Source organism: Chanos chanos, chromosome 3 (genome assembly GCF_902362185.1).
Source record: "Chanos chanos chromosome 3, fChaCha1.1, whole genome shotgun sequence".
Lineage (NCBI taxonomy): Eukaryota > Metazoa > Chordata > Actinopteri > Gonorynchiformes > Chanidae > Chanos > Chanos chanos.
In genome coordinates, this window is record NC_044497.1 from 10,465,967 (window position 1) to 10,610,145 (window position 144,179).

Consider the following 144,179-nt stretch of genomic DNA (forward strand, 5'->3'; position numbering starts at 1 on the left):
TTTGTAGCTAAGCCCCTGCATTGTAAATTCCTATTCAATTTGACAGTTGTGGCCAAGCTAAGCATACTGGCACAGTTTTATACCCTTCATGAATTTTTCTTACGTGTTTGACAGGGTTGGCGTTTTCCATACAAAAATGGGCAGTGGTTTAGACTCTGTGAATCTCTGGTGCATGCAAGATAGAGACTGTTTTTTTTTTTTTTTTACTCATCTCTTGTATGGCTGGCTTAAAGGTAAAGGGGTTTTTTTTGGCTCTCATGCTCTATGATGGTCAGTGTGTCTACTCACACTTGCGTGTGAATACACATGTATTTGCTAAGCAAATATGCCACTACCATCAGTATCCAACTGCTTTGATCTATAGAGAGTTAGCCCATCTGTTAGAGACACAGTTGTAATGTCTATTGCATACATACATGGAAAGACATATTTCAAACTAAAAGCAATGCCAAGACTGACTTCATGTTTTTTTAATATGGTGAGACAGTTGATGCATTGGAGTGGTTGAGCTCAGTGACTGGTCGGATCTGATGTTTGGTTTTGCAAATATATTCAAAGTATTGCTATTTCAATATATCTTCTCTTTTGGCCTCCAGGTCATCTGTAACAATCCATTTGGGATGAAAGTCACGTTACAATCGCTCATGTGAGGATTGCTGGGAAATCGCAGAGCACTCTCTTCACGCCTGAATTTGAAACTTACGTAAATAAAAAACACCTCTCTCTTTGAGCAGCATCCGGTCCCATGACCTTCAGGTTCTAGAGTTGACCTTTTGAATATTACAGTAAAAATGATCAATATTGATCTCACGGCGCGAAGCTCAATAAAGCATGTGACAGGACAATGACATATTCACAGATCAATGACACTTTGATTTTTAGTATGGCCTTTTCTTTTGTCACTGATTCTTGCATTTACAGCATATGAAAGCAAAGAGTTACAAGGCGCATGTATAAAATTCCATAAGTATAATACCTATTCTTGCCTACTGCTAATAGCAGAATTCTACAGATAACTGAAATACTTTTGAGCTATGTTTTTCTATGACAGGACTATAGTAATGCTAGAGGTTAGTGTGCACATGGTATGCAGTCAAACTGCAGTGAAAGTTTGGCACAGCTGGAATGAAATGTAAACATTCAAACATTTGTCAGTCATTTCACAAGGATCCACTTTTTAGGCATAGCTCAATATGTCTTAAATGGGCCATGGACAAACTGGGGTAACAGCAAGACATATCCTGGTCCAAAATACTAAGGGTAAGAGGTCATTTAAAATACAACAAAAAAAGGTATTTTCCAATTAAATAGCATACAGAGAATTTGCCCCTCCGACTAAACAACATGTTTTATTCCTCCTCGAGACACAACCATTTTGCTGCAGAGTGAATAACAGCACACATTGTAATCTTAATTTGCCTTTGGCATGAATAAGGGTCAGTTTTAATAAATATTATATGGAAACTCTAAAACTCTACTGTTTTCCAACATTCAAAAAAGGCTTCATTATTGAACGATTTATGATAAAAAAGGGCCATGTTTTGGAAGTCGAGTGGTGTGTTTTTGCATTCGATGAATCATTTTATGCATGCTCTGTACATTTAGGCGTTTTAATCAATACAGTATATTAATTTCACAAAAGAAAAAAACGAGTCATATATCCCTGAGTCCATGTCAGTCATCACAATACATCCATGAGGAGACATACATTAGAAGAACAGGCACTTTATTTATTAATTGCTGATTTTGGTTTTGCACGAGAGACTCTTTGCTTCAAAGACAAATGGAGTTTGGAGAGACAACAGCCAATGATAATAACAACCCCAGTTTCTTGGCTAGCCTAAGACCAAACTCTTGGCACACTCTATGTTTGGCAAGAGATGTTGAGTGGCTTTTACAGGTCTATCCTAGCCGTCTCCATCAGCCTGTAATGATACTAATGACCAGTTAAAAATCAACAACACATTGAAGTAAACAGTTCTGGAAGAAAAAAGGTAATGAGGAATTAGGCTGTAACTCTCTCCCATTAAGGTACTGATCAAGCTTTCTGAATGCAAGCCTCTGACAATGACAAATATTTTCCCTGAACATCAGTGGGACCATCAGCATACTTTGCTTTAAGAAGAAAAGAAACTTTTGTCTCTATGGGTCTTTAGTTCTGTTCTTCTGAGTTCCTCAGATGAATGAAAAGGAGGCCATACATTGCCTAGACATGACAGTCACGTTAACATTTTAGCTGCCCTTTAAAACAAATTTGAAAGGTTTTTTTTTTTCAGACACTGTTTAGACTAAATTTGACAGTTAATGGGTATTGTCTACAGAAACCCTTTTTTTTGCCCTAGACTAGCCTTACTCTGGAAAACCAGCTCTGAGCATATTAAATGGTCATCATGAATTATTTTATTTCATTTCAAACTCTTAAGACAGATGACCTTCCCTTGTTGCCATGGTTCTGTTGAGGAGTGTTTAACTTGTTTTCTGGAGTTACCTCAGAGGTTCTTTAAACGTCGACATTTCTTCAAAGTGACATTCCAAACCTACAGGCAGGTCAAATATAGAATTTTCACTTCACTCTGTCACAAATTCCACAGTTCTGTTTTAAACCAAGGTGAGACTTTAGAGGTGGGTTTCAGTGCATGTTGCAGATGTGAAGTTCATCATCACTGTTAAACACTCATGTTTAAAATAAGTGAAAGCATACAATTATTGCTAGAATTTACTACCTGTAACATAATAAACGACTTACTCGAGGAAATTCTTAATTGCTCACAATTGACTGTACCGTAACAAATCAAATGTGGATTTTTTTTTTTTTATATATAACTGAAAGCTGCTGTGTGTGTGTGTGTGTGTGTGTGTACACGTGTGTGTGTGTGTGTGTGTGTGTGTGTGTGTGTGTACATGTGTGCATATGTCTGCACGCGTACGTCTGTGCATGTGATTTTATGTGTGTCTTTGTGTGTGCACCAGAAACATATTCTGTTTATTCTTGCCTTTGTTGTGGTCACATGGGAGACGGTGAATTTAATCTGACAAAGCTTGCCGGCTGGAATATGTCAGGCTCTCAGGCTTAACCATGTTGCAGAATTTGAGCTTTCCTACTTTATGCTGTTGATTTAGACAGGGAAAGAATTTAGAGTCTGATTCACACAAGCTTTCAGAGCAGGCTACGTTTTTCAGTTTGTGTAAAATCAGCAACATGGTCAGTTATGGACTAAGAGATTTTTAGAACAGTAATTTTGGGTTATTTGATTGATTTTGTTTATAAACATATTCAATTGCTGTTAGCGAACGTGACTCTGATGTTCTGCTTAAAATATGATTGTAAGTGTAAACACCACAATATCAAAGAAAAATCTCAATTTCCCGGTTCATGGCGGGATAATGATAGACTTTTGGTTGTTGGTAGTGCTTAGAATGCTTGGTAAAGATAGGCATATTTGGTTTGGGATCCCAGCTGGGACAAACAGGCTATGGGCCAAGCTGAATTCCTCCCCACTGAACTAGAGGATGAGAGCCTGCAGATGATGATTGGGTCACGGGAGGACAAGGGATGCTTAAAGTTAGAGGAAGAGGCAGATGCTAAGCGTGCTTAAATACTTTGATCTGATTGGTGGTGGAAGAGCAAAGAATCGTCTTCCAACTACTCTTCCTGAGCTTTCATTTTGAATCTTAATTGTCTGAACAATGGTGGCAACCAGTTTTAAGGCTAAACAGTACCTTGAAGTACTGGAAAAAAAAAAAAAAACCTGAAGAAATAAAAATGTGCAGGCAATGTTTTTATTCAGTGAACCATGTGAATAAGTAAATCAGGAAGGCAATGACGTGATTACGGAAGTAGAATAAGTTGTTTCTAGCATGGCATTAATCTGAGTCCTAACAAACATTTTCATGATGTACTGATTAACTGCGTCCTAAATTTATACAGAAAAAGGGAACATCTGAGATCTTTTACACCAACTATGTGCTTACTTTCATAGAGTCAAGGATATTCTCCATCAGTCTTTTCTACCTTCTGATCAACCTCTATATACCCTAATCACTCACTTGACAGTTTTCTATGTGGAATATCTTCTGAAAACTTTCTATATAACAGGTGAAATTCCATATATGGTATTGAAAACAGATTTGAGAATTGGAAAGAGCATTATACGTCTGCTTGCCAAACACAATACTACACATAATCAGGAACACGTGCAATGAAATAAGAAATTCAAATATTCACTGAAGGATTAAAAGTCACATCCAATGGACCAGGAGACTTACTTCAGCCTGCAAAAAATGTTTAGCTGTATAAGTTCACTACAAAAGGTGGACTTGAATATTGTTTTGTAAGCATTTATTACAGTAGCTATAGGCATTAGCAGGACTGGCTAACTAACAAAATAAACGGTCTTAACTTACCACGCTTTAATGAGGGTGAGATGTTGTTAAAATCATGTTCATATGGAACAACTGGGATTTCTTCAAGAGCAAAACAGCTTGTGTATTTTATTAAAAAAAAAAAAAAAAAAGCTTTCTAAGCTAAAGCTATACTTACAGCTGTTTGACAGTTAATCACCAGTGTTCACTGTAACACTGACGCATTAAGTAGAAAAGCAGGGAATTTTATTGGCGTACCGTTTACCGTCGTGGAATACAAGCCTGTGATCTAAGAGTGTGCCGAACTTTGACAAATGAGAAGCAAACCATTTTCCACTGTTGCATTCATTCCTAAACGTTGTGTATTTCGCAACCTTTTGACTAAATGAAGACAGTGGACTAGAAGCTAACAACAGACTTTGAGATACAGATCAGTGACCTTTAGGATGGCTAGAGAGGAAGGTTAACTATGCCAACATCAACATTTCAAACTTAATCAATATTCACTTTTTATTTTCATTTTAGTAATGAATTTGACAGTTTTATTGCTCACGAGGCCTGCCAAAGTGAAAGTAGCTCAAACGAATAGGGCAAAGCAGACGGCATTACCTTACTTTGCATTGGTTTACACCATGATAATACTCCTCCAGTATTTTGTTTCTTATTACTAAGGAGTTTAGCCAGTTTGAAAGAAGCCAAAGAGACATTTTGTGCATCTTCATCTGATAGAGTGAGTGTTTTGGCAAGCACTAATATACATGTGCTTTGTAGCAGTTCGTGCTGACATCGTGTAGCATATCTGATATGAACAAAGCTTGTTGCTATCTCAGCCTCCTACTATAAATTAAAGTATGACAGCCAGCAGACTCATTTCACTGCACACATCATTTCTGACGTTGTTGAAACTGGCTGGGTGCAACAGAGGACCCGGGAAAACAATGATTCACAATGCTGACGTCAGAGGACTACAGATGACATAGATATCAGACAGGAAAATCCATGACACAATTCAACACAGCTCAAGTGTTCATGAGAGTCTTAACTGCTTTTTCAGGTGAGGCTCCGCAGCAGTAACAATGATGTCAGCCGTCGAGACAGTGGATGTGTTATTCGATCTGGTTATGTTTTTTTTTTTTTTTTAAAAAACTGCATTAATCTTAGATAGATGAAAACAGTTTTTGATGATGTGAAATGACGTTTGGAGAACTGGGTTCAGATATATATACTTCTGCAACGATCAATAACACGCAAAACTTTTGGGCTGAATATAACTTAAAACGCATTTGTATGACTTACCATAAAGAACCATGATCTACACGAAGTATTAATATACCTTAAAATATAGATTTTCTTCAGTTAGTTAACTACTACTGTGGTATCAGGAATTCAACAAACTGAAGAAAATCCAAAGTGACAACTAACACCCTAGCTAGGGTAATCGAAAACATTGATATGTTATCAAATGTTTTTGATGGTTCTTGAGGAATTTTCCCTCTGAATTCCCAAACTAGTGGAGAAAGTCTGAGTCTAATTTACTGTGTTTCTTACACTTTATGTTATCCGGATGTTTTGAGTGCCCAAAGATATAAGAATACCATGAAAAGAATACCACTACAAAATTATAAGCAACCATTTCTTACTGCCAGTGAGTAATCAAAGCAATATTGCATCAGTTTCCCTTATTTTATTCCATGATTTAGCTACTTCACACTAGGATGGAGGCTCCACAATTTTTTTTTCCAAAAAATTCTTCTGAGGGCTGTGTTTCAAAGGTCTTAGATCAGAGTTCTGTCTCCTTTCTCTCTGCTGGCAGGGTATATCATGGAGCTCAGAGATTCCTAAGAAAATAGAATCACAAGGCACAGAGGATTTTGGAGTAGATGAATTGCAGACTCGGTTAGACATACTCTGGTCATGCAGAAAATACAGACATACTTAAGGTATGTGCTCTGTCAGCGTCATATAAACTGTCACTTTGTTCCATAAAAATTTGAAATGAACCTGCATTTGCACCATTAAAGAAACCACAGTACATATGATCAGCCAATCTGATGGGATATGGAGCATGGAATTTGCCGTGGTCTGTGAAGAAGAAGGTAACAGTGTGAGATTTCCAGTTAACACATCCTTAAACTCGCACCAGAGTCCAAGCCCAGCTACGATGTCAAAGGATATATGAACGCCGGTCTTCTATAGCGAAGATGAATAGCAGAGCATGAAGGAATGCGTCCATTGAGTAGTTTACCGTTCCATCAGATATCAGATGTCCATACTTTGTTAGCTTCAGCCAAGATAATATGAACTTGTGTCATTGTATTTTAAAGCAGTGGAAAACTCAAATAATAAAGGATGACACCAATGACCTTGTTGTCATGTGCATGATAATTTTAATGATAAATTAGTTGCAGAAGTGTGCTTTGCTGTTTTTCTGTGAAACTCTTTCTTTTAAAAGACTAAAAATTTCGCAATAAACCAACTACAAACACTAACTGTTTGTTTTGACTATTTTTGGTACAAAACAAATTAAAAGGTTCTCTGAATGCATTCAGAACATCTATCATTCTCCATAAACCACTTTCTAAAACATTTACAAAATGCATTATACAAAAATTCCTCTAGGATAAACTCATCTAAACTCATTTCATATGCCAGACAAGATGCTCTTGATTTTATTTAATTCAACTCGAACAGTGCCTCTTTGCAGAGCCCTTGTAATGCATCTGTGGAAAATAATCTTGTGCTAATTCAAAATGCTCTTGGAAGCATGGCCACAAACTCAATAACCCCATGTCTATTTACAACTCTGCTCAAATTAACAGTTGTTCTCTTTACTCTTTCTTGCATTAATAAGCAAGGGAGGCCCAGGGTAGATGTATTTGGTAAAGAAACCATGCCACCAAGACAACACGAGGACTCACTGCCTAGGTCTGAAACAGCACGTTGTCTTTTGCAGGGTAGAAACCTTCTCTCACGCGCTCACCACTGCACCAGCACCACATTAAGACAGAATGAAAGACAAACATTCTGTCATACTTGTCATTTATCACAGGCTTTTTCAGCATCGTGCAACCACAGTACCGGCCGCAGTGCTGTTACCACGCCAACACCCCCAAGCCTCACTCTGGAGCTAAACCAAGCAGACTCTGCCCATTGTCCAGCTGTTCAGACTAGCCTTGACCACAGGGCCCAGAGTCTGAGCTTTATGTGGCCTGCACAGGCTGGACGACTACTCCTTACAGGGAAGGGAAAAAGAAACAGTAAAATAAACCGCCCCACAGACGAATGTAATGAAAATATGAATATGCGTACAAATAGCATGTCACAGTACACAAAGGTTAAAGGTTTATTATTTGTTATGGTCTACATGTGAACATCTACATTATGAAAGTATATATTCAAAAGCTGTTGTGATTTTTTTTTTGGAAAGGTAAATTAAGATTTTGTTGGGATGTAGACCTGGAAAAACATGAGGATGGAAAAGACAGCGTGAGGTGAGAGCACGCTATACATACAATATGATTCTACCGAGGGTTATTTTGCTTGGTTTGTGGTCTATGAAATTAATCTAGCCTTAGCTCTTAAAAAAGTTTGATACTTGAACAAATAACATTATATGGGTTTTGTCATCTACATAAATTCCATCAGCTGTTTTTAATAAAACATTCCTCTAAATTACAGAGCATTCTGAGAGTTTGAATGTTTAATGTGTTTGTTCTTTTTGAAACACGACATAACTGTCAAGACACACCATCAAACTGTGGTTAATATTCTACGGTCATGTTGTCCTAACAAGATAATAAACTACGGAGGACTAAAGATCTCGGCGAATTTTGTTCAGATTCATGGCAGCTTATGCTAAATAACAAGATAACAATCTAATCTTTCACATATCGCCATTAATCAGGGCAAATCTGGAACGTATTTGTTAGTACTTAGTGTCAGGACATTTTTCCAAGATGTAATTTCTCTTTCTCAGTAATGTTCATATTACAAACAGGTTCTGTAAGCTGAAGTACAGGCTGGGCTAGTCAGTTCAAATGGAAAATTCAGACACTTTCTAAGAGGAAACTTGCAACAAAAGATATTATGTGTGCTTGTACTCAAGTGTGTGTATTTAGGTTTCTGCATGATTAAAACCAAAATTTTATGCTTCATCCATTTTACTAGTTAAGTCTTTGTGACAGACTGCGTCACAGAAATAGCTCCCTGAAGCAACAGAGAGTCCTACTGGATTTTGGGTTGAACAGACGTCAGTGAATACCAATGGGACTTCACATTTTATTCCCTTTGCTCCTCTAATCATTAAGTGCTGGGTACAGCATTGCCACTAAGTACATGTATTCAGTAATACTTAAAAGAACAGACAGTTGTAGCATAAGTGAACTTTGGTGGATGAGTGAGTAAATTAACATTAGCTGATGTTAAGTTTGTCAAATGAGTCATTTGACAAACTTAACATCAGCTAATGTTTTTTTCACTTTTATTACACTATTACTATTGAAATTTTTTGTTTACTTGCAATACTAGAGTCTTACTGATGCGTTTAACAGTTGGGTGTTCCGAGATCTATTACCCGTTACTAACTGATTCTTGTTTTGTTTTTTTGTTGTTTTTTTTTTTTAGATTCAGAAGATTCTTAAGTAAATTTAAAAGAACTCCGTGACTAAATTTGATTATTTCTTAAAACACGTCATAATATCTGTTTTAAAAGAGGGCAAAAAGAGCGAGAAGACCTTACATTAAGACCATGAGCACTTCTATAGTATAATGGGCTGAGCCTTGCTCCTCTGAGACACCAGATGTTTTACTTATCATCCTCCCCTTGGGGTAAAGTTACCCTCATAGGTAAAAGCAGCAATGGTAAAAAAGTTTTCCCCATCAATGAGTTTTCCATAGCTAGTTCACAGTGTTTCCTTGGAAAACCTCAGATAATCTTTATCTTTACAACTTTGGAGACCTCAAGATGAGCCACTTCGAGAGGCTTTCACATGTTTTAATGCTTTCTACAACCCCCGTGGCCCTGAATTGGTCTGCAATGGTCATACATCTTAGACCTGTGGAAAAGCTCTGAATGAATGGAATGCTGTTCTGAGGGGTTAATAGAATGTTCTTTGAATGTGTTTTACGTCACTACCACCCACAGCTTTCCTCCACATATGTTCTAGTAACAGGAATGTATTTCCTTGGTTGTCTCTTGATGACAAGGGTCAGCTTATTAACACTCTCCTCTTTTCAAGCACACGGCTAAGATTCAACAGCAAGGGAATTGGCTGTCTGAAGCGCTTTAATAACTCTATCAGTAGCCTTTAAAGTACAACACCTACATAAATAAGTATCAAGCAAGCTGTCAGCTTTACGAAAGTGAAACAAAAGTTTAAAAAAGTGAATAGAGTAATTTGCATACTTATATTTTCATGTTTGTTTGCAGCTTATATCATGAAGTCAGAAGTCTATAACAAGAGAGATATGCAGTTTTCATCTGTATGCAACTTTTCAACAGATCCTATGGAGAAAACAGGCACAATGTAAATGCAATATGGCAAAATGGTAGGGGTGTCCTTTTTTGGAGCATGGCCCCTGATACATTTTCCAAGTTCCTGTATTTTTAAAATGAAATCTGTGTGCTCTATATTGCTTTTGGTACAAGTCACTGGAAGAAAATCCTTGGAGGAAACTCTTGTGAACTGTTCATATGGAGGACAGGCTCTGGAAATACCCATTTAGCGGATTAAGAAATATAAACTTATTAAAGTAAGCATAAATGTCCTCTTGCCACTACATTTCAAGTCAAGGTGAACATTTCTTGGGAAAATGTAAAAAAAAAAAAAAAAGGCATCTTTATTAGATAATCTATTTTCATGCATGATAGCCTTTGCTGGTAAGAGTGAGGTAGTATGGCCTCCAGCTGGCCAGTGCATCAAGCCAGCATACAGTTCAAGATCCTTAGCTGCCAGTCAAAACAAAGAACATGTCAGGCAATATATTTCTACTTAAATGTTACTTGGGCAATGTCAGCATCAAATGTTACTGAGACATTTGTATTTAACTAGGTTTAGTGACATTATATCCTATTAAAGTGTTGTGTTACTCAGATTAGCTTGATGTAATATGACCCAACTAGTATGTTACAGATACCACCACATGGTTTTAACAGGCATAACGATGTGTTTTCTCTTTGTTTTTCTGGGAAAAGGGGCCACAGAATGGTTTTATCCATTTATGTTTATACCGTTTTCTCCTATACAAATAATTTTGATGGAATATATATTTTCCTTGAGTTTTTCACTCACATCACCATTGTGAGTAGAAATGATTTAAGCAGTTATTTGGAATTTGAATTTTTCAAAAATGTGTGCAACAGATTATGGTTTTCCAATCCATATGCCAATGTTTTGCGCCATTTTCAACAGTACACTCAGTAAATGATTACTGGTGTACCAGATATATCATACGTTCAACTACCATAGTAATGATGAATGTATCTTTGTGGAATCCATTTTGGAAAAAGTGTCTCGTAAACCTTAGAAATGACAGTCTCTGCTCTACCATTGCATTGTCTGCCATTTATGAACCATGAGAAGTAGCATGAGCTAGGTATGTAAATCATCTCTTTTCGCCCATAGTCCACTGCTCTCTTTAGCTGAAATAACCAAACACTGTCAAAACACTGCCAAACACTTCAAATGTGTAAATATCACCACCCTATTCATCAGTGCACACAGAGCAGAACATCAAAGGATGTCTTTATTACAAACTTCATTAGGTTAGCCTTTTTTAATTACAGCAATTGTCTGTTTTGTTCAACAGTACACGCCATAGTGCACCAGTGCCAAAGAACACTTGAATCACCACATGGGGTCCTCTACAGGTACTCCTATCCTGCATGAAGTGAACTCTGAACATGTAAGAATGTTCCTAGTTCCAGGTTCAATATTGTATGGTCACTGTGAGGACTGTTTATTCAGTGACTAAGGCTTTTTGGGAAATGTTCTGTTCGTCATTAGGGTCATGGGGTTGCCACATGTCTGCTCATTGCCCGAACAACATTTCAACAGCCAGTTACTGCATAACTGCCCTTTGCAAATTTCCCAAAGCATGACATGTGTCTTAACATTCTGAATTGATGTTTTTTTCAAATACTTGAGTTTAAAAATGGTGTTCCCATGTTTAGAATTGGAATTTAGAATTGCCTGACAATGAGATATAGTAACTGCAGCAAGAATAAGTTTATTTGTATTTTAATGTGAAGAAGTCAGAAGCTTTCTCTACACACAGCTTCTGCTAATGCCATTGGTGAGGATCACTTCTCCAGAAGTGTACACATTATGTTACTTTCCGTTGTGTATCACTGCGTAAGAATAGCTTGTCTTAGAATTACAACAGTTCACCAAAGTATGGTCACTACTTGATAGTGAAAACAATAAAAAAATTACTGAACGTATTTCACTGAAAGTAAAGTTTTAAAACCATTTTCTCTCATCTTATCTCACTGAAATTACACAAGATATAGGGAAAATGAACAGAGTAGGCGTGAATTTCCTTGTGTTTCCTTGTAACGTGATTACATCTGGAATTACTCTGCCACTGTGTCACATACAATGTCAAAGGTCACCTAAAAGTTTTTCATTACAACAGCAAAGAGAAATACCCTTGGGTACTGTTGTTCCTCTGTGAACTCTCTGAGACAAGGGTTGAAAAGAACACAAAAGGAGGAAGATGGGTGTAAAGAGGCACTGTCCAGAGTCAATCACTGCAATTCAGATCTGATCATATCACCTCCAGAAGTATATATTGTAATACTACTCCAAGCTTTGAAATCCCCTAGTTCACATACAGAATATGGCAGTGTTGTTATGTCAACAGTAAACATGACAAATTAATAATATCAGGGACATATGAATTCAACACCTGCTAACAAGAGACTAACTACAAAAAAATTCTAATACAGCATTACACACAGAAAATCTTAATTAACCTTAAGCTTTAAATAACGCATATTTCTTAGGCAGTCCTTAAACTCTCCTAAATACACACAGAAGGTCCATGCTCAGGTTTTTTTTTTTTTAAATATTGTTTCGACCAACTAAACTACTTGATTAAACACACATCTATTCTAAGAAAGTGGAACAGATGAACTGGTTGAGGACAATATTGTAGATAAATCTCCCTCTCTTACATGGCATCCCAGTTTATTGGACTATTTGTTTGAGCCTTCAGCTCACTTGCTAGGGCATCTGACTCCCACCCACAGTTTGAGGTGAACTCAGGGCCTATCCATTACACCTGGAAATGTTTGTTCACAAGCAATTAGATTGGTCTGGCTGTGGGCCACCTTGGTTCACTTTTTTAATGTACCATTACGTATTATTGATCCCACTTGAATGTATTAAAAACGCAGCTTACAAACTTAAATTACAGCACTGTGGGGAGCACCATTGTCCAGTTGCCATCACTTTTGACATTTCCAAACCAATCTGCTTTTTGTTTGTGTGTCTCTAGTGCTTCATGGCTTCTGTGGAGCCTTCTCTGCTTGCCTTCGTCAGCAGCTCTTCTCCACTAAAGATTCAGGGGCATTATATTTATACAGTGCATCAGGGCAATAACAACAGTTCTGACCAAACACACTCATGTGCCTTTCCTGAAGACAATGACCGCTGAGGTTGAAATCTTATATATATATATATATATATATATATATATATATATATATATATATATACTGATATACTGATATACTGATAGACATATACTAATATGTATACTGATATCCTGTAGAATTTAATTTCTCTGCTGAACAGGAAATACTTCTGCTGGATTCAAAACTCTGTAAATGAATGAAGAAAAGAGCCAGCAACATGTTAAGAAATCCCCTTTTCCTTTGAATGTCAAAAACTACAAAATGTGGCCGTGTTTCTTGTATGGTTTTATGTTACATATTAAAGGCAGAAGATACTTTATACTGTATGTGGTGGTAGTAGTCCATCAAGACATTGGCCAAACAAGCCTGAGATCAATAAAAAATGTGCTCAGGTTTCTTCTTTAAGAAATACGGTATTGATGCCCAGTGTGATGGGAGCAAAGACCTTTTGGCAAGAAAAAAAAAAATCAAAAAATCAAATAAGCAGTCAGAATGCAATGCAGACATAATATGATGTAATATGATGTAATGTTTTTAAGTTTTACCGGATCTTTGAAGAACTTGAAAAACATATTCGTCCATGAAGTTCAATTAAGACACGCCTTTGGCACGTCATACCACATCAATATTCATGAGTTGGATAAAAGATGATTTACTATTTTAAGCCATAGGTTGCCAAAAACAAGCCCATGTTTATGTAGTATGAAAAATATCTGGCATGCTGATTTGCTATGAGAATCAAAGCCAAAGGGAAAAATGGATAGGGAAACTGACCAGCTGTAGAAAATAGTCAAAACACATGCTAAGTGAGAGCAGATCTGAAAGTTTACTAAGGTAAATGAAGTTTGCTCCAAGTTTACTTGAAGAGTTTTCCAAGATATTGTTTCTGAAAGGCTCTATGGGTTTGGTACTTTCACAATTTTACAATTGATTTCATCGTAGAAAGATTTGTAACTATATGGGAGAACAGTATCCTTTTCATGAAGTGCTTCTCCAAAAGGCTATAAATGTAATGAATTGGCCTTTATTAGCATGCATAAGGTTTTGTTAGCAACACACTATGTGCTCCATCCTTCTCAATGTCTACATTTCAGTAAATTCAAAATGGCAGGTAATGGTGTAAAGATTTATTAGAAGGCAGAGCTGACCATAAAAAAGTTTATAATGCAAAAAAGATTTTGATTACGATGACAAGATTTTATGATGCTTCAGCGCAATAAATATAAGCTTTAATTAGTAAAAACCATTATTTTGTCTCTCGGTTTAGAAGGTAATGACAAGATTTACTGAAGTCGGAAGACTTGACGATTTCAGATGGGCAGTGAATGAGGACTGGCACACTCCATCAAAAAGCACTTGGAAATCCTCGCTCTTTATCTTTCATCATGAAACTGTGAGGTCACTTGTCCTAAAATTTAGTACCCAGGCGTGAGAAAGAGCCAGAGAGGGTGGAGAGTTGTGTCAAGTTCTACTCATTTTTTCAAAGATCCCTGAGGCAAACCTGAAACAACATTCTCATGATAATCTTTGGTCGAAAGCCAACTAACTGGGTTTTCATATCGCGTCAAAGTTGTTTCATTAAACAAGCAAATTTCAGGACTTATGAACAAAGAGATGGATGTCCGTGGTGAACTTCATCCATTTTTTTTCTTGACATTTGATGTAAGTGATTCTCATATTTTAACATCTTAGATTTTTCAACCCCCCCCCCTCCCCAAAAGTCTCCAGTTCCAAAAGGCAATTGACTTGTAGAAAATTGTGACAGTGATTTATTATGGAGGCACTAAAATAATAAAATCCTGTTTTAGTTGATTATGAATGTAGAAAGATACTATGTTAAATGAGGAATATACAATCTTTTCTTGATTTCTACTGCTTACCAACCCACGCTGTGCTACGGATCTGGCTTTGCAAAACCAGCCTAGCTGGGCACAGCTAAAATATACTAGCAACATCGCAACCAAAAGAAACAGTGCCATAAAATGGAAAACTTTTCATCAATCAAAAATTCAAAGATTTACTCTGTGTTCTTTAAAGAGAAGTGTGGTCAAGACTTAGACATCAACACTAGCAGGATTCCCACTGGTTTTGGCAAAAACCACAAGTGTAATTTTGAGGCAATTAAAACAAAGACTTCTCAGTATTGCTCTATAAAAGCTCAGAGGTTTGTTTGCATGGTGACAGATGAGGCAAGCCATAAATTCCAAAGAGACATGCCACCTGTCACGTTTTGTTACCAACACTCTGTAAGAGCCTCTTTACACAGATTTGGGCTACTGCAAACACCTCAAAACAGGTTTGTAGCTTAGGGCAAAAAATGCTAAAAAACACTCACCTCATTCATCACTCAGTGAAGAGAATGTTCTAAATTGTTTTTGTTGGAGAGCTGATGGATTTGAATGAATTAAATGACCCTTTTCAAAAACACAGACAATGCTCCAAACAAACGAGTTAATTTAATGACAAAAAAAGTCTCGGCAAAAAAACAAAACAAAACATCACTAAAGACAAAGTCCAAATGGGTCATTCTGAGTTGTCACTCGGGACAGACTCCCACACTCAGCATAGGAAGTGATGTAACAAAAATAACGAAGAAACTTTTGCCCTTTAAGACTTCAAGGACAAAATATGATCTATCAAGATAACCACTGAGGTCATGGGAAAGAATAAAGGCTCACTCTCACATATCTCAATGTACCCTCCAAACAAAATATATTAATTCCAACAACTCTGGGATTCATTTTCAAAGAACCAAAATGTTTCAAATAAACCAGCATATGTGGGCATTTCACCTGCTTTAACATTTCTTGGGTTGTTGGATTTAAGAAAAGTAAGGAAAACACAATGTTCAGATTGAAAGCAAGGCTTTTTAGACTGCTGTATAGTTCTCATTCTATTCAGGGTATGCTGTTTCTTAGCGCCAGGTCTACCAAACGCTAAAAGTAATTATTTTGGCTTTCTTTATCCAAATAAACTCTTTGTATAGTAATGTGTCTGATCAGCATGAAGTGGAATTCACTACTGAATCTGGAGGTATGTTAGGAAAAGCCGAACATTTTACTTGGAAACACTTTTTTTTCTATTTTTATTGAGGTGTGGATGATTTTCAAATATGTGTTAACATAAAGGGTTTCAAAGTCAAATCATTTGGATGTCTCCACATTTCCCCATTTGGATGTCTTGATCTACATTGAAGGAGGAATTCTTCCTATCAGCGGAAAATCATTACAAACATGCACAGTCATTACATTCATAAAAATGCTCTTTCTGTGTAACACTGTCATCCTCTATAGTCTTTCCTAGTACCAGCACCTTTAAACCACCCTGATTCAACATCATAACTCATGTGGCCTCTTATATAATAACATTTTATCAGACGGTTTTCCACTCTCTTCTTAGAGCACAAGGGGGAAGACAAAACTTCCCATCATGCAAGCTAGCACAGACATTAATTTCAGGTGCCAGATCAGCAAAAGAGCAGGTCCATAGCAACCCACTCATATCCCAGCAAAAGTTTTTCAATGACCCGCTTTTACAGAGCCCTTAATGAAAAATACAGTAAGGTCATAAATCTTGGGAAACATTTTGATTACAGGAAAAGAATCCCAGCTCATGATTTTAGATGGAGACTGACTGAGGCAGGATCTGGAGGTATCTGTTGAATCAATCTTTCCCATCCACATTAATTTACTGCAATGCCATGGAACCTGTGGACATTCGTAAATAAACAAGTTGAAGAAGTTTATGATAACAGGAATCAGTTTTGAAATTTTCACCGCCTATGATTACACTGCTGGCAATAACTGATAGCATGATACATGATCAAAAACAGGTGTCAAATTCAAAGAGCTTTGAAATACAAAGACAGTCTACTTAAAATGTGTACAAGTACTTGTTTTTCAGGTAAATGTTACTTTAATCAATCTTGAAATCAACCCAGAGTTGAATAAATATAGAACAAAAATGTCATATAGGCTACTGTCTTGTCCAGACTAGTTTAAAAAGCAAATTTGAAGACAGTGGTCAGAAGTGACAAGTGAGAAAAACAAGGCCAAGGAAGCAGCCATTAGAGGCAACTGCCAGCCCTCAACTCATCTTTCATCAGCTGTCTAGACAGCCCAGAGGTCTTACTGGCCACAGCCAATGGGCTCTTCTGAATCTGGTGACCAAGAGTGACCTCCGAAACCAAAGCATAGATTCCACTGACTAGAACTGTGCATTCACTGGAGACACACCAGAGGGGTGACTCACAAAAATATTATAAACACTGGGACTTGAGGAGAGTTCTGTAAGAGAAGACTGCACAAATACAGACCCAACTGTGCCACATAGCACAGTCAAAGAAGTAGAATGTGTTCATCTAAAATTGAACCGTCAATCCATTTAACAAAGGCGTTTTAATCTGCTGCGTTCTAATGAATGAAAAACATAGATCTTTTCTGTTGTTGGTGATGTTTTATTATGGAATAATAACACCTAGGAACAGTTTGCAAGCTAATTTTAGACCCTACAGAGCATTTCTTGTTTGTCTGTTTCCCCTGGGTTTAGATCAGAACCTCTTGTGAAATATCTGAGAGCAACCGCAACTCTGAAGGTGTCCAGTCTTATAGGCCAGAGGGATCAAAGATGGCTGTAAATGTCTGATATATGAGTGAGAATATTTGGACGAAAAGGAATGTGGCATGTCAAAAATAGATACACTACCTGTTACTAGCGAACATATTCCTGAAGTGAACCCTGTGCTGAAAAACGATCGATTTCCCGTACTTCGTTCTCCATCACAGCCCCACGTTTGGGTGCGGGAAATGATTAATCCTCACAGGACACTACGTTACTGCCTAAGTTCTGCTTCAACATGTAAAAGGTATTTTTATTACTTACTTGAGCTGTCCTGATCCCGATACACGTTATGTGAATTCCTCTTGCCGCACCAAGGTTTCAACAGGAACCATCATTGTTCAGTTTCTGTTTGCACTTGATCTTGTCTTAAGAACTTGCCTTTGTTTTGAACACTCAGCAAACCTGAGCAGAGGATTCCCTAAGACCCCCAGTGAGCTTTAAAAACCTAGAAAACAATGTGAGAAAACATGCAAACAATCAGAGTTCTTTAGAGCTAAAACTTGTAGAAAACTGAGCGTTTTTTTTTTTGTATTATTTTAATATTCATTAATATTAAGCCTCTACACAGAGGAAGACTATTCAACAGATAAAAATTCTTCAGAAAATAGTAAAAAAAAAAAAAAAAAAGTTATACATCCACTTTGGGAACTAACTTCCAAACTTTCAATGTTTTACCATTGAAATATTCAGTAACACAGAGCATAATTAGGATCCCCTCTTTAAAAAGCATAGTACTAACAGGCAGTACCATCTTCTCAACTCTGAAATCGTAGACTTTTCAGAGCTGTAACAGTTTCCTATAGCTTCTGGTTTTAAGTGTTATTAGCATTCATTTAAACACCGATTATCCAGAGGGATTTCCACCAGCAGGGTTTGCTCTGCAATTAAAGTGACCAAGGGATTTGAGGGAACTCAAATGTGTGAGGTTGTGTCTAAATGCAGTGGATAGTGTTGAGTTTCAGAAAGATGTTTGTATAGCCTCTGTAGATTTTGTACTGGTATAGCTGCAGCTTAGGACCACAGCTCAAGTTTGAGAAATACAGACATGACATGCATGCCTTTTCTGGAAAAATAGCAGTTCTTTCTAAAACAGAATTCAGCCAGGGGACTCAGTGGTCAAAACAATAGCTGATTGCATGTTTATCAACGTGATGAAGCATACCTTCTTCCCCTCTGACCAGGTCAGTGACTGACCAGGATTGAGTGAAACCTGATGACATGGATCAACATTTTGTTTGGTTTAATTCAATAAGATGACTTGAAACAAAGGAGACTTACAGAAACCTAAAGATATTTAACATGTGTGTTGCAGATTTTATCATTTGCTTCAATGTTCCAAAGTACTGACAATCAGTGGCGTGAAGTTAAAAGTCATTATCTTAGATGAAGATGATCACTTGGTTAAGTGTACCTCTCACATGTTTAAATGTAAGCTGTACATGATAAGTGTGTAGTTTCAACTCACAATGCTCAGGGAGACAGACTTTTTCCCCATTAATTGAGTTGATATGTAACATCTGGACTGAGTTAAAGGAGGAAGGGACATTGCCCAGGTGTGAGAATCTATAAAATTAAAACAGGTGCAAAGAGGTTAAAATAAAAGGTGTTCATTACTGAGCGATGGTCAGCCAAAGTAAGAACAGATTCAGTTCATTGTTTGAAGTTTTTTTTTTTGTTTTTTTTTTTAATGAGACAGGGAGGTGAAATTTTCTGCTGTATTATCTATGCCCCCTAATGACAGAAACTGCCAGACACTATTCCTGAAAGGTTTACACAACAACTTCCATTGTTCATTCTATGGTCAGAAAAGAGAATGGTACACAGATGATGAAATGAAAACAAGGCTTTCTCATTTCATGATAATAGGAATCAGGAGTGTACTGACAATAGGGCTGCTAAGGAAAAAAATATGCTAGGCAGTGTCTAATCTCTTCCAGCCATGATAAAAAGCCTAAAATTGAGTCAATTCTGCATACTGATTAAATCAAGAGGAGATATTTGTATTAAACAACTTTGAACCTGCTGTTATAGAACAGGGCACTGGTAAGAACACATTGATTAAGTTTTAACCCGCCCCCATCCCACTGCTCCCGCCCTCAGATACACACAAATACACACACACACACACACACACACACACACACACACACACACACACACATTGCTTAGAGTAAAAGTTGAAAGCAAATGAGGGGGAAAATGTATGATATTTGCACATATGGAGTGTGTTTGATGACAACTCTTCTATCCCATCAGTCACAGTGAAACATTTTCCATCAACATATAATATTAATCTTTCGTGTCTCAACCGCTGCTCTCTATGTTGAGGTACTGAGTGTTTCGTCCTCTTACGATTCCAGGACTAAAAGCTGCTCACTTCCAAGAAAGTTTGGAAAAGACCCGTATTAAGGACGAAATATTGGGGGGAAGAAAATTCTTTCTGCGTCATGTTGCTTTAATTTGTTCACCAACTGCCAAAGAAAATTATGACCTGCTGAAGGGGTTCTGTTCTTGGCACAGCAGCAGTCCTGGCAGAGAGAGCTGCTGGACTCAAATGCCGAACAAGTGTAATCTTTACAGTATAATGAATTACAATAAATATGACAAAGAAAACAAATAGGAGAAAGGGACCCAGCATTCACCCCAACCCATAAAACCGCTGGCTTCCATTGTAATGTTTATGCACACCCTGACTACTTGACTGCAGAAGGCAGTGGAAGATGTATGATATTGCCGTGTGATTGTTTAGCCTTTGATGTGGTTGAGTGACTTGAGATGAAGTAAACCAGGATACGTAGTTTGGCAAATCGTGTCAAAGGCTACAGCTACTTCAATGAAAACAGCTCAATCCAAATGATACTTTCAGTGGCTTTATCGACAAAACCACTGGATCATCTAGAACTGAAACGGGACTGACACAGACATCTAAAACTTTCTAGACAGTTTCTGTGTTGTGTATTTTAATTGCTATTTCATAATTTGACCCACTTCTCATGCTACACCTGAAAAGTGCACGGTTGCCTTTAAAGTAACGTTGTACCCATTAGTCACTGCACGCTCACCTCGGAAGACACACTGATCTGCATTACGAGGTCAAGGAATTAGGCTCTTTCTTATCTTGTGTTTTCTTTTGGCTCTATCGCCAGATGTGCTAATCAAAGCCAGATGTTTTGATTCAGTTAGGGTGGATTTGCCAGGAAATGGATAAGAGAAACAAAACATTACGTCTCCGAAGGTGACGGGGTGGGATTCAACACACCTTCAAAGCCAAAACACTTCCTACATCACTACCTCTGGAATATATAAAGCCGGCAACCCTCGCAGCAGGGAGAGTTCTCCCGGGTTTTCTAGGAGTAATACAGAAGTTGTCTCCTCAACCCTTTAAATTTACCCACAGAGCGTTCTGATAAAGGTACCACAAAGGTAGGAATTTACCAAGAAAAGCACAGGCTATAGATAAAACCATGCCATTCCTTTGCAAATGCATTGATTTGATGAGCTGAACACAACTTGACAAAGAACTTAATACTGTTACAGAAACTATGTGTTTTTCTTTGTGAAATCGAGGAAAGTTTTTAGAGTCCAATTAAAATGCAGAGTACTCTGAGTGCGCCACTAAAATGAGAATATTTTCATTTTCTCGACAGATTTCCCGCAAAAAGGAATATATATCTTACCTGGAATTTTAAGAGATCAATCATGAAAGAAAACTGCTTTGCCATCGATATTCTGCTGTTGTGCATATCTTGCGGAGCAAGTGCATTGGCAGCGTTCAATCCCACAATATCCTCATCGTTGCCAGCGACCAATTTCACTGATATTGGCTCAGCGCCTCCAAATATCCGAAACGAGGCGGTGAACTTTCCCAAAACTCGACGGAAGCGTTACATCTCCCAAAACGACATGCTTGCAATTCTTGATTACCATAATAAAGTGAGAGGAAAAGTTTTCCCCCCGGCTTCGAACATGGAATACATGGTAAGTTTTTAATCATCATTATTGTCAATATCATGATTTATTATGGTATTCGTACGTCGTTATTACATTATCATCATCATCAACTCTGTTGACCGAAACATTAAGAAGTTGTAGGCTATGCGTTTTTTGAATGACCTAATCACAACCATTTGCTTTGAGTTCACTGGGTTCGCGGAGTATTTATTTATTTATTTATTTATTGCTGGGCTCACTGACAGTCCTCTCTGCACTGTGTAGCTGCAAGACTACGTGGAAGTAGTTAGAGGGCGCATTGAGGTGTATTCGTCTCAGGAATGACAAATGTCTTAAGGATCATTTGGGACCACCAGCTGCTGTGAACATTTAATTGGCGTGGACCACCAAAGTAGAGGCTGTCCTTTTGGGATTTTGTATCTCAAATTAGATTGTAGTTTTGTTTCAAACTCTTGCTGTATTAAAACGTCTGCATATGATCGCTATGTGTGATGGAATTATGATAAAACGTTGATTCATTTTTTGATTTTCAGAAAGTGCACGAACGTGGTATTTTTCCAAGCTCTTTTTATTGAAAATACTGTCATGTTAATGAGGTTAAATCAGTGCACATCCTATTCTCATTGTATGACTATATTCGGCGTTTCTCGGCAGAGTGAAAAGTGCTGATGCATTGGGTGACTCTTACTGAGAGTGTTCTCGCATCCTTGTCATTAAGAAGGATATTATTAACACGATTAGTCAAGTTGGAGATGTCTTAATAAAATGCCAACATGTTTAGTGATGAAAAACAGTAAGTATCATGTGATGTCTCAGATGAATTAAAACAGCATTTTAATGTATCTTTTGGTCTAATACGTTTAGGTGTGGGACGAAACTCTTGCCAAAACAGCTGAGGACTGGGCAGCTACATGTCTCTGGGAGCATGGACCACGTAATCTTCTGAGGTTCCTCGGCCAGAATCTCTCGGTTAGGAGTGGACGGTATGCCAATAACATTTGTCTTCATTGTCTGAATCACCAGTTGACAATATGAGGGTTTTCCCCCCAGTTACTTCAATAGTTTCACTCAGTGTGCGATATTTGATGATTTATTACAGATACAGATCCATTCTTCAACTGGTAAAACCATGGTATGATGAGGTGAAAGACTATGCATTTCCATATCCTCGTGATTGCAACCCCAGGTGTCCACTTAAGTGCTATGGAGCCATGTGTACACATTATACCCAAGTAAGTTGGCCAATCTGAGACCACATCTGAAATGTTGCTAATACTGATAGTTTTAGAAATGAATGGATGCATGGTAACTGACAATAATTCAATCTCTCTTTAACAGATGGTATGGGCAACGTCAAATAAAGTTGGATGCGCTATCCATACATGTCACAATATGAATGTATGGGGCTCAGTATGGAAAAGGGCTACATACTTGGTGTGCAACTATTCCCCAAAGTAAGTATACCCATAACAGTTCAGATTAGTGAGCTAGAATCTCATTGCGGTATAGGGTGGCTAACTTGTTTGTTAAGCTGGGCTTCAGCCGACCACTGTAAATTGAGGCTTAGTGGAGCACACTAGCTCTTGTGTGCTCATGCAAGCAGGTAATGTGCAACCCTCATTTTTAGCGTTCACCTTTTGGTTCAAAGGCTCAGACAACCTCAGACCAAAGCAATGTTTGGGTGCTGCATTCCTACAGCTCTAGAAGCACACAGAATTTCAGAGGAATTCTCTCTTTAATTCTGCAGTCAAAGCACCACAATTCACGTCTGGCCTGACTTGTGACTGACTTGTGACCTAGTTGTTTTAATCTCATTAAGAAGCAACGTGTAGCGCATTTTAGGAGAAATGGCTCGCTCAGTTCATCAACCTATTTTAATTCTCTCTATGTAGGACATGTAGGGCACCTGTTAGTAGTTTTCAGTTCAGTTCTGTCTTCTGAGTCTTAAACGACAAACTGTTGTTGATTTCAGGGGGAACTGGATTGGAGAAGCTCCATATAAAGTAGGTGTACCTTGTTCCATGTGTCCTCCCAGCTATGGAGGATCCTGCAGCAACAACATGTGCTTTCCTGCTGTGAACTCAAACTATCTGCACTGGTTCAAATAAACATGGCCTGCAATGCACAAGCTAATGCCCAGAGACATTTTCTCAGAAGGATTTGCACAGCATTCCTGCATTACTCCTAATTTGTATATATGGGCCTATTTAAACTATGACCACATATTTTAAGGCAGCAAGTACTTTGATTTTTAAAAAGTGTATATGAACTATGATTTTTTTTTTTACTGCTATTGTCAGTTTTGTTAAATGATTCATCTATTGGACATATATAATTTATCTCCAGTGAGAGACTGTAAAATAATATGTAGCATGACATGACATGACTGGTGCTGATGATCAGACAATTGAATACTCTCAGTATTACTGTACTGGTTCACCATTTGTTTAGCTGTTTCTTCATTGAGGTTTAAAGAACAATTGCTGCTGCTTCCTCATTAACCATACACAGGTGCTAGAGTTATTATACATATACTGTTGTTGTGATCAGTTGATATCGTGATCACCAATGTCTTTCAGAGCAACTATTTATTTATTCCAAATATTTATTGGAGAGGATGTAAAATCCATCACTGATAATGGAAATTCAAATTACGAAGTACCGTTGTGGCTATTGAAATGAATTGATGACCATGATAGCACTCAGACTGACAGCCTAAGAAACGTTAATGAGTCCCCACCTTTTTTGACCTCTTGACCCTTCTTATTCCCATTTAATTGTGGGTTACAGATCAGCACTGTGCATGAAATTCATATTTTTATGTTTATTGTCATAAATTGTTAATCATAATTGTATACATGAACGAATATCTGTTGGCCTCTATACTGTATATCGTCAACCTTAGGTTAATGTCAGTTTTTCTTGATTTCCATCATGTTGCTGTAGGGCTATGACTTTTTGGACATTTTCCAAAAATGTCCACTGAAGTGTCACACCCAGATTCAGAGTTTGTGTTTTGTGTAGTTGACTTTTGCCTGTGGTATAGTTCTTGCAAAATATATAGATCAAACTCGTTACTGATTATGGATGTGAAGAGAAAGCACTACAGTGCACCTTAATTTTTTTTCTTTTTTTTAATTTCCAGATTATGAGGGCATCTGCCCTTTGTATATACATTAATTGTATGCTATAAGGAACATTATAGACTGAGTTGCACATCTACATGCATTTATATTGTTATTCTGTACAGTTTTTGTTGTTGTTGTTGTTTGTTTGTTTGTTTGTTTGTTTCTGTACCAACATCATAATATGGAACAGAAGTCAGTCTTGCCAATGTTTAGTGCCAGTGAGTAATGACTCACTTGTGGCTACCATGCTCATGTTGCAAACAAGATGCATTGAAACTGTTAACCTCTACTCCACTGTTAAGTGGTAACAGGGAAGGTATTCTTCTTAGCAATTATACTGTATCTAAGTAGGTGCAAATCAGTGTACTTAAAGTGCAACTTATTGTGTAACCTGGAGAACAGTTATCCTTGCTCTGAGATCTTTGTATGTGACAAGACCCTGAGTATTTATCAGCTATAGCAACCTGTAAATAGTGTATGATACATTTTGTTTCTTTTTATGACTAAAGCACTCAGACATTGCCGGCTTTCATCAATAAGACCATCACCATTTTCATTTGTCTGGTGGATGGAATTACTGCTACAGTTTGGATGCATTATGAAGTGTTTTTGGGGACAAGAGAAAACAAACCAGCAGCCATGAAAAGAAATGCCGAATGACACATGATTCCTATATATTAATAAGCAATAACAAGATTTCATCCGCACTGACAGTATTTAAGTTCAAATTTTGTATTTATAATGTTTATTTTTGACTCATGCTTGCTGTTATATTTTGTACTGTTCAATAAAGACAAAATCATTCAAATTCGGTGAGAGTGTTTCTCTTGTCTGCTTGAGATATTTTGAATACCCCCACTTCGACTCAAATTTCTTTTCCCTCTCAGTTCTCGGCAATGGGGCAGATCTGAGAATAATTACATGACATGTAAAAAACCCCAAAAAACCCCTCTGTTTATACCCCCTCTTTTGATGTTCTTTGTTTCTTTTCAGTCGAATGCCGCCATTGTAGGGCCACATCCTTGATAGCAAAACAGGGAGATACAATTGAATCTTATTAAGAAAACGTTGACTTTGGCCTCGGTGATCTCAGTCCACATAAACTCATGCATTTGATCCACTGAAGGGCCCCACTGCTTGGCTGAGTCGAGTGAAACCATTGAACTCTATGAGAGCACTGCTGTCTTTCCTTCTCAGTTAGTGAAACACAGGCAGACAACTCTCCCAGATTCAGAATAGTTCAGACAGGGAAAGTATGTGAAAATCAGAAGGGAAATATGATGCCATAAATGTTTTGATCTGTTGGACAGACAGTGTAGTTCCTCTGCAGACGTCCAGCTGGGAGTGCATGCTGGCCACGGGCCAACACCATAGCAGGACTAGTAGACCATCATACTGCTTGGAATTCCAAGGGTTGGATTAAAATGCAAAGGCAAAAACCTGTCCAGTCAAAGGGAAGAGGAATCACATCCAATGAAATGATTGGTGTCTGGTTAAGTCACTTGGGTGGGATGAACTCAAGCAGCAATGAATAACCTGCTGCAAATACGTACATCATCAATCACCACTGTCACTATGGAGCAAATGCTAATCTGGTTCGAAATGCCTATGCCTCATTAAGTTTCTATAACAGAGTCATCTGTTCATTACATTTCTAACGTTCAAGCTTCTCAGAAGTGAACCACATAAAAATCAATACAGCTTCGACGCAGACAGGACCTTTAGACCGACAGACCAAGATGTATTGTCTTACCATTCAAATCGGAGGCCCAAAGGGAACCATTTTATTAAGATAATACTGTTGTAAATATTCAGCTGCTCAAATATGACACCAGCTGTACATTGCCAATGAAAGCCTCTTTGCTTACTTGCACATGCTCTAGCAAACGACAAAGTCCCACCACTGAGGGTATGTTGCTGACAATTACTTCAGGACCTCTGGTTGAATTAGTTTCTAATGAATGCTCTGTTAAATAAACTGTTAGGGTTAAAACATTTAAATTGCTCTCTCTCTCTTTCATGAAAGCAGTTAAGAGGTTTGTGGTTGTGCTGATTCCACCCTGCAAGTGCAGAAAGCATATGATTGATTGCTGTGAAAGTATGTCAGCATTCAGCTGCGTTTTTTTTTTTTTCTTTCTAACATGTGCCTGCGCTTCCAGCTAAACAGCAGGTGACACTAGGTCTGATGGTGCAGAGAGAGAAAGAAAGAGAGAGAGAGAGAGAGAGAGAGAGAGAGAGAGAGAGAGAGAGAGAGAGAGAGAGAATCAACTCACCAATGGTGTCAGAGCTCCAGAAGCCCTGAGCCACGGCTTAAGCCGGGATATGGCAGCCACCAGCACACTAATGAAAACTTGGCAACACTGCCTTCTCCCTTGTCCCTCAGGAGCCATCGCTAATAGTACTCTGTAATTCTTTTTTTTTTCTTTTCATTTTCCCTCTGCAGGAACCATAACAAATCTGTTCATTTGATTCCCTCTCTTTCCCCATCAGAGGTGGCCAAGTTCACACTGGCCCTCTTGTCCTCATACTGCCTCAAATATTGTCGCTGAGCACAGAGAGAGAGTGAGCTATGGGCAGAGAGAGAGAGAGAGAGAGAGAGAGAGAGAGAGAGAGAGAGAGAGAGAGAGAGAGAGAGAGTGGGAGAGAGAGAGTGAGAGAGAGAGAGAGAGAGAGTGAGAGAGAGACGGAGAGGAGGTTGAATGAGCTTGCTGTCCAGCAGATACCAAGGCTGAAGCTCTATGCAAACTAAAGGAAAAAAATAAGTGTCGGAAAGCAAACTCATAAATTTACTTATGGAGTGTCAATACGCTCCTCTTTAATCCTGAAAAAAAAAAACCCAGTGTGGATGAAATGGAAGGTGACTGAGGCTGTTGTGCAGGGTCTGGCATCTGGTATGACTACACACCAGATCCGATCTCCTGCGACATGAAGCAGATGAGACAGTACACACACATTTCAAGCTGCCAAATGGATTTCCCTCTAAGGTGCAGCAAATGATGTGGGTGCAAGCTCAAAGAAAGAGGTGGTATGGAGGTGTGGTAAAGGAGTGAGAGAAAGTGACTGCACCTTATTTTTTACAACTGCTTTTGCTTCCTATTACAGCAAATCACCTCTTAACAACTTGATGAGATTTAAAGAGGAGGAAACTCCTGAAATGATAAGGTTCTTTTGTGGGATATTTGGAAAGGGTCAGCGGAGATCACCTGCAAAGCGTATTGACACATATGTTGGACAGAGACTAAAGTCTCAAATTGTAAGCATGTTTTGGGATCTTTGCAGATGTTGGCATGAAGATGTTAAACCCTTTGCAGCTGTAAATCTTTTGAGGGTTGTTGAGCCACTGGCTGCTAAGCGTGTTGAACAGCCTGGGAAGAAGTTGCATTCAGTTCAGACAGAAAGAATAAGCCATGATGTCTCAATATGTGGATATGCACCATCTGTAACACCTAATGCAGTTTATTCTGGGTAACTGTTTCGTAACTCTAATCTAAATCTGCCTACTGTGTACATCCAGTACTATATGGATCTCACCTGAGATGGTTCGTGACAGCCTTTTGATGGAAGTGTAGCACTGTAAACATAGACAGTAAGGTTCTTGTGCAACAGACAAAATGTTCAAGAACAAGTTTTGTCCAATTTCCAATTTTCATCAACCACACAAGCCACATGTTGAAAAATTGTATTTATGTAAGGCTTTAAGTCATCTGTATATACATATGAAATCATATGCATGTGAGACAGGTTTCAACTGGAATAGCCTACTATAAGATACTGAATGTACAATATGTGTAAGATTTGGCAAGTATTTTTATTTCATTATACTTGAGGACATCCAGTGGAATTCTCGTGAATTTTATTGGCTATTGTATAGTCTGCCTGAGCTGTGTGTCAGGCGTTAATATAATCGTGGACTGAAAATTGGACATGAAGCCCGTGCTCCTGAGAGAGAGGTCATTTATGACTTATACGGCAAGGAGTCGTTGTTTTTTGCGCTGTGTTGAACGTGTTTCTTAAACACACAAACAGAGGCACATGAAGACCCAGTGTCCTATGTTTACCTTGAATGTCCTACTGTATTCTTTATCTTGGATCAAATTCTCATCTGAAAAGACCAGGAGGCACTGGCTTACATTGGGAGAACATCACAGATTTCCCGGAGCAATAGTCTGGGCCAAGATCAATGTCCATGGAAACACAACACTGAGAAAGCGACACAAAATCAGATGGGGTTTTCCCATGAATTTCAAATTGTGTCTCTTGCACTTCCAAAAAGCTGCTGCTCACACAGGGTATCTTTGACATTAATCTGTACGTATGGTTTTATATGACAAAGCAACCCAGTATATCACCTATAGATACCCAAATGAAGACAGTATGTCTTCTGTGTGCTGTCTGCTCCGGGAACAATAGGACCTGTGTCTATCTTTTGGATGGGTCACCCTGACGGAGGAAGAACACAGACTCAGCCCTAAATTCTTTCAGCCTTTGGAACGCTTTTAGAGTTTTTGCTTTTTTTTTTTTTCATCTTTCTCTTTGCTCAGAGTTTTTCAACCTTTTTCCTGCTTTCACCTCATAGATTTTTTTTTTTTTTTTTTAAATACACAAACTATTAGTCTTATTCTCTGGCTCTAGGGTCTTTGGACCAAATGTGTTGAACATGATTCAAGAAAACTCTTACCCTTTGCTCTGTGCATTTTTATCAAAACAACTGTCTGTAACTCTCCAGATGTTGAGTGCATCATGCCATCAAGTGGTAGTTTTGCTTACTTTTGTATTTCTCCGTCAAACAGTCTGATTTTAACATTCTTATATACAGTCCTTAATGGAGCAATGAGGCGTGCCCAAAGGAAGCCAAATGACAGATTTTAAACAAATATACTGTTTAGTTCAATGCTGGTTGAAAAACTTGGAGAGTAAATAAATGATCAGCACTTCGTGTATGAAGAGGAAATCTGCCATCTGCTGGACCGTGTGTTCAAATGATGAAAAAAACATCTCTCAAGTTAAATGTGTTCAATCTGAGATAAATCTTTATTGAAAGGTCAAAGTTTCTTTATCATTTTTTTTTTTTTGCTTGAAACACTGTAGAATAAGGATTCTCTTTTGTTCTGTACATGGACCAAAGAAAAATGATAAGAAGGGGGATTATATAACACTAGAAGTCATCCAAACACAGATTCTGTCCCTCTGTCAACAGGCCAAAGCTTTAGACCACCTGGATAATTCATTTGTGTATGATAGTTTATTCCTGTGTTTTCTCTCATACTGGAAGCAAAGTGTTTCAGCCGAGAGTCAATATATCCCGACTAGTCTTATCTCGCCGAGTTAGGGACAATGGTTTTTTTTGGGGGGGGGGGGTTAGCTATTTTGGCACTATCATGTTGGTTTAAACTATTTTAAGTGTCATTTTATTAAGTGTAATTAAAAAGAAAAAAAAGATCTGTGAGTAAATACAGTGAAAATGAACTTGGCTTGGGGCTATAATTTTGCGCTGAAGTCCTCATAACATATTTAGGCTTAATGTATTTTTAAGGGGCCGTAATGAGCGTTTGTACGAAGAACTGGGGCTAAGGTCAGTTTATGCAAAACTCAAGAAAATCATAATGGATGACCACAATTACAGCAAAGTAAGATGGGACAGAACAATCCCATTCACTACTGCTATTTTATTTTTCTATTATGTTCAATGAAGAAAGCTCAAACAAACACACATCCCAATCTGTCAATTTGACATTATTCTGTTTGTTTTCATTTATGTGGTGCCATATATTCTGAGCTATTATTATATGCGATAAACCATATGAAGTGAGACATAATGCGGTGACTGACTTTCAACATTACATGATTCAAAATGAATTGATCTCTCTCCATGTCTTGTTCATTCAAATGGTAGATATTGTGAGGGGGGACACACTAGAGGGCAATATTGGACCAGTTTGGTGCACAGAGTACATTGCTCACACAGTGTGTCAGTTCAGTAACATAATTTGGATACCTTCTATTTCACTTATCCAGTTGGGTTGTGTCTTGTCTCTGTCTTTGTCTTTGTGCGCACGTGTGTGTATGTGTACATGTTCCACTAAGGATATAAATATTTGAGAAAACAATTTGCTGGTCTGCTCTATCCATTTTTAAGAAGATTTGTTATTTTTAAAACAAAAGAGCCAAAAGATATTTTTGGTTATGCTTAGAATAGAGTTAGGTAATTAATCATTAGTTACACTAAAATGGAGGTCAGCTGGAAATGTCCTTTGGGATATGAAGACAAACATATGCATGCGTGTATGTGTGTATGTGTGTGTGTGTGCGCGCGCACGCGCCATGTATTGGTATCTTTCTGGAAACCGAAAGAAAGCTGGTCCCCACTAGGAGAACAACATATTTCTAAACTATACTGTTGTTACTGATAAAACACAAAGTGTCAAAACATTTCTTTGGTTATGGTTAAGGTTATGGTTAGGATTAGGATTAGGACTAGGGATAGGTTAGTATTCTTTAGCTACAGGATAATGGGAGTCAATGGGAAGTCCCCGCTAGGATATGAATACAAATGTGTGTATTTGTGTGTGTGTACGTGAGAGAGAGAGAGAGAGAGAGAGAGAGAGAGTTGTTAGAATTAAGTTGGAGCTGTGTAACAAGCAAGTACTGTTTCAGAGACAGGGGGTGGGAGAGGGGGGAGAGAGAGAGAGAGAGAGAGAGAGAGAGAGAGATAAGACAGATGAAGCAAGAGTGTAATAGGCAGTAATAGAGGTTTTCAATTAATTAAGAGAACAGAACCAGAGCCAACAGCTGTACTGGTGGAGCAATCTGGGGCAGTTCATTCCATTCCTGCAGAAACTAAAGCCAAATGTCTCTTTTCACCCTTTAGAAGTATTACTCTGTGCTCATTACGTGGGATCTGCTTGTCAGAGAGTTTACAGAAGTCTCAAGCTATACTAAAACTGCTACTTCGTAAATCACCATAAAGCACAATCTGAGAGGTGTATAAATATTTTCTCTCATCCGCAGGCTGACTGAGTGAGGCACTGTGTCCATGACTTTCAGGACTGTCTCTAACTTTAATATAACACGAATCATTTTATGTACCACGTCCATAAAAACTAAGGTTTATTTCTCTGCTCCAATATTTGTGTAATACACACAAAGTTAAATGTAGAGCAGTAATAATTCTATATAGTGGCATATGAATTCATGTTTTGTGGTTAGCTCCCACAGGCATGTGGGGGTACAGCGGTTCTGCTATTTCAGCTGCAGCAGCCAGTGGCTCCACACTCTTCACACTGCTATGCATTCTGCTGGCTGTGGTAAGGCACTCATCCAGTGACCTAGAGAACTGACAGTAAACCTGCTTTACTGCCATTTAAAATGCGGTGGGTCCAATGGGTAGAGACCCATTAAGCGATTAAGTGAAAAGCAAAGTTATGCTCCAAATATATGGGATTTAAAGCACAAACATGGACAGTGACCTCAGCTAAAAACGTCCTGAGAGTCTGAGATTCAGCGTTAAACTGTGCTAAACTTTGGCATGTGTTAATTCTGCACATGAAGCGTGGAAGCAGTTGACTTACACAACGCAGTCACAATTCCACGCGTTGTTATTGTGTATTCCTAAATGTCATCAATAAGTAGAATTTTCATGTTCAAGCATTTTAGACTTTTCCAAACCCTAATAAGTCTAAATATAAATGGCTATGTTGACATTAAAGGCATGTGGGTGAATGCTCAGTGTTTAGTCTAATAACGTCCGTCAGTTTGGGCTCTGGTTGATTATACCCTTTTTATTTTTTTGTATGGAAACTCTTAGCAGTGGAACTCCGTCTTGGAGACTGATAATTGCAGTTTCCATCTTTTTAAAACACACAAACCTGGTCACCCTTATACTAACAGTGGAATAAGAACACAATTTCAAAACAGTCAGCATGTCCAACTGCTCTGGATCATCTGCAGTAGTGTGCTTATTAGGCATTTGTCATAGAGAATATGGTCTAGTAAAATGTCTTTATTTAGAAAGAGAAGGTCTGAGGCTGTCAGTGATAAAGGAGCTGTGTTATACTAGAAAGATCCTGATAAAACAGTGACAGCCTACAAGTGAAAATACTTGTTCAAAACAAAGCAAACTGTCAGTAGTTTCCTGTGTCAGGCCTCTAATAAAAGGAGACTCTTTATGCCTTGGTCTCTTATTCTTGAGGGCGAGAATGTTTTTGTAGTGGATTTTTTTTTTTTTTTTTTACTCAGTCAGATCTTTTGTAGCAGATCTTTTCTTATCATCAAAAAATCCATGGGTGAATGGGTTATGTCACACTATGCCCTTTGCAGATTAGGCCACTTATGAATCACTCAAAGATAATGTTTTGTCCAAACACTGGACATTAGAGCATTTTGTTCCAAAGCACAATCTTTGCATCATTATATCAAATTTCCTTGGTTGATGTATCAGGAGTGAGCTGTTGAAAATTTCATCACATGTGCTGGTCTTTGGAAATGGAGGAGAAAAATGTTTATAAACTATTTATCCTCACAGAAAAGTACAGACAAAAATCTGGTGCAAACAAGGGAGTACAAGGAATTTACATAGCAGATTTTTCTGAGAAACTGATAAACAGAGTTGCTAGATCAGTCTCTGTGGATAAACATTCTTACGAAAGTTCACAAAATAAAACATCTTTTAAAAACAGTCATAAACTATGTTGTTCTATTAATGATTTGAGTCTCTGCTTATAACCCTCTTTTACCTCTTCCATGTCTCTCTTGTCTTAACTGGCCTCTCTCTCTCTCTCTCTCTCTCTCTCTCTCACACACACACACACACACACACACACACACACAGAGTTTCAAACACTCACGTTTACTACGGTGACATCATTCCGTCTATAAATCAACGCAATTTGTTTCCATAACTGACCTCGATTGTGTATTATGGTTTTCATACAGGTGAAAAAGAGAGGGTTGGATCCAAAATCTTGGGGGTGTGGCTTGAAACGCCACTTAATACCGGAGCCTAACTTCAGGATAAATGAACAGTGACGCTCTGCGGTTTCGAGTTTTTAAAAAAGTTAGGCGCTGTTCTCGTGGTGTACTAAGCACACGATTCAGCGTCGCTGTATTTGTATCATATTTAAATTCCTGTGTTTCTGAACTTTCCAGGACAGGGAGCGTAAATGGCTTGGGCAGAAACTGTGGAAAGTCCCATGCAAGTCCTCATCAACCGGCATAAGTTTAGCTGCCTCTCAACCGATTAAAGAGCGAACAGGATCATCATTTCGTGCATAGAAATACAAGGTAATTCATGCTAAACGCCATGAGAACGTAAGTACAGCTGTCTTCTGAGTTTTGATGACTGTGGTACAAAATAGCCTACTTGTCTTGCATGCTCGGTCACTGTTGATGCATTCATTAAAATGATATCGTGATCTGCATCCAGTGCATAGCTCCATCCTGGCAGTTTCCTATGGTAACGCAGCTAAGTAGTCTGTCTGTTTTAAATGTCTGTGTTCTAATTTATGATCTCTTAATTTTATAAGTGATGACAGAAGAACACAAGTATTGTTCAATATTGGATCTCAAGCTATAGCAACTGAGCACAGCAATGATACTTATACACCACTTTTGACTGGATTGTCCATCCCTCTTAATCAAAGTTAGATGGAACTCTTAATCTCTCTATGCTTTTGCCACTGCCATATCTATCTATTTATGTGTGTATCTATCTATCTATCTATCTATCTATCTATCTATCTATCTATCTATCTATCTATCTATCTATTTAATGAATTAATGAGTCTACCTTTCACTACACTTATTTGTGTTTTTGGAAGGGGATGGATATTTCACATCTAAAAATGAACAGCATGTTTTCTTCAGTTTCTTGTTTGCTATGCAACGCTGACAGCTTTATCTCTCTTATCTGACAGATTGAAACATCCTCCACATCCTTTCCTCGCCCACTGAAGTTCAGGAGTTTGTCAAGTGAAGCTGATATTAAGAGGCTCCAAGGTCACAGACTATGAAAAAATTAAGCTCTGCTTTGCTTGGAGGGCTCTCTTTGATGCTCTTGACCCAGAGTGTGGCCTCCATGGTACTGCTGAACTCCACTGCCATGGAGGCCCTGCTGGAGAAGTACATGGATGAAGATGGAGATTGGTGGGCTGCCAAGCAGAGGGGCAAGAGAGCTATCACTGAGAGTGACATGCAAGCTATCCTGGATCTACACAACAAGCTCAGGGGTCAGGTCTACCCTCCTGCCTCTAATATGGAGTATATGGTAGGAGAACACACTTTGTGAAATATAAAATTGATCATGTACTTCACTTGTAAGCTTGCTGTGTATGTTAAGACAATGCAGTGATTAATTTACAAAGGCTAATACGATTGCAGATCCTTAAAACCCATCAGTGCAGTACTTTGGTACCTCGATATTAATGCTACTGTATGTGCTATGGTTTGCCATGGTACTACCATTTTGAAAAATTCCACATCTTGACAAATTTTTACTTATGTGTATCTGACCAAGGCATATGAGACTATGTCCTACTGGGGTTTGACTTGACCCACTTGCTTTGCTTAAACAGCTGCATCCTGTGCACAAAATGATTCCAACCCTGTTGATTTTGTTCTCATTCCAATGACTTTTGTTATTGCCTCTAATAACCAATAACCAAATGTAAACCTATCTCTAGATATATTCAACGCAAAACAAACCGTGACAGGTTATTTTCTTGATATAGTCTCCGAAAGTAAGCTGGGTGGAACAGTCATTAGACTCTATTGTGTGGATGGGATAGTGTCTGAGCATGCTAATTATGTTGTAAAAGAACCTTGGCTGAAGCAGAGCAGAAGCTTCCCGTTTTCTGCCAGACCTTGTTAAGACAAGCTCTGGAGAGAAATAAAGGCAAAACTGCTTAGCCAGCAAACAGCCACTGAGTGGTCTCCTATTACAGCTTGCTCTCTCTCTTTTTTTTTTTTTTTTCCTTGGAGGGGCATTCAAGAGGAAAATATGGAAAGGCATGCAAAGAGGAGGAGAGAGGAGGAGAGGAGAAAAGAAGAGAAGAGAGAAAGAAAAGGGTCAAGTTAGGATATAAACGAGGCACAGCGAGGGTCTATCGGCGAAATCATGTGCAAACATTAGTCGAGCTCACTTGATATTGTTGCCTTGCCGTTGACTTTGAAGTGAAATGAGTGATTATTATTTTCTTTTTTTTTTTTTAAGAAAGCTTTCTTTTATGTGGTGCCAGTTTTCAATGGGCCATCCTCTTTTATAAGGGTTTAGAAATGCACCCAGCTGGAAGACCACACACTCACACAAAGTCTGTGCAGATCTGCCTCACATCTGCAGATATCTGCACATCAGAGAACCTACTTGTGTTGCAAAATATAATGCAACTACAACAAGCTTTTTAAAACCTGAAATACTTTAATAAATCATATCCAGGTAATGCCCATACTTTATTTTGTTCTTACCATGCATGTTTAAGACCAAAACACTTAAAAAGAAAACCACAGAAGAAAACCACATTTTCGAAGCTGCTCTTTTCAGCCAACCAATTCATCTCCTCCGAAATCTGTTGATATCTCTAGTTTGGTTTGAGAAACGCCCAGTGCAGTCCTACTGCTTTACTCATCTCATTTCTTTGTCTTGTGACTCTTTGCTCCTTCAGTGTCTGCAGAACCTCTCCGAGAACCCACTGGAGTATTCGTTCTGCATAGCAATGTGCTCAGCTCATTCTGTCCAGTGCTGAGGGTGACAAAGGAATCCCCTCGGTGAGATGTTGACACATGGATGTAAACAGGCCAGTGTCAGCTTTTGAGGGGCTTGTAAAACAAATGCTGTGTATTACTTCTTGGGTGTCGATGTGATGGCTCGGCTGGACTCCAAGAATCCGAGTGCATTCAGGGCATTACAAGTTCCCTGGCACTTGCATCTTGCATAGTTTTTTTTTTTTTTTAACATCTGCATATTTAGGCATTCAAAGTGCACTGTTCCTCCCACCGACTAGAATGCAAAACTGCTTCAGCTCACTACATTTATTATGATGCCAAAAACCATCAAAGAGAAATGAGGACTCAAATATTTCAGATATGACAAAACAAATTCACTTCACAACGGTGCCTGAATTAGTGTTTTTTTTTTTGAAAAACACAGTGTGGCCTCTTGACCGGTGGCCTCTTGGCATTGTCCGGCTGTAGATGCCCGTGATAAGTAGGATCTGAGAGATGTGGGTATGAGGTATGTGACAGTGCCAAGCCCCGGGACTCAGATTTGGCTGATAAATGGTGGATTCCGGGGTATGTATAAACAGCAGGGCTGTGGGCTGAGTTGGAAAGGAAGGAGGGGTGTGTACCAGTCAGAACATTCAGCAGCCCCTCTTTCTCACTGGCCTGTACCTCCACAACAGGAAAACCAACTCACACGGGATGCTGGAAATTTTTTTTTTTTTTTTTAACTTGGTTGGAATTTGACCAGATGACAAAAAAAAAAAAAAAAACCTTGTGCAAATGAGGTGTTAAATGAAATAAACAATACTTTGTGAATGGCTGCAAGAGACTGTATCTGGGAAACATGTTTTTCTCAACGGGCCCTTTTCTAAGTGCGGTTGGGGTTGGGTTTGGGGAGGGTGAGAGGTGGGGGGGCCCTCCCCTGCTGCGATTGCTGTGCAAACAGAATCCTTTCACATCCAGATTCTGTCTTCCGTACTAGATTATCCCACTGTGAGTAGCGGTTGTCAGCCGGCAGGCGCTGGTACTCTGCAAAGAAGGCTTGCAACTTTTTTTTTTTTTTTCTTTTTCCATGGTTGTAGACATCTTATTGTGGCATCACAAACAGTTTCGTTATCGGTTTTTAAAATAACCCTTAATGTTTAACAGCTGAATAAGTCTACCTTGGTAGCGTGCCTTGCTTTAGAAGTCATGTTACAGAGGACTACACTACAGAGTAGTTGAAATGATTTTAGCACTTGGTGATTAGGACATGTGGACATGATGGAAAAAACTAATAAGTAACCACTTTTTGTGTCAACCAACACATATAAAGACTTGAACATTGAAAGAGAACCATGAAAAAGTAACCAGACATCCCGTGGCCAGGTGCACACTTCAGGATTAATGCCTTAAGCAGTTGTTTCTGAGCACAACAGCTATTTTGGGCAAAGTTATTGGTTCAGATTTACAGTTGGATTGTGCTTTGGGATTTCCAGGGCAAAATGTGTGAAATGTCTGAGCTCTGACAGGGGCAGGCACTCAGTCCCCCTTGCCACATATTGGCTCATATTACCCCAACCTTGAGCCCTGTGTGTTTTACACTCCTGCTGAAAAGTAGTGGTGTGCATTTAAGTAAGTGATCCCCCAAAATAATTTGTGCCTCCACTTTTTTTTTTTTTAAATGTTTTTATTAAAGAAGCAAAATGTGGGTCGACTACATTTAAATTCCTGACCGCTCTGGATAGGAACATGAGATGGGCTTCCAAGCAGGGGGGGTGCAATCAAGAACGGAACTGACTGGAAACGTATGGGGCACATTATAGCAGGGACAGCGCTGGTTATATTTCCCAAAGAAGACACCCGGGTATAGTTGTGAGGAAAGATTGACTTATTCTGGACTATGAAAGAACAAATATTTGGTATATTGTCACTATAAAAGCTCACTGCAGTATTTTTCTAGCCTCTACATGCATCAATGAATCTGTGAGGATTTGTGAGGTATTAAGATATGGAACTGGCAGTTAAATCCTCTTTTGGGAAATTATGGGGGCCATAATCATTTATCATTTGGTCATCCACCACGGAGCTGAAATCTACAAATAAAGCAAATGGGGATTACAGTGTCTAATATTCTTAAAATGCTCTCTTTAAAACACCATCAGTCAGTGACTTGTCAGTTTTATGCCCATCATTTGCACACTTAGCCCTTTCACTTCCCATTTTGGGCTTAGCGAGAGCTCTTCATTTGAACATTTAGTTTCTATGAGCAGCTATTAGCAGGCTTCATTCATTTTAATTGGCTACAATTGGACAGGGCTACGCCACCATCTAGTCTGAAGCCCAGTGTGATGGTGCCTTGCAGGTGTGGGACACTGAGCTGGAGAGAACGGCAGAGGAGTGGGCAGAGACGTGTCTTTGGGAACACGGCCCCGAAGGCCTGCTGCCCCAGATTGGACAGAACCTGGGAGTACACTGGGGAAGGTCCGTATGCTGCTCAGTTTCCAACACGGCAGTGCTCACAGGCTGGTCACACAGAACAAACAAATGACCTTGTCTTTCAACTCACGTGTTCGGGATGGTTGCTTTCTCATATTTCATGCACTATGCGTATTTTTTATTTTCATTTTTATTTAATTAATTTATTTATTCATTGCATGTGTGTGGTCATGTTCAGAATGTCAGAAATGAGTAAGTGACAAAAAAAATGCATTATTAATTTCCTCTTATCTCCACTTAAGTAGGGAATGCAAAATGAATCAGTGCTTGACTCCACACCGGTGGTTGACTTGCAGGTATCGCCCCCCAACATCCCACGTGCAGGCATGGTACGATGAGGTCAAAGACTACTCTTATCCATACCCCCAAGAGTGTAACCCACACTGCCCATTTCGATGCTCTGGACCCGTGTGCACCCACTACACTCAGGTACAAATACGACCTCTCTGCGCCGCAGTCGGCCCTGCTGGGGTTGTTTATATTTATGGTTGCAAACGTTAATGCACCATTTCCAGATATGCATAATTACTCAGGCACCCTGATTTGTCTACAGTAATAGCTGGTATTTAGAACAGGGATTAGTCGTTAAAACTTGTGGAATTGCATGCAACCATAAAACCATGAACCGTGAGCATGGATGATTATGACTGAGCTGTTGTCAGATGTTATTTTCTGCATGCTTTTATGTTGCTAGGGGTGATTTTTGGCTAAATGAAAGTTTTAACGCCTTGTTTCTTTTTTGCTGTTGTTTGTGTCTCTCTGCAGCTTGTTTGGGCGACCAGTAGTCGCATAGGTTGTGCCATCAATCTGTGTTATAACATGAACGTGTGGGGACAAATATGGGCAAAAGCCGTTTATCTGGTGTGCAATTACTCACCAAAGTAAGCAAATGTCAACAATCATGTCTCCCCCTTTCTTAACACCAAATGGTATCGACCAGATCATTCTCTGTTTAAACGTTTGAATGTCAGTAGGTCACGCCAAATGAATCAAACTGATGTGCCTGTGTTGGTGTTCTTTTCTGTCATGTGATGTAATATTGTGTCATATGGCATTTCAGAGGGAACTGGTGGGGATACTCCCCATACAAACATGGCACCCCGTGCTCTGCCTGCCCCCCCAGCTATGGAGGTAGTTGCAGAAACAACCTCTGCTACAAAGGTCCAGTGCCGTTTCTTACTTTATCTTTTTTATAAGAAGACTCAGACGTGTCACCTCTCACACAAACTTTTTTTCTCACCTTGATTTTGTACCAAAGCTGCTGTTATGGCATTGCCTTTAATTCTTTAATGATTATAGTCTACAGTTTCATTAAGCGCTGTCCGTTGTCTGCTCGTCGGTAAAACGTGACTGAACCAATTGACTTACAGATGACGGTACAGATAAGCAGAGGCGTCCTGAAGAGACAGAAGAAAATAACTCCATTGAACCTGAAGCCCCTCAAAACCCAGGCCCGTGGCCAAGAGTGACCACCCAGACCAGATCGCCCAGGGTAGACCCAGAGAGGAACACTGTCGTGAGCACTCAGCAGATGTGTAAGCACCCATTTTCTGTCATTTGTTTATTCTGTCTTAAGTTTCACCTGATGATGGGGTAACAGGGCTTGAGATCACCATCAGCCATTCGTAGAAAGCAATTTCTGGTCAAAATACTGTTTCCTAAAGCTCTTGGTGGCATTAGTGGTGTTGATGAAGAGAACAGCTAGCAAACCAGAAAAAACCTGTTCTCATTTATCTCAAATTGCCTTGATGTTTGACAGACTTGGTCTGTGAAATTTCTATGTCTTAGCTTAGCGCAGTTTTTGTTTTTTTTCTCTCTCTCTCTCTTTTCAAAACTTGTAGTTAATATTGCAAGTCACTCTTTGGAGCACGGAGGTTTTTTTTGTTCTGTTTTAATGGTGATGTCCTCAGTGTGTGTTTGCTTTGGTGAAACTGAAGGCTTGTGGGTTTTAAATTGCTTCCTCTCCTGAAAGGGGGCCCTGGTTGAAAGCTGAGATGGTCTGCTGTTGACCACTGTGAACTCAGGCGCTGGAATTCCTTCGTTTGCTTTTAAAGCATCTCAAGAATAGACTCCTGCATTTAAAGATTGACATGCCTTTCAACGATCTCCCTAAACACTCCTGCATATTCAGCTCTGCTAACTAACCCACCTGCATCTGTTTTTTTTTCTTTTTCTTTTTGCAGCTCAGCTGGTGACATGTGACACAAAACTTCGTGACCAGTGTAAAGGAACCCCTTGTAACAGGTACGGCAAAAAACGGCACCTGCTTGAATGTTTCAGCGATATGACACACTCTGTGTTTTTACATTGATATTTAAAGTCACGGAGATAAAGCAGACATCACGTGTAAGTAACGCTTTTGATATGATACAGGTATGAGTGTCCTGCCGGCTGCTTAAGCAGCAACGCGAAAGTTGTCGGAACAGTTTATTATGAAATGGTGAGGATTGAAAAGAACAGCATGAACTTTGAATTTCTCATCAAGCTTACAAATTAATCCTTAAATAAAGGGGCCTAAAACTTTTTTTTTTTTTTTTTTGCCAAATAATGTCTTTTACATTCCTTTCCATAGCAATCCAGCATTTGCAGAGCTGGTCTACATTATGGAGTAATTGACAATGATGGGGGTTGGCTTGATGTGACAAGGCAAGGAAGGAAACAGTTTTTCATCAAATCGTACAAAAACGGAGTTCAGTCTCTAGGGTAAGCCTTGTGTGGAGAGTAAATTACAAGTAAATGAAGACAGATTAAATATTAAATATTAATCATATATTAATATTAATTAAAAAATGAATATATTCAACATGTCTTTCGTAGGAAGTACCAGAGCGCCAACTCTTTCACGTTATCCAAAGTAACAGGTACTTTTCATTTTCTTTGTGAATGAATTATTAGTGGCTTATTGCGAAGGAGTCCTTTCTGAATGATCTTTAATATCCTTTGTTTCAGTGAAAGTCATCACATGTGAGACTACAGTCGCGTCACTGTGTCCATATGAAAGACCTGCCAGACATTGCCCGAGGTAGGACACAATTACACTTCTCTCTGTAAAACCCATGCCGCATTTTACTGATGTAACCCCCTAAATAACTTGTATTGTTTTTTTTTTCTTGTTGTTTTGTTTTTTGTTAGGATTTATTGCCCACGCAACTGTTTGGGAGAGCATTCACGTTTTTCTAGAGTCATTGGAACCAAAACATACTCAGACGTAAGCATTTGAAAATGATACCATTTGAATAATTCTGTTCTTAAACATTGGCTTTGCTTTACTAGATTAAAAGAGTCAAATGCTCCTTAAAATCTCATTCATTTTTACATTTTTTTTTCAGAAATCTAGCATATGCAGGTCGGCATTGCATGCTGGTGTAATAACGAATGAATCAGGAGGGTACATCGACGTAATGCCGGTGGACAAGAGGAGGCAATATATCGGATCTTTCCAGAATGGCATAGCCTCTGAAAGGTAGGATACCGGGTTAGCGCCGTAATGCTAATTCCAGTGCTTATGGATTGATACTACCTGCACGTGGGCCTCTTGTTTCAGCAAGCAAGCTTTAGCTCCGTACGGGCTGGTGCAGACGGCAGAGTAGAACGGACCGCGGGGCTGTCTCTTTCTCTAACCATAAGCCCCTGAAAGCACAGCCTTTCAAAAAAAAAAAAATAAATAAATAAAGACGAAAGCTGATTAGAGGAGAACCGTACCAACACAAGAGTGGTTCTGCCTCCACAGTCCATAGACTATGGCAGGAGAGAATGTGTGTTTGTGTGTTTGAGACCACCTGAGTCAGTGAAAAAAAAGCAAAGGTAAACTGCCTGCTCAGTATTTACACTCACAGCTTTCAAAGGGAGGAGAGGAGAAGGGCAGAGGCTTTTTAAATTATATTAATATTTGGTGTAATGACCCTGTTTAGTAACGTATAAATGACCTGCTGTTTGCAAAAGCACTTGAAAAAAAAAAAAAAAAAACCTTCTCTCAATTTTCCGCGTTTCGTCCCTTTTTGTGACAGAAAAAAAAAAAAAAAGCGAAACACATCCATCAGCCCCCGTGCTACCGGTAAAACATTGCTTATTTTCATTTTCCTCTCTTTCTCTCTCCTGAAGTCTGCAGAATCCACCTGGAGGCAAAGCATTTCGAGTATTTGCTGTCATTTGAGCGTCTGCAGAACCACGGTCACTCATCAGGTCTCTTGTTGCTGATTAGGCTGTAATTTGGCCTATTGTGAAATGGTCTCTGCCAGTGTTAGCCTGAAGGCAGTTTTTTATGTCACCCACACCCAAATGCCAGCGTTGATTGAGCTGAGTAGACTTCAGCGTGGTGGTGAAAATTGGAATGGGTTTTTTTTTGTGTGTGTGTGTCTACGTTTTTTGAGTCGTTTTTCCACAGATGTCTGTCATGCATGTTTTTGTTTGATTTGGCATTGTCTTTTTTTCTGCTAAAAAACATCTTTTGAAGATTTACATGGAGGGACTCGTGTGATTACTGAGATAAACATCAAAGCACTTATATGTACCAGTTGTTTTGTAATGCCTTTTATCTTTTGGTTTAGAGTATGTGACGTGTACTCTGCTTTGGCACATGATATGGGTGCTCCTGAAGCCAAAAAAAAAAAAAATCTTTTTTTTTTTTTTTTAAGAATTGTGTATCCTAGCGTATTGTTGTGCATTTATTGTTTTATTTTTTATTTTTTTTAATGAGATAAGGTAATTAAAGGACTGCTGCTAAGTTTATATTTGTTCGTCAGTGAGAGGTTTAGTGACTGTTTAAACTGGTACGAGATAGGTAGTACTCCTGCAGGGCAGGAAAACCTGTGCTCTCAAATGTCTGTCCAAATGAGAATCTAAACTCTCAACAACAGCAACAACAAACATATAAAAAAAAAACCATCCTGTACAAATTGTATTTATATTTGTTTGTTGTCTGTATTCAAATGTATTCTAATGATTCGGGGACTGAAATATCATTGAATTGTTATTTGAGTGGTACGATAACTTTTTAATCAGTGTTTATTTATAATCCGGTATACAGTGAGAAGTTCTATGTTGTGTTTTTAATTTGGTTTAATAGTCTCTGAATATATACAGCCTTTTTCATCTGTTTCTTCTCAGTATATGTATATGTTTGTACGGCATTTCACCCTACCTCATATTGTCCCAGAAATCTTTTTTTTTTTTTTTTTCAATAAAATTTGAACCATGATGGTGTTTCTATTGGCTTTTTTGTTATTATTATATTCTCAGATGAAAATGTGAGTGAAGAAAACTGAAACGTTTCATTTTTGAAGCTCTTCAGACACATGTGCAAGACATTTATGCCAAAGCAAGGGCCTAACACATTCCATATTGTGTCATCTACATAAACTGTTCTCTGAGGGACAGAGTTGCATAATAAAGCCACCAAGCACTAAAACAATGAAACCATAACATTAATGAAAACCAGAGAAGAGCGCAGCTGTTAACTGCCTTTTCACACCTACAGTACCTTTTCCACCAAATATATTCTTAAATTATTTTGACTATTACACCGTTAATCACTGTTCCGCACAATAGCTCTTGTGTAATGGAATCTGCACACTGTAGTACACTGATAGACTGTCCAATTTGTGCCTTGATTCAAACTTTTCCCTTTCTGCTGTGTTCTGCTTTAGGTGTTCCCTCTCCCTGTGCCTCTAACTTGTATTAGTTGCCAAGTGTACTGTGGACAGCCAGTGGGTGGTTGAGCTCTAGACAGCAGTTTTCCAGCCTGGCTCTGTTAGGTGAGCTGACAGGTACCCCCACCCTGACTGAGACCAGACCAGAGCAGAGTTCTGCTACCTGTCTGGCCCGGAGCTCCAACTCATGGAGCGTAGCGTTAAAACCACTAAATGACAGCGTATACACAGCGAAACCGTTAGCAAAGCTGGGTTTTTTTTTTATACACCATCAGCTCCGCACACTCGCTCATGGAGGGAAGAAAATGATCGCTCTGTGTCCATCTAAACAAGCTGACTACAACCAGCTGAGTCTGCTGTAATTTCTCTTCAACTCAAGGATGTCAGACATTGTTATAACAAAGTGGTGACTAACACTGTAAATGTATTGTGACTTATATTGACAAACTGTCTTGTACAGGCCAACGTGAAGTAATAGTAACCTAAAAAAACACTTTGACATGAATTTACTGTCTGATAAATAGTTTTCTCCAGTTGATTAAGTTAGGCTACTTACAAGAGGAAATGAACAGTGGAAGAACACATGGAAAGACAAGATTTACCTGCATTTTATAGGTCTTAAAATAGAACAGACTAAATGAAAATGTCAGACTTACAGTAAGAAAGAGAAAAGCGCATGAACACACAACAAAGCTCATATGCTGAGGTACTTATTTAATAGCTAAACAGCAGGAGAGGAGACAAGAGTGACATTGTGTGTGTGTGTGTGTGTGTGTGTGTGTGTCATGAGTCTTTGGCTGTAAGTGGTTCAGTCCTGGCATTGATGTCGTCCTGGCTTGGCTGCGAGAGAAATGTGCCTTAAGTTAAAACACTTAACCATTCACATGTATGTTTTGGATTTGGTTTAAAGTCGCCTACCTCTGGTTGGTGCCATTATATTTAATACTGTTTTCCACATTAAAAAAAAAAATGCTATGACAACAGCTTCAAGGAAGTCCCAGCTGGAGGCGTTTTTGTGCCAGTATGGTTGACAGACAGAATAGCACTCGGCACTATAACCTGACCTTTTCTTAAATCACTTCACAAGAGAGAATTATAATTTACATCCAATTAAAGAGTTAGAAGTTACTCAGATTGCAGAGAACTACATTATGGTCCTTTTGACAGCATAAAAACATCTCTATTACACCTGTTATTAGTGATGATTTTTGTATTCAGCCTTTGCAATCTGGGGGAAAAACAGACAGGTATATAGAACAATACACAATGCAGGTGATGAAATCAAGACATAAGTATAAAAACGCTGCCAAGATCTACATGATGATACAACTGTAAATGATTCTGTGCGTATGTGTATGCGTGTGTGTGTGTGTGTGTGTGAGAGAGAGACAGACAGACAGACAGAGTGACAGAGAATGCAGTAGAAACAGAATGCAGTAGAGCCCATGAATCCAAACTGACTCTACAATAATGAACACATCACACACCTTGTTCTCTATGTGAATCCTTGTATGGTGACACCTAACTGATATCTCAAAGGGCAAACTCTATGTATGTCATGTCAGTCAATGACATGATGAAGACGGATCCCTTCTGCTGTGGCAGCTTGTAAAAGGACAACAACTTCAGCTGATGCGAGCAGTGGGTGGCAGAAGCAGGAGAATAAGTGAGGACAGATGGGGGGGGAGAGGAGGGGTGAAAGACAAGCCCACAGACAGAAGGCCTAAGTGGTGCCACTCGTGTTTTTGGACTGCCGTTGGAAATAACCGTAGCCATTAATAACCCACTCAACTGCAGTCCGGCTCATTACGCTAAATGCAGGTCGGATACTTACCTCCTGCCACACTTTGTGAATGGGGCCAGAAAAACTTGGAATAATCCCTGCATCTGGAATGCTGCCCCCTATTTACTTATTTATTTATTTATTTATTTGCAGTGGTCGCCTCAACCTTTCTGGCATTCGCCAGCTTCTTGAGCCGCTGCAAAGTTGTCGACACTCAATTTCAATATTATAGCAACTTGTGGTCATGTCTGCCTTTCTACTTCTCCCTTTACTTTGGCAGAAGATTTTAACATGCGTTTGACAAGGGATGTGCTTTTTTTTTTTTTTCTTTTTTTTCTTTGACGAGCTAAAAATATGACACACAGTGAATATATTTTATGTAGACAGAGTGAGCATTTCTAGCTTTAAAGAAATATTCTTGAGTTGCCAAAATGAGTCATAGCGTTCGGGTTGTTTTCTAGCTCTTTATGTTATTTAGACTTGAATCTCAACAAAACAGTGATTTAAAATATCCCTTAATTATATTCTGGCTTTTGCTTTTGGCGATTGAAACAGTACCTGCTTGTCTTAACAGTACCAGCTTTGACTTAATTCTAACAAGTAATCCTCCCCCACCTCATTTTCACTCTTTGGGTAAATAAATTTGTGTGAACAGGTATATAGGCATGTGAAATCACACATAACATTTCAAACAAGAGTCGGTACAAATGGATTACATATAAGATTCCTCTTTTAGCCTTTTTCAGACAAGATCAGTTAGTATCATTCACCCTCAGCTGCTTTTGGACTCCTAACTAATTTTATTTTCCTGAGATAAAAACAAGAAATTTATGTGGTGAGTATGCCAGTCTCCAAGGCATCATATGAAAATGCTATGTTCATCTAAATCCCCAAAGCCATTGTTCATAGTGGTGCACATAGATGGGCAATCATCAGTAGCACTGGTCGTTTCAAAGATAGGAGGCAAGGCCCATGTGGTGTACTGCAGGAGGCCTGAGTAAATGAAGCAAGTGATGCACTTCTGTTTCCATGGCAATAAATTAGTCTTGTGCTATGAAAACTTGGTACATCAACAGCCTGTTCCCTTTTCAAAAAGTGATGTTCTATAAAAGAAAGAACATGTGGACGTTGCAGGTCTGATAAAAAATTTCTCTTTTTCTCTCTCTCTCTCTCTGAAAAATGTTGAAAAAACGTTTGAAAATAAAGTTATGTAATATAAAATCGTCACTTACAGTAGTGGATGACGTGCTGAAGGACAAAAGGCATTTATTCAACTGAATCACACTGAATCTAATCATTCTTTGAACGGACGTCAGAGAAACCATTAAAGCCTTCTGGTTCAGATGTGGACCACATGTACAAAGCTTCTGAAAACAAACTATCTCAAATGTCAACTGTTAAGTAGCCACCGAGCGCTCAAGAGGCATCAAATCGATTTGTTTCCCTGTTTGTCAGAAAAGTGTCTTGAGACTGAATATCTCTGTCTTAATGTTGAATATGATATATGAACAACCTAGATTCATAAGATGCCATTAAACCAACCAAAAAAATTCATTCAACCCTTCACAAAATATACCTGCTTCATATTAGATCTTCTGGGACAAGTATACATAAAACTTAATGACAGCACTCTGCTGTTCCCAACCTTTACACATTCAGAAGCAATATTAATATCTCTTATCAATTTATGATGACATGTTACACATGTCATATTTTTATTACGACAGCCGACGCAGAGAGAAATCATGTGTGTGTGTGTGTGTGTGTATGAAGCTCATTTTTTATGCACTGTCAGTGTTGAGCAGATCAGATATGAACAATAATTTATGGTCTCTTTCAAGCACGTCAAATATTCTGCCTAAATTGATTTCATGTCAATTTTGAGCATAGACATGGTTCATGTGTGTATTCCTGACAATATCTGAAACATTTTAGACATTTATAATCACACAGATACATACCACATACGTCTGATCCTAGTCACTTCTTTGGGAAGTTATTAGTTCAGGAAAAATGATATACTTTGCCACGAGGACTTGCCCCCCCCCACCCCCCCACCCCGGCGAAAAAAACAAAACAAAAAAAAAAAAACCAGAAGAGCTGGTGACAAGTTAAAGCAGCAGATTCCATACAAAGGCCCAATCAAAAGAAACTACACAATGCATGCAATGAATTTTTCTTTTGAAAAAAAAGGACAAAAAGAGCATGACCTAGATCATATTTAATATAGAAAAATAACTCTCGAATAGAGCACACATATTGTGTTTGAAGGATTGTTTGATCACCAAGTTCACTCTTTTGGCTTATACAACCCTGGTTGAGAGGCACAAAATACCATATTTCAGTTGAACTCTATTTGAGATGGGATTTTGGAATTGTGAGTGCGGCGGGCCAATTGAGGCGCACACATCCAATAGAGCGTCCCCATCCACTTATATAGTTATGAGGGCTCGGCCCACTTTCCCCACGTCATTTCTGACCTTTCTATGTTTATAGAAGGGATTTCATTTCACCTCGTTTTCCATGTTCACACATGAACTGTTGTCGGAAACCGCGGGGAGGTAAAATAGTGGCTTTGTCCTGATGAGATGGCATCGTAAGGCTCGTGTGTTTCTGCCAAAGCCAGAGAAGAAACGTTCTTCAGCCAGAAGCGATTCGGCCAAAGCACAGGCTTCACCTGTTTTATATTAAATCTGTCAGATTAAATGAGGAAGCCAATAAACTGCCATGGATGTAGCCTTCTCCAAATGTTAGCATGTCTTCCCTAGGTTTGCAACTGAATACTCTCGGTGAAATTCTGGTGTCAGATGGTATTATTATTATGATTATTATTATTAGTAGTAGTAGTAGTAGTAGTGGCAGTAGTAGTAGTAGTAATAGTTGAAGTTGTCGTAGTTGTAGTAGTAGAAGTAGTGATATTTCACACTCAGTTGATTTCCTCTTGCAATCAGATAATTCCTCCACTGATACACAACTATGGATTTATTATTCTGATTAAAACTTTGGCTCTTATAACATGCTGTCTGGTAGACCATTAAAATGTAGACTGAATGGCAAAAATCAATCAAATTTACAATGAGTCTGGTCAGAGATCATATTCCCCTAGAATGTCATTTCAGTTGTTAACTTTTATAAGTGGTTCTGTGCTTCTGTGATGCAGCAGCAGACATTTTCTAGAAACATAAAACACAACATTGCCCTCTCATGGGCATTTTTATGACTCTGAAATGGTCTGGATAGTTGACGACTATGCTGCGTAATCCTGTTTCCGTCTACATAAGACAATGAAGATATTCAGAAATGTCTCAATCACGCGCTGTGATAAAGTGACATTATCATATTTAAATAATAGAACAACAGAGCTTAGATTCTTTACTTGATAGTTTCTCATTCTAACAGCAGGTGGCAGTGCATCTCATACTTTCACCCTGTTCCCATTTCCAGCTTGTTCCCATCAGAGCAACCCAGGATTTTATTGTTGCATGTCTTCACACTGATTGAAATGAAAATTTAACATTAATTTGAAACAACAGCAGCATGAACAAAAACAACAAACTACAACAAACGACAATGACAGCAGTGTCAAAAAAACGATGACGGCAACAACAATTATTTGTTTAAAAAAAGGTTCCCCATACTACTCTCCATCTCTCTCACTCCGTAGACCCAACATTTTTGCTGGAGTTTTGGCTTTGTTTATATTCTTGTTCCAGGTTTGACAGAGCATCAGCTGTCAGGGTTTTTTTTTTTTTTTTTTTTTTTCTGTGAGTAATGTCTGGATGAGGCGGTCTGTGAAGCCTCCTTCCTGTTTACAGAGCAGACGCAGAAAAGGACCAGACCTGAGGAGACTCGGGGGAAGCTTCACAGGTAGAGCTCTCCTCTATTGAAATAAACCATGATATACCACACCAAACAGAGGGAAAAACCATCTGCAGCTTTCACATCCATCACCAATATACAGACACACACACACACACACACACACACACACACACACCATACACACTCCTGTCAACAAAAAACGCAATATCCTTCAGGGCTTTTTTAGGGGGGTATGTTTTTTCTCCTTTATGACAGACCTTAATTATGCAACCTCAGCCAAATTAAATCCAAGCCAAAACGAGGGGTATAACAAAATAAATGAATAATTTCACAGACTCTCACTCATAATCTGCATCCTCTCTCTGTATTAGTGTCTTGATACTCCTGGTAAAATATGTAACGCGTCACACTTTACTGCTAAAAGTTTTCTCGGACACTTGGATACACTTTAATTGCTTTAGCTCAGCAACTCTCGTTAAAGTTTGAGATGAAGGACAAAGAAGGCCCAGAACCATTTACCATTGTAGAATTTCGAGTAAATCATAAATATGACACTGTCCTCAGGGTGGCTTTGTACCGGAGTCGTATGCCGTTTGTTCGGGTGTCCTCTTAGCAAGGCCAGGGAGCTGACACCGGCTACATTCTTTCTCTCTCCTCTATCCACACCTGCTTAGCTCAAGGCACTGATATAATCAAACTCAAATCCCAGTGTGCTCATTTTGCCATCAGCTTGATAGGTGGCACAATAAAGTGCATAAATGACTGTAGAGCATTACTGTAACTCTGTTCACATCAGACAACATCTAATTGCTTACCGTGCATATCTGGCATGCAGTAAAGGTTTGAACTTTGAATAAAGCCTGTGGTGGTTTGATTGTAAGTGAAGTAAGAAAAACAAACAAACCCAGCATTCATGAAAATATGACAATGCATTCTCCTGCAATGAATTCTTTTGCGTTTAAAAAGGTATTGATTGTGTAGCATTTTCAGTAGGTATGGCAGCCCACACGTTGCACGGACAGTAGGGTAAGATTCCTGTGGAGCAATGCTACTTTGATAGCAACATAAATCACAGAGTACATAAGGGAATTAGTCCCTGATCTAAAGCACATATGAAAAATGGTCACACTTTTCGCAGTGAATCAATAACTAATGAATAACCTGGTTCACTCAAGTGTTTTTTTGTCACTTACATATGCTTAGTGTAGCTCTACTCTGTGTTTTCCTGTTCCTACATATTCCTCAAAGGACTTCAACTCATTCACTGTAGGCACCATTCCAGCTAAAGAAAATGAAATGTTTTTGTTGTCGTTGCTTAGCATATTGGGCCCCTTTTTAGTTTAATAAGAAAGACGTTTTTTTTTGCAGCTATCTTTAGAAGTGAATTATTACAATATGCCCCATTCTTAATTAAGTCAAAAAGAAATGTAGCTGTCAGACTATTCTTCTTTTTTGATAGGACAAGAATAGGGAATTTATTATTGCATATTGTATGAGGGGGATTAAGAAGACAAAACCAAGCTGACAGATTCAGAACTTTAGGACACCCCTGGAGAAAAATGACGACTATCAAAGTCAGGGTGCCGGTAAGGCGAACCATTTGAAGACCCCAAGCGAACAGGGGAAGTATGGCAAGCACAGAAGACCGTGCTTTTTTCTTTCACTAAGAAATGACAATTGACAAATAACAGTTCTCAAAGTGCCAATCATCCATGCTGCAGTGAATAAAGCCATGTTTTCTTCACTATTATTATCCAAGGAGAAATAAAGAAAGAGAGAAAGAAATATACACAGTGGGGGGAATTGTGTTTCAAGACCTGGTAGACTGAAATGTTGTTGTCCTATAACATACAATTCACTCTCCAAAATAAAAAAGTTGCAAGCAAGTAAATAAATAAATATGTTTCCTGCTATCATTTGCTGTTTTTAGGACCCCCATCTGGGACTGTGTTCAGAATGTAATGTGTATCTGGCTTGCATTAAAACTAGAAATTCAAGAAGCCGGTATGAATTGGGATTACTTAACAACAAACACAAAAATACACAGAGAGTGTGAGTGTGTTTGCGTGTATGTGTGTGTGTGTGTGTGTGTGTGTGTGTGTGTGTGTATGTATGTGTGTGTGTGGGTGAGCATGTGGCTTTGATTCTATTAAAAAAAAAAAACCCTTCCCCATCCCAAAATTCGCTGGTAAAACCAAAGCAAACCAGTACTTACATACACACACCTGTGACGTCTGCCCATGCAATTGATAGGATTAAATTTTTAAACGTGGACATCTGCATTAGCAACACAGAATCCCTCTCCCAGTCAGGATTACTGGCTTTTACATTATTCCAGCTCTGAGGGATAAACTGGTTGGAAATGTTTGTATTGTTTATGCCTAGGAACCCCTTCAGCATTTTCTACATCTGAGCTATAATCACTCAGCGCTTCATTTGTGTTTCACTTTTCTGATCTTATAATCCCAAAGATCCTCATATAATAAAAAAAAACAAACAAAAAAACAAGCTCATAGTCACCACTCTACTACTGAAAGCTCTATGTCATATGCATGTGGAATTGAATGAATACTTCTCAAAAATCAATTAAATTACTTGGATTTAAGAAAAAAATCTATCACTCAAAGAAATTATGTTCTTATAACATTTGTCTGAACCTTGAACAGAGATATGTATTTATATTTCACATGTAGTGAGAGGAATGGTACTGTAATAAACACACAAAAGGGCATGCATGTCTTCTCCTCTGTGTATGTAGGTGTGAATATATATATGTACAAGTGTATGGATATATGTATGTACGTATGTGTGTCTATGTACACAAATATGCATGAATATATGTTTCTATCTATGTGCATATCACTTCATAAAATAAATAAAAAAACAAGCAAAAAAAAAAAAGCAACCCCCACCCAAAAAAAACCCCTGATCTACTCTATGCATGGAGATGGCTTTTTAATTCACCTCCCCCCCCCCCGCGATGAGAAGAGGATGGTGCGGTCCAGGAAGCTGAGCTCCCACTGAATTAAATCAGCTGACGAATAATGTCTCTCCATCCTCAGATGGAATGACCCAACCGAGCCGGTTGCTCGTGCACTGACAGAGGAGCAGGTTATTTGGGGACTGAATGTCGGGCTGACTTCTGAGGGACTCACGGCTGTACAGGGGGAAAAGGGATGGCTTCTAACTTTAATGATATCGTGAAGCAAGGATATGTGAAAATCCGGAGTAAAAAACTAGGGGTGAGTAGTCGCACTTGCAGTTACTGTGACTACTAAATGTTGGCAACAGCAGCCGCAGCAGCATCTGGAATATAAAGGCTTTAATTTGTCCATATACAGATATGACTGAGAACTCATGTTGTGTCAAACAAAAGCTATATGCTTAGGATACACCATTCCCCTGGTGTTTACATGTAGTTTGTGGGCTATTTTTTATGTTAGCCAATTGAAGAAATAAGGGGGTTTAAAAATGAGGCTACACGGGGTAAGTTAATCAGAAAACTACATCAGCTTTAGCTAAGTAAGCAATAGTCATTATATCAATTATTTGTCTTTAATTTTGTGCCTTGGAATTTTATTTTTTTTTTTGAGAAGTATGGCAACAACACATCTGTCCGGGTAAAGCACTTAAGTGATCGTTTTCTAAAGTTGTCATGTAAACCTGTGATAAACATATACTTGACAGTTATTTTATTTACAGAAGTACATTCTCTGGTCAAACCCGTTAACTTCTTCCTTTTGAATCTGCAGTCAATATAGCTAACTTTGTACCTGCAATTCCAGGCTACATACCATGATGTACTGTTCCTTGTGTTCATTTTCAATGGCTCGTCATCGTGAATGGAGTGATTTTTGTTTCTGTGGTGCAGCCCTGTCGGCAGGTGTATTCAGGTTCGAGAACTTCTCTCCCAGTGGACCTACAGTGCGGTGATAAACAGCCAGGCACTGTTCACTGTCTCTTAGTTAGCCATGATACTGAGCGATTCTTCTCGCAATGTAATTCAACAGGGCGAATAATCCAAAATACACAAGGTCTTTCATCTTTCTGTGGTATTACTGAACGTTTATGGAGGGCAGCGGATGTTAACGACTCATGCTAATTTTGAGTTAACTCCTCAAAAACGTAAAACTATTTAAGTGTAAACATAAACTGGGAATTCATTCTGATAACTGGATTTGGATTGTGTTTAATTGTCAATTTTGATTCATACTCTATCCAGCAAACAGAGAATATTCTTTTCTTTACTCGAGTCTAAGTCATGCTTTTTAACAATCGATGATAGCCTCTGAAATTAGGACAGGTTATGACAATGCCTATGAACAGTAAGGTGACAAGTGCGTTCCTCTACATCCCTCCAATTTGACTGAGATGCGTCTATGCGATTTGTTCAGCCTGTCTGAGTTAAGCCCGAACCTGGGAGATTAAACATATTGCCCAAATATCTCCTACACAGGACAGTCGCATAATTTGAGTCGTTGCCTCATATTACTTAATGCATCTTATCGTTGGAACATTTGCTTGTTTACCCTCACGCTTAAGCATAGTGTTTGTTGTTGTTGTTGTTGTTGTTTTTTCTCATTAGTATGCAGTGAAATGTCACGGCTGATGGGAACAGAGATGTGAAATGCTTTACATTGAGTTGACATTTACTGTCTTTTTTTGCTTATGATAAGCAAAATGTAGGGGGTGGGGGGTGACTTACAGTAACACAGATTAATAAAGTATTTTAATGAATTGCTTTACTATGTTCAGCTTGAAGTTATATATTGAAATAATAAACCATTGTGTGTATGTGTATATGCGTATATAGGTTGCCACTGTTTGTATCTCATCAATCACGCCAGTAACATCTACTTTTTAACTGTGCTACCTCCTGACATTAACGATTGCATTTCAGTGATTGAATGTGACATTGTGCACTGTAATAATATGTGCTAGTGAACATCATGTTTGATGGGGCAGGGTTGTGCAGTTCATCAAGATAGATTTGCAATGCATTAAGTCTCACTGAGCATGATTTTTTATCAATGATGGCTCCCCCAAAAGACTGATTAAAATTAGAATTTACTCTTCAGCTGGAGTGGAGAAGAAATCAACCAAAATAGTAAGTTTCATAACTGAAGTGTAGTCATTTCATTTTTAAATACTGACTGACTGGAACAGACTAACTGTGTCATCAGTTCTTGCTCCTTGAGATTTTCTGTAAGGGTGTCGTCTTGGATTTACAGATCAATAATCGCCTTGCAGCTCAAGCAGTGGGATCAGCTCATTGCTCACTGCTCATCTCGCTCTCTCTCTCTCTCTCTCTCATTCTTTTTTGTTCATCTCTCCTTAGTGTACAGGCAAGTTAGTGTGACACAGGACATTCTCTAGAGATATAGATTCTCTGAACTTTAAACCATATACTCTGTTGTATCATAATTTCAATGCTTAAATTTCTACTCAGCTGCATCAGAGTGTAGTGTTTAGAACACAGCAAACATCAATGCTCTGTCATTATTCCCCTGCTAAGTGTCTCCACTTTTGTGACAATAAGTCCATCCAATTCAGCCAAACAGAAAATGGGCTAGGATGTGCACAGAATCCAAATTCCAATCAGTGTCTTTGTCTATATTCACACTTGCTTTAGACAATGCGCAGTATCCCATCTCCAGACTGAGTGAGGGTATCATTTTTTATTTTTTTTTGGAGATGTCTGTATTTTGATCTATTAAACTGAGTTGAGGTAAAGTCACATCCCCACTAAAATGGGCAGAGAAACTTTGAATCTTTGTCATGTGGTGTTTTAGTGATACTGAAGTAGACAGCTCATTGTGCTTCTTTTCTTCTCCCTGTCCCTGGAGGGTCAGCCTGTGAGATTTGATCAACACGTTCGTAGCTCTTGGTTTACATGTGTGTTTGCGTCAAAACTCCACTTAACTTAGCCATGAGCAGTTAAGCTAGCTTTGACTCAGAACACTTTGGATGATAATTTAATCTTTTTTGAGCTGTTGGTGTTAGCCAGCTTGACCCACATTTGATGTCTAAGTTTTACTGCTCCGTTCTAAATATACATACAGCGCATTACATCTCGGAGATTAATGTTCAGTTAGAGATTTATAGACTACTAACCACAAAGTATCATAAAATAAAAATGATGTGACATGAGTCACAGACAGAAATGGCCATCTGCTGCGTATCACTGGCCCCATGCTAAGTTGATGCTGTCCCATTGAGTGCTTATTAACTTACTCAACCATTTTCTTTTGTTTCTTTGGGGAATTTTTCCACACACAAGGGGATTTGTCCTCTCTTGCCGCTGGGTTGTATACTGAGAATATGTATTGTAATGCTCAGTGCTATGGGCTGCCATTATACAGCGAGCAACAAAAGAATAGAGAAGGAGAACAATTGAGGTATTGTGCACTCTTGATTTGCTCCTGTGCTTTGCAGACCTTGACAATGACAATACTGCTTTTACACAGGTCCTTGTGAGATTTTAAATATTTTTGCTACCACTTCATTTTAGAGTGAAGAGGGTTAACATCTGCAAATGTCTTGACATTCACAGTAGGTAATTGTCACGGTTTCAAGAGAGAAAATACAGTTCGAACTTCTTTAAACACAGTTTGGCTCAGATTTAAGACATTTGGAAGTTGTTGGAAAAACAGCTACTTTATTGTACTTGCATTGTATAGTAGGCTATGTTTTAAGTGTGGAGAGTACGTTGAAAATAAATATTATCTGTTCTTTGTTTAACCACATTTTGGAGTGTGTCCAAAGTGCTTGAGTTTGTAGTAAAGCTATTTGCTGGGATTTCATCAGGTTCATTCTGAGAGAAACCCGAAGACAGATTGTAGCATTTTAGTGGTGCTGATAAATTACCCCCAACAGGATGCAGGGGCAGCGCTGGAAATGTTAGTCACGGTGAAAAATGTGGCATTGTTGTACTTCCCCATTGATAAATAAATCGTACTTGAACATTTTACCTCTCTGATTCCTGCTACTTCTAATTATCAAAAAGTCTTTTGCTCCGAAGAGGGAAAAATGTTAGTCGTAGCTGCTTGCAATGTGTAAGGTATAATTGATTAAGTCATTTGCAAACATAGAGGGACTGGTGGCCCACGGTGCTTTATTGTCTCTATCAGAACTGTTTATTTCACACTGCCATTTTCACATTCAATTCACTATTCGCTCTTTGAAATCCTCCAACAAAATACTTCTCAAGCCAGGCCCCACAGTCCAGACAGAGGCTTTGTTTTCGTTCTTCTCTATTCAGAGACTATAAAGTGCAAAGTTCACTAATCCACGCAGTCAAAAGCCAGGGGCTCATCACGTACTCCCCCCTCGACGACAATTTTATGACAGTTTTAATTTCTCTAATCCTGGCTCCTTGTGATGGACTCCTGCTTAACAAGAATACAAATTTACAAGCCAAATCACAACGCCCCCACAATTTTGTCATTAATAGGGTGAAACACCGCTGTTTTAATTTGACACAATTTTTTAGGGCTTGAATTACCCACTATTGATGAGTGAAACCTTGGGGAATGATTTTGACCTTCACATGAAGCGACACTTGAGGTTTAGCCACGCAATCCCTGTTCACTTCTCCATAGACAGCCGAGGAGCTAGGAAATGACTTTGGTGGACATAAAGAAAGATGGCTGTTTTCACTCACCATTTGCTTCATTAATATTAATTATTGAGCTATATGTAGATCAGTTTCCATTTTTTACTTTTAGTATGTTGTAAACCAAAATAAAAAGATATTCTGACCGGCCCGCAGTTGCGTTTATGGCGTTCGCCTTTGAATTCATTAGGCTGCGACAGGTTTTCCTCACCTCTTCATTAACACAAATCTGGGTATGTTTCATTTTGGGGTATGGTAAAAATCACATCATTTTCATAATGCATTACCCATCTGCAAATATAATGTTGTTCCATATGGAAACACTTGAAATTTGCATGGGAGAATTCCAGCTCCAGATGAATCTATCACAGCTCCATTTACCCAGGCCTTTTATCCCCTCATCATTTGGCAGGCATTAATCATTTTTCCATCCTCAGAGCTCTGATCATCCCTGAGCTGTCTGCTTACTCTCTCAGCTGCTCCTGCCCTGGGCAAGACCAACAGCACCACTGCTCAACCTTCATCTAGGTTAGAATGAACCTTTTAGGTTAGTTTATGGGCTAGATTTCTGAAAAATTGTCACTTTTTCTTTCTTTCTTTCTTTCTTTCTTTCTTTCTTTCTTTCTTTCTTTCCTGATATTTTGTTGCTGAATGGAGTTGCCTGTTCTTTGACATATTTAGATGTGAACGAGAATATTTAGAATTTAGATCCTGTCTCAAAGCATATACCCACAGCAGTTAACTGTGTCAACAACATTCCAAAGCCTGTCATATTCACTACTTTATAGATAGATTTAAAAAAATCATTTGATGCACACTAGAACACTGAACAAGTTTATCCCAAAATTGAATGATTCTCGTTTTACATGCTCTATAAGTATAGTTTGCACCGCTTTCACTGAGAAGACATCCAACTGTGGTTAATATGATTTGTAACCTGGTGTCAACCAAAGTATCAGAGAAGACTTTCAGGCTCACCTTACTGTTCCCTTTGCCATTTCTGTAAAAATGACTAAAAGCTTCCCTCACATATGTGGTATAAATGTGACTGTTGGCTCCCAGTTGAAAAGTGGCACGTTGCTGATTTCAAAAATATAGTAGGTCATAATGAGCTTTGAGAACTGTATGAGAACTGAAGTATAATCCAGGCTCTATTAAACTGCTTGCGATTTGTTCCCACGAGTTATCACTGAGGGAATGAATTTCGGATAAAAGCTGCCAATAGCAATGCTAAATGAAGAGCAATAGCAAACTTGGCAGAGCCATCTATGAAAGCCCTTTATTGGCCATAACGAGGGGTACAATTTACCTGTATGTGTAATTCAAAGGCCCACTGTGGGGAAAGGAAATATGCAGAGTGAATATTGTAAAAAGTCATTTTCTGGGAATCGAAGAACATATATATATATATGAATTTAGTTAAATTTCAGTTTGTGCAGTATGAAAGACTGTTGTCTGAGAGGATGAGTAACCAGCTCATAGTTCTGCTTGACCTCCGCAGCTCTAACAGGGTTTTCTAAACCACACGGCTTTCAGAGCACAGTCTTCCATTCAGCGCAGATGAATCATGGCTGTGAATTACAATGTTTGTCATTCAGGTTTTATTTTTTTATAAGCCTGCCTATTATTTCCGCACTTTCATAGATACAGGGGCTGCTATCCCAAGATTACCAAATTGGACCCATTTGTGAAAGGAGATGTGTATGATGGAGTTTAAATGCTCAGAAGCCCATGCTTTTAGAAGAAGTCATCCTCTGATTTATCTGAACAGAATTGTTTATTTCTGCTGAACTTGAATTTTTATGAGTCTAGGGGCGTGCTCTTTTTTCATTTTTATTTATTTATTTATTTATTTATTTATTTATTTATTTATTAACCGTGGGAGATTACATGCAGTAGTTTTCTCTTTCTCTTTCGCATGACTGTATGTGAAAACCAAGCATCTGGGGCACCCAAGGTAAATTAATCCCGAAAGATTCTCTCAAAAATATCACGGGCCATTAGTCGGTGATCAATGGGAGCTGTTTATCTCGAGTGCAAAGGGAATTTTATTCCGACATGTTTGTGAGCACAGACCGTTGATCTCGCCATAAGCAGTCCACGCTGTCTCTATAAAGGGTGTAAAGATTCCCACATGTCCGTGTTCCCAGCGGGGAAATGGTTGTCAGGGCCTCGCAAGAGTCAACATCGTCTTTGCAATGCACAGATACTGGAGGTGTCAAAACAACAGAGAGGCAGTAATGTCACAAGTGCTCTGTGCACCAAGCTGCTGTCATATATCTTATTCGTAATGCACAGGAGAAGAGGGTCAAAACACTCAGAGGTGAAGAGCGGCCGCCCACCTCTGCAGGCTGTGGTTATATTTAAAAAAAAAAAATGAATTGAATTGAGGCATCAGCATCTCTCAGAACTTTTTAAATTGCTGTGGCTTTGTTGTTTGTTTTTTTGTGCTTTTCTGTCTTTGTTTCCTATGCTGAATATATTATCCAGTAGGACGCTTTTGCATAGAAACAAGAATTTCTCTTTCTGTTTTTGTTCTTGAACAAAGCAGTGCATTCTTAGGGCTGCAGTGAAAATTGTACTCCTTTTCGAGATAGCTGAATGATGACATATCTTTTTGAGAATTTGATCAGAGAGATACACTTACATGAGTAAGGAATAGTAACCACGCGAATTGAATTCCAGCTGTTTCCAATGGCTTTTGCATGGTTTTTTTTTTCTGGTCCACAGGAAATGGAATCACACTCACTTGATCAGGGTAGCAATCTGTAAGATATTCCCTTGAAGTCTGACGATGGAAGGCTTGTTTTTGAGGGCCTTTGTAAACGATGGACAAAGCTTATGTTAATGTGCGAAAGTTGTAACCTATGTTTTTATTAGAGTGTATGATTATTCCAGGCCACCCTGATTGCTCTATATTGCAATGCAGGGATGATCAGTCACTCTGTATGCAATTTTAGCTGTGTGTGTAGAGTTTAAGCACACAAATATTGCCCAGCTCTAGCCCAGCTTGAATATCGAGAAACTTGAAAATTGACCTACATTTTTATAATATTATTTTGCTGCTATTTTTGTAATGTGCTTGTGTGTGCACTGTACAGGTAGGTTAGGCTTGCTCTGTATTTGACATTTTAACTAATGTCTCTCACGAAAGGTTAGCGTGACCTACATATTTCTGGTGGATTTTTTATCTTTCTTTTTTTTTTCCCCCTCTTGCATCCAGATAGAGCATTTCTATCAGGAAACAAAGCAACCAAAAAAAAAAAAAAAAGGCAGAAGACAACTAGAATAAAAATATAACAGGGCCCTGTGAAGGTGTACCTTCATTTTAAACAACAAAAGCTTATGATCACAGAGATGGGAAGGGTAAAATCATCCCTTTTTTTTTGTTTTTTTTTTTTGCTTAATAGAAAGTATATTGATCCACGTTACATGACCCACCATTCATGCCATTATCAGAGACTATGTGATTGAGACCATTCTGACTCATTGTCACCTGCTGAATGTGACCCTCGGTGCCTACGTCCCCGTGGTGCTAATGGATCGATTAGCCAGAGCCGGACTGTGTGCGCGGAGAAGGGACGAGCTGTTAGCTGACTGTGGAAGTGTAACGATGGTGTGGCCACTCTCCTTCACTGATTATCCTTCTGTTGAACCTCGACACTCTTTCTTTCTCTTTCTCTCTCTCTTTCCCGCCCCCCCCCCCTCTTTTTCTCTCTGCAGTGCATTGGCCAGAGCTGCCTTTGCTATCAGCAAAGCAGATCTTAGGAACACTTGAGTAGGAATTAGACCTGCATTAACACAACATGACCTTGTTACATAACGCGCGTAGATGCGCGCGCATGTGTACGTGTGCATGTGCGAGCGCGCGTGTGTACGCTGGTATGTCTGCGTGGCGGTTGTCGTAACTTGCCTATTACATTCTTGGGCTTGCTTGCAACTCTTGGAATGTTTTATTAAAAAATGCATTCTTGCATGGGGAATAAGCTGCCAAGCAATTGTGAGATTACCTGTTAGTGAGGTAGTCACTGCATTTTAAATGAGGATTTGGAATGCCCCAGATAATGCAATCTATGATTAACTGGGGCAAGGCAGTCTCCCTTCCCCCCCCCCCTCAGAAAACCATTGCAGTCAGGGGCAAATTACAAAATAATGGTGACATTTGGACAGGGGAGATAGTGGATAGTGGTGATATTGATGGATGGCCCTTTAGAATATGAAATTTACAACACAGGGGTTTCAGAAGCATGGGGTTGGAAGTTTAGATATGATTTCCATAATGATGTCCTTAACAACTGTCCAAGTAATCAAATTATTCAGACAAGCTCAGGGGACTGCGGTTGTGACACATTAGACCAGAGTTTATGCTCGTCTCAGAGAAAGGGGACGGTCACCATTTAACAGTGTTTGTAGACGCGATCGCAATCCGAGGTGCAAGTCACGCTTCGGTTTAGGACAGAAAGTGATGCGCCTCTATTTTTTGGGTTCCAGTGGTTTTTATTTTTGCCGTTTACTGAGTCCCTCCTTGTTAAAAAGAAATTGTCAGTATCGCCTCTTGCAGCTCCAATACATTTGTACCATATCTCACCCAGGATCTTTCCGCCTTAACATCTTACATGCAATCTATTTTAAGATGTAGTATGATTCATCTTTGCTAAGAGCTATGTGGCTTGGAAATATATGAATGCTTTTAAAAGGCACTTCACTTGTTCATATTTATTTGATGACTAATTCCATCTCAACACATTATAATGAATAGAACATTATAATAATAAAAAAAAAAAATTCAAGAATTCATAACCATTTCCTACTTGAAGGGGTATTCAAGTGAACATCATTTTTAAGGTTTGAAAAGGGTTGTAAAGAAGTTTATTTTTTGCTTTTATTATTATTAATAGGCTATTATTATTTTTTTGTTACTTTTATTACTGGTGGTATTATCATTATTACTGTCATTGCTGTTGTCACGCACCATAGGCCGTTTGCGCCATTTACTGTATGAATGTGTATGGGCACAAGGAGATGAATTGTGTGCTTAGTCATTTTGCCTGCATTTATTGTGTGTCGCCCCCCCCCCCTCCCCGCCCGCCCCCCCTCCCTTAGATCAGAGTCTGTGCTTTAAAAAATGACAAAAGAAGTCTCCTGCCACAGTTGTGTTTAGTGAAATGCATTCAGCCTGTGTTCCTTGTCATGTATGCTTGGACAGTGTGGGCAGGCTGAAAACCTGATTGTGCCGCTGGACGATGTAGGCACCTGAAGGCTGTCATGGCGATAACCCTGAGTAAATGGGGGTGAGCCAACAGTCCTCTCTCTCTCTCTCTCTCTCTCTCTCTCTCTCTCTCCCTCCCTCCGTTTCTACATGGGGTAGCGGGGGCGGGGGCGGGGGGGGGGGGGGGGGGGGGTTGGGGGGGGGGGGGGGATGAGTGTGATTGTCGGAGACAGTGGGGTGGCAGTTGTAGTGTCTTATGCAACTAATGAGATAACCTTCACCTCTAGCAGCTGGCGACTCAGGGATCACAGCTGACAGAGATTTCATTTGAAAGGTGAAATATCAGCCTGTGTAACAACATTGCAGCGTCACGTTCTCCAGTTGGCACACGTAAAGGTCAGTCTTCTCACTCGCTGAGCTCTGGTGTCTTTTCATCAGGCTAATATCCCAATGCCTGGACATGCCTGTTTACTCAAAGGGTCGCGACAGGCGCTGTTTATTTAATAAATCGTATCTGTGAGGTGTGCCGACCAATTCTCTCTGTTTCATTCCGGTTCCTCCCTCGCCGAGATTGCATAAAATATTCTTTAAACGTGCTTATTTACGGAACGGCACTCTCAAGTTTGTCCTTCAACAAGAAGAAGTCCAATGTCGGTGCAAGAATATCAAAGGTACCACTGTTTTCCCTGTAAACAATGTTTTGCCCCGTGTTTTTAATGAAGTGGCTAAATTTACCTTTCTTTGTATTATTTAGTGAAGAGCCCTTGTGTGTGTGTATGTGTGTGTGTGTGTCTCTAATTTCTAACATTTGGAGGGAACACGGTGGCCTGATTCATAATTAAACAGGCTACTACAGAGAGGGAGTTTTATTCAGTAATCAGCCTTTGAAATTTCAGCAGGCAATCAGCTAGCTCCTAAAGATCCTGGACATTGTTAGCTCCCTCTCGGCTCAGAGACACTACAAAGCAGCAAAAGGAAAAGGGGAAAAAAAAAGATGCAGATTATTCATCGTCAATCATTGCGAAAGTCTGTTTGAGTGGCTCTGACTGCGTCTTGATTCTTTCACAGACATCTAGGTATTTGAAGAAGTCGGTCTGGTTATAGTTGGCTAAATGTCTACTTTGTGACAAGCCCAATTATTGTCATGTGTTTCGCTTATCCTTAGATTAGCCTGTTGTCAGGATGAAAGGGTACATGACAGCAAACAGTGAAGTGCTTCTGACATTTCAAAATGAAGTCTTAGATATTGTCTTTCTCCAGATCTAATTTCTCAAGTCAAATCAAAGGAGAGAGATCCAAGACGTCCTAAAGCATCTGAAAGAGAGGGATCCAAGACAATCCCAAAATGTAATCACCAGCAATATTGATGCTGCCCGCGCACAATGCTCACAGCAATGAAATGTTTAGATTGTCCAATCTGACCATTTTTCAGAAAAAAAAAAAGAAAAAAAAGAAATTGGTTTACAGAGGAAAGCCAAGAATACGCAGATGATCTGATCTACTCACCCAAAGGCAAGACTCAAATCACTACACAGACTATTTATAGCTGATCCGTAAAAAAAAAAAACTATAATGGTATGCCATGTAGCAGTAAAACGTTAAACTGTGTAGTACTGGGTGGATTCTGCTTTGCTTGTAAACTGTGTTTCTGGTTTTATCTTATCAGCACAAGACATTTAAGAGCTATCTTGCATCAGAAGCACAGGAATCTAGTCAAATCAATTATGTGGAGTGCCAGCTTAAGCGTTGTTCTTTTTTCAAAGCACATCAACTGAGTAAACAAATTAATCTTGCCTGTGGTTGCGTTTCCTGCTGGAAAAAAAATGGTGTGAAATAAAAATACATTACATTAATGAATATTATCTGCTCACAATAAGAAGAGGAATAGCCCTTTCGGAAAAAAAAAATGTTCTCACAAAGCCTCCTGGACCTGTAGGGTGTGTGGTCATCTATCTCCATTGTTCTCTTACAATGCTGTTCTGACTTGCCTTATACAGGGTCCAGGGGAATTTCTTTCTGAAAGTCTAGCTTCTAGATAGAGGTAGATTATGATATTAATTTAATAAATAAAACATGGCACAGAGCCAAGTGGTCTTTCACTTCCATATATCTCACAACGCTAAACTCCTTGAATGAAATGCCTGTTGCCGTTAATATATGACATTTTGATGAGAAAAAAAAATGAAAGGCGTTGAACAGGTGTATATGGTTTGTGCGTGAGAAGGCCTTTCAACTCTGTTTTCCAATTAAGATGCTGGATTATGGATTGTCCAGAATGATGACTTTGAAGTCCTTAGATCTGAATAATATGCTTCAGTATCTGTATGTCTTTGTGTGTGTGTGTGTGTGTGTACGTGTGTGTACGTGTGTGTGTGTGTGTATCTCACCCACCCTCTGCTCACTCTTGACCTTGAAGTGGTCCCCTGGGAAACAGTGAATTTAATCTGATGAAGTCTCAGACTCTACTGCAGGGAATGTGTCAGACTGATTTTTGGAGCTTCCTGCTTTATGTCTTGTCGATACACGGGGGGCAGTGTCTGAAACTCAGGGAAAAAGAATCAAAAGTGAAACACTGCTGTGTTTCCAGACCATATTATTAAAGAGCATTACTCTTAATTTAAAGTTGGTCACTTACAGCAAGGCATCAGATAAATGACATTACTTTTGATCAGATAACCGTGTCTCATATAAAGTGATGTCTCACAATGTTTATTTGTTTGTTCACTTTTTTGTGTGCGTACTTATTTTCAGTCTGGAAAGGACTCTAAAAGGTTGTTTTTTTTTTAGTTTCATAGCCTCATATTCAAAGCTCTTTTAAATTTACAGATCTTCAGGAGATGCTGGCTGGTTTTTAAGAAGGCGTCGAGTAAAGGACCCAGACGATTAGAGAAATACCCTGATGAGAAAGCAGCTTACTTCAGAAGTTTTCACAAGGTAAAAAAACTCATTGGATGAAAACAGGTGAACCGACCCTAGCATCACAACAACATGTGTTAATGGCAGGCTAATTCATACAAGACACGCATGAAGCTGGTGAAGATTCACAGCTGTTGTCATTAAAAGTCCATTATGTCAGTAGATTTTTTTTTTCCCGCTGATCATTTATCAAAATGTATGTTACATGCATAGTTATTTTTAATATTTCATTTTGTCATAGCTGCAGCATTTATTTAATGTTTTACCCCCCTGCGCCCCCCCCCCCCCCCCCCCCCCCGATATGCACACCACCATCATAATAATTATGCTCAGTCTCCATTATCTTAACATATGGAATCGTAATAAGAGCTCCCACGAACAGCACATTCATTCAGCATACTGAGTGATGAAGTTAAAACTTAAGGGAAATGTATACGAGAAATGCTTGATTGCAAGCAAGACCCACCCCCTGCTGCCCACGCACACACAAACACAAACACACACTCACACATTCACACACTCCACCCAGCCCCTTCTGTCTGCAAGAGCGGTATAAACAGATGCATTTTTCATATACCTCATTTTATGATTTTTGGGGTGTGTGTGTGTGCGCGCGCGTGTGTGTGTGTGTGTGTGTGTGTTGGAAGGTATTGCTGAAACCTCTTTTTTTTCTTTTTTTTTTCTTTTGATAAGTGCATTACACCTGTGGAATAGATATTGCAGTTAAGATTGCATTAAGTTACATTTGCAATTTTATCAAGTTCCTGGAGGGCTTCTGTCCTTTTGAAGCGTGATAATCCTAAATATCATCTCTCTCTCTCTCTCTCTCTCTCTCTCTCTCTTTTTCTCTCTCTCTCTCTCTGCCATTCTTAAGCCCTTTGAAAATCTTCCAATTAGGGCTCATTATCAGTGCAATTGCTGATAATCTTCAATGAGGAACATGGAGAGAAGGGTGCAGCAGTAATGAGCAGAGATGTAGCTGCAGATTGGCACTGCAACATTGGGGTTTGATGTTACTGCATTGTGGAACTGTCCCCTTATCTGTTCTTACAAGCCCTCTAATATCATTACTCATTAGTCACGGGAGAAGATTATCAAGTGGCATACAAAGCAATATCCCTTTATCAGATTGTTTTACTATTGAAGGATGCAGTACTTGCTCAGCTGCAGAGTCTGAGTGCGGCTGCATAGATGAGCTTCTGGAGCTGAGTGGACTGAGTCAAAAGGAAAATGGAATAGGGTTGGTATTTTGTGTGATATGTGAATTGAAAGTTTGATTCTGTATTCAGAACATTTTGTGTGTGCCATTTTTCTCCCGAGAGAGTCAAAAGATTTGCTGGCAGAATTCATCTATTCTCAGTTTCTTTCGCGGGGTATCCGACTGTTCCGGGGCGCTGTCAGATAACGTACTAGAACTCTACAGCACATATACTGCGGTGTGTTTTCCGTGGCCTGTTCCATTTTTATTGTTCGAGGAAGTTTAAGGATGTCCGTATGGATTTATCTTGAGATGGTCCTGTGATCTTATTCTGCACATAATTTATGTACTAAGGATACGCTCATGTCAAATTTGAGCAAGACAGGATAAAATATTATTTATGATCATAATTTTGCTTGACCTGTTTTCAAAAGCTGATGAAAACCAGAGCTAACATGAAGAGCATTAAGATATCCTGACCTTGTTCGGAGGCTGATCAGCTGCTTGAATTTGGCTGTGGAGTGGGTGCCTGTCTGCAAGGCAGTAAGAGGGAGATTGAGTGCAGCTCCCAGCATGCCATCCCAGCACTACAACAGCATGCAACTCTAATCTGGCACCAGCCAACACCCAAACACACACACACACACACACACACACACACACTCTCTCTTTCTCTCTCTCTCTGTCTCTCTCTCTCTCTCTCTCTGCCTGTAGCTACTGCTAAAACACACATTTATAGCACCTCTAATGCCAACAGCGAAGCATGAGAGATGTGTCATGTCTACAGCCATTTGAAAGTGTAAAATCTGTTTCTGTTTCCACCAGAGCCCAGGCAAAGCGTTGGTAAAGCCAGGAACAGGTTAGAGAATGATAGAATAGACGCTGTCAAAGTGAAAATTGATGGATGGAGCTGTGCAGTCCGCAGGGAAGTCCCAACACAAAACAAGAGGCTCGGGTAGTTTGTCACATTAACGTAAGGTCTACTGTAAATATAAATGAGTATAAATGAAGAGGTTGTTAATTATTGAGATGTTTAATGCTTAACCGTCAGCATGTTTCATTCATTAGCAGAAACTTGTCAATGACCAACGAACCTAACAGTAACGTAATTAATAGACTTCTTTTTTGGCAATCCTTCATTTGAATCTTTTTTTTTTTTGTCTTCTTAATTACTTCTTCACACTTTTTGTGGATTGATTTTTGCTGGTATTTTATCATGTGCTGTAAATGAGTGGGGTTTTTTTTTTTTATGTGTACACATGATGAAGACTGTGTGAACAATAGCTTTGAACAGTCCAACACAGTTCTAGTGAGGGGGAAACAAAAAAAGTTCTCAAGCTGAGCACTGCAGTCACTTCAATTACTGGATCGTTTTGTTTTCAACAGATAACAATAAGTGTATTACAATGAAGGTGTTCTTCTTTGTTGTTCTTTCCATTCTTTTTGTTCTTCTGGGTAATGAGTTTTGTCTTTACTTTACAGATAACTGAACTTCACAGCGTCAAGAACATAACCAGAATGCCCCGCGAGACTAAGAAACACGCGGTGGCAATTATCTTCTTCGATGAATCGTCAAAGACGTTCGCCTGTGAGTCAGGTAAGCATCAGGTGCTCTTTAGGAATCTTTTCTCATTAATCGCAAACTAAATTCCATTGCATTTGGAGAGAGAGAGAGAGAGAGAGAGAGAAAGGACTACAGGGAGTGGAGGGGGGAAGGGGGGGGGGGGGGTTTGGGTTACATCCAGGACAGACCTGTTAATTATCACTATTGTGGAATAAACGTAAGTATTGATTTCTTCATCTCAGGAACTCAGGTATGAGTTTTCTATGGGATTCAGCCCATTTATACCCTGTAAACACAAGAGCTTACAAGAAGCATTAAGGTATGCCAAGCAAATGTTTGAGGAGCACTTGTGGGATATTTGAAGTGGATTTATTTGATTTTTATCATGGCTCAGAATGAATTTGGCTGAAAGCAATGGCTGCAACATGAAAACAAAACAAAAACAACGCCCACACACGTGAAATATGAATGAAATGTTTTATTCAGCATGAGCTTGGCTGCAGACTTACACATGAGACTAGGACACAGTTCTTCCTTTGACTCTGATGTAAGGTGGAACTCCATACCTTCTGTCAGCGTGCCGGTACAGTGGTCCACCGTGCTCTCTAGTGTTTCAAATAAGCATTAAATACACATTTTTAAAAGCGGTTACTCATACTCATAAATCACCCGAATTTGAAAATGGCTATTCATACTCGTAAGTCACACAAAATTTGAAAGCGATTCGGGCGGCATTTCACAGCCACATGTAGACATGTTTTAATAGTATTTTGTAAATAACTTTGCGTTATCTCTAAGAAGTTTGGGAAGAGCTGGATTTGCTGAGGAGCAGAATTCCCTGGCCCGGCGGCTGGCGGGACTCGGAGGTGGAGGGGTAGGGAGGTGTGCTGCTCTCCTGCTGAGACATCATTAGCACATCTCAGGCCTTCCGCAGAGCTCCGGGGAGGAGAGGAATGTTCAGCAGAATCAATTTACCACCATAACGTCTCCCTTTTCAATAGCTCCACTCTCCTCTCATTTCACTAAAGGAGAAATATTAATTGGGAAGAACAGTGGAACAGACATAAACAAAAGTACTGTGAAGGACACAGTCTTTTTGCTGCCACGACAAAAATATCAAACAGCCCGGGCAGTGAAAGAACACAAAGTGAATTACAGTTACAATACGGATATGCGTCGGCCTAACAATTATTATGGCGGTTGATCATTTCAAAACAGTTTGGGGTCGGGATAAATCGTTCCTCTCTGGCGTGTTAGAGTTGATTTTTTTTTTTTTTTTTTGCGTGTAATTTGGGATTTCTGGGCATGTGTCCTTTACCTTAGCGGTTGTAAGGATGGTGAGGCCTGACTGTGAGGTGCCGTGAACCATGCATGACTCTCTCTTACTCTTGGCTCAGGTACGTGTTCACAGCTGCCTCGTACTCACACTCCCCCCCCCCCCCCCCTCCCCGTCCTACAGACCCTTGCCATATGGAGCCTCTTCTCCTCGAATGTCCTCCGCACGCGGGAGCCTGACCTCCCAAGAGCTCTCACTTCCTCACCTCCCTCTCTCTCTCTCTCTCTCCCGGCCATCAAAAAAAACAAAAAAAAACCACCCTCCTTCTTCTTCATCGGGCTCGCCCAACGCTTTCTGTAGAGATATCCTCCTCCTCCTCCTCCTCCTCTCCTCCTCTCCTTTTCTCTCCTCTCCTTTCCACTCTGTCTCCCTCAGTCTCTTTCTGTGGTGACAGCGGGGGGACGTGGGTCTCAGCGGGGTGAAATGACTTTGATTTTGTTTGTTATTTCTGTTTCCCCACAGTCCTATTCTTTTGATTAGTCGTGCTCTCAAGCCTTTGGCTCTCCCTTGCTCCCATTCACTAGGAGAGCCATTAAAAATTTAAAATATAAAGCTATGCAATCACCAATCTACTTTTGTCATTCGCATAGCACCCGAATGCTGGAGAGGCTGCCATGCTGATGAAGTGTTTGTTTATCCAATTTTCCACTCAGTGAGCCTAAAAGTGTGTGTGAATTTAGACACACTTAAAGGTCACAGTCACAGGGAGGAAGGCCATGCAAAAAATGTGCCTGGAACAACAGTGGGAGATAAAAAAAAAAGAAAAAATAAAAAAAAACCCAAGCTCAGTGATTTATTTGTGTGCTAGAAGTTGGTATAGATGAGTAATCCGAAGCATCGGGGCATTGTGTTCAGGCTTCAGCTTAGCACAGTTGAGTTATCCAGACAAGCAGAGTGTTCTCGATTGAGGTTTGCCCGTGGAATTTTTTTTTTTTTTTTTTTTTTAGGATTGCGCAAATGAGTTTCGACCACAAACTTCCATTAACGCATTAACTCCCTTTAATTGTTTTTGTTTAAGCCGATGGACGCCGTAACCGACGGTCAAACATTCCGAACGATCCGTTCGGACGAGTCGATGTTTTAACATATTTATTCATTTCAAGCTTCACAAAATCCCCTGCATTAACATTCCCTAAAAAAAAAAATATGCATATGATTTAACAGCCATTGCCATTCAAACAAATCCCTGAGTGTGGTTTCAGCAAGGTCATGGATCTGTTAAGTTTCTTTGTGTGTAATTAAAAAGTCTTATCTTACCCTGTTCAGTGTGATCCTTTGCCAAACAGAACTTATAAAAACTGTTTGTACAAGCCTTATTTTGGAAGGTTGATGGTACAGTCAAAATTTTTTTTTGCTTTCTCTCATCATGTTAGAACGTTATGCCGTGTTAGACCCTGAGCGGATGTTAATTTGCTGGGTGTATTCATTAGAATATGACTGGTAACGATCTCTAGTAGATTATTTTTGTCCCCTTTGGAAGAAAGGTGGGTTTCATTAAAATTTCTGCATCTGACAGAGAAGAGATTAGGACAGTTAAATGAATACATGCAAATGACTCATCTGGCATGCTTTGTCTACGCTTAGACTCCTGTAGAGTGCCATTTTCTCATGTGTGCCCAAGGAATGTGCTCTAATGTGCCACTAATGAATGGTACAATGTCATATGAGGATGGTTCTCTCATTCTCTCTAATGAGGGAGTGTGAGAAAGACAGTGGCAGCGTTTGAGGGGACAGCTGCAGTGGTCTGTGGATTTTTTTTTTTGTTTGTTTTTTTTTGGTGAATAAATGGTGCTCTCCATGTTCGTTCATGCTCTCAGTCTCTGCGGTTGTTGCAAAGTGTCCCAAATATATGCCGGAGGAAGAGAGGAGGCACTGACTGAAATCTGAGCAACAATTTAATCGTTTAATTCTTTTTATTAAGCACAGAGGTTTCCTTTTTTTTTTTTTTGTCAGTTTTGTCGGCCGCTCAATAATTGTGTGCAAAACTCCCCTTCCTCGCTCTTCAATTTGGATAATAGTGTATTGATTGAATTTACAGGATAAGCTAATCTCTGGTCTCCTGCCTTGGTTAAATGCTGTCTTAATGTAAAACGCACTGTATAACTCAGAGGTGTGGGAAGAAGAAGGGGGGGGGGGGGGGTCGGAGAAAAATCAACATTCATCTACTGCTGGCTGTTCATAAACTGCTTGCCTCTTTCCATCAGTGGTGAATCGATGGTATGGATTTTCCTCTTGCACTTGTTACCTGTTTGTGGTGCATCTTACCCTTTTCGCCTTGTATCTTTCTCTCTCTCTCTCTGTCTCTCTGTATCTGTGTGTGTGCGTGCGTGCGTGTGCGTGCGTGTGTGTTCTCTTGCTCACAGAGCTGGAGGCTGAGGAGTGGTGTAAGCTGCTGTGTTTGGAGTGTTTGGGAAGCAGGCTGAATGACATCAGCCTTGGAGAACCAGACCTGTTAGCAGCAGGCGTGCAGAGGGAGCAGAATGGTCAGTGTCCAATTAGGGGCCTTTTTTTTTTTTGGGTCACTTTCCTCTTGTACTGGGAAACGATTCTATTACACGACCAAATGTGTTTGTTAAACACAATCCTTCGAGGTCTTAACGGTCTCATGTTTATAGATTATTTGCTTCGGCCAAGGCTCTCCACAAAAGCTTAATGAATACTGCTGTGCATCAGAGCACTCGCTCATAATGAAGCTTGTCACAGAGATGAATGAGATAAAGCTCTTAAACAAAGTGAAATAAATGTCCTAGCTTACCCGCAAGAAATTGTTCGGAAATGAAAAAGAAATCTATTATCGGCATATTTCAAAGTAATTTGTTGCCTCTCTCTGGAATGAGAGAAATCCCAAATGATAGCTGTTGTTCAGAAAAAAAAAAAAAGAAGATTGCCTGTTCTAAGATCTAATTTTTATATCGAACTTGAGTTTTCAAAATCTTAGAGGGCGTCTTCTTAACTTTTGTCTCTTTAACAGAATTTTGGAAAATCAACCTCAAATGTCCAAAAATGAAGCAGACACTGAGGAAATATTAAGACCGTATAACACTTTTGAAAGAAAACGATAGAAATGACTGTTTTGTTTTTCGCATTGTGTAAATGATTACATATGGTGAAGGTCGATTCAGGCATCTTTTTCCTCCATTTATTGCCTGGAGTAAAGTTCAGTATTTGGACTTCAATTAGAACTCCTCAGCAGCGGGGTCCAATAATTAAATCAGAGTTCATTTCTGCATTCCCAAAATAGCTCCGTATTCCATCGCCACTTCCTCTCACAAGACGCATAGCTTATTTTGAGACATTAGGCATAATTAGCCACTATTAATTTTGATTATGAGTACTCTCAAGCCTTTTTGAACTAATTGAAATGGCAAAAGGGATCTATCCCTGCCTCTCTAGCCAGTTGTAATGAGCTGTTTTTGTTTTTTTGTTTTTTTTTCTCCACCACAGCTCCGTGGTTAGCAGTCCACTTTGACCATCATGTTTTCTCTTACTGTTTACGGTCCCATTGAAAAGTAAAGTGATGGAGAGGAAATGATGATCATGTTTGTTAAGTCCATTCAGACCTACGATGATGCTTTAGAGGACTTAAGTGTTTTATAACATCTACACTGCTGGAATGAGGGCACCTTTCTTTAATCTCTCCTTTACACACATAGTACAGTCAGTTTAAACAAACCGCTGCATATTATCTTTCATCTCCTCTATAATTCTTTCTGGGTTTTTTTTTGTTTTTTTTTTAATTAACGACACTTATTGATTATACTTGGAAACAGTCCTTTTTTGACAATGTTGTCAGAACACTACTAAATGTCTTAAAAAGAAAAGGTGATCCCAATGTCAAAATTTGGCCGGTGGCTGTGTAGCGTTTTTAAGATAGCTCTCACATTCGTGTATTCAATACTTACCCAAATGTGCTTATGCCTGGTGCATTTATATATTCCTCCTAGTTTACGCTTTTTTGTGTTCAAAGTTAGCCTTCTAGGTCTGAATATTATGTACTGAATCGAGTGTGTTCCAGAATGTGAATATGAGAGAGACTACATTTCTCTGGCACTTTTCCACAGCACAGGGAAATGGAGGGTTCTCGTGTCGAAATGAAGGAAAGATGAAGTGATTGTAAATTTATGATAATCTTACGCTGAGTGGTATCCACACTTTGGTATCAACATTTTGGTGAATAACTATTTTATTTATGTATTTATTCATGTATTTTTCTTAGAGAGATTCCACGTGTACCTGATGCCCACCCCAAACCTTGATATTTATGGCGAATGTACTATGCAGATCACGCATGAGAACATTTACCTGTGGGACATTCACAATGCCAGAGTCAAACTCGTCATGTGGCCCCTTAATTCACTCAGAAGATACGGGAGAGACTCCACCTGGTTCACGTTTGAATCTGGGAGGTAGGACTCCATCATCTTATTACAGTGCATTGCCCTACTGATTCTGAAGGAATAAACCCAATAGAAACTGAAAGGCAACAAAGAGAAAAGATTGAAATAGATCTCAAGAGGAGACTTTTTTTGGCTGTCACAGTGAAAATCTGTGTGTGTGTGTGTGTGTGTGTGTGTGTGTATGTGTATGTGTGGGGCTGCAGGATGTGTGACACAGGAGAGGGCCTGTTCACATTTCAGACACGGGAAGGAGAGATGATCTATCAGAGGGTCCACTCTGCCACCCTCTCTATAGCGGAACAGCATGAACGAATGATGATGGAGGTGGAGAGGAGCTCACAGGTAAGAGATTTTCGCCCAGTGCATTCACATCAGTCAAACTCGCTTGTAAAATGTACTCATTTCATTCAACGGCTATACGGCTTTTGACATTAAATCAAATGGAAGGAGATGGAAGCAGATTTCCTGACGTCTTTGCTTCGATGGCATTTGACATAATAGTTTGGATAGAGTCTGTCCACAAATGTAGTGTTACTCTTTCCTTTGTCATCAGTCCACTTTGTCAGGAAAGGCTTGTCTGGTTGTTGATGGCTCTTGAATAATGGAAATAGCCTTAAAACTCACCATACGGGCCTCTGGACTTCTCCAAACCGGCTATTTATACTGAAATATGTGAATCCAGTTCACACTTTACATTCCCATTTCTGGAATACAGAACATTTTTGGTTGTTAAAAAAGAAAAAAGAAAAAAAAAGACCAGATTAAGCATGCAGGTATGACTTAAGAGGAAGGAATATGACACAGTAGTTCTTTGTCAGAATCTCCATGTTTGTCAGTGACTTGTACTAAAGCATATGATTAATTCAACGTAATTAGGGCTACATTGCATTTCTGCCATCACTCATGTGGCTGATCAAAGTAGTGTAATGGAAGTTATTGAGCGAACACTGGACTTAGTCAGGAAAAGCCTTAGAGTGGCAGCTCTTTGAAGTGATTTGACTGGAAATATAATTGATGTAACATAATGATTTTGGTTCTGTTTCTAGACACTCGCGAATGAGAACACGTTGACAAAGTCGATATCTCTTCCAAGGAGTGCTTATTGGCACCACATCATGCGACAGAATAGTGTGGGAGATATTTACAGATACCAAGGTAAGACGCCCGATTTTCGGCTTGCAAAACAGTGAATTGGGATGGTGTGACATCTTACATCCTATGACTTTTCAAAGAGTGTTGATTGTGTCTCTATTTTCACTGGGAATATTTCTAGCTGAACACTCAGATGTTCACAGCACATTGAGCCTAATGACGAAGCAGTACTATTCAATCCAAATGTGGCGAGCCATTGAGTTCAATGAGAAGCATTGATCTGCGTTTTTCATTGCACCAGTCATTCACTTATGCAGCGGTTCTTTCACTAGTAGTTTTTATTGAGGCGGAAATTGCTTAAGCAAACTGTTTTGAATCCAGCTCTCAGCCTGATGTGTTTTAAAACTAATATGTTTCAATTTCAATTTTCACAAAACATTCACAATGGGAGCCCATTTTGTGCTCACATTACCATAAACCCATCTCCAAAAGTGATACCTAGGGGGCCATTTCACATTAGTCAACAGCTACACTGGTATTCACACATTACCTGCATAGATTGGAATGTTAAATCTGTTTACTTATATTTTTTGAACTTGTTACTGTCTCAGTCCAATACACACATCTTATACTAATCAAATAATTGAATTCGCTTGTGACTTGTGTGATCATGGATAAATTTGTTTGAACACAGTTTTTAGGTTTTGATTGAAAGACATTTTGACAAGCAATACCTCAGGTGGAATTATCCACCCTCATAGAACTGAGTCTCACTTTGTTGTGGAACCACACCTCTGGCAACACATAAAATCTAGTACCAGTCGCTTAATATGTACTTTCATTAATAATAAAAGTACTGAACATGCACATAAATAGATAGATAGTTAAATACATAATGGAAAATTAAGCCATGCATGCAGTGCTCCACATGAATAATACAAATACATTCCTGATATGGAGAGACAAATATTAGTAATTCATTCTTACTGATGGATGACTTTTTTGCGTGTTGGGCGCCGCTTTTACGTGTCGAATGTGGCTGAACAACGGGCGGTTTTCACAGTCACTCGGGGAAATAACGGCTTTGGGGAGCAGAACATGAGTGTTGGCAGGGAGACTTTGATCCCAGCGGTGGTGTTACAGGTAGAATGAAGCCAATGATGGCTTTGTCTGCTCCTCCGCCGAGACTCCTCCACCTGCTGGGATGAGAGATAGCCAGGGCCCTCCTGACTTTATGGAGGATTAGAGTCTTTTAGCTGATTGAGCGCTTCATGTGGAGGTTCCCCTTTTGCTGTTTATTAATATATTAATCTACTAATCTAAGGATTAAACCACTTGGTTTTCACTGATAAAAGTTCCCCCCCCCCCATCAAGGAAAATGGGGAATACAGATTTTGGACAAAGGAATGGCACACAAATGTGTTTTTATTGTTTTTGTGTTTGTTCGTGTGCGCCACATGTCGGTTGATTGGAATGAATCAGAGGACCTGCTATGCTTTTGCACAGAGCAATCTTATGTCTAATAAATCATTACCGGTATATGCAGCAACATGCTTATAATAATAATAATAATGATAATAGCACTAAAATATATTGAATCACAGGCATGACCATTAAATTGAAAGAACCCCGGCACGTCAATCTTAGCATGTAAAAGAGGTCTCCTGATCTCATTGAGCATAATTGCTTTCCTGACCAAGAGAGAGAAGATGGACTAGCACCAGATTGGGCCTTTGGTGCCATGGTTAAAAACATGCTACTCATTCATCATCCTGGCATTCCCATTGTTGAGATGTTTCACATCTGATGCGGAAAGCATTCTCGTCCATCTCATTTGCCTCTCTCGAAAATACAAATTCAGCAGAATGTTTTCTTTTCTTTTTTTTTTTTTTCCTTTTTCCAATGAATAAATGAAATGTATCACTATGGTGGAGCGCACTACAGGTGCTAACATAAGGAGGGCAAACGCGAGTGATAAGGTAGCTGTGTGCTGATGTGCTTGAAGGTCATTTTCAAAGCTTCACATACCAGGCTGAGGTTTGTCCTTAAGCACGGCTATTTGTCGTATTTGCTATTTACGCGTTCACCGTCACTAACCGCACTGAATGGAAACTGTAGAGAAAAAAAGAATGAATTGTCTGACATTCATCCAAATGCTAGATCCATGCTGAATGTGCTCTATACAAAGATCTATTAATCATGACTAAAGAATTCACTGTCCAAATATGCTACAGTTTGTTTAGCACATTCAGTTGAGTATCTGACACAAAAGAAATCAGGTATGATGTCATTTAGCTGGAATAAATTAGAGCAACATATCAAAACAAAGAAAGGAAATTTGTAGCAGATCTCATTTAGAATCATTTAGAAGAACAGAGAGAGCAGAGATCTTGTTGTCTGAGAGAAAGCAGTCACTGTGGTCACTCTAATCTCAATCAAAGCTCAATCGAAATCAGACCTGACAGAATGCCCCCATACCCCAGTGTTTTTCCACTGCTCATGGAGGGAAAAAAATAAATAAGTAAATAAAATATTGTCTGACTCGGGTCTTCATTCTGGTGACAAATGAAACATTTGAACTGAACTACCTCCTTGCTGTGGATTGTACAAAAGATAAATTTGCAATCAGCATGGTCAATTTGCTGAGTCATGGTCCGTTTAAGATTAAATACCCCCAAGACCTGGAGCCTAATTAACGAGTACTACTTCCTTTCCCACTGAGGACTTAGGCGCTATTCGAGTACTTGTTTATTTTTCATTCAATATGAATAAGTTACTGTTCTTTTCATACATCCGTAAAATGAGTAGCTGTATATGTATATTTCACAACTACACAACACAAGTGTGAGTTGAAATGATATTATATATTGTGGTCTGTGAACGTGGACGGAATACACGAGAATGTTCTGGGAAAAAATTGCATCTCTTGACAGATGTTGAAATGGAAATGAGCTGTATAGCAATGGCTTAGGCTATAACCTGTAACTAAATGCATTTTTCTCTTAGGTTGCAAAAACATTTTCTCCATTCGCAGAATCATTGCTATTTAAACAAGGGTGTTTAGGATCTCTACTGGAAACTTTTAACATAGCACACGTCATCTCCAGATCTACTGTATTGTGTGAAAAATTGCTTATGTAAAACTGTGATCATGCCTCTGCTAACATAGTTTTGTCATAGCATAGTGACAGCATAGCTCTTCTGTATTTTGTAACAGTGGACTAGTTACAGGTCTTCGACAGAGAATTTCTGTGAGAATTCGAGCACTGGTGCTATATTAAATTCAGGTGGTGTTCAGTAAACGTGGCCTTGGGGTGAGTATTGATAACAATTCCAGACAAAAAGTGCTCATTAAACATGTAACAAAGCAAAAATAAGCAGAGGAAAAAGGTCCTTTCCATTTCATCCTTTTCCCCTAGAGCCACCACTCTCAGCCTCAAGGCTTTCTGTATCCGAAAAACACTGCAGATAACAACAGACGGGCGGTTAGCTCAATATAGTAAACAACAAAGTCTTTTCACTTTTCCTTGTGTTTCTAACCTGAAAAGTTCAGGGGAAGTAGACAGCGGTGGTCCTTCGTCGGTGAATTCTTTTAGCGGTTTCCAATCAGTGATGACCGTTTTATTGGCACTCGTTTGTCTTTGATGTTAGGACAGCCCGCGTCTCTGAACTCCTGCGGTCTTTTGTTCGCTCGGTCACTCGCCGGTTTCTCCTTAAGCACCAGTAGCGCTCACTGGAGCTGAGTGATAGACTCTGATTGGTCCCAGGTGTGTCCTTCTGACCAGCTGCACCTCGTCTCTGCTGATTGGCTCTGCCCTGGTGCTGAGTTACTGATGGCACTGTCTGTGAGTTTGCGGACTGACCTTGTTCAACACGGTAGGTTGAGTGGGGCATTTATATTGAAGTACATATTTATACTAGTTCTCTCAGAGACTGTTGCCTACCAATTTGCTGGAGATTTTTATATTTATGTGGGTGACTTTTATATTTCAGGAAACTGTGAGTCATAATAATTCTAGTTATTAGGATTAGTTACTGCTTGACTGATATTTTGAGTGAAGTCCCAAAGGCAACCATTGTACACAGAGAATTAGAGGCTACACAGTTGAATAGGAAGTGCAAAACAATCATCTGTTATGCAACATTGAGAATGCTGAAAACTGAGCTTTTTGGTTGGCTCATTTTTCTGTCTTCAGTTGTCTGTCTCATACATTTTGCCCTTTTAGATAAGCTCAGATAAGCAGCCAGCCTTAGCAACAGAGGCTGGCCTTCAATTACGCTCTCTTTGAAAACAGAATTGCTCCCCAAAATGCTTTTAATTTCGTACAAGTTGCATTTCAGGGAGAGCGAAAAAAAAAAAAAAAAGTCTTAAAAGTGTTGTTCAACTGAGAGGCTGCTGATGCATAGGAACAGGAGGTGCACTTAAAAGTTTTTTTTTAAAGTTGTAGGACAGTTTCTTCCCTGAAATGGATCAATTAGCATCAATGATATTGAAGTGAGAAAAGAACATTTCCATTTCCAAGTGCTATAATAATTTGATGCCATACCACTGAATCACCCCATCTCACCTTTCTTTCTTTCTTTCTTTCTTTCTTTCTTTCTTTCTTTCTTTCTTTCTTTCTTTCTCTCTGTTTTTTTTTCCTGACCAAATGCTGCAAAGTGCTCAACAGTTATCTTTTGTGCTATTTGCAATTCTAATGGAATTGAAGGGTTCAGTTCTTTGGCTCCTGCGGGGCTGGTCGTAATGATGAAGCTGATGATGATGAATAGCCAGAGAGACAATGATGATGAAGGTGATGATCTGAGCTCGGAGCTTAGGCGGAGAGTCCAACTCTGTGCTGATAACATCTGCCCACCTGTTCCAATTACAGGTGTCACTTGTGAGTCATTTCGAGATGGGAGGGAAGGAAAACTCTAGTCGCACCTCTCCCTGTATTTGTAATTTTTGAAAGCTCACCACAGTAGTGCAGCTGTGGCACTAGATGGGGAGTCGTGACCTTCCCACTGAATGACAAGGCAATGACAAATCACCGTCTGCCGCTCACCAGGTGAGAGAAGACTAGAGCCCTCGGAGCTACACAGGGGGCCCCCAAAACCTCAAGTCACACCGCGGCCGGGGGTGGGGGTGGGGGGTTGGTTTGTCGGTGGGGACAGGCAAATGTGCTTGTTTATGGCTTTGGCAAATGATTGCATTTGTTCTTCTTCTTCCCAACCCAAATCGGCCCACGGAGCCTAACAACAGCGCTTTAAAACGCTGTTGTTAAAGATTGGATTGTCTCGGCTGAGATATGAGAGCGATATGGTCGGTTTGATTCCACCCCTTTCGGATAACTGATGAAGAGAAGTCACCTCTCTTATGGCGCTCCCAGCTTTACTCCCAGAAGTATGGAATGATAGGGGTTTTTGGGGGGGGGGGGGGGGGGGGTTTGTTGTTGTTTGCAGGGACAGAAGAGTGTTAATCTGAAGAACTTCAGGCTGAGCTCAAAGCACTGGGTCTCGTGGGAAACAGTGGATTCATATGTTTATTTTATATGCTTGGGTATTTTGACATTTTCTTGAGAAACAGTTGTTTGTATCATTTGTTGTAGATGGGGTGATGCCGAAATAATATAAATTCTTTAAGATTGTTTTTTAAGACACAAGCAAATCAAGACTTGATGCCTTTTTTTTTTCATGAGCTGAATACCTAATTTTTTGTTTGAAATTTGACACTGAGATTGCCACTGAGGCAAACAGGATTGAACAACGACATGCAGTTTTTCTTGCGTTTCTACTGAAGTGCATTTCGTACATTAATCTGAAACGTTTCACGTACAGCTTCAGTCTTCATCTGTGTCGCTCTGTTACAGCAATAAAGAATTTGGGTTACAGGGTAGTTTCAATAGTGAGAGGTTTGTGTGGGTGTATGTGTGTGTTTGGAGTGTGCTAGTGCCCTACTGCTGTGTGCCTGGCCCCTGCTCCATTTCCTCCCATCCTGTTCTGCTTACTGCCAGCTAAGATCATCCGCCGCCTGGGACGGCCAGCCTTGCTCCACGCTGCAGCTTGACAGCAATTTCCAAGGTGACTGGAGCATGCTTTATTCTGAGGAGGCTTGGCACACACACTCACACACACTCACACACACACATACACACTGTCCTATGGAGGAGGCCCCACTGGCACAATGCTAGAGGCATCGTGCCGGATACTGTTGACCAAGCATGCAGGACAGGAGCTGCTCCGAATCTGCTGCCCTTGACATTCACGGTGTCGCCAGAAAAATTCTCCTCACTCTTTATGACTGACATTTCAACCAGACAGTACCTGAGCTAGTTTTAAAAGGTGTGACTCCCCTGAAATTTACTGCGCATGGCTCACTAAATTTAAAAAAGTGATGCTTTGCGCTGTTGTTCATATCTCTGGACCTGATATTGATGGGTTATGGGTTGTGAGCAGCGCCTTCTGGGTAATGCAAGGTATCATTGCCTTATGCCAGATATACTACTCTTTTCTATCCATAATTGATGGACAGTCGCAGCCCTGGGACATGTAGTCTGAGTCTGAGCTGTGAGTCAGATTCAGAAGGATTGTAAATTTGGTTGGTTGGTTGGTTGGTTGGTTGGTGGGGAGGGGCAGTGTTGCCCATATTTCAATTTCCTGTGACATTACTAAGTATTAAATCAACTGAATAAATGAGAATCAAAAAGTGTTATTGCCTAAGTGACTAGGGATCCAAGCAGTACAATTTGTAGCAAGAAACCATAAAACTTTGTTTGAGCCTAGCCAAACTTGGTCAAAACATGAAGCAGCAGGCACTCGGTTCGACCGTCTGACCAGTAAAGTTGAACTTTTTGATGTTATGCCTTTATGGAAATAGCCACTGTTGCATGGAACCTTTTAACCAAGTGTGTCTCTGGCTGTATTTAACACATGGTCACACAAATGACATCAACAGAGTGGGCTCTTTACAATGTTGCTTCATGAATTCAAATTGGGTTTCCTAAATTTTGAAATGTATCCAAAACGTTTTTTTTATTATTATTATTTATTTAGTCCAACGCCATTTGCTTGATTTTAACCCAAATTGGCTGAAAAGAATACCTGGGAAAATTCCAAACTCAATAAAATATGAAAAAAAAAACCCATTGAACTGCCTTCATTGTCACCACACAGTCAAACCCTGTGGCCTTTGTAACCAGAATCACTGAAATGCAAGAATCTTTTGTTACATCTGCATTAAAGCTGGCTTATATGCACTGTAGGTACATTAAAGCTGGCATATATGCACTGTAGGTACATTAAAGCTGGCTTATATGCACTGTAGGTACATTAAAGCTGGCTTATATGCACTGTAGGTACTTTTGAAGTGGCTTCCAAAATTTGGCAGATCTCTACTAATGAGAAGGAAATAAGTAAAAGTGTCTCTAACTCTCTAGACTAACTTGGCTGAATCCAAACAAACAAATGTTTTCCAGGTGGTTAAGTCATTTCCTAATTTCATGTTGGAAATTGGTGCGTATGCATTTCAGTATTTGAAAATGTAACCCTGTGATTATTAAAAAGAAAAAAAAAAAAAGCTTAATTTTGAATAGCACGATCAAAATGGCCACTGATCAAACATTATGAAAGCGGCTGTTCTCACCCAAACGGGGCCTTCACACGTTTATACTTGGTACACGTGTTCTCAAGGTGATCACAAGGCCTGCAGTGTATGGTTCATGTGGGTCACTAGGTAGCACTATAATGAACAAACTCATGAAAATTTCTGCTGCTGCTGCTGCTCCTGTGCTGTTTATCCGGTCAGTTCAATAATTGGCGTCCCACCACTTTTGCACACGACTTTAAAAAAGCTAAAAAAAAATCTTTGTGCTTCTTACACAGTGATTGGCGGTAAAGCGGAAAATACAGAATTACAATATGCTGCACGGATAATATTTTTCCTTTTATTCCTTGAACTGCATCCTTTAGCAGTGATGGTGAGGATTTTATAATTGTGTTAAAACATTTGTGTTATGTCTCTTTCTTTACAGGCACGAACATGACTATGACACACATTCCTCGAGCACAGACTTTCCCAAACTTTCTCTCTGAGCAGTGTGAGGGAGAACAGCAAACGAGTCCAAACCTGGAGCAAGCTATGTCTCCCTCTAGTGACAATGAGACAAACTACAGCACTGCAGCGCTCCATTGACATTCACTGCAGGCTAAAATGGGACATTCCACTGCTTTAGACAGCTCCTACACACATGCAACAAACAGAACTGTATAATGTGTGACATTATATGTGTTACAGTTGTTTGTAGAAAAGTATGTATATTTAAAGAAAGTTATAAAATGTTTTGTACATGTTGAATATCAACAGAAGCCTAAAAACTCACCAAAAAACTTTTTTGTTTCTCTTGTAGTTTGAATACAGTTTTTTTTTCTCCTGCAATTACTTGCTGAAGACACTAATTCATATTTCATGAATTTCTTGCCTCTCTGCACATACAATGTAGTTATATGCATTTCTTTCAAGATAGACTCAGTATAGAGAACTTAAATTGAATGAAAAAGCTTCTCTCTAAACTTTAAAAAAAAAAAAAAAATGTGGTTTAGCACGTAGCACTTTTATACGCCAACTTGGTTTTCACGCTTTTTTTTGTGCTACCATGACATCTCTGTAAAAAAAAAAAAAATCTGAAGTATCATATGGTTACTATGATCTTTCTGTATAAAGCTTGTGCGGTTGTGGGACAGACAGATCGGTTTAACTGAATTTACTTAAGACTTTTCACAGAACAACTATGAAGTGCCTTCTGGTTGGATAGTCCAGTTTGATGGAGTCTCTATTTCAAACTACAACAGTACACAACTGACTCTGTCATAACTGCCTGTCGTGTAGAGCTCAGTGTTTTCCTGTTAGAGTAGAGAATGAATAAATCAGATCCTGGACAAAAAAATATCACCTCATATAGATGCTTAAGATGTTAAAAACAATACCTACAGTGCAACATCGTCCTTTAAACGTCTGAAAATGTGCAGCCCAAATCAATATCCAGTTTGATTTTTATAACACAACATGACACAAATTCACATGAAAAAAGACAATCAGTGAAAGTAAAGATGAGTAGATAAGCGATGTTCCCTCGGACTACATAAAATATTCTCGTTTTGTGTTTTGTGTGTACACTAGTGTGTATTGTGTTCCTGGTTCATTTGGATCGATTTGGAAGATTCAGCCAGACTTCGCAAACGGAACCTAACAGGTTACTTTACCCTGTTTCAGAAGAAACAGATCTTAACTGTCCAGAAGCACACTTCTTAAAATAAATGTCCATGTTAAGTGATGAGTGTAAATGTGTTTCCTTCAATTTACCGAATTTGTTCTCAGTGGCATTGTCATATGTTTGATATGAATAAAATGTACCACAACTGACAGTTCATTTCAAAAGGCAGTGCCCTTCCAAGACGAGTTCACATTATACTACTGCTTTAATTGTTCTTGTAAAGTCAAGCACTGCACTCCAAACAGATTTGATAATGACACAAATTTACAAATTTATGAATCTTGAGTTCTCTGCAGTGTCCCAGTTACATTCATTTGCTGTGGTTAATGACAGTAATATAAATGCCTTTAAAAGGCATAATATTTAGGTCTGTATGTACAAAGTCTTTAAAACTGTCTCATTTGTTACCTGTCTCATTTTTCATGATACACTGTCCCTTTCATTTCAGTGCAATTACTATTATATGAGTAGAACACTGATCTATACTGTCATGTGTAAATATGTCTAATTTTAGGGGTTAAAAAATAAAATTGAATGTATATTATATAAATGAATGAGCCTTGCATGTATTTGTTCACAATGACTGGGAATTTCATTCATTTCTCTATAATACAAACAGCATTCTATATACAGGTACTCTGTAGTGTGTGTGTGTGTACATATATGTAATTGAGAGCGCTATTATATATAAAATGCATGAAACATGATGTTAAGTTTACCTGAGGGATTTTAAACGGATACGATCATCAGTCTCAAGCTTCATACTTAAGCTGTAATTAATGACTGGAACGTTTGTTTTAACTAAAAAGCCTTTATTTTACAGGAAATGGCACATAATACACATTAATATTTGTCTTTTAATCTAGCACTGTGCTGCATATGTTAACACCACAGAGTTCAACCACACTGACTGTAGTCACACGTATAAAGTTATACCCACGCAACATGTAATTATGTTCAAGTCATTAACACTTCCTCAATAAATAAAACAAACAAACAAAGAAACAGTACTTTCAGTCAATCACCCTGTATTCCGAACACACATTGTCAACTGTTCTACTCTTCCACAAGCACTGTAGCCAATGTGTCCTCATTCTCTGTATCTCCATTTCTGCAGAGAAAATGCACGCAGAGAATGCTCAAAAGCACTGCAGAGATTCCACACGACTAATTCACTCTACTTGTGAGAAATGTGTTCATCCCTTGTCAAATATCCCCGATCATCAACAGTGCCACTCAGAGCAGGGCTGTAGCACCACACTGACTAAATGAAGCCCAAATAATATCAAGCAATTTACAAACTGCCAAATCAATCTTTCATGTAGGTGGTCTACCTGTGACTGTGCATATATAAGGAAATTCAATACAGATGAAGATGAAAAGAAAGTGATGATGATGATGATGATGATGATGATGATGATTAGTCATTAAAAGTATTATCCACATTAGTTAGTACAGTGCCGTCTTCTACATGTCCTTCATCATTTAAAATATTTCAAATGTATAGCTTGTGACAGCTGAGATCTGTACTCACTGACATAGTTTGACCCAATTCAGTTCCTCCAATCCAGGCCATATTTCAAATGTTCTTAAAAAACGCCTAGCTCTCAATCAGTCATTATCACTGTGTTTCTCACAGATATAATACCAAAAGTGAAACCTTTGCGAAGATGATACTGAAAAGTGTTCATCTCTTGCCCTTTTTGTGAAATCTTGGATTTGGTATGTTTCCATACACAGGACTATCCCTTCTATGAAGCCTGGGTCCCTTTTTCATTCGGTCATAGACAGTGCCCTGCACGTAAGTGTTGTTCGGCTGAGACAAAAGAAAACGACGTTCAAATGTCACATTTGTTAGGAAGTCAAAACTCACAGCTATCCCACAGTGTCTCACACATGACAGCTAAAATTATACTCGCGTACGACGGACCTGCTCTGCCTAGTCATCAAAGTGAGTGTTTGAGTAATGACAATGAAATGCCTAGTACAGCTATTCTTAAGTAGTAGAAATACAAGGATAATGCAGTAGAGTGTTGTTAGTTCTTTAATAGGGCTGCACGATTTGGTCAAAAATCATATCGCGGTTAGACGGAAACATTTTGCGATTGCGATTTGAACTGCGATATGATGAACATCTAAGTTAGCATCTCATATTCGTGTTTAGTTGTCAAGACTAAAATCAGATAAAGGCATACAACCACACTGTAAAAGGATGTTTTGAAATAATTATGTCAATTCAGTAAAAACTACTAAACTCAGGTACTCAATGACAAAACGGTACAAATTGTTTCTAACTTTTCAAAAGAAGGATTCCTCACAGAACGTCATGCATGTAAAGGCGCCGACAATTGTTTGTTTTAGTTCAGGCCGGCTTCCGTCTGTCTTTTTTTCTTTCATACAGAAATTCATCATAAAGCTGTAAGTTGTCTTGAAGTAGGCCTACGGGGTAATGTCCGATGGGGTGTCCAGAAAACTAGTGAACGAGTTGGAGGCAAAGAACTCCAGGCGAAGTAGGGTGGCCTACGCCGAACGCAGTTTCACTGGTTTAAAATGGTGATTAAAATTTTGACCGGATTTATGACTGAGATGTACAGATTTAGGAGCTTGACACTTGCCAGCCAATCAGACACGTGTATTTTCCGTTGCCACTTTATATTATAAATATTTTTATTCAGTCGGAGCCTTTTGCGGTTAAGCAATCGCACGCAGACATATCTCGATATCGATTTTAATTTGATTACTTGTGCAGCCCTATTCTAATGTATAAATATATATATTACATTTACATGACATATATATATATATTACATTTTAGAATGGTTGGATATTCTGTCAGTTAGTCTTTTTGCTTTTACCTGTCTTCTGGGGTGAAGTTTTATTTTACACTCCTCTCTCTTTTTTTTCCTCCTGAAAAAAAAGAGAGAGACAAAGGCAGTTATTTTGAGAGGCAAATGTATAGGGCACTAAGGCAGTTATTCAGAAAAGCACAATATGAGTGGAGTAGAGGGCTTTTTTTTTTTGTAAGTGAACTCTCAAGAAGGTAAGTGGATATGTTGGCTCACAGCTGAGCCCACACTCAGTGAGCTCTCTACATTATGGATATAACCTTGTCACATCGACAGTGAAACTTCAGTGCAAAGGCAGTGTTAAACTCGCTGAAGTTGGTGAGCTGCATTTCAAACATATGGTGCAGAGTAAGGAGAGAGCAATTTCACAGCAAAACATCCAAGAGACTTTTCTCCTGACAAATATCTCTCACTATGGTAAGATTATACTTAACTACTGGACCCTAACTTGCAAAGTGCTGGGAATTTACTTTTAAAACATCAAGATACACTGTGTTTTATTCATTTGAACACAAATTTCAGCTACGCAGGTTCTTTTAGCTAAGGTAAGAAAAAGTTTAAAACAGAAATAAAAACATTATTTTTAGCAGTGAAAATACAGACATGCTTTAGGCTTACCTGTACAAAAAAATCAGTATCCAGGTCACAGTCAGAATAACAACGATTCCTGAGACTGCACCTCCAATATAGATATAGAGCATTGGATGATTCCTGAGATCTGAAATGACAAGACAGACAGCATAACATCTACTGAGGCTAAGACTAATCCATGCTGTTATATTCAGGATTGCTGAACAGTTGAGTTATAGCATTAAGCACTGACTATGACGCATTACTTTTGCGCTTAACCTCGATTAAAAATAATGCAGAAATTCCAGGACCTTTTCCAAACCACAACTATTTTCTTACATTTTTTTTTTATTATTATCACACTTTTCTTTTTTTCTGTTTCTGTTTTGAAATGTGGATTTTTTTTTTACCCCCCTGTTTCCTGTAACACTCATATTGATGTAGTAAAAGCAGCACCATGTGGGTGAATGACAAGAAACAGGTATTTTTTTTTTTTTTTTTTTATCAGAAGTCTGTTCTGACGGCCTGTTTTCTCACCTTGAGCTGACACAGTTGTCACTAAGACAGCTGTTGTTTGAGTCCCCAAGTCCGTCCTGAAGTGACATTGGTAAAGTCCCTGGTCGTCTTGTGTGGCATCTGTGAGGTGTAGACTGACATCCATAGCATCACTACAGTTGACCCAAACTCTCTCAGCGTAGTTTTCTTCCGAGCTCACGTCCCCATCCTTTGCCCGACATACTGCTACGATGCTACTGCTGCCCTCCACCAGTTTCTCTATGGTCACGCTGTACACAGTACCATTGTGTACGTGGTTGCACTTTATAGTGAAATTGCCACTCTCCTCAACAAGGACCACAGAATCAGGCTTAATAGTGAAAATGTTGACTGCCAACAAGAAAGGACAAGAGGAAAAGAAAAATTTGAATTATATATGAGAATAAAATCAACATTCATAATGGACTTACACTGATACAGGATTTAACATAAGGTTTTTTAAAATAATACAGGAAGCAAAGAATTCACTGTTTTGAGAATATATCGAATGTAATTATGGAACTACAATTGACACCTACAACTAATAAGCTCCAGGGCAGTTTTTTCTTTACCTATATTTTCCACAACTGTATCTTTTGTCCATGACCCGTGAGGAAAAGTCTGCATAGAGCAGTGGTAAAGACCAAGGTCCTTTTCAGTGACGTTAGTAATGGAGATACTGCCATCCATGGGTGAGGCTTTGATAAACTCTACCCTGCCATCATAGTCAGGGCTGAAATTCATGCCAAATTCAGGATGGTAAATGGCCATGGGAGATGAACCGGGTCGCTTAATCCAGGAGACCATGCTGAGGTTTCCACTCCAGGGACACACACAGTCCAAAATCATTCCCTCCTCCAGTTTAACGGTGGTACTCGGTGCCTTTACCGCGACAGCATCTGCAAAGCCAGGAGGAATCCGCTCAGTGACCGAACTCCTATGAACTGACATGAAAAATGTAACATTTTACAGTATTCAAGCGTGCTTGTCCACGTTCCTCTGATTACACTGCCGTGGGACGGCAGGGGCGGCATCATGACACACGGCTTCACGCTCCCGGTCAAAGCAAAAACAGTGAAAATGAATGATACCCTGCCCAAGAGGTCTAAATAGTTCTTAATCAGATAACAGATGCCACAACTCATTGTCTTTTCAGAGTGAGGCGAACATCCACGGCAACGTAGGCTGAGATACCATATGACTGTATTTTCCTGGTTTATCAAAGTTTCAGTGATAAATCTACATGTACATCGCTAATCACTTTATACCACCTCTATTCGTATCCACATTTCTCCTGAAATAAACCCAGCAATCCAAAACAGAAAATACCAACTATTGTTACAAGTTTGAAAATCTAGCATAGCCTGATCACACAAAACGTGCTTTCTTTTCTTTAAAACAAAAAAAAAAAAAAGAGAGAGAGAAAAGAAAAAAAGCCAACTCAAGAAAGATAAGACGCTTATACTGAATTTTTAAAGTATAAAACATTAGTAACAGTACCTTTGGGAAAAAGGAGACAGATGAGGAGTACCAAGAAGTACCAGTAATCCTTTTGTACAGCCTCCATGTTTCTGCTCAGAGTGAGAATGAATACTGCATTGATGGGGGGCCATCTACCACTGCTTCCTGTTTATACACACACATACGCAAACAATAGGAAAAACCCACTTCTCTAAATGTTCTTCACCGAGTGGGTGTTTAGCCCTCACATCCGAATCAGGTACCAGATTTGAGACCGCAGAGAGCTAATTCTTACAACGCTATCAGATGGTGCGAGACAGCTTGACATTCTTAACTGATATTTTTAAAAACACGAGTCAGAAAGGGCAGATGTCGTAATGCTCTGTGCAATATTTTAGAGTATGCTGTTTCTGTTACATCATCGGTTTACATAAAAAAAAAGGTACTGTGCATTTATGACAGAAACAATTTCATCAAACTTAATGTTCCACTGAGACAAAGAAACCAAACAATTCCAACAAAAGTCAGTTCGTTTATTGATTGCTCACTACAAATATTAAAAAACAAATGGCTCGAACAAAATCATAACAAGGAAGTTCAAGCATAATCATAAATATATATTTACACACAAATAAATAGGCATTCGCACTCATTCACATTCAATGTATAAGACTCTGCGTCATGACACTTAGGAACTTAGGAGCTGTTTGACATTTTCCAGGCACTTGAAGAGATATGTATGAAGAGGCTGGTGGCCTTTCTGCTCTGCATCTGTGAATAAGGTGAGGGAACAGACTGAGATCAAGTCATACTTTAGATCATATACATACACACACACACACACAGTGTGAGAAATGCAGCTGTAATACACACTGAAATGAATTTTTAGGAATAGAAGACATCCTTTGTGAATTGATGATCAAACTGAATGAATGCATACCTCTCTTAGCAGTGGTGTGTGCTTCATCAACCTTCAGCCTGATGGAAGGATACTTCAAAGTAGCCTTTGCCTTTGTGGGGAAAAATCAGATATGCCAAAGAGTGAGATAAAGGTCTGACACCATTCATTGTATACAGGCCGACAAGACGTACTGATTATTCTATCTCATCTTAGCCTTCTCTGTCAAAGTAACGCAGGCGGGCAGTAAATGATTAAATATGTTTACTGGGAGGAATCAATATTCTTCATTATGAAACTGATACCTCTGGTCCTGAAGGCAGACTGAAATACATTCATAGCACTTACTCATTCCTCGAGACAGTCACACCTGTGATGGGTTTACCCGTCACTGACTCGCTGCACTGACTGACTCAAGAGTATCAAAACCACTGTCATCTAAGACATTAGCATGTAAATATGTCACCCTTCTGTCACCTAGCAACAGCGTAGGTTTTCAGCACTATAGTATTAGTGCTAGGTGCTATTTATGAATTACATATATGCGAGTATGAATCACAAATGGTTTGATCCTTTCCTGAAAATCCATGCAATTATTGTCTTAAGCATGCGGTAAGCGTTTTATAAAAGCAGCGAGGCCATCGTATAAGATTATAATCCCAGTTAAAAGGGTTAAAACAGTTCTCCGTTTTCACATGTTCCTAATATCAGCTTTTAACTGCGACCATATTCATGATCCAGAACGACTGCCTCACAGCTTCACTGAAGTACCTTCTGGTAGTTGTGCAGAAGAGACCACAGAGCGGACGCTCCGATGGCACAGACATCTGGCAGGTTACTGTCCAAACATGACACCAGCAGCCCGACTGCTTTCTCTGACAGGAATTTGAAAACAGTTATTCTTTATATATTTTGTGGAAAATGCACCTTATTATGAATACATACACACACACACACACACACAATACAGCCAAGTGAGCGGACACAGAATAGCCGGTACAGAAGTACACCACAGAACGGTAAGCGTGACGTGTCCGTCGTTTTCCGCCGAGACCAACCGCAACGCGTCGGGGGAACTAAGACACCCAAAGTTCAACTAGGGGGTTCTTCTCGTATGTACTCGTACCATTGGCGAGGACTTTGGGTTTGTTGATGGAGCTGAAGCAGATGTTGTGCAGGATGATGAGGGCTGCTGATTTGGTGCTACTGTTTTTGTGCTGGGCCATGTCGATGAGGAGCTCCAGGCTGCCCTTTAGCTTCAGGATCATCTGCTGCCCGTCCTCCCCAAAGGAGACGTTTAACAGCAGCTTGAGCCACAGAGTCACGAGCGCGCCGCTGTGTCGAGAGCCGGGCTTCGGCACGGGCACAGAGAGGAAGTGCTGCAAAAAATTACTCTGGGGGGCGGGGGGGGCGGGTGAGATTAAACGATAAAAGTTGAGATCTCAGATGTTGCAAGACACCAGACAGAGAAAGCAAAGTAAGTAGGTACTGGCACCTCTAACCGAAAGGTTAAGCGGAAATTTACCCTGCTTCTGGTAGGCAGTCAGCGAAAAAATCTCACTGGAGCTTTTCAGTGATTGCACAGACATTTCAAAATGTTTTTACAGATTAGAACGCTTAAGGTGAACATGTACTGGGCGGTGACTGTCCTTATGGAGCTACCTTTTGTAGGACGCTCTTGCAGTCGCGGGAGATAGCCAGGTTGGCCAGCAGGGAGAAGGCGAGGGTGTGAATGGTACTGTTGTCAGGAATCGCCTGGGAAGCCAGCTTCATTACACAATGCATCAGAGAGTTACTCACTGTAGCCCTGGGGAGGGAAGGCTGTCCTGCCCCATTACTACTGCTGCCACACAGAGAACCACATGCTAAGAGACATGGAGAGGGAGGGAGGGAGAGAGAGAGGGAGAGAAAATACTTGTCATGCATAAAATATTACTTGCAGTGTGGACATCTCTTTTTCAGTTTTTTACTTTAAACCACACACTAGTATTAACAGAACACAGGTCACAATAAAGAGTAATGGCTCTAAGTGGCCTAGATTAAATGAATCCCATTAAATAATAAACTTTTAGGATCTACACAAACGTAAACATCTGCTATAAACCGTGGCGCTGTCATCTGCAGCACTACATTGTCAAATGGGTGATATTTTATAACCACACACACAGATAGGGCATATAGGGGTACCTCAAAGATCTGATCTGACAGATGTGTGGTTACAGACAGCAGGAACATGTCTGATCTGAGGTTTTGAGTGGCATGGCTTTTTTTTTTTTTTTAAGGGGGGAGGGTACTGTGGTGAGTCTGAGTAGACTGAGTGAGTTTATATCAGTGGAAAGGGTAGGGAGACGTGTACTTTGATTAAAAGGCACAGATGACAGATCTCCACCCCCTCATCGTCTATAAATACATAACTTCTGGTGGGTTCACACAAGCCCCCTCTGCCCCCCCCCCCCCTTTTTACCATTTCTGACGTTACTGTGGTTTAACAGAAATGCTCAGTTTACAATAAAGAGCGTGATAAAAACGTCTGACTGAACACTGGCAAAAATATTCAGCCATCTTGGTAAAAAAAAACAAAAAAAACAGACACAGACACAGACACAATAAAAAAAAAAGAAGGAAAAAAAAAACATTTAAAAAAATTCGGATAATCCTGGGCAGTGGATATTAAAGGACTAGCTCCAGGCGTTCTGTCAGTGCCCAAATCAAATAATAAAAGAAGACAAATCAAATCCCAAAAGAAAATTCAGCTGGAGCGATGAGGGGTTTATGAAAACTGTATAACAAACAGCATCCTATAAGGAAATGTAATAGCATAGATAATATGGTGGCTAGCCCGAAGGCAAGCTGCTTAATTGAAGGCTCGCTTCATAATCTTTAAACAGTGCCTGCTGGTAGCAGAACCTTTGAGGTGCAGTGTATTAGACAGGCTGCTATTGCCTCGCAGTGTGTGAGTGAAATAAGAGTGACGAAAACCCACACGCAGTCTGCTTAGCTGCCTCTCTCTGACATGAACGCAGCGCTATGCTGCATCCTGTCTCGACAACGACATGTTCCATGACCTCAGCTAACTCTTTGATGCGATCATAGTCTCAAAATACACACACACACACAGACACACACACACAAACTTCCAATTTTTTATGGAGGTCACGTTCACTTTTTTTTTTTTTTTTCCTTTTTAAATCAGTTTCCGCTCGAATGACTTCTGAACCTGATTACTCAACACGCAAAACAGCTTCGAGGGACATGCAGCTATGCACTGGATACGCGCTCTCATTGCGCCATCCTCAGCTATACAGTAACCATACCGCTCGGCGACACTGTCCCTATTGTGTTAGTCTGGCGAACACCAGCGCTCTATATGCTAAGGCACGGTTGAGCAGCTAACGGTGGATACAATGCCTCTCACACTGAGGGCTATGACTCAGTCAGCTTAGCTGATTGGAGAGCCGGGGGATTGCAGCGGGCACGGCTCCACTAGACACATCCATTATCTCAGCCCAGGAGCTCATTCTCACTGACCTGCGGCACAATTGGCCGTATAGACGCAGAGCAGCTCTAGCGCGGCGGCCAAGACGGGGTCGTCGGCGAGGAGCCACGGCCACAGGGCCAGCAGCACCGCGGCTATGCGCAGTTCGGCCGCCACAGCCTGCGGAGAGGAGGAGGAGGAGGAGGAGGAGGAGGGGATGAGGACTAATGAGAAAGACTTGAAAGGCTCTGTTTACGTTTTTTTTTTTTTTTTTTTCCAAAGTAACGTTGAAAGAGTTTAATGTGTTTTTTTCCCAATCAGTCTTGAGCCTAGTATTTTAACAGTTGTGGCATAATAGCAGGTTGAGAATAATGAGGCTTTGTTAACTTGTTTTACTGGTTATCTAAGGTTTGGCAAATATGAGAGATCCTATAATCACGAAAAACATTTAGTCTTGTGTCATGGCTTATATTGTGGAGAAGAGCAACAGAATGAAGAGAGATACAATTATAATCGATACTAAGTGGTGCAAATGGATCACTAATATAACAGAAAACACATCCTAACAAAAATAACTAAACATGAGCTACTTGCTTTGGATTCGCTGTTTAGATACAGGCAGTTCCTCAATATCTCCAAAATCATCTTCAGTTCCTTCATGCTGTTCTCCTCCTGCCGACAGAAGAGATACAAATCAGCGCTTCTGCCAAAGCCCTCTTAATGTAAGCACCGTTAAAGTCTACTCTAACACAAAGCCCTGTAGGGTCATCAGCACATCTCCACGGAATCCCACACCTTTCTCCTGTGTGTTGATCTGACGGGGTTCAGTGACTCCATCTGTAGCCGGCTGTAGATTTGCTTCATTTGTTCCACAGAGGTGTCAATCAGACCAGCTAGAGAGTTTGGAGAGGTAAAAAAAAAAAATCACACTTGGTCAATCACTACATCCCCACACTCAGGGTGCTCACTCTAATGTTGAAGATTTTTTTTGAAGGATGCTTGGCTGTTCGATACCTTTACAAGCGTAATTTTGAGCACTTGGACTGCAGGCCAGCAGAGACATGAGAGCTTTTGCTGTTATTTTCTTCAAAGGGTCAGAAAACGGAGCCTTCTCGTATCTCTGAAGTTGATACACAATCAAAATTGAGACATCTCCCGATGTAGCCTTATGGCTTATTATCATAAACACTGACGATAATTAAAGTCATCCTTCCCATCTGTTCCGCTGTTTCAACGACTGCCTTGTGGAGGATGTTTGTTTTTTTACGACGCTCGGCGTCAAATATGTTTTTGAGGCATGATTAATTCAACATCTTTCAGAAGTTTTGAAATGCAAACTATTGATCTGTTCTCCAACAACCGATTATTTCATACTACTTAATTACAGCGTAATTGATTTCCGGCGCCGGCGCTTTGATGGGGGGCGTGCTGGGGGGAGACTGTTACCTGCAGTAAGGTCTCACAGAGCTCTTCGGCCGGCGCGCCTGTCAGGACCCGAGCTAGAGGAGAGCTGGGCGTGGAGCGGCTTGTTTCCTGCCCTCTGCTCTTTGCTTCTTCAGAGAGCAGCGCGCACAGGAAATGCAGAGAGGCCGCACAGAGAGGAGGGTCAGACGCCCACCGCCCCAGACACACCGATATGGTACCTGAGTGTGAACAAACGGATGTTTTTTACTTTATTCGAATGAAAAAAAAAAAAAAAAAAAAAAAGATAAATAAATAAATAAAAAGTCTCCAAATTTTGGGACGAGCCAAACAAAAAAAAAAACTTTGTATCAAAAAGCGGTTTGTATTGAGAATTGTCTACGACACAACAATAACCGCGACAAGAACTACAGAAAAAGCCCGACTCCCAAACCCAACAGGCTTTCGGAAAATTCCAGAAACCTTGAGGCGACTCCGTACATCTGACGCCCACCCACCTGGCTTAACGTATCAAATAAATCCATCACTGACTTCTAAAAAGGCCCGTCATATCCTCCCCTGTCCCCAGTCTGTCAAAAGCAATCTCTCTGAGAGAGTGTGAAGGAGATAATGAGCTAGGGTTTAGACTGCATCTGTCTTCTTTTCTTTCACATTCCCTCTCTCCCCTCTCAAAAAAAAAGAAAAGAAAAGAAAAAAAAAAAAAACTAGGCTCTGTTCCACTCTCCGAGTACCCTAGGCTGAGGTAGCACCTGAGAAAGGCTGCCAGTGTCTGCCCAGTGCAGTGGAGACAGATGGGCACACAGCAGAAGCGTTCCTGCACACCAGAGTAGCCAGCAGCATAAACAAGTCTGTCCAAGTGTGGAACACCACGTCCCGGGTCCCTGCATCTGACAAAAAAAAAAGAAACCAGACACCCAGTCTACCGATGACATTCTCATTAAAGGCTTCGAGTCAAGTGTTTACTGCTTTTTTTTTTTTTTGTAGGCATTAGGAAAGAAAAGAAAAAAAAACCACTCACATGACAATCTATCAATGTCAGTTTAGAAGAACTGTTTGGTTTTTGGGTTTTTTTTTTTCCAGTACTTCATTTTTTTTTTTTTAACACTGTAAAGAAACTTTCTGGATTGCAAAACTTTCAGAATGTACCACGCACAATTTTCTCCCTGCCTGTATCGCTCAGAGCACTCGCCGTTCATTCAAAGCTACTGAAAACGCCGGAGGTATGTGAGAGGCTTTACCTATATCTGCGATATTGAGGGTGAGGACCGAGACGATACGGGCCAGCAGTGATCGGAGGAAGTCCAGTTGGGATGCCAGGTCTTGGCTCAACACTGAGGCGTGCTGCAGGAGCTTTGAGAAACTCGAAAGGGAACGCAAAAGGCTCAGCGCCTATGGGACAGACACAATGAGTCATCTGGCCCACACACAAGTATGCACAGTCACACACACACACGTACACAAACACAAACGCACGCTGAGCCACAGTGACTGGCAGGAGAGGAGCCAGACACAAAGCTCTCCCAGGAAGAAGAGAGAGGAGGAGAAGAAAGGAGGATCAGAACTCTTTTGTGTTGCTGTGATGTTGTGAAGGATGACATCCTAAAAAGCGCGCAGACCTGTTTCCTGGCATCCTCCTCGTCGCCCGGGAGCAGAGCAGGTGTCCGTAACTCGCTCACGCATCTCTCTATGGCTGCTGCATCCACCAGACTACAGTAAACACAGGAGCACACGGAAGAAAACTTCTGAAAAAGTGTCTACACAGCAATCGTTTCGCATGAGAATTCTTTAATCTGAGAAGATAAACAACCAACCAAAGGACTGAAAATAAAATGAATAAATATCTGATATCTCAATTATAAAAAGAGCTTAAATTAAAATATCTATATTACGATCTATAACATCATATGCATAGTTTTGCAAAGTGTGGAATTTATGTGTGTGTGTGTGTGTGTGTGTGTGTATGTGTATGTGTATGTGTGTGTGTATGTGTATGTGTATGTGTATGTGTGACTCTGTGTGTGTGTGTGTGTGTGTGTGTGTGTGTGTATGTATATGTGTGGCTTGGGTGTGTGTGTATGTGTGTGTGTGTACCTGAGAGAGCAGTAATACCCACTCTCACACTGAGGAGGGAGGATGTGGTCGCTATAATGCTAAATGGCTGTGTAGGTTAAACAGAGCCAGCTGTGTGTTGGAGAACATACAGCACTCAGGGTGAGTCTGTGCATGTGTGTGTGTGTGTGTGTGTGTGTGTACGTGTGTTTGTGTGCACACCTGGCGAGGGCTGAGAGTATGAGGTTTTGTTTGAAAGCGTTGAGCGTAAACTCAGGCAGTACTGCAAGAAGGTTGCTGAGCAATCCGCACAGGGCAGAAACCAGGTGAGGGGTTACTATGGAGACGGGCTCTGAGGAGCCGTACGCCGCGCGAGAGTCCTGTGACAACGACGACTCGCTGCCGTCTGTGTCGCTCTGGCCTGCGGCACACACGCACATGCACACACACACACACACACACACGCATGCACACGTACAAGCAAACACAGACGACAGCATTAACGGAAACTCTCACGAACACGTACGCAAACAGTGCGTTCCCTCACCCACCCATTCACATCACCATGACTAGGTATTTTTCCGGATGTTTCCGGGAACTACTTCCTCACCTTGAGCTGTGAGTCTGTTGACTGGAGTGTCCTGAGCAGGAGGCACTGGGGACGGGGGCACAGGGCTGTGGAGCTCGCCGGAAGCTCCAGGGAGAACCTACAGTAGGACAAACACTCTAGTATCCACGGCCGTGGGGCTGCGCTGCGTATGTGTTTTTCAAAAAGAGTGCTTTTGTGCTGAAACTCTGATTAGTTATCGACTGGCGCGTCTCGCTTTAATCAGCCTGACTCACCAGAGTGCTGGACGTGGACATGGAGCCTGGAGCCGGACTCTGGTTCACGGGGACAGAAAGGCCTTTCCAGTGTCTCAGAGAGTCATTCAGATCTAAAGCCAGATGCATCATCTAAATCATTCTCCAGGCTCAAAAACCAAGCTTACAGTCATCTACTTTACTGAGGCAACAAACACTCTCCAAGAGCATTAGTACCTTAAAATTAGAGCACTACAAATGAAATATTTCTAATTTTCTTCGGATAATAGTTCAATGAAATCTCAGCATAGGCAGCAATTGCACGCATCCAGCTGAATCAGACTGTAATCAGCCGTTAGAGGACTCAGTACAATGCATGTGAAAACATTACCATCGGTGGAGTAGGTCGGCTGACCGGGGGTGCTCAGGCTAAACGCGTGTCTGCCCTGGTAGCAGGACTTTACAATCTGGCACACGTGCTCAAAGAACTGACAGTGATAGAGCAAGGCCTGGAGAGCAGGCAGCCCCACCAAGGCCAGCCCAGAAGACTCATCATGCACACAGGGACCCTGGGTGAGACAGAGAGAGAGAAAGAGAGAAAGAAAGAAAGACAGAAAGAAAGAAAGAAAGAAAGAAAGAAAGAAAGAAATACAGAAAGAAAGCCAGAAAGAAAGAAAGAAAGCCAGAGAGAAAGAAAGAAAGAAATACAGAAAGAAAGAAATACAGAAAGAAAGAAAGAAAGCCAGAGAGAAAAAAAGGAAGGAAGGAAGGAAGGAAGGAAGGAAGGAAGGAAGAACAAAAGAAAGACAGTGAAAAAGAAAGAAAGAAAGAAAGAAAGAAAGAAAGAAAGAAAGAAAGAAAGAACGAAAGAACGAAAGAAAGAGATCGATATTAACCAGATAGATCTGCAAGTATATCTGAATAAACCTGATTGAATAAAAGTAATGTCTAGATTCTATTACTAATATTATGTCATTAAAGTCACTCCCATGTTTCTTTGCAGTTCACATACCTGCCAGGTAAAGTCTTTGGCCTCCTCGGAATTGGCAGGCATTGGCATGACAAGGAGATTTTGTAAAATAAATGCCGCCTGTGAGGGAAGAAAAGTCAGCAAAATCTACAGTCAGCAATACTGCCATCTTGTTGCATCAAAGTAGCAATGCATGCAGCCTCCATAATTCCTGACAACTTCAGCAGATCGACCTCTCAATACAGAATAACATAAAAAGCATGGAAATTCATACAAGGCACTGAGCATTTCAGAAAAGTAACACGGTAAGCATTATTTTATAGATTATTTTTATTATTTTATAGGCTGTGAAAACTGGATTGATTGTGGCAAGTAGTTTCAGTGGCACTCTAAAACTGGATCATAACACAGAGAGTAAGCCAAATTATTGGTGTTTCATGGATGGAGGGTTGTTACACCTATTAGCAAATTTGGATTGTCACAGCATGTTTAACAGATTATAAGTGCATAGTTTGGGTAGATGTTTTTAACATGTGGTAATTTGTCTGGGATGTGACGCTTAGTTAAAGTAGTCATTTGGTTTTAATCTGGAGTGCAGTTAGCTGTTAGCTGGTACACAGTAGTGAGCAGATTTTATAAGTAGCCGAGTTGGGGGGTGTGGTAGTCAGCTCTGAGTGTGATTTGCGAGCTCTGGCCGTATTGGTTCGTCTGGAAGAGCCTGAATGAGGAAGAGGTAGTGTGTGTGTGTGTGGAAGTTTTAGCCCTTAAGTTTGGGGCTTAGCAGGCAGTTTTTCGGGTTCCGGCTCGGCGGCGTGCTTTACCTCTCTGCGCACCATGCTGCTCTCCTGCTGCTCCAGAAGGATGTTGAGCAGTGTGCCCCACAGGCCTCCCGAGATGTTCTGGCAGCTGGCGGCTAGCGCCACGCAGCCGCTCTCCAGCGACGACAATGCAGCGCCAACAGCCAGACTGGCACAGCGCACCTGAGACAGCAGGGCAGGGACACCACACTCCCTCAGAACTGGCATGCATGGTTGGCATATAGCACTGGCATGTCTAACTGGCATGTGTTAGTACTCATTGGGCTATCATTGTCAATGACCAACACAGAGCAGCATCTGTTCCGCTACTCAACCCGCTGACGCCGGGGAGGGATCTTGAGACAGAGACTCGGTGAGGAAGTGAGGAGCCGAGAAGGATTGATCTTAATATTTGAATTTTTTTTTTATTACTTCATGAGTAATAAGAATGAGTCACGGTCTTGCAAAGGGACATAGCTTTGTGTCGCGTTTCCTTGTTGACAAATAGCCAAGCAATGAGGATCAGAGCGCGGTTTTAAGGCCTACTGAATCACAAATGGACTAATTCCAACGACAAAAAAACTTTTTTGAAAGTTAAATTTGAAAAAAATGACCTTGTGTCCAGACATCTTCTGAGCATGTCAAACACTCTTTTAAAATTGGATTGGGAAGTGAAAGTCACAGCTTTGGTATAAAATTGCACTGATCAAAGATGTGGATTGAAATAATGAGCTTAGATGTGCTAAAAGGCAGTGTGGGTATGCATGCATTAACTCAGAATATGAATGACATAGTGACTTGCAGTAAATTGGTTGCTGAAACCCTCTATAACAAGATGTGTGTGTGTGTGTGTGTGTGTGTTCCTCACCTCTGGGTCTCTGTCGACCCACAGGGGAATTAGCCAGGCCAGGCCCAAATGAGCCGAGGTCTGCTGATCAGCGCTCTGTTCATGCCCAAGAGACCACAGAGACATCCAGTCCTACACACAGACACACACACACACACAGGCACACAACAATGGGACTTTAATATGCTAAAAGCTCTACTTTTTAAGAGTGTATCTAATCCAGAGGTGCAATATTTCTCTTCTAACATCTGTGGAAATGAAGCATTAGACCAAATAGACTATTTAAGTTAAATATTCTGAAACCCAGTAGCACATAGATGTTTAAAAAAAAAAAAAAGCACGTTTAAAAAAAAAATAAAAAAATAAAAAAACACAGACTACAGCACATTTTTCCCAATTACAATGTAAATATGACATGATCAAATGACTAACAAAACCTACTGAATGTAGGAAATATATATATAAAAAAAAGAAGTATGAAAACAAGAATACTATGTTTTACACTGTTTCATTACACTTACCTTATTTTTACTCTCAGACATCATCTCGTGAGAAAGATGAAGCAGGCAGATCACTGCATTTTTCGTCACCCCTTTGCCCATGAATGACATGGAATTACCTCCCCACTCCACATAAAACGAGGATATGACCTGGGCAGCAGAGCCAGGCGAGATGAAAGACTGTTATTAATAGTCAGAGCACAGAGCATCGGGTCACTTCACCACACACACACACACACACACACGAGCGAAGAGAGGAGCTCCTAAGTGCTTTTTTCCCTCCGACATGGATTAAACACAGCTGGCAATGAGGCTTTCATCTGATTTGAAGTGAGTCACGAAGAAACACGAAAGAGAGGAGAAGAGAAGCCACGATTATGCATCGAAAAATAAAAAAGTGGAAAAGAAGGCAAGTGTTTGTAGTTTCTTTCTTTTTTTTTTTAATATACTTGAGTGTTCCGAGAAGTGCGCTTTATATTTAGCTGATAACCCAAGCACGCTGTGCATGTGTGTGTGTGTGTTAGGGACAAGGGGTCATCGTGTGCTACACGCAGTGGGTACAGACCTCTAACAGGCCGCTGAGGTACTTCAGGCAGAGGCTGTGGGAGTCGGTAGCAGATGAGTGTGTGCTCCAGCCCGGCAGGGCCGTGACATGAGCCATGCTCCTCAGCGTCCTCTCCAGAGACGGCAGGCCGTAGAAACGAGGGCCGTCAGACACACGCAGACACTGCAGCAGATGGACCGCCAGCTGGGTCTCCAAGGGACCGGCCAGAACCGCACACAACCTGCAAAAAAAAAAAAAAAACACCCTCACAGGCATAAGAACATTTAGAAACCTCGTCTATGCGAAACTGGTTTTCAAAGAATTCAAAAAAAAAAAAAAAAAAAAAAAAGAGTTCTGATACATTATCATGATACATTACATGATACATTTTCTGATAAAGTTTAGAATTCTTCCTTTCCCAGTTCTCAGGTGTAAAACACTTCTCTTCTGATCATACATTTAGGTAATGCATTTCTGACAGCAACAAGAGAGGATTTGGGCTAGTCTTGCCTCCTTCTTGGGGGACGCTTAGAGAATGGCCTTTTAGATAGAACGCGGGAAGAACAGCCAGGTTCAAGCAAAAAAGATCTTTTTAAGGTTAAAGAAAATTGACTGGTTTGGCTAAATGGTTTCCGTGGGCCTCATTTTTGAAGACAAAAAAGCGCCGGCTGAGCGATTTCTCTTTTGCTCCCTGTCCGATCCACACAGCGGTGTTAGGAAGCATAACTCAACCGACGAGAGAGGTAGTGGATTTATGCTGAGTTTAAAGCTTAATTAAGACCCACCGGCTGTATGATATTTAATTAAAAAGAAATCACAAAAGAAATAATTACTGCCTATTGTTATTTATGGCTCGGTTCAAGTTTCATGAGACAGTGTCTGACTTCAGTGAAAACATGGCAAAATATTCATACGCATTCTGTAAGAAATCTGAGGGGGGGGGAGGAAAAGAAAAAAAAAGAAAATCAATTCTCCCCTGGGCCTCAGACACCCAGGTTGAAAACGGACAGTACATTCATAAAGTTCAGTTAAGGTTTGTTCGAATAAACCGCATTAATCATTTACCGTTGCGCTATTTAAACTTCCCTACCCTCTGCTTTTATGCATTGTACTGTGAAACAAGTCATAGATTCTGTCAGAAGATCCGCATTAACTGGGTACGGCCCGTGATCAAACAAACGCCTGGAGAATAGGTATTCGTGTGTCGGGGTTGTTGGAAATGTTTTCAACATGTTTTGTTTCCAGGGCACTTACCTGAGAGGGTATTTAACTGTTTGAAACCGCTATGCCTCCGAGCGCTTTTCCACCTTTCGTACACGCGCTTTGCATACAAAACATTTCAGTTTTCTGAGCAAAGTGAAATCTCACAGAATCAGCTTGCAGTCTCCAGTTGGAACCCAGCCATTACTGACATCCAGGAGCTTTCTGTGCGTGCGTGCGTGTGTGTGCGTGCGTGTGCGGACTCTCTGCATAGACCAGGAGAGCGTTTGACTACCTGTCGGAGGTGTGGGTGAGCCGTTGCAGCAGGGTGTTGAAGAATGCTGTCAGCTCTCTCTGAAGACGCTGACTGACCAGGCCCTGCAGGTCCTCCGCTTCCCCCTGCGTCGCCCGCCGCGCGTCCGCCCCGCGTTCCGCACCCGGCAACAGGTTCAGCAGTGCGTTTGTCTCCTTTTCCAGACGATGACAACCACACACGCACACACACACACACACACGCACGCACACACACACACAGAGCACACACACACACAGAGCACACACACACACAGAGCACGCTAATGAAGTGACGTGCCAATCACAGTTTCTCTCCCAGCTCGACTGAGCTCAGTTTGGTGACACTAGTCTTGTTCACCACAGGAGGAAACATCAAAAATAGCTACCCCCATTACAAATTCTACATCACGGTAACAAAAGCTACTCTATTTTGCATGTAATTTATCTCCATACTCGTGCAGTCAAAAAAAACTCCTCTGGCATTGTTTTCATTTAGTATCATAGAACATTGTAGACACAACAGATGTTTAAGAAACATTCCAGTAATTACAAAATCACTTAGCATATCAACACAATACCCACTGGGTGTTTCATCAAATATGGGTTCATCTGCTGGATAAGCCAGGTTGTTTGCATACATACACTTTAATGAGAAGCAAGATACTGATTGAATCCTAACGCAATCTCTGTAAATAACAGAGCCATTAATCTCCAGAGGAAAACAACACCAGCAACAGAGTGATAACAATTTAAAAATGAGCATTACGTTTCAGGCATGGCACTCCATTTTTGAGGTCTAATAAGATATTAATGCATTTCTATCACCCCGACAGAGTGATTTATTCTACCGCTCTCAAATAAATTCAGTGTCTGTTTTCGGGGAGAGAAAAGTAGAACAAAATCAAATTAAAAAAAAAAAGCAGACTGTGCCTCTTTATTGTTTTAGGACGAGAAGAGAGCCCAAAGTAATCAGAGAGAGACAGAGACAGTCATCCATAACACATTACAAGTGCAGCTCAGGATGGGACTTTGGTTTGTAAGGGTTACCTGTTTATGAAGGAGCTCTAATATCCACCTGAGGTCCTGGTAGTCTGAATCTGACCTGTGCTGTTTAAAGAAAATATTGAGGAAGGCAACAATGTCCACCAGCAGCCTTTGGTCTGCCCCACTGGCGGGCTGAACCTGCAAAAACCTGGATAGAGGGAGACGAGTTGAAAAACTTTCAGTGCTTTCAGAGACACGGCAAAAATTTAGAGGCATAGTACGTGTCTTCCTTTATTTTTTTTAAAAAAAAAAAATTCCAACCAGCTACATGAATGGACCTCCTGCGAGAGTAGGCAGGCTGAGGGGAATACCTCTCTATGGCAGGGTGCCAGGGAAGGGCCTGGAGTGTGCTTTTGCTGCTGTGGGAACAGGGTTTGAGGGCCAGCCGGTCGGTCAGGATGTACAGGTGCATGCGGGCCAAGGCTTCGCTCGCCGTCCCGTGAGACCCGGCGGAGCGGACGGCCCGGACGCAGTCCCGCAGGCCCGTCCCGACGTCGCTCACCCTCAGGGCCGAGCCCTGGGCCGCGGACATGACCAGGTCCTCGTGAAACCTGAGGAGAGAAAGGGGCCAGAGTACGGGATGACCTCATTCTGCTAGAGCGCTTTCTTTCATTTTCTTTATCGCTTTATTTTTGAGAAAGCTTCCCCGAAATGACGCAAGATGTTTTTGAACGCTTTCTCGGGTTGTCTTGAAATTCTGCCTCACAAAGCACAATTCATCATAAAAGCAAACGTCCCAGGTTTACACCAAAAGGATCCTCATTCATTTTGAACTAGGCAGGAAAACAACAACAACAACAAAAACGACTTCTGCATATTTTTCAAAAAAGTGATGTCTCTGGAACTTTCATTTCATTTAGTGAGGATAGAAGGGGGGGGGGAACGAGTTTTAGAACACTGAACATTCTGAAGGAACTTATTTTCTCCTATGACTGTGTGTTGATTTTAGAATAACAAAACCGAACATTGTTTTCATAGTTCTTCACTGAATGAGATTTCTTTTAAGTTATGTGTAATCCCTCAAAATCCAAAACTGAAAATAGATAGACTCATTTGACTTCATAAAGTCATATCAAAGGGAAATGAAGACAGAGTTCTCATGGAGGTTTCTTTTGTTATGAGAAAACATTCTGAGCACAGTACATTGGAGCTGGCAACAAGGCCAAAATGAAGGCAGAGAGACGGCTAACAGAGGAGACAAAAAAAAAAAAAAAATGACACGCTCTAGCCTGGAGAGAAGTTCGAGAGATACAAGGTCCGAACCGTCAATCATAAAGTGACGCCGGTGAGATGTCTAACTTACTCCATTATATCACTTCTCAGGCCATTCAGCTGTTCCAGGAGTCCATCAATGCCAGAATGCCATGCTCTGTTCCAGGCAAACTGAAGCATCTCCCTGACTGGAGGCAGGCTCAGAAGATCAGAGGAAGGGGGGAGAACAGTACAGTGTGGGCTCACCACATGGTGGGATGCAGGTTGAAATGGCAAATTATACCTGGGAGGGAGAGAAGAGCAGGAAGGCACGCTTACCAGTCAGAAACGCTAAGGAATGTCTAGTGACGTTAGGTGTCGTGGTGAAACCGAAATACCTCCTTATGACTGACACAGGCAGAGAGAATGACGCAAGTGCAGAGCCCGGCTCCGTGTTGTCGGTCCTAGCAAACACATGAAATAACATGTTCAGTGAGATGGAACCTCTATATTCATATTCAAAAAGGCTGGAATTGAGACAGGAGAATGTTAGTTCATACTATGTGATTGAAAAACAAGGAGAGTTACTCTTACCATATGTCCACTCTGGCTATTTCATCAAACAGAAGGAAGCACATGAGTGCGGCAGCTTCAGCCACTTCCCCTTGATTCTCCTTTATTATGAGTGAAGCTAACGGGAGGAGCAAATGAGAGGAACGGGGGTTGAAACATTAATGTAACGACGTCGGCTCATTCGTCCGCTCGCCCACTCGTTAGGGGACACTATTCTACCCTGCACTTTCGAAAGCTTTGGAAATTGCGCTCATCTTGGGGGGGTCAGTCCGTTCAGGAAAAGTCAAGAACTCTTCTCTTCGCGTTGTCTAGACGATGACTAACATCCAAACACGGCAGCATATCTAAACAAGCAAAATCTGAAGAGGGTCCGAGGTGGGACGGCTCGAAAAACAAGCTGATTGATTTATTAAATTACCTCTCGGGGTGGGGGGGGGGGGCAAAAAAAAACAGTGTCGCTATATATGGACTGTGAGCGTTTTCTTGACCTTTAAACGACCATAAATTCTCTCTGACAGTCTCAAAAGGTTGATCCGTCCCTTTCAAAAGACAAAAGACTTCGGTGTTGAAGACTAAAGAGAGAGAGAGGGTAGTTTTTGAGCGAGCGAATGCTGCATTACCTCTCAGCAGCGTGAGGAGGAGAGATGATCGGGGTGCCAGAGCGTGGCGCAGGGAGGCGTCGGCATACACCAGCTTCCTCAGTATGCTCACGCTGGGCTCCAACAGGCAGTCCCTGCTCTGTGAGGGGGAATACGACACAGATCCACTCCCAGTTTTCTCTCTCAAACGCGCGGTAAAAGCCAGGGAAATGTGAACTCATTAACTCGTTTGATTAACAGTAACAAGGAAAAAAAGTCATTACCGTCATCAACCGCTCGAAACGGTCCAGACGGTCATTATGCTAAACAGTCATAACAAACAGACACAATGAACAGTGCTCGGCAATTACTGTCCAAAACCGGTCGTAGCAGTTGCTGCTAAAAAACCCGACAAACAAACAGCCAAGACAAAATTCCTAATGGACAATTACAGTGCCAAGCAGACGGCCTATTGAAGCGGCTAATCAGGTTGTGCTGTATGCATAACCACCCCACATTTCTAAACATATTTCTAAGTAATTGCACCTCATTAGCAGGTTAAAATACTTCACTACACTTGCAGATTTAGGCCCGGGGTAACACTTAATCACACGCACACAAAAAAAAAAAGGGGAAAAAAAAAAAAAAAAAAAACCAAATTAAGACTGACTCACTCTTGACTGACGCCATTAACTCAGAATTCGTTTCATATTCAGATCATATTTGCCTCGGTGCACTCCGGTTAAAATTAGCAAACATAAAACTACATAGCTTCATGGGCTGAAATGCCTAAGCAAAAATAAATAAATAAATAAATAAAACCCTTATATTTACCATTGCGTTGCTGTGCACGCTTTCAGAGATGAAGTGAATGAGCTTGTCCACAATACCAAGGCTTTTCAGCACTGCATGCATGGATGGATCTTAAAAAAAAAAAAGGACTTTTCTTTTTACTATCAAGCAAAACAGATGACATAATACATACAGTCCAAATCTGTTGATCAATATCTGGCACTCCATCACCGATCAATTTCACAAGCTTTCTGTCACAGGCTTACAAAAAAATGTTATGTTCATGTTATAAAATAGATTTGAACCCTCCTTTATGCATTAAAGGACAGCTCAGCGGCACACCACAGAAAGCCTACAGCACTGTGACTCGCCCGTCTGCCAAGGCTCGAATGGGAAAGAGTGCAGATTCCTCACCCTGCACAACGACACAGAGCTGTTCAGCTGCAGACTTTCTGAGGACGAGGTCGACGGTGTCTGAGGTGAGAATGCTGTACAGTTTATTCACACACTCCACCTGTTACAAGACAAAAGCACATATCCGTCATACTATACAGGGTGGACACCGCTGTGGATGGAGCCTAACACACAAAAAGGACGTCTTTCAAAATGTCTTTCGGTCAACGCTAACTATTTTTATCAAATAAAAGGTGCAAAGTGAACACTTATGCGTAAGGCCACAGAAACCAGTAGCCCATCCTCAGGATATCTTCAGTCAGAAAAAGTAACCATCTCTTCACCTTGACAAAGGATCTGTTGGTGTTGTCCAGTTTGATGTCCACTGTCTTATTAAGTGAATAAAGGGATGGTAGAGATGAAAGGACGGCACTGTCCAGAGCCGGCCTCGCCGTGCTGGCTCCCTCTGATTGAGTCAGGTGGGGTAACAGGTGTTGAACAGCGGTGTTTCGTACTCTAAAGCAAACCGCCACATAGACAACGAGTTACGGCACTGGAACAACGCTGGAGCTCTCAAACGCTTCGGGTGACGAGCAATAAAGAGCAATATCGCAGTCCTTCAAGCGGAGCTTCAAAGATGTTTTCAAAGCGAGTTCAGCCTACACCTTTAAGAAGACGATAATGCTGAATCTTAACAAGAAGCTTGAGATTTATACATATCAAAGGAGGCTTAGCAGTCTAATGGTATGGAGCAGCGGTAGGGATTTGAAATTGGCCTGACACACACACACACACACACACTCACGTGTGATGCTTAGTGAAGAGCAGTCTGAGAGCAGCTCGGAGTCTGACAGTCTGCGAGGGTGCCCCGTCTCCCATCTCGTCTGACGCTTCACTTAGCAGCAAGATACAGTTTCCCAAAGCGTCGTTCGTGCCCGCGTAGCTCTATGACACATAAACAGTCTGTTTTACAGCCGCCCTGACGGACAATAGGCTTCCAAAGGGAATCCAGTTGAGCGCGAGAATAATAACCATGCGCATCCCACGTTACAAATTGTATAAGTCCTCCGTTAATGACGGGACCATCCAATTACTGGCTGTCCAGGACAAAATAAATCAAACTTAACGACCTTGAAGAAGGTTCATGAATATTCATTGGGTTCAAACAGCTTTCAAAGATACATGGTGATTCAAAAAAAAAAAAAAAAAAAAAACAACCTCTTCCTTTTTTGTATTTTGTGAAGCACAAATAACCTTGTTTAAAATGGGATGGAGAGCAACTTTAAAATTAAAATGATGCCTTGGGCGTGCTGAAACGCGTTAATATTGCAACAGAGTTTCTCTGTGCTTATGCCAAGCCTGTGCATTACCACGGCGGTGTTTGGGAGAGTTTACCTGTAGTATGGCGATGACCGGGTGAAGTGCCTCATTAAATCTTCTCCAAGCTGGAGCTGTCATCATCAATCGTCCTTTCAGCAGATAGAGAAGGATCTCCTTGGCAGCAGAATTCACCTTTGGATCACACATAAACCAAGCCTTACAGCATTTGATAATTCACTTGCGAGTCATTCAACATCGTCTGAGAGCTGTGCATTGGCAAATGTCATAGTGGACATGTGCAATGTCAAACATTAGTTTTGACATGACCCTATCAAATGCAAAAAAAAGAGAACATAAAGGTTAAAAAAAAAAAAAAAAAAAAAAAAAAAAACACGCTTCAGTATAACCTATTCTATTTTGCTGTCCATTATAAAGCATGTCTGTGAGGAAAAAAAAAAAAAAAAAGGATCTAAATAATTCACCTCTCTTGCCTGGTCCTGAAGGCCAAATGTAGTGATTTCATAGAGGACGCGGCTGTGAAGCAAGAAATTCACACCACTGCTGACAGATGAGGCAGGTTTGGCCACATTGTGAACCCCTAAACAATCCTAGGAGGGCAATATCATCAGAATGAAGTATCAATATTACCTCAGGTCCGGTCCTGCACACTCCTAACAGAATAATATCACAGATCCTATAGCTGCATGGCCCAATTAAATTCTGACCGTACCTTCACTATATTGAGGGTACAGGTATACGCCTCAGTCTTTACAGGAAGGAGAGGATGACACAAAAGCTTCAAGAAAATCTTTTGACTCTCCGTCATAAGGAGTGGGCTGGCTTCTGTAAACTTCCATCTACAAAGGCAAATTGGTTCAGTTCAAATTTACAAAGGGTTCTCATATTCTGAGATATATGGACACAGAAAAATTCTAGAGAACTCTAAGATCCTTACAGGTGGGAGCACATCTGAATGCATTCTTTCACAATGGGTAAGTGCTGGTGATATGGAAGACCTTCCAGTGATTGATCAGCAAGCTCCAACAGCTCCAACCAATTTTTATCTCCCTGTGAACGAGATTACGTTTGACACGAACAAATTCGAACCTGAAGTATAAGAGTGTGAAATATCACCATAACAGATTAAGCATCATCACTAATAATCCAGATTATTCTTTCTGGTGGAAAGAAGGCCTTACTTCTGCCTGGGCCTCTTTAATGAAGGCACAGGTGGTCTCCATGCTGTGGGCAGCACGAGCTGCTGTCTTGTATATGCTGTAGCTGTCTGAGCTCGCCTGCTCCAAATAGGCTACCGCAGACTCGTGGATACTGGGAAAAGCCAAACTGAATGGTGTATCCAAGCAGAGGATGAAAATGGCCCCTGCTGTACTTTCTGGAAGATTCTCGCTAGCCTATATTAAAAAAAAACAAAAAACAAAGCAAAAAGAAAATGGTGGTTCAGCAGTAATCTAAAAAATATATAAATAACAGCAGACTAATGAAATTTAATTAAGTAAACGGCAGACTTGGTCATGCTCTCTCACTTTCTCCACAGGCATAAGAGTTTGGAGAAGTCGGATGGTGAAGATGGCAGAGCACATGTAGGCCATTCTGTGGAAAACCAGGGAAGACTCCGGCTTGTCAGAGGACGGGTTATTGTGATGGAGCATTATGTCCCCCAGTGCTTCCATACATGCTTGAAGCCTTTCTCTCTACAGTAACAGATACAAGAACATGGCAAATCACTTTGTGAATGTCATTCAGCACTGTTTACTTGAGTGGCATGTGGCAGCCACCAGGGGGCAGTAAGAGCCCTTTGGATTTCAAAGGAAGTTTGTCGACAAAAACAATTTTCAGGATAAAATGCCTTGAGCATGCATCAAATGTCAATGAGGACAAGGAGCATGCCTGGAAAAAAAAATATATATTTATTCTTAACGGTGAGCTAGCCTGTTGTGACTGGGAGCTTACATCAAAGAGCTGTGAGAGTCTAAGGCAAAAGCAGTCTTACAGTTCTCTAGGCACTCAATAAACGAACATACATTTAACCCACATTCATTCAAAGAGTCGGCCATGAAATTATCATTCACAAATGTCTCACAAACCAAACAAGCATTATTTAACAAGTCTAACAACTAAAAAAAAATTAAGGACAAGGTTATATGAAAGGTGTGGGAGCCTTAAAAAAAACGGGGTGCAGTGATTGATTTAAATATTCTGCTGTCACTGTGTGACTTCCTGCAAAACCGAGTCGAGTTTAGAGGGAGAGAGAGAGCTGACAGGTGTGTCTGAGTACTAATGGTGACATCCCCCCATGGCTGTATCCCTGCGGCATAGGCAGTTTTTTTAGAAGCACTTGCCAGCTCCACAGCGGTGAGGCTGGGCTCGTCCCACAGCTCTTGAGCGACGCTGTCTCCCAGAAGCAACAACACCTCCGCCAGCAGCTCCACCAGTCGCTGGAACAGTCTCAGGCTATCTGTGAGAGAGAACAGGAAACAAGAGAGGGAGAGATTCACTGTCTGACGGCAAAAAAAAAGCACGACGAAAACACGTGGATCTTCGCTGGTCGTCTACGAGGGCCGGCAACGAGTCCAGAGAGAGTTTCTCACCTGTCCTCAGGAGGGGTACGGCACGCTCGATGGTCGCCACGCTGAATTGGGCCAAGCTCCACTGCTGCACCTGAAGCTCCAGAGGGTCCTCGCTCTCCAGCTCCGGTAGCTCCAGGTGGGCCTGGTCCTGGGGAGACTGCAGGGGGAGCCCAGGGGTTGCCCCTCCCTGGGAACTACCGCTGCTGCAAATCAAAGAGAATGCTTAATATCCCACGTCAGGGATGGCTGACATACAAATGAAACAGACAGGAAAAAAAATCACCTACATAAACATAAGCGACTCTAAATTTACATATCCTTACCTTCCGGACAGGAAATGAATATTCACCCCCACTGACCTGTTGGAGGCAGCATCCCCATCCTGTCCGTCCCCTCGGACTCTCTGCCCAGGGCGTCCCACCACCGAGGGCCTGGGGGAGCACTCCTCAGGGGAGGAGGCCACGGACTGCTGGGGGCCTCTCTGCTCCTGGGAGTAGGACATGGAGGAGTTCTGGGAGACTGGATCTGACGAAGAGCAATTGAAGAATATCAATGTCTCAAAACCATCCGTTTCGCAGCAAAAACGGGATACAGCACAAAACGCTACAGGGGTTATTTATTTTTACACGCTACTGTTCACTAGCTCACTCTGAGCTCATTCAATTCAGCGAGTCCTTCGAGTGCCAGCCGGACAGTGTTTATTCAAAAGAGAGCAAAAACATAGCATTAACCTATGAGGGAACTGTGGTGTTTGATAAAGATTCGAGAGAAGGCAAGCTTGTTTATAGCACAGGAAGTCTATTCTCAGAAGGCAGTAGGGGCTACCTTGCTTGGCTGAGCAGAAGCTGGGATCTCTGTGGAAACGAAGACGGCTCCTCAGGTTTGTGCAAAGCTGATGCAGGCAGGCAATTGCTTGAAGTGTCAAATAGCTAACGTCAGTTTCAGCATCAAGACAAAGGAGGGAAAGAAGACTCTGATAGAAAAAGAAAAAAAGAAAGAAAAAAAAAACACAGAACACTGATTAGCAAATCCAAATAACACACACAAAAGAAAGAAAAATAGCAAGGATAAAATCAATTCTGTATTCTTATCACCATTTAAACCACAACAGTGAAGGATTTAATTTACCACTTTTCAAGAAAGAGTGAGGCCTAAAGAAATGGTTTGTGACAATAGCGGTAAATAAGACCGTGCACTAAATTAAAGGTCATTGAATTATAGGTGCTGTAATTTGCAAAGTATTCAAAATCTCTGAGCTCTGGTGGCACTGATGTCATGGCTGTAAATCCAATTGATTCAATTCCCCTAATTGGTCTGATCGACCTACCAGAGAATTAGTGGTCACTAATCCTGCAGTCCCAAAATAAATAAATAAAACACAAATCTTACTTGAACTGTGCTTGGCCTCTGCAGGAAAATTTCAGCTGGAAAGTCCTGCATGATTACATCTCGTAAAAGTTCACAGGTGGTCTGTACCAGGTTGGGGTTGTTACTGCTCAAGGAACTATAAACAGAGAGAAGCATTTTATAAAGGTTTATGCAAACCACGCATAATCAAAATAGCTTAAGCAAGTGACCGAAATGCATATAGTCTAAAACCGTGTCTTAAACATAGTGATAAAGTGCATTGGCACCCATCTGTTTGCTGCACACACCTTTCATTTGATGATAATATATGACGATCTGTGTTGGTCAAAGACAGCCAAGGAAAGGCTGAGAACTTCAGACATCTCACTGCGGCGTTCACTGCTTGACACAGATAACAGACAGAAGTTCAACCAATAACATACAGGCTTTAGTGAAACATCTAAATTAGGGTAAAGCACAAGAAATCTCACCTTTAAGGTTGAACCTTAAGCAAAAGCATACATTGACTTCAAAGTTAATGAACTGCACCTGATACTTTTGGAGGAGGCACATCTGTCTGAGTTGGTTTGCTTTGCTGAAAGTACCCTCTTGATGATGATTCATTCTCTAAGGGGAAAAGCAATAACTTTTAGCAATTGCGTGGAAGCAAATTTCACCTCACCTCTTTCATCATACAGTCAACTGTTTGATCTTTTCCTTGTAAGCGAAAAAAGGGGGAATACTGAAAAGTCCTTATGACAATATTGAGTAAAAAAGTCTTTTTTTTCTACGTTAGTAAACACATTATTTCAAAGAATCAGTGCGAAAGATAAAGCAGGTGCATCTGTCTCACCGGTCTGTAAAGGGGACATCAACTGTGGCTCATGAGACATGTCAGGAAGACATTCGGGGGAGAGATGAAACAACTGATCAAAGATGCCATCAACGATGGCTCTAAGCTGAGGTTCAACATTTGGTGTAAGCTGGGTGAGGAATTCCACTGCTCCAACATCTCTCAGCATCTGAGCTCCAGTTGGATGCTTTGACAACACGACAACAACAAACAAATACTGTTAGAATTCTAAAGCCTGAGTAAAAAATATATCTATCCCTTATATCTGTGCACTGAGAACCTGTTACTGTTGTCAGGCAAATGATATGACAGAAACACACTCTACCACCTGTCATTCTCTATGAGGACTGGGAAATATTGATTTGTAAAAGCTCCGGGTAAGGTAAACGGACATTATATTGCCCTACCTTTGATAGTACGTCAAGTAGCTCTAAAACCTCCTCTTGCATAGGCACCTCAGGAAAATTAAACCACTCAAGAAGGAAAACGAAGAGCATTTTCTCTTGGACGAGATCAGGAACGGATATAAGCCCATGTTCAAGTTTGCATTTGATGTTTCTGAGGGCTCGAACTCTGATTTCCACTAAAGAATGGCCTTCGAATTAAAAGAATAAAAAAAGGACAAACTCAGCTTCAAATCCGAACAAATTTACCAAGGATGAGTATGTTGACAAGTGACACTGAGTGGAGAATGAACGAACTTGCTTACAGAAAGAACATTCAGTTGAATGAAACAAGAAAACTAACCAGCTAACTTGGATTTGCCTCCATTTACCTGATATTGATTTTTTTTTATAACAATTTCCGAGATGTGACATAGCCAAAACTTTATTAGTTGACTGTTAGCCCACGAGCTAGTAGCTAGCCAGTTTTAGCTGTCACAACTGAGAGTACAGCCTCTAATATACTTACGACAGAAACCATTACTGAGTTAACTTACCCATTAAATCAAAGCAGGCAAACTGAATACTTGATTACGAGTTCAGTTTTAAAGCTTAACAGTAGTCGCAAATAGGCTAGGTTAGCTTGCTAGCAAACGAAAACAAGTTTTTTTAAATCCTGGAAAGTTAAGAGTCAAAAGGAATATCTTACCAATCTTCTTTATAATCGATGATAATTCCATTGTTATATATAATTATATAAAGTATCAGTACATGTCAGGTGGGCTGTAAATGAGCGACTGGAGTATTTTTTCTTTTTTTTCGGTTAAACGGTACTTCATTGTCACAGGTTGCCCGGGGTTTGTTTTCAACCACCGCGCCAGTATCATGTACTTCCTGGGTAAGGGTGTGTTCAACATGAATGTAGTACAAGTGCATCAAATCAATAACGATAACTGCAAGACTCTGAAGAGCCATTCTGCCACTTCTGATCAAATTTAGTGTGTGCATCCGAGGTGCTCACAGTAATCAAAGCTGAATCAAGTAATGTTTGAGGATACATAAAATATTCTGGAAAAGCAGTAAGTAAACTTCTGCCTTCGGAGCCAATGGCATACGGCCATTTGCCCCAGCTTTCTTCGAAATGTTAGATTAAAGCATATGTTATTCACTGTTCTAGGGGAGGACTGCTTTCTCTGTTTTTTTTTTGTTTGTTTGTTTGTTTGTTTTTTGAACTTGTTTTTGTTCCTTCCATCAGTCATAATTTCAAGAATTAAATTACATGAACAAGATCTACTATTGATTGTTTTACTGCAGACTTCATTAGAGTATACCATGTGAATCCTCTTTGGAAACTTTTCACTGATTGTTTTAAACTTTATAGTAAACTAGTCTGTCAATGCGTGTTGGTGGACTATACCAGTGTTGTAACCTCAGAAGAGAACAGTATATTCCTTTAAATCACTCTGCTAACATTCTCGAGGTGAGTCTGTCAGTCCTTTGAAATGTCAGTGTCTTCCACAGAAATTGCTCCTTAATCAGACTTAATATTTACACACAAGACAATCCTTTTCAAAGTATAGATTACAAGACCCCAGAGGTCTTAACGTCTTCTCCTCTGTCACTACATTTCATAGAGATATTTGAAAACTGAGTGGGTATTTTGATATGCTAAGTCATTTCAAATATCACATTGTCATGCCATTTTACAAATCACTGATCAAATATCTGTGTGCAGACACACAAAGGATGTGTGGTCAGAATACACTCAGCTTCTGCAGATCACTCAATGAAAAACATTATAATTTGAGATAGTTAAATATTATAAATGCTTATGTTCGATATTTGCTGATTGATGTTTTGATGATTTAGAACTTCATTCCATCAGCTCTCCCATAATGTGTACGCTGGTGCACGGCTTTACAATCTGCACCAATTCCAGACCCATTTCTGTTATCACAAACATAGGCATTGCCAAGAAGGCCAACAATTACTATAACAAAGTACACATTCTGCTTTGTCGTCTCATAATTGTGAATACTAGATAATAATGGGCAACAGAGCAGCTACAGCATATAATTTCATCTAGCTGATTTCAGTGGATATGTCTCATCATGAGAGCACCTGCTTCAATGGGCAACAGGTAAACGTTATCTTCCCACCGTCCAAAAAAAATGAAATAGTGACTAATAGAATGACTGTGGCACAAAGCTGAAAATTTCACATAGTGCTCACTGTGACAGAACCTGCCAGTAATCAGTGTACATCTGAGATCAGTCATTCATATCACTCAACCTGCGGGAGAAGTCTGTACCTCAGATAGATGCATCCAGACTTCAGTATGAGTCATCATCAGTGACAACATGCTGGGTTTTATTGTTGAAATCACTTTATTTGTCTCAGACGCCATTGCTCTGTGGTTTCCTTCCCCAGAACTAAGTGCAACCAATTGAAATGGCCCTCGGCAGATCCTGACCCAAGGACCTTTGAGTTATTCCGGTGTTCATTTTCCAGATGGCTGTCTGCCTCTGGTATGTGGTCCTGTTCCATGGAAGGCAAAACTCTGCCCTGCTCTGTGAACTATAAGATAACATGACCAGTCCACCATCATATATTCCTTTTTTGTTTGTTTTCCCCTGCCACTGCATGGTCAGATATATATTCCTTATTAATTATTTGATAAGGAGCAGTACCTAAATAGATTATGCGGCACTTGATACAGCAAAAATCAAGATTTTTCAAGTACATAAACTGTGTTTCGAAGCCAATCAACTTTAATGTGATCTGTGCTATAGTTTCAGGACATTTAGCATAGAACTTTATGGTGTTATCCAGTTAAGGAAACTTTGATGCTACTGTCAGGCATCTTACTCACAGATGCAAATGGACTAGTAACCAAGTCATAACGGCTGCATATATGTTATTTATGTGATGGAGGAAACATGTGTGTGATACATGCTAACAGCTAACCTACATATAATGCAAAAAGCTGGATAGCTTTTGCTTCAACTGAAACGAGACTAATTCACTCTAAAAACGTGTCGGAAATTATTTGCTCCAATTTAGATCAAAACTGAGCAGCCAAGATTAGAAGAACAACTTTACCTATGACTTTCACATCATTGCACTCTAACTGAATGTTGAAATATTTTGAATGTGACTGAATGATGAAAACTTGATATTCTAGCAAGAGTCATTCAAAAGGTTGATGGTTCAAACTGACAACTCCTTGTCAGTCTTGCCAGTTGTGTGTGTGTGTGTGTGTGTTTGGATAAAGTTATTATTGCAACGCTTTGCATCATAAAACTTAGTGGTAACCTAAGAAAGTAATTGTCAGCATTGAGTGTGTGTCTTTATTCACTACTCTTCCTTTAGGTGTTATGTATTAATTGGAGAATTTCAGAAAGGTAATATCAAGTAAATAGCTGTTTTTACATGCAGGAAGATAAGGGCAGAACCTATCATAAACCACTGACAAAAATTCTGAAATAGACATAAATTTTCCCCAAACAAATAAAATTCACCATGACCCTTTCTTAACACTCCACCAGGCTGATTATACTGCTTGAGACCTTCTATAGCTGACTCATTACATTCTGCATGGCTCCAGCTGTTTCAGGTGTAATTAATTTAGGTTCTCTAGGACGCCTTAAAGCGTCTCCCAGTAGACATAGCTAGCACTTGAAGGACTGATTTTGCCTGGATTTTTCTTTGAATTTTAATATACCTATCTGTGCTTTGGTTGGCTACAAATTAAAGGAGAGCTTGAGTTATAGAGGTAAACATAATCAATTCAATAAACAACTCAAGACAGGGTCAAACCAGTCCCTATTACCTGGTAATTTTGAAAAAAGAAAAGAAATATTCGTCCCACCAGTGCCATCACTGTCTGACATGCCTGTTATACATGTCTTCCGCTCTGCTGCAAGTGTTGAGGATATTAGGGTGGGCACCCAGGGACCTTTGACAACCCCCTCAGCGAAAACAGTCAAGTTGAAGGACTAAATCAACATGAGGGATGCTACAGACATATTGAGCAAATCATTTCTAGCTCATGCAGTCTCCACATGAGAGAAGAGATTCTCTCTCTGTGTGTGGCCATGTCTCAGTCAAGAAAAGGTTTTCATGACCGAAGACAACCTGTCTTCATTTATGTTATTATCTTAAGTCTCAGTGTCTAACTCCTGCAATTTCAAAGAGTACGTTTTTGTCAGTTTTCCTAGTGTGAAATACAGTCACTTTGCGACACTTGCCTTTGCTAAGCACAAGTCTTGCCATTCTAACAAACATTTGTTTGTAGGGTCTAATTTGTCATGTGTAACAGTGTAACCAAATCTGACAGTGCCCTTTAGAGTATACTTTGAAAGAATTGTGTTCTGTCCCCCACCCCTTCCATCTGAATATATTGCAGGGCTACTTGATAAGCCCTAATAGGAGTTTGTAATTAGAGGCTCTGTGCAGAAGCTGTCTCCACACTGAAGCCAGCAGCAGGTTTACCACAGCATGCTATGAGCTTGACAGTTTAACTGTGAGGCGAAAAAATAATAACTCTTGCTGTATGGTCCAAATTAGCCTAACAGCAGTAAACACAATTACCCATTTTAAAACAATACTGACACTAATTAAACCACCAGTGAGTGATTCCGAAGTTCATGCTTAGCTTATATGAGGAATCCTGACACAAGAAAACAAACAAACAAACAAACAAATAAATACTGTTTGTAAGGGGAAAGCAAAGTTTCTTTTAAATCTTCTGTTTTATTTGATTTTATCATATGCTGTGTCATATGGAATTGATTATAAGAAAAATGTTTAAAGATTATGAGAGTTAACTTTTGAAATTATTCACATGTATACATATAGATGTATTATAAAGTATTCACATGTATACTTGTGAATAATGTAATATATATTTATATACACATGCACATGTAATTATATTCACATGTACACACACACACACATACAGCGAGAGAGAGAGAGAGAGAGAGAGAGAGCAAGAGAGAGAGACTTATAGCTTACTATAGCTTAATTACTTGTATTTTGTGTTAAGTTATAGAGGGTTGTGTATTATCCCTAAACTTGAGCATCTATTCATAAGTCGGGCTGTTTGTGCTAAAGTCTGCCTCAAACATTTTTCTGGATTAGAATAATGCAGTAAAATAATTCTCAATCTGTGTATGAGAATGCAATGTGGATTCACTTCTTAATTGCCTAAAAATCCATATTGTGTCTAAAAGTTAGGCTTCAGATATTTTTTGTATTAAAATTCATAGCTGTTGTTTCTGGAACAACTGAGTTATACCTTAAGACTGTTTCAGTCTCAAAAGATTGGTAATAAAGTAGACATATAACTTTTTTCAGACTGTTCAGATTACATTTTAGTCTTGCAATCCAAGCAGCCGTGTTCTAGGCCTTTTCAAGAATCACACCAAGTACCCCCAGACAACCTAGGGGTGGGCTTTTTTGTGTGTATTTTTCACATGCTGTCACAAACATTTAACTGGTCACTGAACAGTGAGGAATCTCCAACTAATTTATAATTAATAAGACTTCATTACATCATATTCTTGCCAATATCCGGGAATGTGTGGCTCAAAATAACGTTTTTATACGTCGTATGTTTTAATTGTGTACAGTCTGGAGGCAAACAGTATTTGTAATAATTGCAATACTGGGGAAAAAAAGGCATTGCGCTGAGTCATAGAGATATCAGACATCAAAAAGCTTCAACAGTGATGGTGCAGTGTGTGTGAAATACTTGTCACAGGTATCTCACTTTCTCCGTCGCCGCTTTGAAGCAGCATACCCTTAAATGTTGATTTGAATACAAACGTTTCACTTGTGCTTAATGGGATTAGCGGGCGGTTTGGGGCGCTGATCCCAGATCTGTTATGAGGGGCTGAATGTCAGTGGACCACAGAGCTTCTCACCCACAATGCAACAGGCAACAAAGGAAGAGGGAGAGGAAGGGGGAAACAGAAAAGTAATAGAAAAGGTAGCTAGACAAATGAAACATCAGTTACAATTTATTAATATAGCAGTTGGGTATGAGCAGGAGAAATAAGTTATTTTAAACTTTCTTTTGAACAGGACAGTGTACATCTATACGAGAAACATCATGTTTCATTAGAAGACTCTGAGGCTAACTTTCTATCAAGCTGTCCATTTAAGGCTAGTGCTAAACTAGATTACTTAGCAAGGTTAGCAAATGCAAGTAGGCTTTTGGTGTGGGAGTTTCAGAACGCTAACTTTAGTTTATTATTCTATTCCTGAATAATAGGTCTCAACTACCACATTGTGGCAGAAGAAATATGAAGGACCCCCACCGTCATCATAAGAGTAAGTAAAGAAACATCAGTGCTCGTTTGTTGCTAATTCTAGGTTAGCTTTAGCAAGGTTAGGTTAGCTCGCTGTTTAATGTTAGGTGTAGCTCACCGTCATCTAGCTTTAGCTAAGGTATGGTTAGCTATATCCGAATACAGCTGCCTTAGGTTTTTAAGGTGTGCTAGCTAACCTTTGCTGGAAAGGACGGCTACGCTAACGTTACGTAGCGCGCTAACTATCCTAACGCTCAAGTAAATTAATATAGATTTTCAGTTATACACACAATCTTTGACACCTCATGTAACTTTGTCATTAAGTAAAACATGGGTTAAATGTCCAGTGTCTGTAGGGACATCAGAACTCTTTTGGATTTCTTAAAGACAGTTTTTGTGTTAGCTAGCATGGCATTGATTAGCTTTGTAGCTATCGCTGCAATATAGCTCAGCAAGCAGCTCTGTGCGTTAGCTTATTACTGTGGTTTGAAGCTAAGGCCTTTGCTTAACGACTTTTCTCTTATTTAAGTAAATTACGTGTATGACCACATTGTGATTAACCATCGAACGTTGTTGGTTTGTTTGGCACAAATGATTATTCGTCCCTTGTTTACTGGACTGATATCATTGCTAGTTTTATCTTGCAGTTAATGTACGTTTAATAGTTGATGGGTTGTTTTGATTAAAAACGCGCAACTCAAGCAGTGTGCCTTAGATTACTGCGAAAACAGATCTTAATGCTGTCAACTAGAGAACCAGTATTAACATTGCAGTTGTCTGAAATCCATGTACCAAACAACTGTAACTCTAAAATCCTTAGCTTAATTAACATTTGTACTGCCTGGAATCATTGCATTGCCTTTTTCTGTAAACCAGTTGGAAATGACTCATTCTGAGGTGTATCAGCCTCACCTAAATACCATTCTAGATTATGAGAGATGTACTTTAAACAATGTTTTTGTGTCTGTTTTTTTCTCCTCTCCCCTATAAACAGATGAGAAGGGCTCCTGTAATTGATGACTCTCATACTGAGGGATTCTGGGGTTAGCACCTACTCGTGGTCAGGATAAACAGATCCCATGTCCTCATCCGGGAGGGACCTTCAGCATGAAGAAGATCAGCCTTAAGACGATCAGAAAGTCATTCAATATAAATAAGGGTAAAGAAGATGGAGACTTTGTCATGCTTCAGCAGCCAAGTTTAGCTGCAGAGTTCCCAAAAGATGATTCTCTTTTTGGAGGTTGTTACACCAAAGAGCTTTCTGGTTGTGACCTCAATGGTGAGGAAGAAAAGGGACACAAAAGTCGGTCCAAGAGCGAAAGTCTAATGGGTACCCTGAAAAGGAGGTTGTCGGCTAAACAGAAAACTAAAGGCAAAGGCAGCTCGGCGGTGGGCTCCGGGGACGATGACGACACTTTCTCCTCTTCATCAGTGCCCATAAGCTTTAATGAAGTAAAAGCCCAGAGACCCCTAAGATCTTCATCCCTCCGTAGCCATCATTACAGCCCTTCCCCTTGGCCTCTCAGGCCCGTCAATTCTGAGGAAGCATGTATTAAGATGGAAGTGAAGGTAAAAGCCATGGTCCATTCCCCCAACCCAAGTCCTTCCCTCAACGGGATCAGAAAAGAGTTCCACGACATACAGATGGAAGGACTTTTTCCCGACCAAGGAGAGTCTCTGAAGAATCTGGAGCCTCAGAATGGTGATTTGCATCTGAACATTGAAGAACATGTGCCTGTAGTCATTGGACTTACACCTCAGGACTACATCCAGTACACCATGCCTTTAGATGAGGGAATGTACCCAGATGGATCGCACTCTTTTTGCTTGGATGGTCCCTCGCCCATGGAAGTCGTCGAGCATGTAGAGGGTGATTCGTTGCCTATGGTTCAGAGTCAAGATGACCATGATCTCATGTCATCAGATATTCTGATGGACCAGGCTGTGAACGGACTGCTCATCGGTACCACTGGGGTGGTCCTTCAAAACTCCAGAGCTGAAACTCCTCAGCTTTCTCCTTCTCTCTCCCCTCTTTCAAGCAGTGAGATTCCCAGGACCTATTCAGGGTTCAGCGGTGCAGAATCTCACGTTGTCGAGAGGGTGAGACATCATCTGAACTTTGACCCTAATTCTGCTCCGGGTGTTAGCAGGGTGTATGATTCAGTCCAAAGTAGTGGACCTATGGTTGTAACGAGCCTTACGGAAGAGCTTAAAAAACTTGCCAAGCAGGGTTGGTACTGGGGTCCCATCACACGCTGGGAGGCAGAGGAAAAGCTTTTGAACCTTCCAGATGGCTCTTTTTTGGTGCGTGACAGCTCTGACGATAGGTACCTCCTTAGTCTGAGCTTTCGATCGCAAGGCAAGACTCTCCATACAAGGATCGAACATTCAAATGGCAGGTTCAGTTTTTATGAGCAGCCTGATGTCGAGGGTCACACGTCCATAGTAGACCTCATTGAGCACTCGATGAAAGACTCTGAAAATGGTGCATTTTGTTACTCCAGATCCCGCTTACCAGGATCTGCCACGTACCCAGTCAGACTGACAAATCCTGTTTCACGGTTCATGCAAGTCCGTTCGCTGCAATACCTGTGCCGATTTGTTATTCGTCAGTATACTCGGATAGATCTGATTCAGAAACTGCCTTTACCAAACAAAATGAAAGATTACTTGCAGGAAAAGCACTACTGAACTGCTTGCAGTAGGGCACAGTATAAAATTGCACTTTTTAGTTCAGTGATGACTTATTTAAAGGTTTACAAACATTAATGGATGAAACGATTGATTTCTTTTCTTTTTCTTTTTTCTGTCAGACATTGTCTCAGTATCTGATCTTCCCTCAACAATGATAGTAAATTTGTTGTTGCTCAGATTCAGTGTTCTTGTTTCCAGAAGTTGTAGCATTTAAGAATCTGGATCTTGAAACATGCTTGAGATGCAAACTGAATGCACAGCCTTTCATTTGAAACCAGTATATAACACAGTAATGCTAATAAGGTTGCTATTGCAAGTTAATTTAAGATAGCTTTAATCCTTGATCACGGAAATCACTATCTTTGTAATCTGAGAAATTGAACTTTTACTTTTTTTGAAATGTTGTCACATAATTATTAACATATGTGATGTCAGTTAACACTTTGGTCAGTTTTGTCAGAAAATATTGTATGAATGTGCGTCCTTCCTCTTAAATGAAGACGGTACTTTCAGAGTTATGGTTCTCAAAGCTGCTGGATGTCAATGTTAAGTATTATATCAGCTTAATGTGTTTCAGTCAAAGGTTGGCAAAATTGGGAGGAGAGGAGTGAGCTAAATCGTTACAAAGGAGAATGCTAAGTAGTGTGGGTCAGTGTAGAACTGGTACTCCCTTTAAGTTTCAATTCTTTGTTTCCTTAAGAATGTCCAAATCTGTGCAACAACAAATTGTTAAACAGTCCGCCGAAAGCTGCAGAGGCAAGATGTGTTATGTGGTTCGTTTGTAATGTGGCTGAAATTACATGTCCATTAAAATTTGAGGTTTGAAAGAGTGCCAAGGATTTCTCACAAAGTTAAAAGGGAACATGGGAACTAAATGGTATCTGTTGTTTTATTAAGCTCAGTTTCATATGGGTTGTATGGCCTTCTTTTTAACCTGAAACCAAGCCTTTAGAACTTGTTTTAGACTCTCATACTTTTAAATGTCTCTGTTTTGTCATAGATCTTATTTAGTCCAATATACACAAAGATTGGCATTAGCTGAATCATCGACTCTAATAGTGTAACATGTCTTTTTAGAGTTCTGTTTAACAGTGTTCAGTGTCTGCTGAAGTCATTCCCCCCCCCCCCCCCCCCCCCCCCCCAGGTCTTGTCATAGCTACCATGAGTACCTCCGTTGAAATGCATGTCTGTGAAAGACAAGCAAATCATCACAGAAATAGTGGTAACATTTCTGTGAACATCACAGAAATAGTGGCAACATTTTCTCTTTCCCTTACCGTTTACCTTACTGAAAAAAAAAGAAAGAAAAAAAAAATACAAGTACAGTTTTACAGGGACGTCTCACCCGACTCCCCGCTGTACATACGTACTGCACAATAAGTAAGTGCAGTTGAAGTGATTCCAAACACATTTGCAAAAGTAGAAGAGTCCTAAAGAATCGGACGGGCTGAGGTGGAAAAAAAAAAAAAAGTGATCCGCGGTCGTTTGTGGCGTTTTCAGAGGAGAGGGACGTGACGGAGTTCTTAATGCTCTTTTTCAGCACATGAATGTTTTTGCTTTTGAAATTCAGACCATGCCTTTCCTCTCCCAGTGACCTGCATATTACCAATATGTCACATTGTAACACTTTTTATTCACTCAGCTTCAAGCCAATTTTCTTTTTGACATTTAAAAATGCATGCATTGTCATGCATACGAGTCGAGTGTGACCCTGCAGGTTTCTTTGCCGTTTATAGCACCACATAATATTAGAAAGGGAATTTGTCTGTTGTTGAATTGGATGCTTTGACGGGAAACAGTGTCTTTTATGTTGTTTTTGTATATCATTTTTTTTAAATGTTTGAAACTGACCTCAGGCCTGTTAGAGGGTTTACATCTTGTTTGGTTACACTAGATTTACATTTCACGTGTTCACATTGAGAGTCTAATGAGTATGGGAATGTGGTTTAAAATGAAATCACAGTACAAGGGGGGAATTGATTGTGACTTGGAATGATTCTGCATGTTAAATGCTTCTTAAAAGATGGAACCAGGTTGTTTTGAAGTATATAGGGAAGAAGAAAAAGTAAAAGTGACGGTTCTAGGTTAGCAAGTGTGTGTGTGTGTGCGCGTGTCTGTCTGTTTGCCAAGACTTTGTAGTTTTCAAATGAGACTGTGCTGCATTTCTGGAGCTGCAATTTGAGTTCAGTTAGGTATAAAATGACTCTGTCAATAGTCAAACCACAGCTGTAGACTTGGCCAAGTAGCTAACTAAAAAGACAAAGCCTGTATTAAATATCTTTAATTCTAGAGACATCTTGTTTATATCTTGAAAACAGGTTCTGAGCCCCTAACTGACATTGTCCCTGGAAATGGTTGTAGCACCAGAAGTCAAGGCTTAATTAGAATCATGATTGCTTATCTGTGCATCATAATACACGATTTGTTTGTAATCATTAAAACCTTATAAATCCTTTCATGATAATGGTATAGAACATGCATTATGTTGATTAAGTATGACCTTTGTGTTCTAGTTTAGTCAGTTGTATTATTTTACCCCTTAAAGTTTAAGTTATTGTGACTGAGGAGACCAGAAAAGTTCAGTTTTCTTGTTCGTGTCGAGGAAAAGAGAGAGGATGAGAGTGGGGTGTCTTTGGGAGGGCGCAAAGATATTTCATTATTTGAAAAGTCTTTGGCGAGATTGGAAGCTAATTACACACACAAAAAAAAGGGGGAAAAATGTGAATTGAGAGATATTTGAACCTATTGTGTCATGGTTTTTCCAGTTATTTTTCCAGATGTTTTGTACTTAGACAAACACTGAAAGAGTAGCGTGTCCTGCTGTGACCCCCCCCCCCCCCAACCACATCAACAGCCTGGGACTCATGTTCAGAATCATTTAGAGTTTTATTACTTTATGTATGTTAAGTTTGTTGCTTGTTGAAATTGCAGAAGCATATCGGAATTATAACTGTCAAGCACTTAACAAGCTTCACTGAAATATATTTTTTTGATGCGTATTTTGTTGACGTTTGTGCCGCGGATGAAGGTGAATGTTTACATGATGTATTTAGTAAATGTATTAGGTTTTCTTTTTATTATTTCTCCTTGAAAATCTTGGTACAATTTTAAGACCTTTTCTTAAATGTGTCATACACATTTGTGCTGCTTTACAGTTATGATTGCCTTTCTTAAATTAGAAAAATGGGAAGTAATAGAATGTTACATTTCAGATTTATGTGTTCTCAATGACTTCGCATATGATTTTTTTGGGGAGAATCAAACGGAAGTGTTTTAGTTGCTAGTTCTCATTCAGTAATTCAGTCATTCATTTGATCCTCTGTAAGAACTAAACGCCAACTGATTACCTGGTCTTCATGTTCCGTTCTTCAAAATCAGTCGTTTTGTCTGATGTAACTCAATAGAATTTTATGAAAATCAGTAGTGGTTATTATTGCACATTTGGATACAGTTCAAAAAGGTTTTTTTGTATCTGCAAACATAAATTATGAGCAAAATAAATATATTCAAAAACATCTGTGTGTTTATCTCACTCAAAAAAAACTCTTCATCAAAACTTGCTACATCAGAAGATGTGACCTCTTCAATATATCACAAGCTGGAGAACCAGGTTTTTAAAAGGAGGATAAAGAAAACAATTTTTAAAAACAAAATAATTGAACATCTCTCTTTTACATCATTTTGTTTGCGCAAAATCCACAACAGTCAGAGCATAGGAATAAGATTGGGAATCAAGATCTGTCCAAACACTGTTTGCATTAAAATAAGTTAAGTCTTGTCAACTGTGGTTTCTGACAGCAGCAAACAGACTCTGAAGTAGAGATAAACAAATATTTATTCTTTTGCTGGATGGAATATGATTTATTCATTGCAATGGGTGGTGGTCGCATGTCATTGAAACGTCTTCCTCATGAAACAGCTTGTCTTGTTGAATGTTTTGAAATGAGTAAAACTTTCCATGTTAGAAAGTAGTTCAGACTCGTTTTGATATGCAACAATTATCCCGCTGGCTGTACAGGAAGGCTCTCACATCCAGCGCTTTGTCCGTCAGTTTGGGATTTATTTACACCACCGGGTTCAGAAAATTTCCACTGCTTTCTTACATGGTTTCATTAAAAGCAAGCCAAGCTAAAACAATGGCCTACACACATTTGAAAATACTAAATGTCATGAGTTTGCCCTGAACAAAATTGCAATTAAGAAGAGCTCTTTGCAAATGCAAACGCGATAGTTAATTCCAGAACGTGGAAACGTCTATTCCACTGTTCTAACTGCGTGTTGCACAGTTATTTAAATCACGTAACATACATAATTAGTGAACTCAGAAGGGGTTTTAATGCATTCAATTTGGATAGTATCCTGCGACTGAATGACAAAATTGCTATAATTGTACGTTTTGATGAAACAAAATTGCTGTTCTATTTGCCTTTTGGTACTAGTGTTTTTACACGATCTTTCGAATGTCTTGTTGCTCAGATTTATGGTGCTGACTTGCCATATGGTACTGTGCACGATGCTCCATTTGTCACCAGCAAACATGGATGATGAAGACAACTTGAGTTAGCAAGTGAACCTATCTCTGCCTTTAAAATTACATTTCAAGAAGACATTGGTTAGCCTGGTACCTAATTATCATGACTGAAGAGTCAGCTGGCAACAATGCCATAAAGGGCATTTAGTTCTATTAATGTCTATGAACTCAAGCCAGTGTCCCATTGACCTTTAGGCAGCATATTGGGGATGATGCTTTTCAGTAGCTAAACCTTTTGACAGGGGAATATGTTTTTGCCTAGGCCTACCAAGTGAATCATATTTTAGACAGCACAACCGAAACAGAATGCAAAGTGACCTGACGGCGTGCAAAGGCTTCACATTTAATCAGTGTTCAATCTTTAGTTAAATAACGAGTAGTCTTAAATGCAAATGCCCACCCCTTATCACTGAAAACAAAACCAAATGTTTAACTTTCTGTTGTTGTAAACATAATAAAAAGAGGATAAGCGCCGAACCGCTCTTGAGAAAAGCAGTGCAGCTACGTCAGGAAATCCTTTGACTTTTGCTCTTTGGAAAGCTTCATATTTATACAGAAAACAGATGATGATTTTTGGGGCCGACACGCGATGTGCGATCCCAAGTGGACGGGATAGGGTTTCAGAGACCGCTTGTCCTTTGCTGGTTTGCACTCGCAGTCTCTCTGAGAGAACAAAGACGAGCAATTGGCCTGGTAAAAAAAAAAAAAAGACCAGGAGATCTGCAAAGACGTTCACAGATTGTAGGCTATGCTCTTTAAATCAAATGTTTATTTCATTACAGGCAAAATGAGTTGGAGATTGATAAAAACCATTCCTGCGTAGACCGCTGTCCATCAAACAAGACTGTCAGTCTTCGGAAAGTGAGAAAGACTTTGGAGATTCAGCCAGGGTAAACATCAGATACCTAGCTGTTGACTAAGAATTAATCATAGCTTTTATCGAAAAATTTATCTTTTATCGGCCAGATGTAACCTGTGATTCTTTTATTGTGTTACCTACCAACAGCATACATCAGTGCTTGTTTGTTCAAGTAGCCTATCCACTCTCAAAAGGTCAAAAGGAGCGTTTTATCAAGGGTTTTTAAAAAATAAATAAATAAACAACTCAAATGCACTTCAGCTACTCGAGAGGTATTTCTGGAAGTCGGTTACTTCACAGAATCTCTCTCCCTTTCTCTCTCTGCATATGCGGGTTACGTTTACAAGATGCAGAAAATGTTAACAGTGGTAAATGTATACCTTATAAAATAAAACGCTAACATAAAAATTAGCTATGGGATTAGAAAACCCAAACAAGTAAAACTCTAGGGGGGTTCACAAAAATGCCTGTAATCTCGTCACAAAAACGCTTCTTGTGAGGAAAAAAGGCCAGCATTAAGCAGTGGAAGACACTGTTATCGTGGCAACAGTACCTCTCCCTACTGTGATAGGCATATTTTTCAAATGGCAAAGAGAACAGGTGGCGGCTATCAGGAAATGGATGGGGAGCGTTTTGAAGAACTCTCTATAGCCGTACTTCAAAGAAATACTCACTGCTATCTGTGCTTTAAGGTGCTCCAAGTTGTACCATTAAAAGGATACAAAATGGTATAACAGGTGTGCTTTTGTCACGATACTCAGCGGATGCCTGTAAATTTGGCAAGCTTTACCCCTTGTGACTTTGATCTTTTTAGGCTTTATATATTTTATTGCTGAAACTATCGAGCCAGCATTGATCACTGGACAAAGTATCATTTGAGACTGACCATAGTAAATTTAAAGTGCACTTGCTGGTGTAGCTTCAGACATGGGTTTTATGCAATTTCATCCTCTAGTTGCCATAGAACACAATGAGCTCAACCTATCTCTGTGTTTATTATTTGTCTGTATTTCTCCCTCAAGAGGTAACCACATCAGTAACATTGTATCAGTTTGATTCAAATGAAAAATGTGCAATTAATGAAATGCCTGCCCGAAGCCCCTCTCTAAGCATAGGGTGAACTGCAATACTTTGTGCTTTGATTGAATTGCCCCTCGTTCTTTGCACTTTGAACTGTTCATGTCCCAAAGGCTTCGCTGATCCCACATTCAGGATGTCACATGGTAATTAACCAACAAAGCTTTCACACTGCCGAATGTGCATGACTCCTTCAGGCACCTTCTCATTCAGATCTGTACCCCCGTGTGCTCCTAGCAACCCAGCTGTAATACCTTCCTGAGATGCTGCCGCTCTCCTCGGGCTCTTGTATGATCTGGGGATCGTTCAAACCGCACAGGTCCTCAGCAACACGGTCCTGACTAATGACGCTTCTGGGTTGGCAGACATGGTGGTGTGCTCCTTATGTAGTGCACTGCATCTCTGTTTGTTCGTTACACAAAAGAGTTATGCTATTTTAGCCCTTACTTTATTTAACTTCACATGTTCTATATATATATATATATATATATATATATATATATATATATATATATATATACACACATACACACACACACACACATATATATATAAAACAATGGGAATAATTACCCTTGCATGCTTATTTGAAATTACTTCAGTTAACAGTCATGAGAAAAATGAAATTTTAGTTGTCAGGGTGAAATGAAATGTGTGTTTCTTTTTAAAGCACTGCTAGGGGTCTTGATTTTATATGCACATACTACTGAAATGCTAATTGCATTGCTGTACTCTGGTATTTGTATCATAAAAATTCAAAGAAAGAATCTAAAAATCTGCAGGGGCCTCAGAACATCAGATTTTTATCAATGTGAGCAAGTCCAACATCATTAAACAGGTCTGTTTGACGATGCATTTTGTCAAAGAAAAATAAAACAACTTACTCAGTTCCCAGACGCCATTATTTAGCTTGTCACAGAGTTCTCATCAAATCCTATTGATGTCCTGATATTATTTGCAGACTGACACATTACCTAAGAGTTGATTGCCAGTTCACTGAGGTATTTTAGGCAGCCCTGCTAAGGCATAACCCTTTTCATATTACCATAAACAACATGTGCAAAATATATATAAACAAACCCATGAACTCATGATGCAGAAGTATTTACACATCATTCAAGAAGCATGCTTTACAATCTAGAAGGCAGATAAATTATAGGTTCAAATGACCCCGAAGAGAAGATTTATTTTGCGTCTTGTTTATTGTTCTTTTTGTTGTGATCATCAATTTAGGTTGCTTGTAAGCTTCTTGTCAAAGTGTAAATTTGATTGATTCTGGACGTGCCTAAATTATTTTGCTTTAGTGAGTTCCCAATACTAAGTTCCAGGTTTTCTCCAATAAAACACAGTCTCAATTGAATTTTCACTAAAAAGACTCTTTTCAGAGAAGGGGACTTGGCAGGTCCCGAAAGACATCCTTGGCACACAAGTGCCTGATTTCATAAACATCTAGAATCCAATTTAAAGTAAAGGAGAGCTCAGATGGTTTGTGGAGAAAGTGTACCCCTTGATCATTAAGTTCCTTCTAAATGATCCTCAGACATGTGCAAAATAGCTTTGAAATGAGTGGTTGCTTGTTTTTTTTTTTTTGTCCTCTTCTTATACCACAGTAACAAATAATTAAAAATGCCCTTTTCAGAGGAAACTCAAAACTGCACATTAAAAAGGACATGAATGTTTAACTGCAGCTTGATATCAACAAAATAACACTGACTGGTGGAAAAATTGGAGGGGTTTTTTTTTCTGTGGCATATTTTTACCATGAAATACGAATTTAATCAGCAGTGGATTCAGAAAAGTTGCATTGTGGGCCCTTAATTATGAGCATTTTTCATGTGCCATATTCAGAGGGCATTCGTCTGATGGTGAAGATCAGAAGAGTGGACCCATCCACAACTTTGATTGATCACGTGGGAAGGGTTGAAAGTGAGGCTTGGGGCAAAGCCATCAGCAAACGTCACCAATGAAATGATGAAAGCCACAGAAACTGAGAGTAATGTTTGCACTTCTAGATTGCTGTAAAATGCTTAAATGGTAAACATATTGGCCATTTCTGTTTGTCTGGAGGTTTTCATTTTAAATGTACATTGTCTTCTGCATTTTCAACATTCCTCTCATGGAAAATACTAAACATACATCAACCGCATGGTAAACATCGCATTCTATAATTATTTATGTCTTCTTTTTGTCAGTACTGTACTCAGTCAAAAAGCCTTTGTTAAAACTGTGACAACACAAACAAGGTCTCTTCAGCTCTATGGACGTTTCCCTTGATCAGCAAAGCCATTTAAGCACATTCATTTCTCTGTGTTGTTTCTGAGGCCACTCTGGCTTCCCACTACAAATCTCTGCCCCATTAGGCTTCATGGAGCCTCGGAGCCTTATTCTGGCTAAAACCTCTACAGCACAGAGATGCTGCCAAGGTTGTCCCAGATCTGTCGATTTCCCTTTTTCTACAAACAAATGGGTGACTGAAGGAAGAGCTAGTTCTTTAAGTGCACACCTAGGGTAACTTGGAATATGCATATAAAATTGACTTTTCCATTCATTATTCAGGTTTTTGGTTTTTATGGTGTCCCCAGCAGACTAATGTAGTTCTACACAATTGTTTCCAGTTGGTAAATAATGTAAATGGAGTCTTGATGAATAAGAGTAGCCATAAGCTATGTAATAATAATGAACTTTGGGAGCAGAGTCAAGCAGGACTGAAATAATTCTGTTTGAGGATGATGGTTAAACATCTACAGCTGTCGTATAAGAGATCTGCAGGGAGGCCGTAAGATAAAAGAATGCATTTCTTTATTTATTCATTTCATAAACTGTCAACAGTTTTAAAGTACTCCTGATGATTTTTTTTTCTTTATTCCAAAAGGAAAAACAAAGAGCTGAGTGGTCTGGAGCCAATGTTGTGAACTAAGATTACAATGCTATTAGTTATCCAAATCCTTGATCTCTAAAGCAAACAATTAATTTCATTTTTTTTATTATAGCTGAGAAAATTAATGACAAATGTTCTGCTCTGAGGCTTGTAATGATTGCACATCACAGATAAAATTTAATGATCTTCCAAAGATTTCTCCCAAGTTTGCTTGGTTTACAATCAGGCACTATTGTTGTTAATCACTAAATAACCACATTTTTTCCACTCATCTTGACACTAATTTGCTCTTTGTTTCAGAATATCAGGTACATACGTAGAAAGTATGGTGAGGCTAAATGAACTGAAGCCATAAATCTATAAATATAAGTCAGATGAGATATAGATATAGTCATACATACTGATGCAGGTATAAGCATATACATATACGCATACATATACATACACTCATACATATACATATACGCATACCTATACATATACTCATACATATACATATACGCATACATATCCATATCCATATCCATATACATATACATATACATATACATATACACAGCAGGTGATCCGTAGGGGGATGAGAGGGGATGCCATCCCCCTTGTTAGCAAAATGACCAAAATGCATCCCGCTTGTTAATCTGCCACCCCCTATATACTCTATAGAGTAGTGTCAGTGACCTCTGGGCCATCCCCCTGCTGGCTGTTGGGCCATGGCCCTCTTAAAAACTAACGAATCACCTACTGCATATACATATATATATACATATACATATACATATACATATACATATACATATACATATACATATACATATACGTGAAATGGCTTGCAAGACACAGGCTCGCATGTGCTTGACTGTTATGCAATGTAAAACCCCTAGATGTCCTTGTTCAGCAAGTGATATTGGTACTGACCTTGTGAATCCCCCCCCCCCCCTCAACACACACACTTAATATAGAATATAGGTTCAGTTAGGAGGGCTTTCACTGACAGAGTGACACATTGCCTAATTGTGTGCAAGAGATACAATTGCACCTTGAATGAGAGAAGTTCAGAGAATCTTATTAAATGGCAAAGTGTTGCTCTGTGAGTTTTGGTAGAATTTTGATCTGCGCATAAACAAATGTAGATTAGCTTTGTTGTTGTTTCTGTTGCTGTGGAAGTGACCTTGGATCTATGCAAGAAGAGTGACTGACTTTGAAAACAGATTTTGAAATCTAAAGCTTTATATTAAACAAATAGCGTTTAGGTGTCATTGAGATATCCCTTATAATTAGGGAGCACTAATTATATCATTTGAACATACTTTTTTTTTGTTGTTGTATGAATGCACATTTTATGAATTTTCTTAAGTTATTGCAATACATTTGACTTGATATCAGTTGCAAGGTGAAGGCTGCATTGAAAAAGGAAAGTATTCTGGCGTTCTGTCAGACGCGTGTTCTCTTTTGCTATTTCCTGCTCAACAAACATGATTTTATAATGCAAAATATGCAATATGCGCAACATTTGGATCCATGAATCAGTACGGTGGGGAACTGTCATCTCTTGTGCTGCAGTGCCAGCAACCACACTGTCAAGGAGACAGGGAAAAATGCAAAGCTCTTGTGGGTGCTGTTTAAAAAGTATAAAAAAAAAAAAAAGTATTCAGTGATTGTTTCAGTATCTCTTGAGGTATAATGAAATAAATAATACAGTAAACCGTTAAATAGTCTAGAAATACTCCTAGTGCTGGCTCTGTGTTTCCCCTGGAAAGGTACAAACAAAAAAAGCAGATGTATCTCTGCAAATTCATGCCACTAAACCTGTTGAATTTTGCACTTACAGAATGACACTATTGTTAGATGCCATGAATCATATCAATGAACACTTTTAAAATTTTCCAAAGAAAAAAGAAAAAAAGAAAAGTATGGTAGAGTCCTGTGCCCATACTAATTTGGTCAAAATTATTCAAAATGTTCACCTGCTTGCTTTTCTTCATAATGTCTACAAATGTGCGAATTAGGCACAAAAGGACTTTTGAACAAATTATCAAAATTGATTTTGTCTTTCGGATGAAAATCTTCAATAATTTTCACCTGTCATTCATTTATTGAGCCGGCTGATCTTTTTTTTTTTCACTCACTGCTCTTTCCTCCTGGTAAGTGCATTAGTATAATGTTCACTTACAGTGAACATCTTGGCAGGTTAGTTGGTCCTGCCATACCTGAGGAAAGAGTGTCTTGCACTGCACTTAGTCACAAAGACATGCACAATGGCTGCCTGCATTAATGTCAAAGCCATAGAAATGTTCAGTTAATGTGGAATTTTAGTGTTAATGTAGAGGATGGCCAAGCAGCCATTCATACTAGTCCTGCTTCATTTGATGTTTTATTGCATTACAGTTAAAAAAAAAATGATTGCACTGATTGTATTTCATGTTTCTAATTGCCTGTATGTTTACTGCATTACTTTGCCAACCTTGAACTGAACAATAAAATCTATAAATGTATCATTTCTGGGTGACGATGTCTATTTAGATGTTTTGCATATTGTGAAGAGCAGTTTTCTATTTGACTGCACCAACAAATGTGAAATTATTAAGATGCTATTATCAGGGATTGACGTTCACTTTGAGCAAATACAAATAACAATCTTATTGTCAGTCAGCATAGCTAGACAAAGCGCTTGTCCAAATGGAAGGCAAAGTTGATTTCAACTGCTATGCACCTCCCATTAGGTGCTTATGGAGGGTATTAGGATACGGGTGTTAATCCAGTTGCACCTTAGACTTGACCAAAACTGAGGCAATAGCATCATGCATGTTTCTTATTATTAATATGGATGAGCTGTCAATGCACTGATAAGACACTCACAGTATGCCAGCTGTCTATTGCCCACAGTATTTTTACATTCACTGCATAAAATAGCAAATGTGCTGTAAGTCTTACATATGTCATCAGATGATATGTCATCACTGGACCATTCTGAATATCTCACGTGGGAATGAATATCTTTTCATATGTTGATGCAATCATGGAGTAAAAATATGTCATCTATAGATTTCTTTTCTCAAAGACACTGGTGACAAAAACCTTTAAAAAATTTTTTTGGGGGGGAATTCTTAGGTGTTCTTGGTTTACATTCAGGATAGTACGACTACCTGACTGGCATACGCCAGAATGTTCTATCAGTGGAGTAGCTTAAAAAACGTCAGGCTCGCCTACCTCTTCCTGAAGGCTGGGTCTGTAGGAACGTTATTTTAAACTCTGCCTGTAAAACGGAAAAAAAAAAAAAAAATGGAAGTTGGAGATAGAGAAAGTAAACATTTCCAAATGCAGCCAACTTTACTTAAAAATTCTCACTGTGTTCCGGCAGTGGTATTGTGGCACCTTGTTCACTTTAGCTTGTGTCAGAATCTTGACTTTCCTTCCCTTTGTTAATCTGCAGTAAACAACACAGCTGTCTGGGGAGCTTGCATTGCGTGGGGACATATTTTTACCTCAGAAAAAAAAAATGATTAAAGATGATGCCTCTCTCACTCTACAGTGTGCACAATGATAAAAGCTGTTATGATATCCCGTTGACAGGTTAAACCCGCATATCCAGTTAATTGACGCTCCCTCAGATTCGTACTGCAGTATCAGAGATATTTGCAAGTTTCATATCGTTAGTGCACATATCTTGCTCCCTGGAGTGAGGTACTGCATACATACAAGGGCAATGTTTTACCAACCCCGCTTCACTCATTTAATCCCTGCACAATCATGATGAAAAAGAGGTCAGACTGGAGCCTGTAATATGCTTGTTCATAGTTTTAAGTTTGGCTGTGTTATTCTGTCTAATTACCATTTTATCTCTTTAAATGAGAATAACGTCTTGTTTGTGTGTTGTGGGAACAAAGACTACGTCAGGACCATGAAAAGTTGCTTCAAATGATTATTTCTCTGTAAAATTGAAGTAATCTTTGATTGAATGAAACTAATGTCATGCAGGACTTGTAATGACTTGGTGAGATTTGCTCGATTCGGTTAAAGCCATGTATTATGTGTATGATGTGTTTAGGTAAGATAAACTATTAGATTTTGGAATATTCCACCATAATTGGGCATTTTTTATTAGAATAGATTTGCATAGAGTGCAATGACGTGATATTGTGCATTATAGAAAAAGGTGTGTCTTAGTCTAGCACGACATCATAAATGTTGACTACGGCTCTGACTGGTATTGCCATCTGTTGTACTATACTGTCCAATCAGCTCTGGGAGCTGTACTGTTTGCTTTCCATCAGATATGGTGAATTCCAACGACAGTTGTGCGCTATTCTAATTTCATAAGAACCTTCCAGCTCTGTCTGCTAGTGTCTGTCCATTCCCTCTGCCTTGCTACTGTGACTTTGACTTATGCCTTTGCCTATGCCGCATCACACCATACTGCTCTTTTTGCATATATAATATATTTCTCTGGTATGCGTTTGTATATTTTATTGCATCCTGTTTTCCCTTTTCGCCTACTTGGTTTAGTCTCTCTCTCTATCTATCTATCTATCTGTCTATCTATCTATCAGGGAGTGGTAAAGATCTATGTATATATGACCACATTTCTACTTCAGATCTTTACCACTCCATAACACTGCAGTTTCTTTCTGTGGGTAGGAATGAACAGCTGACTGAGCATGCTCAATCATTTTCTCAAATGTAAATTAGTAATATCTGAAATGTAAATGATTTTCTCACTCTCAGATCATATTATAGCCAGACACCATTTACTGCAACCTGCAATGGGATTTTCACACATGAGTGCTAATTTTACACCAGGTGGGATTTATAAAGAATAATTATATCTATTATGACTATTATCCAAACCTGAACCTTTGTGATACCCAGAATCGCATTTCAGATCTATGCTGCAAGACTTTGATATTCAGATATTCAATATTTCTTGTCTGCTGTGTTACACTGAGCAGTAGTGATTTTTTTTTTTTCTCCTGTAACTTTACTGAAACACCTTATATAACCTAACCGACATGTTGACTTTTTGACTGAGGAAATGTTTGTAACAAGGGCTCTTTCTACTAATTAAATATGTGAATATTTAAAAATGGCAATCCTTAACACCAGATGCGGACTGTGCGCAGGTCTCTCTCTTGGGAGGCATGCCAAGCTGTTCCGCTTGTGTTCTGAACCATGAGCAACATTCTCAAGGAGTCTCCCGCCTCGTTGGAGGAGACTTGATAGTGTCTGTATGACTTGATGTTTTTTCTTGCAAATGTGGAAGACTCTTCTCTCTCGTACTACAAAGGGTGGACTCCCGAAAGGGTGTTAGAGTTTGGCTTTCAATTAGGGAGGGCATCTTTCCATTCCTACTGCTGCGTCCGCGTTTTCATTGCTGAGGACATGGCTCTGAAGACAGTGGTATTTTCCTCGAGGGTTAAAAACAAACAAACAAACAAACAAAAAAATCCAAAACATTTTACCCTCATTTACAAGTCTCCTGACAGGGTGTAATCATTTGTTACTCTTCAATATTACAGCATACTACACTGTTTTTTTTTTTGGTTTTTTTGTAAGCAGAGCAATAGCATTGGCTGTCTAAACTGTACGTATTCACAACTGTTTATAAGATAAAATGAAAATAGCCAGTGCAGATATCTGGGTGTATCTCATGCATGTCTTATTTATGGTACTCTGCATTGGCTTGAGCCAGAAGAGGACCCACCTCAAAGAAAGCAAAGCAAAATTCATACTGAGGAGGGGTTTTTTTTTCTGTCTCCAGCACATGAGCATACTTTCATGTCTGTACATTATTTACATTTTTATTTTTATTTCACTGCTGTATATTTTTGAACCTGCTGTACAGCACTGTTCAAAGCTCACCTTGCTGTCTCTTGCCATTATCAGTAGCCTGGAAGGGGACTTCCCTTGAGCTTTTTTTTCTGTTATTTCTGCTGGAACAAACAGATGGATGTCATCTACATCAAGATTATTCAGTCCATATTTATTCTGTTCACAGGCTCCACTCAGCCGCCCTGCTGTACGTGACAGAGATATGCCCATCATGACAGCAATATCTTACAGTTTTTTGGGGGGGTTTTTTGCAGTTTAAATAGACATTCTCAAATGTATTTTTAAAAAAAAATGTCCAAAAAGCTGTGAGGTTGTGAAGAAATATCTACTTGGGGGACAAAAAAAAGACATCTACGACCGCATTAGCGAGAACCGAGATTAAAGTCTCTTTCCCCCCCCACCCCCCCCCCCCCCCCCCCCCCCTCCATTGTCTGCTTTACTTCTGGTCTGATTTCCCACTGACGGATCTGATCATTTCCAGATGATTAGCATGGGAAATATTTTGACATCGCGAGCGGCGTGTAACGGCTCGGTGTGTTGACACATCCTGTGAGGCATTTGCATTTTTCGCGTGGCGCGAGTCGAGTGGATGGGATCCTCTTCAGCTTCGAGTATTGTTCAAGTCGTGCCGCACGCTGTGCCCGGCAAGCTGAGCCTCCCCACTTCTCAGCTCTGTTATATGCGTCATGCCCAATTCTATCTGCCCCCCCTCACCCCCACCCTCCGTCTCTAGAGCGCCCCGCAGCTCTGCCCGCTCCCTCTCCACTCTCACAAGAGCCTCAGGAGGACTGCTTCATCTATACTGTGGCCAATTATCTGTATTTGATTATTAGTTTCCATAATAATTGATTCGGTGGAAGTCAGCGGGCAGATACATATTGTTCTAAGAGCTCCTGAAACAAATTTGGTTTTGCTACTTAGCGCGATGAGCTTTCTGGTTCATATTAACGCTTGATGCAAATGAGTCGACCAAAAAAAATTTAAAAAAAAAGGGAACTAATGGTAAATTTTCATTCCTGTTGGATGCACTGATGTCTTGGTTCATTATTAGAATGGATCGGTGAGGGGTAGCCCATAAAGTTGTAGATGAGGATCGATGGCTATGAAAATAAGGATGAGAAATTTGTAACAGCATTCCAAAAACACATTCATTGATGTACACATCTCATGGTATCACTTGTGTCGGTGCATTTCCATACAAGTCTTTACATTAATCTTTGTGCTGTAGTAAGAATCATCACTTTGTCTGCTCACTCTAGACTATTGATTGGAATGACTTGCACGTATGTGCAGACAATTACTCTGCTTACCATATCAATGTTGTGCTAGTTTTTAAATGAATTTAAGTGTGAAATCCTTTCTTTATATTTCGCCGAAAAAATTGCCTGACTTACAATACATAAGTCAGTAAATAAATAAATAATTGCACTTAACAGTAGCCGTGTGTTTAGATCCACTTTTGACTGAGATTCTTAGACATAGATTGTGTCCCTGCAATCTGTCTCTCTCTGTGAAACCTTTCCTGTTCCCTACTGATTGTGTAGCACTGATTTTTCTCTGTCTGTAGATTTTCTTTCTCTAGGAATTTAAAATCTGTTTAAGTTTTATGAACAAATGCTAAGAAATGGTCTCTAAGAACACCATTTAACACACAAACCCAATATATATATAACCCATATTTCCTATAAACCCATATTTCTTTAGGGGGGAAAATGTCTTATCTGAATGGGTTCCATCATCATCATACTTTTCTAGTTCCACTGTGTGTGCGGCCACGGGGAAATCTATAAAAAGTCTGGGAAAAAATTGTCTGAAATATTTCATCTGATAATCAGACTTTTCAAGTGTCTCTTGATAACCCAAGTAATTCTGTGTGTATTAAAATGATCAGTGGCATGAGATCAGAGGGTAGAGTTTTCTTTGTTACATTCAATCAAAATGCAAATATCCGGTTCATGGGACAGGTTAATTATACTGCAACCTACATGTAAGAGTTTGTAGTAAGAGTATGAATAATCTTCATTATTATCATTACAGTACACTGGTTGGTGAAAACAGATAACTGTGCAATTATCTTACAAATATATTCTGAATGAAATTTAAAATACAACCTTTGGAATAGAACAGAGCATGTACAAATACATCAACACTATTAATAGTTGATATTTTTAGTCATAAAAGAGATTCAGAATGCACCACAGTAGCTACTATCAGGGCAAATAACCAGACTGATGATTTGTTGCTGTAATCAGAGCTTGTAGTATTTGATGTACATCACCATCATGTTAATACTTTGAGACTTTGATTATTCTCTCGCTCGGCTGAGATGTGTGAATGGTCACTTTCTGATGTGAGTTAAAATAACTCTCGAATAATGTTTAAATCCAGATTCTCTAGGTTTCATGGCAGAGCATGGACTCTCACGGATTGAACGGTCCAACCAATTAATCACTGATATCCGAACCAAAGATCCAATGTGTTAGGGCTCTCTGTCTATCCAGCTTCATTTGCTGCAGCTGAATAATTCACACGGTGTGGCACAGCCTCTGGACATGGCCCATGGCATCTTGCCGGCATGGATGCCTTACAGGCGTGTACTTCCGTCGGGTGGCCAAGGCTGTCACTTCTGCTTTGGACCCACTGGTGGAACCAGTGAGCCACTGCAAATGGCCCCTCCTCTGGAACCCCACCCTCAGCAGCACCACCACCAACATCACCTTCTCCACCTTGCCACATTGCATACAGATCTATTCCAGCTCAGCTTGAGTCAATCCTCACTTCACTGGCTCTGGAACTCCAACATATTTGGCCACCTGGGTTGAATCAATCTTAGTTAAAATCTTATATCACAGTCTTTCCCAACATTTTGACAGAGCAATTCAACAGTAATGCTATAAACCCTCTTCTTGGGGGAGACAATGATCACTCTCCTTTAAATGTACTTGAGAAAGGGAGGAGCCAAGGCAGAGGCAGTCGTTACCATATTTGGAACAAGTGATTGCATCTAGAGTGAAAAGGAATATAATAGATGCACACTATCAAAAACAGTTATAAAACACAGTTAGGATTCAGTTAAGGCCAGTAATAAAACCGACCTGACATTGTAATCTTTATCCGCAGTAAGGGAGATTCCATTTAAGACTCTCAAGAGTGGAAGTAATAACGCCTGTACAGGAGAAAAAAAACACAAGATCTGTTTTTGCGGGAAACATAAAAGAGGCACTTTAAAAGCTTGACAACAGCTTTTTTTTTTTTTTTTTTTTTTGCCTTTTTTGTCTTCTGTAGGTAGTTAGCCCTCCCTGCCTGCTTCTCTCTCTCACTCTCTCTCTCTCTCTCACACACACACACACACACACACACACACACACACACACACACACACTGTGAACTAAATTTATCCACAAACCCTTTGTGGTGAAAACAAGTGAACTTTCATTATTGCCGATTCTGTCTACCCACAAATAACTTCACACACAAGACAGGATGATTGATACTCTTCATCACCCGTGCCTCTCTCCCCTCCCCCTAATTTCATTCCAAACAACTGCCAAGCTCCCTCATCCATACCAAAGGACTCACCAATGGAGCAGCAGTATTGATCGACAGTAATAACAGAAACTCTCCGGATACATCCATGCCCAATTCTCAAAGACAGCTCTGATTGGATGTAAAATCAGGCATCCAAAAAAAAAAAAAAAGGGTCAAGTATTACACAGCACAGAACAATTTTCTCAACAGCAAATCAGTCCTTTTAAAACAAATAGGAGATGGCACGCGTGGCCAAAAACGAAGAACAAGAAAGCGGATGAACATCTAACTGAAGGCTTCAGAAGAGAAATATCATCAGGGTAATGTTTATAATAATTCCTCTCATTAAAACGTCTATCTCTCCCCATAGCTTTCCTCTCCCTCAACATTGCTGTCCTCTTCTAGAGGTTACAAAGTCAGCATCCCTGTTTGCTCCTGAATAGTCATCATTTTTCTATCCACAGTGGTATAATCGGCATAGATGAAGATCCTTTGGACTCTCAACTAAGCAGTTTTGTGCAAGGAAGCCCAACAGCAAAGTCTCATCTCTCTGTTTTCAGCTACAGCAACCTTGATCACTCTTTCCCTCCAGTCTGTATACTTTTCAGCAGGGCTTCATATTTACCACATCAAAGACAGAGCAAATTGCTCCATAATTCAGTTTGGAAATTCTGCCAAGGCGGCAAAAAAAAAAGAAAAAAAAAAAAAAAGAAAAAAAACCAAGCTTAATTTCCCAAGAAAGTGAGGCATTTATCTTGAAATATTATTAAAGGGGCCTCGTTTGTATTTTGTTCATGAAACAAAGTTTTTGCTGAGGCTGTTAAAACAGCTTTTAGTAAATTGTGCTCCCTCTGTGAGAAACACCTGATTTCATCCAGAGCTCAGCGAGATGTCAGCTCCCATGATGCCGTGATCAAACAGCTTAGCTCAGCAGTGAGAAAGGGAAACAGCAAAAAAAAAAAAACCCCATAAAACAAACAAAAAAAACCCCCAAAAGACAAAAAAAACCAAATCATATATGTAGAATACAGATTTGCTTTTTTTTTTTTTCCTTTCTGAAGATGGTCATATTTGTATTTGTTTTCCACTAGTATATTATTGTACTACGTCCCAGTGACTTTAATGCAAGTGATTATGGATGCTGAAAATTTTGTGCAATATCTAACACAAAACTAAGAGAGAAACCTACGGAGCTGAATATGAGATAACGGTGAAAATGAAGACAAATGCTCTTCCATGAGCTCTGCTTACACAAAATCAGCCTCAGTACTTTTCATATGTCTTTTTTTAGTGCCTCTCCTACAGACTCTGTGATAAAACACTTATTTATGCCGTCACAATACGGCATCATAATATCTGCATGCGAATGAACCAATATTCACCCGGTATTTTCTCAGTCTTGTCCCAGATCACAAAAGACCTTGACGCCATACACACATTTGCTAATTATGAAATATTTGCTTTGTCTGCATGAAGCTGATA

The 144,179-nt window shown here is 39.9% G+C and overlaps 6 protein-coding genes across 6 annotated transcripts; 4 read left to right on the forward strand and 2 right to left on the reverse strand.

Annotated features, from left to right (window-relative positions):
• Window positions 1-20,987: 20,987 nt before the first annotated feature.
• On the forward strand, window positions 20,988-23,684 carry pi15a (peptidase inhibitor 15a). The gene is made up of 6 exons (XM_030769777.1): window positions 20,988-21,043; window positions 21,268-21,598; window positions 22,436-22,554; window positions 22,671-22,803; window positions 22,910-23,025; window positions 23,544-23,684. The coding sequence occupies exons 2-6, from the start codon at window positions 21,320-21,322 to the stop codon at window positions 23,677-23,679; spliced, it is 783 nt and encodes a 260-aa protein (XP_030625637.1). The 5' UTR covers window positions 20,988-21,043; window positions 21,268-21,319; the 3' UTR covers window positions 23,680-23,684.
• Window positions 23,685-34,702: 11,018 nt separating this feature from the next.
• On the forward strand, window positions 34,703-43,042 carry crispld1a (cysteine-rich secretory protein LCCL domain containing 1a). The gene is made up of 14 exons (XM_030769173.1): window positions 34,703-34,960; window positions 38,756-38,874; window positions 39,186-39,318; window positions 39,655-39,770; window positions 39,950-40,050; window positions 40,260-40,424; window positions 41,073-41,133; window positions 41,263-41,329; window positions 41,462-41,592; window positions 41,707-41,750; window positions 41,839-41,911; window positions 42,022-42,097; window positions 42,219-42,352; window positions 42,991-43,042. Exons 1-14 carry the CDS (start codon window positions 34,703-34,705, stop codon window positions 43,040-43,042), a joined length of 1,530 nt encoding a protein of 509 aa, XP_030625033.1.
• Window positions 43,043-53,318: 10,276 nt separating this feature from the next.
• dok6 (docking protein 6) lies at window positions 53,319-83,639 on the forward strand. The gene is made up of 8 exons (XM_030769867.1): window positions 53,319-53,384; window positions 65,793-65,900; window positions 68,563-68,677; window positions 72,344-72,463; window positions 74,197-74,386; window positions 74,581-74,719; window positions 75,424-75,539; window positions 83,474-83,639. The coding sequence occupies exons 1-8, from the start codon at window positions 53,319-53,321 to the stop codon at window positions 83,637-83,639; spliced, it is 1,020 nt and encodes a 339-aa protein (XP_030625727.1).
• A 2,765-nt stretch (window positions 83,640-86,404) lies between these two features.
• Window positions 86,405-90,234, reverse strand: cd226 (CD226 molecule). The gene is made up of 6 exons (XM_030767555.1): window positions 90,168-90,234; window positions 89,240-89,566; window positions 88,671-89,018; window positions 88,182-88,281; window positions 87,573-87,621; window positions 86,405-86,533 (listed from the first exon to the last, which is right to left on the reverse strand). Exons 1-6 carry the CDS (start codon window positions 90,232-90,234, stop codon window positions 86,405-86,407), a joined length of 1,020 nt encoding a protein of 339 aa, XP_030623415.1.
• Window positions 90,235-90,816: 582 nt separating this feature from the next.
• rttn (rotatin) lies at window positions 90,817-115,727 on the reverse strand. The gene is made up of 49 exons (XM_030768783.1): window positions 115,697-115,727; window positions 115,012-115,199; window positions 114,605-114,791; window positions 114,301-114,378; window positions 114,060-114,150; window positions 113,794-113,908; window positions 113,230-113,377; window positions 112,764-112,929; window positions 112,426-112,607; window positions 112,177-112,292; window positions 111,361-111,528; window positions 111,016-111,228; window positions 110,772-110,884; window positions 110,547-110,673; window positions 110,299-110,424; window positions 109,892-110,008; window positions 109,302-109,441; window positions 108,841-109,012; window positions 108,518-108,617; window positions 108,146-108,234; window positions 107,354-107,471; window positions 106,755-106,851; window positions 106,559-106,624; window positions 106,273-106,464; window positions 105,281-105,520; window positions 104,973-105,117; window positions 103,927-104,099; window positions 102,453-102,672; window positions 101,909-102,037; window positions 101,409-101,519; window positions 100,565-100,723; window positions 99,786-99,863; window positions 99,165-99,342; window positions 98,816-98,907; window positions 98,583-98,679; window positions 98,195-98,393; window positions 97,540-97,630; window positions 97,162-97,312; window positions 96,673-96,810; window positions 95,948-96,144; window positions 95,516-95,621; window positions 95,297-95,394; window positions 95,096-95,173; window positions 94,555-94,681; window positions 92,689-92,891; window positions 92,153-92,420; window positions 91,798-91,901; window positions 91,069-91,138; window positions 90,817-90,899 (listed from the first exon to the last, which is right to left on the reverse strand). The coding sequence occupies exons 1-49, from the start codon at window positions 115,725-115,727 to the stop codon at window positions 90,817-90,819; spliced, it is 6,675 nt and encodes a 2,224-aa protein (XP_030624643.1).
• A 5,532-nt stretch (window positions 115,728-121,259) lies between these two features.
• On the forward strand, window positions 121,260-124,089 carry socs6a (suppressor of cytokine signaling 6a). The gene is made up of 2 exons (XM_030768889.1): window positions 121,260-121,326; window positions 122,299-124,089. The coding sequence occupies exon 2, from the start codon at window positions 122,412-122,414 to the stop codon at window positions 123,993-123,995; it is 1,584 nt and encodes a 527-aa protein (XP_030624749.1). The 5' UTR covers window positions 121,260-121,326; window positions 122,299-122,411; the 3' UTR covers window positions 123,996-124,089.
• The last annotated feature ends 20,090 nt before the right edge of the window (window positions 124,090-144,179 follow it).

Excerpts from the sequence above, each read along its gene's own strand:
- rttn (XM_030768783.1), bottom strand. The coding sequence starts at position 115,727 with ATGGAATTATCATCGATTATAAAGAAGATTG. Across the intron at positions 92,892-94,554 it reads TACGGCCAATTGTGCCGCAG|CATGTGGTTCTCTGTGTGGC; the intron begins GTCAGTGAGAAT and ends CATGTCTCTTAG. Across the intron at positions 90,900-91,068 it reads ACACACCACTGCTAAGAGAG|ATGCAGAGCAGAAAGGCCAC; the intron begins GTATGCATTCAT and ends CCTTATTCACAG.
- pi15a (XM_030769777.1), top strand. The coding sequence starts at position 21,320 with ATGAAAGAAAACTGCTTTGCCATCGATATTCTGCTGTTGTGCATATCT. Across the intron at positions 22,555-22,670 it reads CTCTCGGTTAGGAGTGGACG|ATACAGATCCATTCTTCAAC; the intron begins GTATGCCAATAA and ends GATTTATTACAG. Across the intron at positions 23,026-23,543 it reads GTGTGCAACTATTCCCCAAA|GGGGAACTGGATTGGAGAAG; the intron begins GTAAGTATACCC and ends TGTTGATTTCAG.
- dok6 (XM_030769867.1), top strand. The coding sequence starts at position 53,319 with ATGGCTTCTAACTTTAATGATATCGTGAAGCAAGGATATGTGAAAATC. Across the intron at positions 65,901-68,562 it reads ACTTCAGAAGTTTTCACAAG|ATAACTGAACTTCACAGCGT; the intron begins GTAAAAAAACTC and ends TTTACTTTACAG. Across the intron at positions 74,720-75,423 it reads AGGTGGAGAGGAGCTCACAG|ACACTCGCGAATGAGAACAC; the intron begins GTAAGAGATTTT and ends TTCTGTTTCTAG.
- crispld1a (XM_030769173.1), top strand. The coding sequence starts at position 34,703 with ATGAAAAAATTAAGCTCTGCTTTGCTTGGAGGGCTCTCTTTGATGCTC. Across the intron at positions 38,875-39,185 it reads CTGGGAGTACACTGGGGAAG|GTATCGCCCCCCAACATCCC; the intron begins GTCCGTATGCTG and ends GTTGACTTGCAG. Across the intron at positions 39,319-39,654 it reads TGTGCACCCACTACACTCAG|CTTGTTTGGGCGACCAGTAG; the intron begins GTACAAATACGA and ends GTCTCTCTGCAG.
- cd226 (XM_030767555.1), bottom strand. The coding sequence starts at position 90,234 with ATGGAGGCTGTACAAAAGGATTACTGGTACTTCTTGGTACTCCTCATC. Across the intron at positions 89,567-90,167 it reads CTGTCTCCTTTTTCCCAAAG|ATGCTGTCGCGGTAAAGGCA; the intron begins GTACTGTTACTA and ends CTGGCTTTGCAG. Across the intron at positions 87,622-88,181 it reads ATACTGATTTTTTTGTACAG|GAAAAAAAAGAGAGAGGAGT; the intron begins GTAAGCCTAAAG and ends TTTTTTCAGGAG.
- socs6a (XM_030768889.1), top strand. The coding sequence starts at position 122,412 with ATGAAGAAGATCAGCCTTAAGACGATCAGAAAGTCATTCAATATAAAT.